General features: G+C 32.2%; 11 protein-coding genes across 13 annotated transcripts; 6 read left to right on the top strand and 5 right to left on the bottom strand.

Moving 5' to 3' along the window:
* Positions 1–5,516: 5,516 nt before the first annotated feature.
* Positions 5,517–8,940, top strand: LOC135128086 (fibrillin-2). Its single transcript, XM_064054915.1, has 5 exons — positions 5,517–5,668; positions 7,154–7,783; positions 7,835–8,215; positions 8,269–8,622; positions 8,674–8,940. Exons 1-5 carry the CDS (start codon positions 5,620–5,622, stop codon positions 8,925–8,927), a joined length of 1,668 nt encoding a protein of 555 aa, XP_063910985.1. The 5' UTR covers positions 5,517–5,619; the 3' UTR covers positions 8,928–8,940.
* LOC135128083 (fibrillin-1-like) lies at positions 8,937–38,944 on the bottom strand. Its single transcript, XM_064054908.1, has 12 exons — positions 38,741–38,944; positions 24,605–24,676; positions 23,054–23,236; positions 14,779–15,153; positions 13,583–14,680; positions 10,410–13,346; positions 10,149–10,361; positions 9,980–10,100; positions 9,644–9,929; positions 9,486–9,588; positions 9,307–9,434; positions 8,937–9,250 (listed from the first exon to the last, which is right to left on the bottom strand). Exons 1-12 carry the CDS (start codon positions 38,796–38,798, stop codon positions 9,080–9,082), a joined length of 5,745 nt encoding a protein of 1,914 aa, XP_063910978.1. The 5' UTR covers positions 38,799–38,944; the 3' UTR covers positions 8,937–9,079.
* A 10,702-nt stretch (positions 38,945–49,646) lies between these two features.
* Positions 49,647–51,472, bottom strand: LOC135128088 (uncharacterized). 2 transcript variants are annotated; one of them, XM_064054918.1, is made up of 4 exons: positions 51,205–51,472; positions 50,959–51,153; positions 50,711–50,907; positions 49,647–50,659 (listed from the first exon to the last, which is right to left on the bottom strand). In XM_064054918.1, exons 2-4 carry the CDS (start codon positions 51,084–51,086, stop codon positions 49,680–49,682), a joined length of 1,305 nt encoding a protein of 434 aa, XP_063910988.1. In that variant the 5' UTR covers positions 51,087–51,153; positions 51,205–51,472; the 3' UTR covers positions 49,647–49,679. The 2 variants fall into 2 exon arrangements, with proteins under 2 accessions (XP_063910988.1, XP_063910987.1); XM_064054917.1 differs by having other exon boundaries at positions 49,647–50,907.
* Positions 51,473–53,570: 2,098 nt separating this feature from the next.
* LOC135128447 (transmembrane protein 70 homolog, mitochondrial) lies at positions 53,571–54,635 on the top strand. The gene is made up of 3 exons (XM_064055357.1): positions 53,571–53,874; positions 53,923–54,165; positions 54,376–54,635. The coding sequence occupies exons 1-3, from the start codon at positions 53,665–53,667 to the stop codon at positions 54,571–54,573; spliced, it is 651 nt and encodes a 216-aa protein (XP_063911427.1). The 5' UTR covers positions 53,571–53,664; the 3' UTR covers positions 54,574–54,635.
* Positions 54,636–58,394: 3,759 nt separating this feature from the next.
* On the top strand, positions 58,395–67,177 carry LOC135128090 (catalase-like). Its single transcript, XM_064054921.1, has 2 exons — positions 58,395–58,561; positions 65,502–67,177. The coding sequence occupies exons 1-2, from the start codon at positions 58,511–58,513 to the stop codon at positions 66,948–66,950; spliced, it is 1,500 nt and encodes a 499-aa protein (XP_063910991.1). The 5' UTR covers positions 58,395–58,510; the 3' UTR covers positions 66,951–67,177.
* LOC135128089 (uncharacterized) lies at positions 61,664–65,534 on the top strand. Of its 2 annotated transcripts, XM_064054920.1 has the most exons (3): positions 61,664–62,437; positions 62,498–63,558; positions 63,645–65,534. In XM_064054920.1, the coding sequence occupies exons 1-3, from the start codon at positions 62,044–62,046 to the stop codon at positions 63,798–63,800; spliced, it is 1,611 nt and encodes a 536-aa protein (XP_063910990.1). In that variant the 5' UTR covers positions 61,664–62,043; the 3' UTR covers positions 63,801–65,534. The 2 variants fall into 2 exon arrangements, with proteins under 2 accessions (XP_063910990.1, XP_063910989.1); XM_064054919.1 differs by having other exon boundaries at positions 62,498–65,534.
* A 14,871-nt stretch (positions 67,178–82,048) lies between the features above and the next one.
* Positions 82,049–91,723, top strand: LOC135128091 (deformed epidermal autoregulatory factor 1). The gene is made up of 3 exons (XM_064054922.1): positions 82,049–82,879; positions 90,701–91,191; positions 91,240–91,723. The coding sequence occupies exons 1-3, from the start codon at positions 82,276–82,278 to the stop codon at positions 91,423–91,425; spliced, it is 1,281 nt and encodes a 426-aa protein (XP_063910992.1). The 5' UTR covers positions 82,049–82,275; the 3' UTR covers positions 91,426–91,723.
* Positions 91,724–107,347: 15,624 nt separating this feature from the next.
* On the top strand, positions 107,348–108,406 carry LOC135128240 (uncharacterized). The gene is made up of 4 exons (XM_064055138.1): positions 107,348–107,894; positions 107,962–108,011; positions 108,065–108,184; positions 108,233–108,406. The coding sequence occupies exons 1-4, from the start codon at positions 107,348–107,350 to the stop codon at positions 108,404–108,406; spliced, it is 891 nt and encodes a 296-aa protein (XP_063911208.1).
* Positions 108,407–110,808: 2,402 nt separating this feature from the next.
* LOC135128448 (chitin deacetylase 7-like) lies at positions 110,809–112,388 on the bottom strand. Its single transcript, XM_064055358.1, has 6 exons — positions 112,187–112,388; positions 111,962–112,105; positions 111,710–111,908; positions 111,412–111,649; positions 111,172–111,355; positions 110,809–111,116 (listed from the first exon to the last, which is right to left on the bottom strand). Exons 1-6 carry the CDS (start codon positions 112,349–112,351, stop codon positions 110,904–110,906), a joined length of 1,143 nt encoding a protein of 380 aa, XP_063911428.1. The 5' UTR covers positions 112,352–112,388; the 3' UTR covers positions 110,809–110,903.
* Positions 112,389–117,034: 4,646 nt separating this feature from the next.
* On the bottom strand, positions 117,035–118,737 carry LOC135128450 (chitin deacetylase 7-like). The gene is made up of 6 exons (XM_064055359.1): positions 118,520–118,737; positions 118,179–118,322; positions 117,916–118,114; positions 117,612–117,849; positions 117,381–117,561; positions 117,035–117,329 (listed from the first exon to the last, which is right to left on the bottom strand). Exons 1-6 carry the CDS (start codon positions 118,688–118,690, stop codon positions 117,117–117,119), a joined length of 1,146 nt encoding a protein of 381 aa, XP_063911429.1. The 5' UTR covers positions 118,691–118,737; the 3' UTR covers positions 117,035–117,116.
* Positions 118,738–127,999: 9,262 nt separating this feature from the next.
* Positions 128,000–129,732, bottom strand: LOC135128451 (chitin deacetylase 8-like). Its single transcript, XM_064055360.1, has 6 exons — positions 129,508–129,732; positions 129,166–129,309; positions 128,903–129,101; positions 128,599–128,836; positions 128,368–128,548; positions 128,000–128,315 (listed from the first exon to the last, which is right to left on the bottom strand). The coding sequence occupies exons 1-6, from the start codon at positions 129,676–129,678 to the stop codon at positions 128,103–128,105; spliced, it is 1,146 nt and encodes a 381-aa protein (XP_063911430.1). The 5' UTR covers positions 129,679–129,732; the 3' UTR covers positions 128,000–128,102.
* Positions 129,733–135,248: the final 5,516 nt, after the last annotated feature.

Genomic DNA, 135,248 nt, shown 5'->3' on the forward strand with positions numbered 1-135,248 from the left:
TACTTCACGACCTTGTTGGTATGACGGTCGAACCTACCAATTCAGCCCATGAGCGAAGCTTAGTATTTGTCTTATATTAGTGTAACCCAAATCTTGTTATAAAATTTAAAAATCTGGATCTCTAAGATGAAAAACCAAGATGGATTCATAAAGCAAAAGTGTAGGAAATGACACATGGTTACCTTCTACACAACGTTCTTAAAATACTATAAAATTTGATAACAATCAGTCCGGTATTTTCTGACTAATGCAGACGATAGACCACAGATCGGAAATACGAAACCTGTTTTTCCATACATTATGGGTCAACAAATGTCGAAAAAACATGAAGCAGCATTTTTTATGCTCGAGCAGTAAAAGTACAAAAAATATTTACAATACCGGGTGTTTGGAAAATGGCGGATTAACTCTTCAGTACGTTATGTACGAAGTTTTGGGAGTCCCAAAAAAATAATTAAAAAAATCCTTGATGTAGATTAAGAAAAAAATATATAATTTTATAAAAGTAAAATTGGCAACACTGCACGCACCTAAGGCGTAAATACATTCGGCTTACTTTCTGATTTCTTAAGTAAAGACGGTGACTGAAATCCACCTTTTATTTTTTTTAGGACAATAACCATAACAACTAGTAGTCATTAATCGTTGTAATCGTTGTGCATTATTATTAATAAAACAAGCTGTTATTTTTCATTAATAAATAAACCAATAAGACATCTGATTTTGGCAAATACTCTCTACTCATACTCTCTAAGAAAAGAGAGGGCGGGTGGGCGGGGCTTTTACTTGCTAAGATAAGACTGATTTTGGCTAATGATGTTTTCTCTAAGAAATTTCATTAAATTATTATATGAAAAGGCACTAGAGGCTCCAAAGCACTTTCAAATTCTTTCCAAACAGGAATTTTCCAAAAATAGAACACCAAATTCCCCAAAAATTGTTTTACATACCTAATTTACAAAAAATATCTCCACGGGCTCCCAAAATAATGGGTATTAAACTAAACACTGCGGCAGTCAAGATTTTTCCAAATTCATAAAAAATAAAACATTTAAAGCTCAAAAGATTTTTTCAAGTTCATCCAGCAACAAAACATCAAATTCCTTTAAATTTATCCGAAAATAAAACACTAGGGGACCTAAAATTAATGTACCTATATAATATATGAATAAGGTAGGGCAAATGAAGGAACACATTTTAATTGGTGGATCATTTTTTCCAAGGCCTATTTAAATTTTTAGCAAAAGTGCTGTACACTGTCACGCTGACATTGACGTTCGTCAAGTTTTATTTAAAAAATGACAGGCTGCTGTATAAAAGGTTGTCATAACCGTTTAGAACACGGAAAAATCTTTAAAAGCATTCCGCGAATGCTGTCGAACTTCCAAGACAGGGGCGAGTATATGACGATCAGATCATTTTGCAAGGGATCAATGGATATTTAAAATTTAAGAAAATGGAAATAAAAAACCTGAACTAATTGATTTTTAATAAAATCATTTTAATTATTTCTTCTAAATCTTGTCCACTTGCGACGCTACTGTTTTTTTGACATTTATTAGGCGGAATTTTGGATCAAAAGTTGCTGTCAGGGGTCATCGTTTGCTCTACCTTATTAATATATTATACCTATAGGTACACTACCTAAAATTAACCGGGCTCATTTTAAACGTAAATTTTTAAAAACTTTGACAATTTTTGATACGTCAAACATTTTTAACTGCTTACTTGATTTTTGCTAATTTGTACCTTCGCAAATATTGTCAAAAGGAATGTTGTCAAATTATTACAAAAACAACAGAACCATGTCTTTGTACATTCTAACTGAAATGGTAATTAAACATGATCATGGGCGAAACGATATTAACTAAAAGTTTTATTACTAGTTATGAATGTGTTATTTAGTTGTTAAACGTAGCTAAAGAACTAATTTTAAAATCATTATAACTCCACCAAAATGTGAGAAGGATTTTTTATACTATTTTTTTCCACACTCACCAGTTGATTGTTAAGAACGTAGCGGAGAGTTACTAGTCCGCCATTTTCCAGACACCGGTATATTAACAAAACTCATCAAGTGATATTTTGCGATTTTTCAAAAAAAAAAAAATTATTTGGACGTGGTAAAATGTTTTAAAAATTACAAAAGTGTATAAATAAGTTTCTGTGGCTTAATTATAACCACATATAAATTTTTTATTTTGGTAGACAACATGTCAACACAACAAATCAATTAATGTGACAAAATGGTTCTTAAGTGGTTAACTAAAACTACCAAAACTAGAATACACAGTTAGAATACGTATTAACTAAATGTAGGACTTTTCTCTAAATAAAATTGATCGGGTGATTTTTTAAATTTGTGCTCTAGTTGGGCATGACCCTTACGTCAAACGTTTCAATTGTACTGCTGACGTACGTGTCATGGCCAGCTACAACAAAAATTTAAAAAATCGAACGACAACCATTTGCACAGAAACTTGTGTTATCACGAAAATTAGAGCCAAAACTACAAAATTAAAGGTTTAAGAAAGAGGTATTAGTCGATACATTTTTTTTTTCATAGTTTCTGTAAGTTCAGAGTAGCTTGGATATTACTAACATTAATTTAAACGACTGCGACCCTTATCACGATTACAAAGGAGTTAAAACTGCATTCAGCAATGAAATTGAATGCATATTTGAGTGTTAGGGCTGGTTCAGATCTTTTTGTTTTCATATAGCATATATCATCTATAAACGTACTCGTACTTTAATATTTCGTGAAGTAAATTTAGAGAATCGATTAAAAGAAGTTCACACTTGCATTTTTTTTTGCTGTAGGCTAATATTACAATTCATTTAAGTTTTTTTCATATACAAAAAGTTTTTAAACTTCTAATATAACTTTTACTACGTCACAATGAGTTACTCTTTTAATTTTAGATCTATTTAAGCTCAACTTAAATCATACAAGCAACAATCTTAGCCCAGTGTACAGGATGATACAGGATGACTGAAAAAAGTCAAGAATGAGCCAATTTATTTTAGTGGTCAAATCAAGAATAATTGCCCATTTTCCCGAAACTTTGAGTATAAAGTAGGTACCGTTATTATACTGTTACGATGTTCGTAATTAAGATCGACGTAGGTAAAACTCAACAATTTATTTCACAGTAATACAAAACTACACGACTAACTATATAGCGATTATGTGCACAATAATTCCCACTGGAATGAATTTGACTAGACTCTACTTCTCCCATTGTCTGGACTTCACTCGTTGACTGAGACTCCCTGAATAATCCTCATTTCCGAAGGCGACCTCTATTTAAACCCATACTTCCCTTTTAGACGTTCCGCTTCCAGGCTTTTCTTTAGCGAACGCTGCCGGCCACCGTCACCGATGATGACCCACCCATCATCGCAGTGCATCTAAAAAAAAATTATTTCGTAACCATACTATTACACTGTACCTATTCCTTGGTATAGTTTCCTTGCTAAAAATATTGATACAATTTTAAAAAATTATGGATAATAAATAAAACACCTTGCCAAATTTTGTTGTAGAAAAATCACTTGAAACTTAGGCATAATATGCTTCTTTATCAGTACTTTAACAGTCCACACATATTTTTATTTTAACTTGTAGGGATTATCACAAAAAAAATCCAAAAAAGCTGTATTTGTTCGAGTGGATTACACCAATTTTTAAACAAATATTTATTAGTATCTTCCGTTTCAATCGTTTTTTCTTTTTGCTATACATGTAGAATGTTATTATTTATTAACCTCAAAAAATTATCAAAAATGTAGACAGACACTAGTTTCCTGTTATGCTTAAGATAAATTGCTATTTCTCTGATGTTGATTTATCATGATTTGTTCAACTACTAGAAAAACAAAACTATTTACAGGAAGGGTTAGCAAGGATATTTTTTGTTTCAAAGTATTTGTTGAATGCAAAAACAAATAGCTGTTGAATCTTCTCCGACGACTAATGGAGACTGCAGAAGTAGGAAAGCTTCTTAACTTATTAGATTACCTGTACAGAATCTTATTCATTGACAAAACATTTTATAATACCTGCAAGGGTGGTAGTTATTAAAACTAGACTCCATATGGTAATTATTTACGATATGATTGATTGGCAGCAATGACAAATGTTGTATACAAAGTAAACTTCCTAAGTCTTCGATATCTTATTTGATAAGTACAAAATCCTTAAGTTGTTATAAGTACAATAGTCTGGTAAATATTTCCAGTGCTTATTTATTATTTTGGCAGTCTATCACTACGTAATTCCCTCAATGACGTTTATTAGTTTCTATTATGATTGGAATACATTTTTCATGGTTGAAATGTTTTAAAAATGAATGGGAGATAATTTTGCAATTCATTTAAACTTGACCCGTAAAATTTTCTGAATTGTGTTGTGTAAAATGATAAGCACATTATTTATAGTTGCCGACATCATTTATAAAGAAACGTCTTGCTCAATATGTAAGGCAAATCATGCAGATAAACGCTTAAAAATTGGGATTAGATATAAATTCGAATTTGTTATAATTTATTGATTTTCTGAAGTAAATGGTTTTAAGTTTTAAAGTAAAGCTACGAGTACATTCAGGTGATCGGGCCAAAATATATTACAGGGAATGTACTTAATATTTGTGGGTTTGTCGGTAACATCTTAGATCGTCTAGAATAATTAATAAATTATTATTTATCTATTAATTTATTTCCTGTTTAAACTGTCAACATCAACATTTAGTAAGGTACCTATTCATTTTTACTTTACTTTCTATAAATTGACGTTTAAACTTTATTAACTAATATTTGTCCAGCTGCAAAAAAATGCAGAAGGCTCAAAAAAGAATTCTAAATTTGAACATCATACCTGCCATTAAAAATGTAAAAAACCCGTTGATATTCAATATTTTCTTGTATACAAGTGTTCATAATTATACGCGCACACGAAGATTTTTTTTCGAGGGTTACATCTGAGTAAAATTTTGAAATTATTCGGTTGCCGCTGTTAAATGAAGCGATAGAAGCGATATTTAAACAAGTGGTCTAAGGTTATTTAGACAGAACTTCCTTCACCTCTTAAATGCAATCGAAAAATCCAGTGTTGCTGGATAATTATAAATTTTAATTCTGTAAAATTTTAGAGTATTTATTTTATGACAACCCCTATAAGTAAGGCAAGGTTTTGAACTAACTTCATTTATTCAGCTGAACCACCAAGCGCTTGATGGATGAGTGAGATATCGGTTAAATAAACCATGAGAAAATATTACACAAAAAAATTATCTAATACATAAAAGACGGCGTCCAGTTCTTTTGTAACTTAGACCCAGTACAGAATAAATTACACTTTAATAAAAGTGAAGTCTGTATTCTTTAAAATTTCTGTCGTCTCCGCGATCCACTGAAGATATAAATTTCCCTGAACGTGATGTTTGCAACTAAAATGAACTCGTAAGCTTTTTCACTAGCGCTTCAGCTTACAGAGAGCGCCAATCAGGAAGATAGTAAACATATCTACATAGGTTAGAGTCATTTCTTTAAAGCACTCGCTGCGTATTAGATTAGGTACAATTTTTGTGACAGTATTTACAGATTTTGACAAAAGATATGCATTTAAAAGTGACCATTATACACACCTCCTTTATATTGTTGTGTGGTAAGTAAAGTTAATAAAATTAATAAATCTGCAACCTAAGTATTAAACAAATAAATATTCAGTCAGTGTTACTGTTTCTATTTTTTTTTTATAATTTTTTTATTGTTTTAGGTTTATCAAAAATTCGAAAATATGTTTAAATTATAGCCAAAATATTATTATATTTAAGTGTATCTATCAATTTTTACATTCATTTAATTTTGTTAAAAGATATAATTCCTGTAAATAGTTTTAATATATTTATTTCAAAGAAATTGATTATCAGCAGGAGTGTTTTGTTGTTATTATTACTTTTTTGTGGTACAGATGATACAGCAAAAATTAATCGCCAACAAACAAATGCGAATGTCACTTTCAATTAATCCTTAATAGTTATTAAGATTTATTTATGTCTGTTCTTATATTGATCATGTTTTGATTACGAAGAGTACGTGACCTAAAAATAAGAACAATAAAAAAGTTACATTGGTTGTTTCCAATCATTACGCCTACCGCGTAATATATGTATATATACGCAATGTACTCTAAATAGCCTAAGAACATGAACAGAAAGCGAAGCAGCTGCTTACTGGTGAATTACTTAACATTTGATCTTCTATAATTAAAATACGACTATTTCTACAACTATTCTTTGTTTTTTAAACCAAATATTTCACTTCTACGATATACTTGTCGAAATATTTCGCACAAATTATATGTCGAAAATTTAAACCGTTGGGGTTGTTTCATTAAAATCGTTTCATTAATCTTTACTTATAAAATATGATCAAAAAAATAAATACAAAAGAACGATTAATTATTATTAATTAAGCTACAATGGAGCAAAACGGTATTAAAATTTAGATTCAAAGAGTAAAAAATCAAGGTAGATTCATAAACCAGAAGTATAGAAATAAATTATTTTATAAAATTTAAGTGGCGTTTAATAAAAAAATTGGGGGGACGCCATCAAATTTTTGATATGGATAATTAGCCAAATTTTGGTTAGCGTTTTATTATATACACGATTTTCTAACGTGACATACATACAAAATTTGACAGTAATGGGTCCAGTAATTTCGAACATTATCTGTTTAATAAAAATCAACAGAGACATACGACACGCAGACAAACACAAACGGGGAACCTATTTTTGTACACTAGAGGCGTCCTGGAATGTCACAAATTTTAAGCATTTACTAAGTATATGTATAAAAATGAAGACAAAAAATAAAATACTACTAACAACCGCTTTAATAATGTTACTTAATTAAACTTTGATAAAATGTTGCTTTACTTTAGTAATTTTCAACATTCGGAAATCTTGGACTTTAATTTATTGATATGCACCTTTTTTATTTGTTTACCCAATTAAGAATAGAACAACCTCAAAGCTTATATTCGAAAAATACATATCAGTTAAAACTTAAAGGTCAGTTATAATCAGGAGAAAAATTGTGTGTAAATAATTTAAAAGAAAACATAAAAGAGAGATTTGTATTTTAGGCATAACAGCATTGTCACAAAACGCTACAAAAACTGAAGATGTAGAGAAAAACGTTACATCGATTATGTTAGACGCTGTTAGCCACCACGACAAAGAAACATACCTAATAACACAAAATATTACAAATTTTGGTGAAAATCTAAACATTATGAAACAGAATAAGAAATATAGAGTGAAAGTAAGAAAAAGGAACAAAAATAAAAATGAATCGAACAGAACAACGGAAATGTCGCTGACAGAAAATGTTGGCTTTTCTAACACAACGGCAAACGAGTTTAGAAAAAAAAGGCGCAAAAAAAGGAGACGAAGGAAGAAACAGAATCAAGACAATATCCTTGAAATTACCACCGCAAGGTCAATAAATAACACACTTACTTACGTACACATAAACAATACGCTTAAGTACTTAAACAGCACTCACGGTAACCTCGATATTTACGCTCAAAATGGCACAGAAAAAATGAATGTTAAATCGTCTAATTTTGTTAATAATAGTAGCACTCCGAGAAAACAAAGTAGATGCAAAATAAAGAACGGTGGTTGTTCCCAGATATGCAGACCAAAAGGTAAAACAAAATGCTCTTGTCTGAAAGGTTATAGGTTAGCTAAAAATCGCAAGAAATGTATAGGTGAGTGATCACTGATAGTACAGACAATCATTTCTATTTCGACTTTTTTAGACATAGATGAATGCCGAATAAAAAACGGTGGTTGTAAAGAAATATGCCGAAACAGTTTGGGCGGATATGTTTGCGACTGCTCTTTAGGCTTTAGACTATCTGAAGATTATAAATCATGCCAAGACATCAACGAATGCCATCTTCGTAACGGTCACGGGCCTTGCCAAGACACTTGTACAAACACATATGGTTCGTACATTTGTGACTGTTCTCATTTAAATGGAACCAGATTAGCTAGTGACAAACATTCCTGCGATGACATTAATGAATGTGAAGAATTCAATCCAGGGTGTTCCCATTTGTGCATTAACACAAGAGTTGGTGCATTCTGCTCGTGTCCAGAAGGAATGGAATTGATGTCAGATTATAAAACTTGTCAAGGTAAGTAACAATTTTTATTGAAAGATTTATGCTTCATATTGTTATTTCTTTAGATGTAGACGAGTGTGAAGATGCCTCTATTAAATCATTGTGTTCACGTGGATGTGTTAATACGATTGGGTCATACTATTGTGAAGAGGATTTTCAAAACGATCACTACGTGAATAAGAAAAAAATTCCTTCGTGTCCTCCTTTAGATCTTCCACAACATGGTTTCATAACGTGTTACCGAAATAACTCCTTACCATATGATACTTTTACAAAGTATGGACGCAAAATTATCAAAAACAGTCCAGGAACCAAGTGTCATCTGGAATGTCCTGTGGGTTTTAGACTTCTGGGAGAAGGAAGATATATTTGTGACATTTCTGGAAAATGGGTCATCAGAAAGAAAGGACTGTGCATTAGTAAGTTTCTAACGACCATTAAAGACAAACATTTCTATGTTAATTTTTAAGAGTCACCGTATCCAAAACTGCATTGTCCACCCGATCAAACATTTTTCTTAAACAAAGGCCAAAGAAGTATTCTGGTGCGCTTTCCAGCACCGCAGACTAATATTCGTTGGAAAATCGTTAAATCATATCCTAAATGGGCGAAAAATCTCAAAGGCAAGTTAAGTGAGGGTCGCCACAATATACAATTTTCTGTAACAGATCCTGCATCTAAATTGTCGTCTACTTGTTCCTTTTCAGTATTAGTAAAAAAATGAAAGTAGATCACCATTTTATTTTTCTTTATTTATAAGAATACTTTTATTAGTCTTACATTAAGTATGACAAAAAATATTGGCAGTTATAAAGCATTCAAAAAATCTTATTTATAATATGCAAAAATGACACTAATACACATTAATAAAAAAAATCAACAACACTTATCATACCAATCAAAATATCTATGTTTTTTTCTTAAATGGGGCGGTAATCTACTTTCTTTATGGATTTTATGCGCTGGAATTCGGTAAGTTTGGGGCTCTATTGGTCTTGTTACTCTAACATGTCTCCAGTAACATCCTGCTTCGTTTGTAAGTTGATTCTAAAAGAATTATATATCTGTTTAAAAATCTACGAACTATTTTATTCATAGCTTACGCTATAATGTTCTGGTGACTGAGACATATACTGAACGCCACTTGGACAGATTAGAACAGCTCTGTATTGGTCAGATCTTCTCTGTAAATTTGATACGGCCGAATTTTCCGGTGCTGCATCGATTTCTTCTAAAATGGAAAGAAAAGTCAAAAATACCAACATAAAAGCGATTATATAACCTTTAATATTCACAGTAAAGTGACAAAAAGCTCTATTTCCGGCCTCATCGCTACCCACATAATTAATATGATGTAACCCAATGCCAAATTTTGTTCCTGGTTCCTAAAAATTGTTGTAAATGATCTCCGTCTATAAACAATAAAATGTCTATTTTTACTCTTGATTTATAAAGATTAGCAATGCCGACGTTGTCACTAAACTCGGGTTCTTTCCAAAACACTAACTGACTAGTTTGGCCTCTGGGAAGTGTGTACTCCATATTTGTCGGACACGCAGTTACCCTAGGATCTTCTATATCTAAAACAGTTATGACTAATTTACAAGCTGTTGCGTTCGAATTGATTGAAGCTTCTTGGCCATCAGCGTAAAAAGTTAACTCTGTTCTTCCAGCTGGTAGTATCGTCCCTAACTGCATCCCCCAAGTAGGATCAGATTTCACATCTCTGAAAAACAAGGATGATAGTGAAAACAACAAACAGGATGTGAGTATTACTTCATCCAGTTAGCATTTGTTTCAGGTTGTGGTATCTTAGCATACATATGTCGTTGTCCAGGAGGTAAAGTGTAAGTTAACTGACCATTTCCCGGGCATTTAATAAACGTATGCGAAATGTCTAGAAAATATAAGTGTCATACGTGAGAATTCATATTTTTCTAGCTACCTCGAACGCAGATGTCATGAAATCTTTGTACTGATTCGCTTGGTTTCCAGCTCAGATCACGATTACAAGAAATCATTCCATTTCCTTGACGTAACTTGTACCCTTTTTTACAATAGATCCGACATTGTTCTCCAGAGTAAGTGTAACCGTTGTTACAGTTACTTGGTAAAAGCCACCCGTTTTGAATTGGAGGTAACCTGGGACAAGCAGCAGCTAAAACTAGTGTTTAGTACATTTAACTTCAATTTTCACTTAACGTACCAGAACAATAGGGCGTAGGACTCCCCCAACTTCCCGTACTCTGACAAGTCCTTGTTGATTCTCCTATAAGCTTGTAACCTTCATCGCACCAAACCATACATCTTGTACCCGCAGACACAAAACCAATTTTATCAGAACGAGTGTTCATGCACCTGATAATACCATTAGTAGGATCTGCTGGCACTCGACATTCGTTGAACGTAATGGTCTTACACGATCGTCCATCGTCTTGCAAAGCGTACCCATTGTTACAGTCACACCTATGCCCACCTCTGTAGTTTCTACACAGCACTTGACAGTTACCATTGTTCAACAAACATTCGTTAATATCTTCGCAAGTTTTGTTGTTGTATCCTAATTTGAATCCGCTTGGACAGGTGCATTCGTAAGATCCTGGTACATTTTTGCAACCATGCGAACAACCCCCTTTACGTATTTTACATTCATTAATTTCTTTACAAGCGACTTGGTTAGGTCTGAGAATGTAGCCTGAGGGACAAAAGCAGCGAGGCCTCCCTTCAATAACCCGGCATTCGTGAGAACACCCCCCGTTGTCTTGCTTACAGGGATTTTCCTGAATACATATTTTATCGTTTAACTTAAATCCTGTCGGGCAAGAACATTTAACATTTCCTTTATTGTTCGTACAAATGTGTGAACAACCTCCGTTATTAACCAAACAAGGATTTGCTTTGGAACAGGTTTTACCGATTAATTCGTAATCTGGTGGGCACTTGCAAATAGCTTGTTCGTCAACAAATTCGCAAATATGAGAGCATCCTCCGTTTTTAATGGCACATGGGTTTTCTTTAACGCAATTTTTTTTGTCTAGCTTATATCCGTCGGGGCATAGACAATAAATAACACCGGTTTCAAAAACGCATTCGTGAGAACAACCTCCATTGTCTACGAGACATGGATTGGCTTGAATACATTCTTTGCCAATTAATGTATGGTAACTTGGGCAGGAACACCGTACGGTACCACCGACGTTGTTGCATTTGTGGGAGCAACCACCGTTGTTAATTACACAGGGATTTTCTAAAATGCAAGTTTTACCGTCTAGTTTGTAGCCGTCTGGACAGAGGCAGTATATGTCATCTCCTTCTTCAACACATTCATGAGAACAACCTCCATTCTTGATAGAACATAGATTAATTCGCGTACACATTTTGTCGTCAGTTAAATTATACTTGTCCGGACAGGAACATTTTGCTTCTCCATTAACGTTTTTGCAAATATGGGAACATCCGCCATTTTTGTCCGAGCAAGGATCCACCAAAACACATTTCTTTCCATCACCGTTTAAATAGTAGTTTAAAGGACAAGAGCAATGTACACCATCATGTGAATGTTGACAGATGTGCGAACAGCCTCCGTTATCAGTTTTGCACAGATCTATCTCCTCGCAGTGTGTGTCATTGATCAAATCATAGTTTATTGGACAAGAACATGCAACTTCATTATGAACAACAGAACAAATATGCGAACAGTTCCCATTATAGATTTCACACGGATCAATCGGAACACATGTTTTTTCGCTTAAACTGTATCCTTCAGGACAAGAACATTCAACTAGTCCCTCATCGTCTGAATAACATTCATGTGAACAACCACCATTATCAATCAGACAGGGATCTTCGCGGTAACAGATTCTGCCTTCTAAATAGTAGTTGTGTGGACAACTGCACGATAATTCCTCATCGACAAAATTACAAGTATGTGAACATCCACCATTGTCAACTAAACAGGGATTCCTGCGGTAACAATGCGTGTCGTTTCCTAAATCATGAGTTTTAGGGCATGAACATATCACTGAGTGGTTGACAAAGTTACAAATATGCGAACAACCTCCATTGTCTTCTAAACATGGATCGATTTCAACGCAGTGTGTTCTGTTTTCGAGTTCGTGCATTTCGGGACAGAAGCAGTTAATTTCGTCCCCTACTAATTCACAAAAATGGGAACAACCACCATTGTTTATCGTGCACGGATTTATGCGAACACACGTTTTGTTTTCCAGCTCGTAACCATCAGGACATTCACAAACAGCTTCACCGTCCACATTTCTACAAATATGTGAACACCTGGCATTTCTACAAGGGTTCAAATCGACACAGGTTTGATTGTCTGTGTCTAGTTCAAATTCTTCGTCACACTCACAATGATAAGAACCCATGGTATTCTTACAAGTATGCGAACAATTTCCATTGTCTTCTGCACACTCATCTATGTCTTCACAATTGGCTTCATCTTCTAGAAGCCGAAAACCTGATTTACAAGTGCACTCATAACCGCCTTCAAAATTAACACATAAGTGATCGCAGTAGTTGAAGTGTTTTTGTTCACACTCATTGATGTCAATACAAGTTCTGTGATCTGTGTCTAATTCGAAACCCTCTTCGCAAGAACATCGGTAACTACCGATGGTATTTGCGCATTTATGCGAGCAAGTGTTCTTCCGGAGACATTCGTCGATGTCTTTGCAGGTTCTGTTGTTTCTTTCTAAATAGTAACCGTCGTAACATGTACAAGAGTATGAACCTGGTATGTTAACGCAAGAATGGGCACAGCCGTGGTCATCTTCGCATTCGTCAACGTCGTCACAGGTAACTCCGTTACTGCTGCGAACATACCCATTTGGACAAATGCATCGATAGACATCATCAATAATTGTGTGTCCATGAGGACAAGATACTTTACTGCAGCTATTATTAGCTAAGAGAGCATATCCTTCAGGACATTCACAGTGGTAGGAGCCTATTTTATTAACACACTTGTAAGGACAAGGGTTAGTAACACATTCGTTGATGTCGTGGCAATTGCTAAAATCTGAAGATAACTCGAAACCGCTAGGACAAGTGCATTTGTAGCCTCCATCTGTGTTTTGACATCCATGTGAACACTCAGAGGTACCGATTTCGCATTCGTCAACATCTAAAAGAAGGAAGAAAATTTCTGACCATCACTACACTACTAGAAAAAATTTTTGAAATCTTTAGAAAGTGAAATTTCCAAACATTAATGAAAATTTGGAAAAATTGTAAAAAGTAAGTATCTTTTGAATTACGTGTAAACACTGGATTTGGGTTATTGTTCCAATCTGATTAATTTCAGCATTTGTACAAAAACCGTTTGACATGACTACGTAACAATACTATTAGTAAACTTACCAATACAATCACCGTCGTCATTTAAATAATATCCTTCAGTGCATCCATTGTCCTCGTCGTCATCTTCCTCGTCATCCTCGTCGTAATCTTCTTCTCTGTAGTCATTATCGTCATCATAATCTGCATTATTATTTTTCTCGTTATTCTCGTTACGTTCTGGTTCTGTAGTTTGTGGGGTGCTAAACTGTCTTTCAGTTGTTGTGATTACAGAATCCGTCGTTGTAATATAATCCTGTTTGTCTGAATTCAGGTTGTTGTTAGGTATATTCTCAGGTTCTTTCGTATAATTTTCTTCATCATAGTCCTCATTTTCAGTTACTGAAGAATCAGTGCTAGGTTTATTAGTGGTATAAGAATTTTGTTTAATCGACGATAACGTTGTTGGTAACCTTTCTAAAGTAAACCGTATTACAGGTGTAGTATCGGGGTTCGGTTCAGTAGATACTGTGGTAGTTTCGTCTTCGTAGTCTTGTTCGTCTTCTTTAGTTTCTTCTTCATAGTCGTTATTTTCGTTTTCGTCATAATCATCTCTTTTTGTTTCTGTATCTTTATTACCAACCGCATCGTCTTCGTTTTCATTATTACCATGGTCAGAAACTTTTTCAAATTTGTTTTGTATGACATTGTTATTAACTAGGTGCTTGTCGTCAAAACCCTCTTCAAAATGCAGTTCAGGTATCTTATTGACTGAATCTTCGTATTCTGGGGGTAACTTAGACCTATTCTTTTTATAACTAGTTTCAAAAGTTTCATTATCTACTAATAATGTGTTGTTCTTATCAGCAACGTCGTCACCGTCATTGTGTTTCTCACCAGTATCCTTCTCACCATTCTCAGGTTTTTCATTTGCTGTTTCATTTTTTTCGTTTTGTTGTTCATAATCTTCGTCAGTGTATTCATCTTCACTCTCATAGTCTTCTCCTTCACCACCGTAATCGTCCTCGTCTTCGTAATCATCATCATCGTCTAGAGCTTGATCGGCCATTATATCACGAATTTCCATCGAGGCATTTTTAGCACAATAATATGAACCCACCGTGTTTACACAAGCGTGACCGCAACTTTCCTTAATCTTTGGATCAGCGCACTCATTCACATCTACAAAAATACTACAGTTTAATGTTTTTATAAATAATTACTGAAGAAGAAATAAATTTGGTAACCAAATGAAACTAATTGCCTGTGAAGTAGCCTACCTTTGCACGTTTTCCAGTTGGAGCTCAGTTGCCACCCAACTGGACAGGTACAGTATACTCTGCCGTGAGTGCTAATGCATCCGTGTGAACAACCAGATCTTCCTTCGTGGCATTCGTCTAAATCTGTGCAGGAGTGGCCATTTGAGGCCAGATGTGTGCCATTTCGGCACCTACATTTATACGATCCCTCTGTATTTTGGCACATATCTTGGCACGGGCCATGACCATTTCTGAGCAAACATTCGTTGATGTCTTCGCAAGATTTGCCGTCAGGCAATAGTCGGAAGCCGTCTGGGCAGGAACATCGAAAAGATCCTTGGATGTTTATACAGTTTTTTTGACAATTGCTAATGCCCAATTGACATTCATCGATATCTATAAAATGAAAAAACTTTTTCATTTAGCTGAAGAAGGAGTAAATATTAGTAAAAAGAGTCAGTACCTTGCCATAATTTGGTTTTGGAATATTTTAAGCTAACAAAGATTTTCTATTTTGATACGTTTAAAAACTTGTCAAAACTAAACAACTGAAGATGCTTAAACACAAGAAGTCTTTATGACGATGGTTTGTTTTGGAATAAACATTTAAGGTTCCTGGACAGTGAGTTGTAGTTTTTGTGGTTACGTCAACCAAGTTGAACAAATTTGAACTAATCCGTAAAATTTGTAGCAAAAAGCTTAATTATTTCTCAGAAGAAGCAATTACTTGTGCATTCATTTATGGTAAAAACCAACTAATATTCCGCAAAAGGCATCAGCAAAAGATCGTTTATTATTTTCTATTCTCTCCCGTAAAAAAGCGTTCATTTCAGATTAATCAGAACACTTATTTGGCCATTTTATGTAAGTAAATATTTTGAGTCATTGAGTCAAACACTTTAACAAAATAAAAAGGAACTAAACAAAAGTGAAATACAGGATAAGTCACTAAGCGCGCGGTCCTCAATATTTCATTAATTATTATTGGAGATAAAAAAAAAGGCCAAGACAAAAGTTGTACGGTTCTTTAAGGACTATACTCTAAAAGTATATTTATCTATACAAAGTGTTTTATTTTTAAGGCGTAACATACAACTTTTTTTTATGAAAAACCCTATATATCTTTTAGTTGACCTGGTCTTAACCTTACAACCAGTTTACTTTTGAAATTCCGATGTGACGTTGCCACGTTACTCAAATATTATTGAAATATTATGCGCTGTGTTGTGGTATCAAATAAATGAAATTTTAATATACAGAGTGTATACAAAAAAATCCAAAACTTTACAGTTTTCAGATATCGATATTTCAGTTTTTCAAATAGAACACCTTGTATTTTATTATTATTTCTTACTTTATCTTTTTGTGCCCCTTAGAAAAAGTAAAAAATTGCAGAAACGTCAAAATATGTAAAGATATGTATTTCATTAAAAAAAAAAAACTAAGTTGTGTGTTACGTCTTAACAACAAAACACTCTGCATAGTTAAAAATGATTTTAGAGTGTAGTCTTCAAACAACTGTACAACTTTTGTCTTTGACTTTTTTCTATTTCTAAAAATTTAGATCTCGAGGAACGTACGCCTAGTGACTCACTCTGTATATGTTTTATATTTAATATGAAACTACAACGATTAGATAGATAGAAAAAAAAATACAATTTATAAAATACTATAGTATCACAAGAAAAATATTAGAACTTTTATCACACATAACAGGTGATCTTAAATTTGAGTCAATTGAATTCTTTTATGATAACGCCTATACGTATATTAAAATAAAAAATAGCTGCATGTTTCCAGAATTTTCGGGAAACTAGATAAGCTATTCTTGATTGCATCAATAAAATTAACTGATTCATTATTTTTTAAACATCCGGTGTAAACAATTCTTTACAATAAACATACATATTACTAAAAGTCAAACAATGTTGCATCTCGGAGGAGCATATTTCCTGATAAATATTTATTTAATAAATTTTTGAGATGCTGTCATTAACTTTCTACAGGTGATGAAGAAATAAATTTGAATCATTATTCTGTAATCATTTCGAAGTTAGTGCTAGGATCTTGCCAAACTTTCAGAAAAATTCGCTTCGCATGGATACATTATTAAGTCATAGATAAAGGAATGCTTGAAACTATAGATTTCAAATAAGATTTGACTAAACAATTTTAAGATGACGTCATCCAGTTTTTGGAAGGGTAGGAGCAAATATAGAGATTAATTCTGATCAGCGAATTAATACGTTTTACTTAACAAAATTTTTGGTGAAGATGATAATATAAAATTTGATAACGTTTTACCATCTATAGGATATTATTAAGGTTCGCCTAAAATTTCATAGTCAAACGACAGACAAAAGGAAGACGAAAACGGGAGACCTACTTTTTCATATTTCATGAATTATTAAATGTCGACAAACTATGAAATTGGCCATTCGCCAAATTAACATGATATTGTTAAATATTTCCTTAGCTTATGCTCGGAAGTTAAAATTTTGTCAGCAGTTTAATATTTGGCAGTAAACTGCATTTCCAATGGAAAAAAATGCGATTGAATAAAATTCAAGGAATTCTATTATTCGACTGATTATAAAATATTTGAGTTGGAACTTACTTTTCAAAAACACAAGGAAAAACATATTTAGTACCTTGACAGTAAATACGAAATTTACACTTATTGAACTACATAATTCAATAAATTTCATTCATGAAATGTCTACATTTCTTTTGAATTGGCCAATTACAGGCAGCCCATAAATGTTTTACTTAACAACATTTTATGGTGGAATCTTGAGTGCTAGTACAACTCAAAACGGCAAACAGTTTTTAAAATTAATTTTAAATTTAATGAAATTAATTTTTTCAGGGTAAGCAAAAATAAGAATATAATCAAGGCAGATTTACAAAACTCAAGTACATGGATGTGTTATTTTATAAAATTTAAACAGCATTTACTATACAAAATTTTGAGGTCGTGTTATCAAATTGTGGGTTGGAATAAATAGGCAAATTGTGGTTAACATTTTACTCTTGGTATTCTTAATATTCATCTAAAATTTGACAACAATCGGTCCGGTAGTTTCGGAGATTATCTGTCACTACAAGCGTATGTGAATAATAATTAATCATAATTTTTTATTATAATAATTTGTAAAATAATTGTAAGTGTACAAGAGAATCACAGAATTTAGTTGGAAAAGAGACATCAGTAAAATGAATGGTCTACATATCACTTATTTTGAAACTACATTAGATATGGCACTAGTACTAGCAAGTTTCTTTAAGTTCCAGTGTCTTATACTACTAAATGATATTGCCTTCTCTTAATCCTCCAAACTGAATACAGTAATTTATTATATGAAAGCTTTGTTTAACGTTTTATATATAGAAGGACAATTCAGAAAATAAGTTCATTTTTAAAGTTAAGGAAGCTATAAAATGGAGTAAAAATCTATAAAATTGCACCACACTATCGGCCACCAATAATGGTTTTCTATTTCGAGATTCAACATGCAGATTCTTTAGTTCTTCATGGCCACGCCCCTTTCATAAACTTCAGATGCCATTTTATGTTGGTCGTAAGCTTGATATTTTAGTCATATTTTACTGCCTATCATAATTTTGCAGTAAGTGACTGCCTGACGAAGAATCAGCATGTTTAACACTGTGTACAAAGGCAATAAAAACCACCTTTAACCTAACTATGTAATACGCTTCTAAGGAAAGATGTTGTGACATGTATGGGAATTATGACAAAAGTAATATTCATTACCAGTTCCGACTCCAATTGATAATTAACGGCTGTCTGAGTACTTATTTCACTTTAATTACTTACTTATTTATTACAAAGTGAATATTTGAGATTCATAATAAGTTAATAAGTAATTAAATAACACAAAGAAATCAATAATACGAGGAGCATTACATCACTATTATTTTTAATGGCATCACCTTTTTATTTTCAAATAGAATAAAGTATGCTGTTTAAGTGCATTAAATATAGATGTTTTCAAAAGGTTTATGAAACTCGTTTGCTTCATTGCTTTAGAAAATTTTAATTGCCGATATCAATTTAACCATTCCACTCTCCATCTCTCTCTTATTTGAAAAAATAGAAGTCTGAAATCTAGAATGGTAAAGACCACAAAAGCGTTACTTCAATTTTGATTTTTCGAAAATCGGTTTCTTATTTCAAATGTACTCTATATGTGAGGTAGTAGAATACTTTTTCACTCTTGTATTGGCCTAATATCTGAGATGAATTTGTTTGATAAAATGCTTTAAAAATGTTCAAAGATTTATTTGAACATTTTTACTTGTTCCACTGTAAAATTTAAATTGTTTCAAAAATTAAAATTTTAAAACTTTGAACAAAATTTTTTTGCTTGAATTTCCGAAAAAGATATCCATTTTATTTGTCTTTTAATTTTTTTTTAAATTTTTAAATTAAAAAAATAAGAAGGTAGCGGCAGACATTTGACGTTTCTTTAAATTTTGGGTACTTTTTAGCGTAAAGCAATGGAAAACCAAAAACTTTTTATCCAATCAGAAAATGGATCATCGTGATATTTTACAAATGTCGAGAAAACAAAAAAATGTGAAAAAATTATACAAAGAGAATTTGCTACCAAAATAAATTCAAACTAAACTAAGGGGAATGTTTAAAAAATTGGTTGAAGTTCCCTAGCGCCCGAGGTAGATTCCGAAAAATCCCGCTTTTATATACTTCGGAAAAATTCGACCAATTAGCACGTTTATTTCATTTGTTTTAAAAGAAAAAATGATTGATTTTGTTTCCTTAAAACGCAAGAGAGGACTGACGAATTAATTAGATATTTTATGAATATTATTCTGGGTGAGGAGCTCTTATTATGATAATTAATTAATTACTATTTTATTAATATCTATACTTATATTACAAAGCTGAAGTGTTTGTTTAATTGAACACGCTGATCTCAGAAACTACTGGTTCCAATTCAAAAAATCTTTCTGTGTTGGATAGTCCATTTATCGTATCTATGTATAGGCTATATAACATCACGCTATGATCAATAGGAGCGAAGTAGCAATGAAAAATTGGGAAAAACGGGAAAATTATTCCTCCTTTGACAGCTTCCGTTGCTTACGCTGCTTAAACGGTTAAAGTTACGTAAAAAACATGTATGACGAAATTGTTCCCCTCTAAAAGTTCTAAAGAAAAGTCCCGGACAGCATATGTCTATCTTTTAAGGTCGACTCAGTATAACCTTTTCTATGGTAATGAAATTTGTTCTAAAATAATAATGCATTAGGTATAAAATTCTTGCGGCACAGTGTTTGTAACCGAACTCCTCCGAAATGGGTTGACCCATTTGTATGAAATTTTTTATGTATATTCGGTAGATCTGTGAATAAGTTGTAAACTATTTTTTATACCTCTCAGTGATAAGGGTGGCCCACCCTAAAAAAATTTTGATTTTTTGGCCAAAATTTTTTATTTTAATTTTTTTTAAGATTTGGCATCAATAAATACATATAACCCTAAATTTTCACCTTTATACCACCAACCCCCATTTTTTAATCTTTATATATAAAAGGCAATGTCCCGAATGACCTATCAACGCCCAGCCCAAACCGCTAATGCTAGAAAATTGAAATTTGGAGAGAATGTTCATTTTAAACTGGAGGCATCGTTTAAGAAGGGATTTCTCCAAATTCGTCCCCTAAGGGGGTGAAAAGGGGTGGCTAAGATTGTATGGGAAAAATATTTGTATTGTAAATTTAAATTTCTACTTGAAACTTGGTATTAATGCTCTTCAATACAAATAATGAAGCACGTATTTAAGCATTTTCCGAGATTCAAACTCTAAGGGGGTGAAAAGTGGTGGCGAAGTTTGTATGGAAAAATATTTCTACTGTAAATTTAAATTTTTACGGGGAGCTTGGTATTAATACTCTTCAACACAAATAATGAAACACGTATTTCAGATTGTTTCGAGATTTCACCCCTAAGAAGATGAAAGGGGGTGACAAATTTTTTATGAGCAAACATTTTTTATGTCGATTTTTACTGGAAGTTGTATTAATGTCCTTCAACACATTTTTCACTTGAAGGTTGATAATAATGCTCTTTAACATAACGAATCGTCTACGCGAGCGAAGCCGCGTCCGAAAAGGTAGTTATTAAATATAAGCGGGTGCGCCATTACTGTATTCTTACAAAGCAGACATCCCTATCACAGGACCTTTAAGTGCTTGGGTACGTATTGTGTAACTAAAGAAGAAGTAGATTCAAACGATAACAATAATAATAATAATAAACAAAAACATACTAGATTCCAATAAGTCTAGGAGTATCCTATTTTATGAAATTTAAGTTATGTTTATTGTACAAAATTTTGAAGGAATGTTATCACGTTATTGGTAGGGATGGTTAGACAAATTTTGGTTAGATTTTTATTATCTGTCTAATAAAAGTCCAAAGAGATAGCCGACTACAAACAGACAGACAGATAGAAACGGATAACCTATTTTTTCGTAGTTTGGGAGTCATGAAACCTCGAAAAAACATGAAGATGGATTCGATTACAATACTTTCTTAGCTTACGCTCGAAAAGTAATAAAAATAAAAGGGTTAAAAATTATTACCTTTGTCTAAATTTGCCAGCTAAATTTCTGAAAAAAATTACAGCAAAGCCGAGTGTGTCCCGGCATTTTGTTAATTTGCGATAAATTTTAAAAGCAATTTATTTCATTTTGACAAACAAAAAGTATATCACATAAGATGATGTCAAGCCACGGTTAAAAAAATTCAACACTTAAAAACACTTAAAATGATGAAATTGACGTTACTTGGAAGGAAAGTACCACAGAGATAATACCAATGATGTAGTTACTTTACGATTATTTTAAAGGAATATCAGTTAAGAGTCAGAACTTTCAAACTATTAAAGTAAAACGGGTAACCAAGGAAATCACCATTTAATTTTTACTTTCTTAAGCATTAAACTAAAAAGATAAAAGCACATCCCCCTTCCATTTAAATTTGTATGAAAAAATAAATCATTTCCAAAAACTAAAAGCGGTCGATATAAAATTAATAACACGATTTCTTAACGCTATGTTGACTAAACAAAATTTGAAACTTCTGTCTTTGTGTCTTTTTAAACACTTGAGACGTTGAAGTGGAACAAATATAGTGGAACACCTAGTATACTATTTAAATAAAGGCACTTCTTTACAATTTTAAGCCAAAAATCATCAGTCATACACTTTTTGTTTAGTTAAATTATATATTATGAGTTTTATGACACTTGTTTCATATTTTGTCCTTCAGGTCAGCCTGATTTGGGTCGTACTAAGAACACATCCATAAAAATTTGGTTTCAGTGTCAGCTTTTTCGGAGTAAAAGATATATATTTTTAAGCATTCTCTTCATTAGCTTAAAAGAGCGTTCATTCCATGCTGAGACACTTAAATTTAAGAAGTATCTGATGTTTTTTACCGACCCCCTTTTATTGTGGATAAACAAAGGTAAAAAACAAAATAGTACCAAAAATCTTGTATTTTTAGTATTAAGTGGAGATACTGCATTAAAATATGCGCTGGAAAAAATCTTATAATCTGGAAATTAAGTAAGCTGGACGAGCTGGTCTCATTTTCAACGTCTACTGTATATAAGAAAAACAAATAGAAATCCAGCTTCAACTAGAAAACGATTTTTACTGATCTCACGTTATGAAGGAGCACCGTTATGTAGTTTTGTAAAATAATTTACATACAGGGTGTTTGAACTTTACTAATATGTCGAAACTGCTTAAAAACTACTACCTGGTCTACATTCCTCATTTACTACTTGCAGATGTCGTTTTACTGGATTAAAAAAATATATAACTTTTTCAAAAAATAGTTAACAAGACGTTTCCAAAATAGTTTTTGCAGATCCTCTGTCAGTTTTTAAGATAAACTCAGTAGGCCTCATCAATTTATTCCAAACCATCCACCAACTCAATGCTGATGAATCAGCTATGATTTATTATATTTGTATAACATAACTAACGAACAAATTAGATTCACAAAAATGTTTCCTTCTTTAGAATTTGTTCTCCTAAACGTACACAAACAGTATGTTTATTCATAATTTTAAATATGTGGTAAAATTAAATTAGTCAGGCTTACTGAAACCACAAAACTTGTAAAAATATCAAATTTTGAATTAATGAAATATCAGTTATGAGACTGCACAACAAAAAGTAGTTATAATTAAGTATTTATTACGGATAGCATTTTAATTATCTACATGCTGATACCTACCTACACATTTTTTATTTTTCCGCGTAAACCCCTTGAAACACGCGCAAAATACTTTTCCATTTCTTATAACACAAGCTTGTTGGCACTTCGTATTGAGTTCTTTGGGACATTTTCTGAACGACGAATTCGAATTAAGTAATCGTGAAGGTGTTGTATTTGGACTGTCATCTTGTGAATACGCCTCTGTAAAAAAATAAAACACTTAATTACACCATCCAAATAGCCGTCAAAATTGTATTTTCTAAATACAATAAGTAGTAAACGTCAAAAAAACTGCGTCTTTCTGTCTTCATTTAAATCCACAGTATTTGGTCAAAGCTTTCGGTGATAAATCTTAGTGCGTGGGAATGGCTTCGTTAATAATTTGAAATAATTTTTACCGAAAAGATATGACGCAAAAATGCGGACGTACTTGCGTTCCTGTAGTTTGGTAATCTCATCAAAAGAAAAACATGTGTACCGATTCTGGCCAATCACTTCTGAATAAATTATGGCAAATCCCACGTATATCATGCCAATGACATTTTTATGCTAACGCTGCCGCATACTATGTTTAAATGTTATCTATTCCTTACTCCCATGAATGAATCAGTTATACTTTCCCAACTTTTTCTGTAACGCACCCACGCACTTAAACAAATTTACCATTTTTCAACAATTAGATGTTTCATTACATCGTATCATGTTACAGAGTGTTGTACTTTGAGTGAATTTAACTCAAACGCATCCTACGTGTTAGATAAATACCGAATAATATATGGACTTTATTCTGACGTTTATACAAATGTAGAGCTAAAATACAAAATGCAGGTTACGAAAAGTTATAGCTTTATTTTCAAGCAGCTTAGGTATTTTTATTGTTTTGGGTAGGACGTGATTTATGATTGTATTTAATTAACGTCCCGTTTAAAGAGTTTAAAAAAAGTCTTCCTGGATTATTCCTTTGTATAAATGCTACGTGTCCGTTGCTCGTCAGATTTAACAAAAGGTGTAAAATATAAAAAGTAAACATGATCTTTAAGGTGTTTAACAGACCTTTTTTAGAAGATGAAAGATGCATAATACTGCGTGAGATTCATCCATATAGGGCTGCCTGAACAAACTTAGTAAACATTATTTTCCTATTATAGGTATCATATTTTATGAAAAGAACGAAAATCTACTCAGGCATATAAAGTTTCAGATTTATTTAATTACGTGTATAATGTTTATTTCTGTCCTTTTCCTACATGGTTTGTTTAGTACTTCGTAATCGCAATGATTGTCGTGTTACTTTAGGGACGTCGGTTTGAATCATCGGCAAAATTTAATAATATTAACAAGTTATGGCTTCTGTTACATAAAACATATGTGTGAATGTGACTAACCGCTTTGTTCATTAACTTTTAATTGAGAACACTTTTTACCAGACAGTACGTGTTCTTGCGTCGACAGTTATTCAGAACATTTTTTATTTATATAAACAAATATTTACTCTTAGTAATTCGAATGTATACTCTTTTTATAATGTGTTAGATGTAGGGTTATTCATAGAGTAATTAAAAAACTCACCTGTAGTTAACTGACCATTTTTTAATCTATCTCTTGATTGATGATAAGATCTAGAATTACAATACTGACAACCTGTAAAATGTAAAAAAAATTATTATAGCCTGTTTTCTTTTTAATATATTGTTGTTAGTATATAGAAAGAAGCATATTTATGTTACAAAAAACTTCATTGCATTTAGTATCTGGAGAAGGGGTTGACTGTTTCTTGTTTACAGAAGAAATCTTAATTTAATATCTGGTGATTTTTTAAATTTCTGCTCTAGTTAGCCATGACTAGCATTGCTGATGTAAGTGTAATGGCAAGTAGAGCTTAAATTTCAAAAATCACACCCATTTTTCGAATTTGTCATAGTTTATATCCTTGAAATGATTTTTATAATATAATACATTCTAATTAAGATGATATAACATAATATTTCTACTACCTATCAATGTTTTCTCGAGGTTTGCATCTGTATATCTTTCCGTTTATTTATTTATCTTCTCTACAAAGTTGATCAAAAATTCATCAAAAAATAAAGGTTTTATTAAAAGATGTATTTCGACAAAAAATATTCACAAAAAAGTGATTTTTGTAGAAATCTGAAACAACTATTTTTTAAGGTCATTTGTAAAACCGACAAGACACATTTAATACTTTCTTCCAATTTGGCTATGCCTTGCTAAAAAAACCTGGTCTAAGGTTATTTAGGCAGAATTTTCCTCTCCTCTGAAGTTCAGTTCAACAAATTCCATTTTTTCAAAAAATTATAAAATTTGATTTGGGGAAATTTTATTTTTATGCTAACCCCTACATTAAGTTAAAAATATAATGCCAGGCACAGAGAAATAAAAAAAAGGACACACTATCTATATAAAATTTGCGTGCCCTGGGGGAAAAACTTAAGGCGGTTTCATAAACCATAAATATAGGAGTACCACATTTTATAAAATTTCGAAAACAGTTTCAGTTCAAATGTTGGTGTGAATCAGTCGACAAATTTTGGATTTTTTCACCACTTTAGAAAATGATAAGAAATTTAAAACTATGTGAATTTATAAACTCTCGTTTTAATGATTCAGACCGTCTAACTTGTCCACCAAAGACTAGAAATATAAATTTAAAAAATTGGTCGAACGTATTTTGGACAGAACTTTCCTCGCACTGGAAGTACAGTCCAACAAATCCCGCTTCTTAGGAAAATTATAAAATTAAATTTTGCAATATCCTCTGTAAAGTACAATCCAACGGCGTAAATAACACCCTCGCAGCCCCCGTGGGGCAAGTGCGGACAATGTAAAATATATTTAAATTAGATAACCGACGAGAAAAAAATGGCCTCTCAGCAATAATAACAAGCTTTAACTTCAAGTGTTTGTTTATACATCGGAAAATGTCACGTACAAATGTGTTTGATTTGAATGAGTTTGTCGCCTCAAAACAAAGGACTAAAATTATTAAATGAGCCAGAGGCGAACAGAATGTTTTGAATATTATTATTATTATGACAATTTTTATTAAATAAAGAACTGCGTATTCTCAATTTTTCGAGAAAAAGACATAATGGATAGAATTCTTTGAAATAACATAATCAGATTGTTGGTGAGGATGCTTATCCAAATTTTGGTTAGCGTTTTACTACGTACACGATATTCCTAATGTTGACAACAATCGGTCCAGTAGTTTACGAGATTAGACATGTAATAAAAGTCAACACAGATACCATACAGACAAACAGAGCTTTTTTGTCCGATGGACTCGATTACTTAGCTTACGTTCAGGAAGTAAAAATTTATTCTCAGTACATGCTTAACTGTTTATGTCTATACTTTTTAAATTTGACTATACCACCTTCATACCCAGTATCAGCAGCAGCAGATCAAAGTATGTATTTGTGTTAAAAGAAAAAGAAGTTTGATTGATTTGGTCTCCTCAACTCAGAGGAGAGAACTAGTTAATTAATTGAATAAATCCGGTTTTTCTTTTCCCAAAAAACTGGATGTCTAGCGTAAACATTCATAAATTTGAAGAAACCTTACTCCGCAAAAATTATAAGATAACGTCATCATTTTTGGAGGGATCATAAACAAGCAAATTTTGATTAACGATTTATCATGCTTCTTATAACCTTAAAATGTTTACAAGATTTCAGGTTTTTAAAAACCCAGCAGAGTGTTAGTTTTTGTTATTTATAATTTTAATCGTCAAACAGAAATAACATATTTAAAGTTTTATCAGTAAAGAATACATTTGATAAATCGTCTGAAAAAGGCCAGTGTGTATAGATCGAAACCGGTAATAAAAAATAAAAAATTATTTCGACAGAACTGCTTTCGCTCCTGAAATACAATGATAATTTTTTTGAGTCACCCTGTATACGCAAATCCAAAAAATGTTAATGGAATAATAAATCACAAGTACAGATTCATCATATTTTGTACATTTTAGATAGAATTTATTCAGCAAACTTTTGAGCTGACGTCATCAATTTTTTGGAGGGGATAAGTAAATATATTTTGGCTAAAAATTCATTATGCTCTTTATAACCTTAAAACATCTGCAAACTTTTAAAGCATTCGGTTCAGCACATTCAAAATTAAATTGTAAAATGTTGTTTTATAGTTTTGATTTTTTTTTCCAAGAATCAGGACGTTTCGGGTAAAAACTCTATTCGGAGTCATAAACTACATGTTTAGGACTATGTTATTTTATACAATTTAAAACCTATTTATTATGTACAATTTTGAAGTGACGTCATCACATTATTGGTGGGGATGATTAGAGAAATTTCGGTTAGCGTTTTACCAATTGACACTACTAAAATTTGACAACAATCGGCCCAGTACTTTCGGAGATTATCTGCTAATATAAATCCGTGACGGCAAACAGACGGACAGACAGATGGACAGACAGACGGACAGACGGACAGACAGATGGACAGACAGACGGACAGACGGACAGACAGATGGACAGACAGACGGACAGACGGACAGACAGACAGACGAAAACGGGAGACCTATAAAAGTAGAAATTCGGCCGACGGACTCGATTACAATACTTCCTTTGCTTACTCTCGGGAAGTAAAAAGATTTAAAAAGTGAAGAGAAAAAGCGTTTTATTAGAACATAGAAGAAAAATTGAAAGGCACATCCACAAGGGAGTTACATAACCTCAGAATTAATTTTGATTAACGATTTACCATGCCTCCTATAACCTTAAAATCTGGATATCTAGGGTAAGAACTCAACAAGGATTCATAAATCACACATGCAGAAGTATATTATTTTATAAATCATGATCATACATATTTTGGTTAACATTTTACGATTTACACGATAACAACATACGTATAAAAATTGGCAACAATCGGTCCGGTAGTTTCGAAGATTATCTATCTAATAAAAATTGACGCAGACGGCAAACATATAAACGGATGGAAACGGGGGAGACTTATTTTTTTATACTTTAGGGGTCATGAAACGTCGAAAAAACATGTAACCATCGGGACTGGTTCCTACAACTCTTTCTTAGCTTACCCTTGGGAAGTAATAGTATATTATTAACTAAGGTTGTGAAGACAGACATTCTAGACCGAGCGCAAATTAGAACCTGAGACGCGCAGCGTCGAGGGCTCTAAAGCGCGAGGTCTAGAATTGGCTTCATAAACGTGGTTAATATACTATTTTTTCCACTAGTAGCCCATTTGAGGTTTGCGAATTTTCAAAATGTTTTTTCTGAAGTGCATCAATAAAAACGTGTACTCACGTCATTTTAGTAAGCTTTGGAATTTTATTATTTTTTGACAATCCAGAAATGGTCCAGAACTTTTGTTTTAATTTCCTCCATATTTCCCGTTTTTAATAAATTTTTGTGTGAAAAATGTTGTAAAGTGAACCATCATGTACCCCTCCTCATTCCGTCGTACTTACGCGACCGCGACAAATTTGGCTGAAAAAGGTATGGACCTTTTATCGTTAAAGCGACACGGGGAATGGAAATCCTCCAGCATAGCAGAAGGATACAACGACGGCTCGATCTTCAATAAAAAACAAAATCGCCGAAATCGTCCAAAGCTCATCTACGGCAAATCAAGTCAAACCAAATCGGAACCATGATTCAGTTTCAGTCCCGTAAACTTCATTTTCACTCCCATCAACTTCATCAACTTTGTTTCACCAATTTATCTTCAATTTATAATCAATTCAGGGTTTGGAAATCATTCCAGGGCATAATTTAAAAGCAAATTTTCCAAAATGATCGTTTTCAGGTTATGTCTCAGTTTTTCTGACAGTTGTGGACAGTTGTCACATTAGGTGGCCAACTTCACGTTTACATTATTGACCAAGGTTCACAATTTTCCAAATTACAGACCTCTAGACAAGTCGACAATTAGCCATTGTAATGCTACTAGTGGAAAAAATATTATTATTAAACATTTGTTTAGTAGTGAAATGTCATAGTTTAATTTCCATAGTAACTACAATTTTACAGAAGATTTTGAGGTAAAAATTTTGACGTAATCGGAACAAATGCTTTTCGAATTTAAATTAAACATTTCTGATTTAATTGGAAACATAACCAAAATAATTGTTAGAAACATTTTTTCCATCAGTGTTTATTGCTTTTCGTATGTATAAATTTTTGTCAACGAAACAAAATTATGATAATCAGAATTTATTAAAGCGCTTAAATATCCGTTATAAAAATTGTGGATTTCCTTTTAAAAACAAAACGTTAGTCTCGTCGCGACACCAAAGATGCATCGTATGTATGTATTATGCGTCAAGCTAAAAATATTAACGCCTACAAATCTTCTACATGTGACTACTTTGCCAAGATATATTGCAATAAATCACGTCTTAAACAAATTCATCTGCACAAACTTTTGTAACAAGAAAGTATTGCCTTAATTCTCGTTTTTCTTTTTATATCTGTCTAAACATTTTATCATTTTTTGATAATGGAAATCTAAAATAAAAATTTAGGTAAATATGTTATATCAATGTAATCAGACTTAATAGCCATTTAAAAATATGTATCGTATCAGTAAATAGAAATTTGCACTTGAACTAAAAATACTGGCGTTTACAGAATTTTAATATCTAGATTCATTATTGAAATATAATTATACTCGCCGAACTACATTGTGAAATATTACAATTGAAAAATGATTATTTTCATCTTTTCTCAATGTTTCATGATCCGTACAGTATGAAACAGTAGGTTTCCCTTTTCCGTATGTCCGTCTGTCTGTCGTCTGCCGTCTATGTTGAATCTCCGAAACTGCCGGACCGATTCGATGTTGTCAAATATTATATGCGTCAGGAATATTGTGTAGATGGTAAAAAAACCTAAATTAAAAATAATATTGGCTAAAATTTAATAAAGTAACATAATTCTGAACTGAATAAAGTTTCACAAAATCAAATTTTATAATATTTTAAAGAAGCGGGGTTTGTTAGAATGTACTTCAAGGGTGAGGGAAGTTCTGTGGAAATAACTTTCTATAATTTTTTTTCACTTTAATAATATTTTACTAAAATAGAAATGATAGTTTACTTTACCCTCAGTCCCGAAATGTTAAGTGTCCAATTTCTAAATATTATCATCTTTTTCAAAGATGAACTTTTACAATTTACCAACGCTTAAAACCATTTCGGTTTATTCCCAATTTCTCAAGGACTACCAAAGTATTTTTAATTTAATATTGTTATAATTAATTATGGGTACTGGGTGTCCCACAAACCCGGGTCATTCACCTTCAATTAAATTATCGATTAAAACTAAGCTCACTTAATATTTGGGCCTAATGTATTTAAAATTTGGCTTTTCGCTTATAAATCCGGCTTCGTTGGAAATTTAAAACTCAAATTGATTCTAAATCCCGTACAAAAACCAAATATATAAAAATATCATGAATCCTGCATTTGGAATAATAAAATTTGATGGATTTCTGGATATTTCTTAATTGTCTCTATTGCACTTTGTAATACGTTCCAAATATAACATAGCACTTAAACCAACATGTAGTACATTTTCAATATTTTTGTTTTGTCAAAGAGACGCCTATCCTCTGATTAGTATTACTACTGTGTTATAAATAGCCTAAGATTTATGTGTTAGACTAAAAACAAATCACCCGATCTTAAAGATTAAATTACGACTGAAAGTCATAAAAATGATCTCTTTCTCCCGACACTTATTTACTGTTGCTAAACATTAAAGAGTTCAATGAGAAATAAAGTTGACATTTATTACATTTTATAATATCTAGCACACGTCAATTATAAACAATTATCGAGGGTTGCATCTGCTAATGGAGTACAAGGGCGTCTGCAATCTCTTTAACAACAAATAATAAAATCGAACTACATATTGACAACAAATCATAACATACAAAAAAATCTACAAATTGTTTTTGAATTAGAGAAGCGTGAACTTCGTACCACATTTATTGGAAGGTTAATCGCGCTCGTTTTCCGATTTAACAATGATTTGGTTTGAAGTGGATATTACCTTCGATACTATTTGTAAAGCAGTAATCCGTAGCTTTTAACAAATAAAAGTCAAAAACAGTAAATTCCAAGTAAAAATAGAAAAGCGTATTCAATTTATTGTATTATCTGCGTTTACATAGAGTGTTTACGGTTTTCTCTTCTATTTTAACGCCAGTAACTTGGGCTTGATTTATTTCTCGCATGAAATTGACAAAATAATTAGACAAGTCTGGCTCATCAAGCTGCTTAAGTAAAAATAATAACAATAACAAAATATAATTACTTTTACACTGGTTTTTGTTGTTACATGTTGCATTTTTTAATCATTTTTTAAAGTATGGAAATATTATTGTGGAAATATTAACCAAGTACAAAAAATAATGTAGTGTTAAAAAATTTCAAGGTGAAAGGGTTCCACTTCAATGAATTCGAATTCGTTAAACCATTTCGCTCACCTTCACTCTGTCGCACTGCACTAGTAAACAAAAAAAAAACAATTTTCTTTTCAGTAAACAAATTTTACTCGTAAAAACTTGTAGAAAAACACATGGACAGAAAAAATAAAAAAAAACAAGAATAATGCAACAAAACTTTTTTTAATAAGGAAAAAATCGATTCAGGATGTGAGAGTCAGAACTCTATACTTAAAAATCTCTGTGTTAATGACACCTTAAGAGATTGTTAAAGATGATACAATTTTTCTTTAACTTCAAAGCACTCGAAATCATTTATAAGTTTAATAAATTAAGAAACAGCGTCATTCTGTCTAATCACTTTTACTCACTTTTTTTAAAACATGTGTGCGTATAAGCTTTATAAATACGTAAAATTCAGATCATAGATACATACTCAGTCAAAAGAGCACTTTCGAAATTTCTGATCTAATTCATGGTGCGACTAGATTTATTTTAGGATATGACACTAATACGACATTAATGTCGCAAACGTCGCCGTGTTAATGAAAGATGATTGATAAATCGAATAAATTCATAAATTTAAATTTATATTTAAATATAGTTCTCCAACAAATGTATAAAACGTTTTGGTTTTTATTAGCATTTTAGAGAATTATGCATGATATGCTCCACTGAAGGTAACGTGCTTTTTGCTGCAAAAAATGTTAAATTTAATAAATATCAAACAATGAAATTTCTTTGTTTTTTTATGAGCTAAAAAAGCATGAAATGTTTATACCTTGTCATTGCGGTAACCTTCTGAATATTATTCAAAACTTTTATGACACATCACTGGTTAATTGCTAAATCACTTGATGAATCCAAAAAGAGGTGAAATCCAGGTGCTTACGATACAGCACTTTGTCAATTATCTTGTGACACTGTTTTAGTAAAAATTACACTTTTTATTGTAACTGTGATGCAGAAAGAAATCCCAGGGAGTTTAAAAACAACGAAATCACCTGAAAACATCAAAGAATCTCATCACTACTCAAATTGATATGCCAACATCGTGATATCAATATCAATATTTTTGTATGTTATTTTGATAACTAGTGGTTCATATTTTGACGTAAAAAATTATTTTTGTAACCAACCGCTTTTGCATAGTGAAACGATTTTTTTGTAAATAGCAAGCCCCACTATTTTGGATATTGACAGATTTTTTTTTATTTATTAAATGGTCTTAGAAAAAAGTTAGTACCTTGTATAAATAACATTTCTTTGGGGGAAAATCCTATTAAAGCTGGAAAAACAAAAATTCGATTTTCAAAACATTAACAAGTAAGCACTATTTAATTTTTTTTGGGTTTGACTGTGTTCCCGGTCTTGTAGATATGTTTCTAAATCAGCAATCAACCAAAGAATTTGGTTCCAACAAGGTGGGGTACCTTCGAATTATGGCGTGTTAGTGAGAGAGATTCTTGACAACATTTTCCAAGGAAGATGAATAGGGCGATGTGAATGACCAGCTCGTTCTCCAGATTTATGTCCCTTTGATTTTCTTTTGAGAGAGTATTTGATTGACAAACCAAACAATTTGAACGATCTCAAGAATCGAATCCGAATAGAAATACCACTGAACGGATGTGCCAAATCGTTAATAAATTGTAGTTCGAACATTTACGGCATTTCAATCAAATTTTATTAATAAATCGATTTTTTTTTCCAATCTTATTAGGATTTTTCCCAAAAAAACGCTTACATAAGCTACACAACATTCGTCTATGACCATTTAACCAATAGAAAGATTTATCAGAATCAAAAAAGTATTTAAAAAATAAAACTGACCTGTTCGAGAATTTTTCAAGAAGACGTCAACTAACAGAATTATGAATTTTGTGCGGAACATATATAACACTTTGTATTAAGTTGTACTTATGCCAACAATCTTGAGATAACTTAAGTAACTGAAATTCGAAAACAACTTATTTAAGTACAGGAACAAACACATATTTTTTTGTGATAATGTATCGAGTGACTATTAATGTTTGTGATTTTTTGTCAGGTTGGTGACATATTTAAAATTTTATGATGGTATAACCTGATATCAAATTAAAGTTTTGGGCACAAATTCAGTAACTACCATCTTCTTGTTGGTTTTTAGATATGCTCATATCAAAATTGACAACTGTGAACTGACATGTTAACATTTCTTCCAATAATTCAAAATTGCCAACCAACAATTTGCTTCAGTCATTAATAGCCACCCGGTATTTATGCACTAATAACGTAGGGAGATTTAATATTTAGATAAGTACGGCTTGAACCAACAAACAGAAAAAAACAGATTTTGCTGAAAAAAACACATTAGTTACACTTACTTATTTTCCTACAGCCAGTAAAATTTTATTTCATGAAATTGTAATAAAATTTTATTTCATGAAACGGTAATAAAATTTTAATAATAATAATTTAGATATTTATTTTCTTACAGTTTCCTCATTTCTCAGTGGATGGAAGTAATTCAGTTACAAATAATCCATTACAGTAATTCAATTCCTTTTCAAGTAATGAGTAATTGTAACACAATATTTTTCAAAAAATATAAGAAACCAGGTAACCATAATATACATAAGCTCCTCATCATTTTAAGGGTGAGCTAAAGCATATTCCAGCATAGGGAAATACATATAAACTGCTGCCCAAGTTTTTGCCAAAAGTATACGTCCGATTGTAATAAACTTCACACCGTTGAAATGAGCGTAAAAAACCCCACCCAGACTGCTTTTGCGTTTTTTAAATTTTGTAGTCAAAACAAAACTACAACGCGTTAAAATTGTTATGAGTATGAGATTATCTGGTTTTCGCTATTTATGGATCAATTTTAAATTTTCAAAAAGGTACATTAATAGAAATTGTATTAAAAAATGCATTGCACTTTACAGAAATAAAATATCTTAATAAATAATTGAGTAAACAAGGGCAGAATATTTAAAATTTGTGATCAAACAAACTTTAGCCATTTTTCTGATCCACTCAAATCTATAACAGGTAACCGATAGAGTCCAAACCCTTCATAATTAGCTGGCGAAAATTTTGAATGTCAGTTTTTATTGAATTTAAATTATGATATGCGTGAAGTATTTATTTGTTTTATTTTATTTACTGAGGTGAATATGTAATAAATGGGTTAGTAAAATAAATCACTCACTGCCTTTTTCCTTCTAACACGTTTTTTCTTGACCCTTTGGATCCATACAACAAATATCTAAAATTGTGTCTTCATCAAATTTTTCAAAGTGCAAAAAGTAATTGTTAAAGTAATGGATTACTTTTTAAAAGTAATTTGTAATTGTAATGAATTACTATTGTTACTGAATGTACTTAATGAGTAATTGTAATTCATTACTTTTTAAAAGTAATTGTTCCAATCATATATGTATCACATTGTTCACAAACTGAATTCATCATTTTGTACAAATAACATGTAACGGTGATGTCACCATTATATTAGTAGGATAATGAGGTAAATGAAAATAAATTAAATATCTCGAATTCAATAGCGGTACATAAAAAATTAATACATTTTGAGCTTGTCATCAACGCTACCATGAATTAGTTGATTCAAACATACAATTAACAACATACATAGATGTACATTACTAATTTTTTTTTTATTACCACATTGAACATAATGGTTTCTGAAACAATAGTAGGTGTATAGTTTTTGCTAGCTTAGGATGTATTGTAAAATCTTCTTCCCACAGAACTTTTAGTCTTTTAATTTCATAAAACATTCAAAATACAGCTTTTAAACATATTGTGAAATTACTGCCATCCATTGTCTACAATCATTGCAGTGGAGCATGTAGGATTTAAATAAAATTTCTCATACAATGTCAAGATATAGGTTGTCACAAAAATTTACTCTCTTGATCAAAGCTCTGAGAAGTGTTGTTGATGTTAAATTTTAGCACAAACTTTCTGTTTATTGAAAATCTCTAAAGCTCCCTTCTTTTCCGCGTTATTTTATTTTGTTTTTCACAATTTGTTGCAGTTATAAAATAACCATAACTATTTTCTTGCACGTCTAGTAAAAAATACACATTCTACTGCAACTTAAAAAATGAGCCATTTTCTTTAAAATACATTAACGAGATAATAACTGTTGCAAATTACATTTAGTGACAATTTTTTATGTCGATTGACAATATGAATTGTCACCACTGCATACAATTTATAAAAAGAGGCATTTACGTAACCAGTATAGAAGCGACATTACTTGAAAGGAATATTGGTCAAATTCCTCAAACGGTATATCGCATATTTATATTTACACAATTTTTAACAGTTTGATTGCAATTTTGTTTATGCCTTACAAATAAAGTTTACGTAAAACAACTCCCTTCCGCATTCTAGAAGATAATATTATTTTCTTGAAAATTTCTTATCTCATGTTAGCGCTACATATGTCAGAAGTTTACTGCATACATTTCACATGTGTATTTTAACGAGAAAATAAATCTGCTTATAGTGTATTTTTTTTAAGTCCTTAGTACAGAGTTTAAAAAATAAAAATACACCACTAACGTTATAAGCAATATTTGTTCCAAATGACGAAATAGACGTTTGGTAGGGATACGTTCTTTGCTGTGTACATACAATATAACATTACTCTAGTTCTTTTAAAGAAATTAAATGAACCAATTTTACGATAACTGTTGATGATTTAAAACATAAGAGCTTTGTGAAACTGAGACAAAATTTTGTAATAACAATTGCGTCATCAACCTCTTGGAAGGGAAACGGATATTAACTATGAAATGTGCAATGTAATACCAAACACAACGTTATTACATTTCCACGATTTTGGAGATCTTAGATAAATCATCGATTAGATAAATATTACGGAATATTCTGTAAATAACTTTACAGATTTTTAAACAGTCACTCACAACACAAAGGACTTCAGTTTTTTTTTTCCACACAATTTACAGTTTTTTTTAACAAATTTCAAATTTTTGAGTAGATTTTCTTGTTTTTAAACGTTATACTTATTTAGAAACTAAATTAAAAAATCCCAGCTTTTTACGTGCTGTTATTAAAGATTCAACGATATGTTTGTCAGTGTATTAAGGAGTGTTCATTTTATTAAACGGACACCTTTAAAGTAACGCCACTTTTCTAATTTTTAATCTAAATTATTCTAGTTTTTATATATGAAAGCTTTAAGTTGTATCTATTAAATGCCATTTTTGTTTTCAAAATAACATTATTTCTTTTTAAAATGAAGCGAATCGCCATTGGGGCAAGAAAATTATCTTTGCAAAAGTGATGCTACGAAAAATTTCCGTTGGGGGGACTGCCTAAAATAACTAAATGTTCAAAATCAGCAATGTTCCAAATAATCAAAAAGTTTGGGGAGTTTAATACTTTAGAAGATTTGCTCAAATCCTGACCGAGAAAAGGCCCGCTTAACGAAAATATTGAGGAAAACATCATTAAACTGCTAAAATTAACGAAATGTATGTCTGTGTGGGAAATACCGAAGAAGCAAGGTGTTACCGTAGGTATTGTACAAAATATAAAGACTCGGAATAACATTAGAACGTATTAAAGCAAAAAATCCCAAAAAGAAGCGAAAAGCAGCGCACAAAGTTTAAAAAAAAAGCAGGAAGTTATAAACAATTTTGGTCAGGAACAAAAATCGTTGTGTTTTGATGGACAACGAAACGAAGGTTAAAATGGACTGCAATACACTACCCGGCTCCCAGTTTTATAATGCAGTTGTAGGGGAAGATGTCCTCGATGACATGAAAACAAAAAAAAATTGAAAAGTTTGGGAAAAAAGTCTTAGTGTGGCAACCGATTTGATCTTGTGGGCTAAAAAGTTTTAGTTTTTTTTTACGATTGGAACAATTCGGGGCGATGATTACAGGAAAGAATGTATAAAAACGCGATTATCGCCTGTTTATTGCAAACATCATAACCCTCCATTGTTTTGGCCAGATTTGGCTTCGGTTCACTACGCTGGTGCCACTCAGGAGCTTCTTAATGCCAATAATGTACAGTTTTTAAAAAAGGAAAATAAACCACCCAACTGTCCTGAGCTTCGTCTACTTGAGCGATAATGGGCAAATATGAAATCAGTGTTAAGAAAAGATGGCCGTACAACATCATGAGTTGGAGATTTTAAAAAAATGTGGCCTCCTGCTATGAAGAAATCACAAACAAACCTGTGCAAACAGTGATTCGAGGTATTCGCGCAATAGTTAGAAAATTGTATAGTTTCTGAATATAATTGATTAGAGAATAAGAATAATTATTTCATTTAACATTGTTAAACATTTTTATAACAAAAAAAAAATAAATTAGCCCAAAGTACTCGAATTAGTAGCAATTTTTCAGTGTCCGCTTTATAAAATGAACATTCCTTATTAAGTTTCTCCTGTGAAATTGATAGAAAATCTCATAAAACTTAATTTCGTTCTATTTTAGCGCTTTTTCTTCACCAATACGTAATCGCAAGCACCTCACAAAAATACTTATTGATAGTGAAAGGTGGTGGTCATTATGGGAATCACGCTTGCATCTCCCATGACTAACAACATTAAAAATACATTTCTCTAAATAGATCCATGAAAGTGGTATTTTCTTGCAGCGATCGGTAATAAATAATGATTGACTGATTGCAGTTAAAACATAAAGAAGGAAGTTTTTTTCTATTTAAATCGTTCAATTACTTGAATCCAAAATGTGGTTTTGCGGTAAATTTACATTGTTATCTGCAGACTTTCAACTATTGGTTTACTGACCTCGCTTATGTTATTTATTAATTTGTTTTACCTATCTAATTAAGTGCAACTAAATTTGAAAATTTTCAAAAACAAAATGCCACGAGGTACAAATTTAGATCGTGCGTTAAACCTGTTGCATCATAAAATGTGCAGGTTTTGTCCACACTAATTTCACAGTGCAAGTTTACAAGGCAAATGAGGCACGAAAATATCTAAAATCTATTTTAAAATTAAATTAAAAAATGAACAAGAAACGCTTGAAATGTCTAGTTTTACGCTTATACGAAGTATAAATAAAATATAAATTATCTATTTATAATTTATACCAAAATTTTTATTTTGTTCATTAGTTATAAAAGTGCAAATTAGTTTTCTATTAGTCTCATGATTCCAAAAAAATGGTCATGAACTTTATAAATATAAATTAAAAAATTAATGTATTTTAATCTAATAATAATACTTACACAATAATAAAATTAATCCAGTGAAACTGAAATTCCTCCGAAAATAAAAAAATTTCATACTGCACTTTTTTTAAATTCAGTGAACATTTGTTGTAACAATTCGAGACCACAGGCGCCAGGTTTCAGAACTCCAATCTAACCTGCACCGTCTTTGCATCCCACAAACTACTGAACTCAACTAGGAGGTCCAGTTGTATCATTGAACACTATGACTAGTTACCGAATAAGAAATCTTTTGTCGACGCTGCTGCGCCTCGAGAAGATTTCCAATTTTATTCTATACCTAATATGACCACCGGACTGTAGCTGGGTATCTTGCATCGTGTTGAAATAAATTACCTGAAGTATGAAATAATCAAATGAATGAAAACAATTTATTGTGGCAAAGAGTAAAGGGAATTATTCACTGTGCTGGCGGTTATTTTGCATATTATTTATTATTTAAATTTATTGTGTAGGCAATCGCCATCGGTAGAGTCTAGACGGAAGTTTGCAAAAGACACACGTGGCTATGTGACCAATTTTGGACAAACTTATTTAATACAGAAAAATTGTTCCCGATGTTAAATATTTGTATAGAATCACTTCTAAAATGTACTTGTGTAATAAAATTAAAGACTTTATTTGCAACAGTTTTTAAGCCAGCATGAGTTTGTTACATTACATATATTTTTCATTTTAGAAGTGGAAATGTCGTGTCACAGTAGAATTACGTTTCTTTATTTGGCAGAATTTAATTAATATATCTCAGATATTTGAAAAGAAGGATTTTTGCATATTAAACAGCAATCAATTTGATTTTAAATCTGACTTTTATTCACTTACTAGATACGCAGTGTTGTAAAGTTGTAAAGAATTCAAAACGATTTTTAAAACTACCCTTTCATCCATCATTAACTTTATTTAGTTCTTGAGAAAATAAAATTCAAAAACTTTATTTATACGTACTCCATTTTCCCTATCCCTACGCTGTTTAAAATGTACCATCAACATAGTACGGACTGCAATATTGGGTCACATCAATTCACTTAACCGTTGTAGTTTATTGGAAGAAACAATTTGATCAGCAGTGGTGAAAATAAAATTTGGTACCAACATGATAGTTGTCCTGTGCATTTTACGTGGGACGTCCGATAATTAATATTTAGACAATGTATTCCCAAATCATTGGATAGGTCGTGGTGGTACAATTGTCCAGCGAGGTCAGCAGATCTGATTTCAAATGATTTCTTCTATTGGGGTTATTTGCATGACCTTGTGTACTCTGGTCGAAACTACAGACATTTGGAAAAGTTAGAAGCTGTTTTAGTTTATAGAAAAACAACTAGATGACTATACTTAGTGAATATTTTTAATTTTATTATGTTTTAGGAACTTTTTTTTTAATTCCCTACAACTTCGCCGTTTACGACTGCCACAAAACCATCAATTTACGTGTAAATTTCTTTTGTATCAAAAACAAATGACCACTCGGTATAATTTATTAACTGCTAATTTTAAATTCCCGAAATCTCAACTAGACTGTTGAGTTTTATGTAACCCAAGAAGCGAAATAAGACACTGTAGGTTTAGCTCAAACACAGCATTTCATGTTAGTTTTAAACTAAAACATTAATATCTTTTACCATCGGTGACACGGAAAACTGGGCAGAGGTGTCACACAATTGTCAAAATTTCTAAACCAGACCTTAGCTATTCATAACCACTCTTTCAATGTTTGGCGTATTTCGCATTTTGACACTGACAAAGTCGAAGTTTTATTAAATTTGTTTCAATTATATTAACATGCAATTACTGCTCAAGATTTGTTAAAAATTGATACAGCTGGCATATTGAAGCAATTGATATATTTCAAAATTAATTTGACAGTTTTTTCGAAAATATCAATCATACTGACACTAAATGTGCATTTACATTGACATTTTTTGAAATGACAAGAACAGACTGCCCAGAATTCCATGTCCCTCATAGTACCTATAAAATTATTATTGTTTTTCTACAAAAAAATTAGCGTACAACAGTTAGGAGGAGGAATTAAGACAAAATGGCAAATGAACAAAATCAACAAGAATTTTTAAAGTCAGCGCCAAAATCATGCTTTTACAACAAAAAAAATCTCTAAAAAAATTAATATATACATACATAACATTAATAATAATAGTAACGATGGTGGTGATGTTGATAGCACTAGACAATATAATAAAAAGAAATATAGTAACCTTAACGAACCTCCTTAATTTGTTCTGTTACAAACATTTTTAACCATTAGGTTAGTAGTTTAAGAGACAAAAAATTCTATCCGATTTCTTATAGCGAAAGAGCATAAGAAAGATAGCCATGGATTTTTGATAATTTATTTTTGATAGAATTTATGTCTTGTTCAATTACCGTCAGTCTGACAGTTTGAGTTGAAAATGCAACGATCAAAGAATCACTTTCAAAAATCCATGGCTATCTCTCACCGTGTTTTTTATTGTTCTCTCGGTAATTTTATTAAATCTTTCTCAAGCACGTTTCTTTGAATACAACTTAGTGTTACCCAGTAACGTGCTTTCGAAAGCTATGATACAATTATTTCGTAATTATAATGCTCTTGATTTATTAATACTGAAAACAAAAGCTATTCAGTTGTTGCAAAAAGTTTGCACTGAATTTCTCCGTCTTTAATTCTTTTGCGTACTCACCATAATTGTGACGTAACCAAAAAAAAAGAGCTTATCACTGTTAGTTATCATAGCCACTATAGTTTTTCCGCTATAAGAATATAAATACCACAGCCGTGCTTTATACACTTCTTACCGATTTGGTCGTTTATAGACGATCTTTAGATTTCCCATATTTGTAAATTTACTGCAAGTGCGACAGCAAGCTTTAAAGCAAATTTTCAGAACAATAATAATCATCAACGTAAATTCCCGGCCTTGATGTTTGCAACCCAAGTCCCACACGTTTATGGATTAGGTTATTATTATATAATGAAGACAATGTTTCGCAGTATATACATATAAAATTTGAGGAAATTTGTTAATATTTTTTAATTCTTGTGTCTTTTGAACGGTTAATAAACTTACTATTTTTATGATATTTTGATTATTAAGACAAACTTTTCGGTCACTAGTGGGAGCTGAACTGAATCTGACTTTTGGTCTTGTATGTACGGTTGCGGCCCTAGGAAACTAGACCACTAGGTTTTGACGTACACTTCAAAATTTTAAAAATTTTAGGGTGTAATTAATGTTTTGTTTGATAAATCAAATACTTTTGACAAAGTAACTGCCCTTTTTTTTAATCAGGAAAGTATGTTTAAATTATTTTGATATTAAAAAAATACAGAACTAAAATAATATGTATATCAAAGTGGTCCAGTTTTCTATGACTGGACTTTACATACATATAATGAAATTGTAAAATATATATTACAAGTTTTAATTAAATATATATTAATCTGTAGCTACAGTGTCATATTAATGATAACAATAGTGAAATTCCAACATTTTGGGAAACCGAGGTGAGGTGTTATTGATTTGATCAATAAAATGAGTTGCCTCATTAATTTTGTTTCAATCACCTGTATAACCAATTTTGGAAAATATAAAGGGCTTAATAAACCACAAATGTAGGCTCATTATATTTTGCACGTTTTAGGTAGCAAAATTTTGAGATTACGTTGTCAAGAGGGGATAGGCAGACAAATTTTGATTAACGATTTACCGTGCCTACGATAATTACCCTTTAAAACGCTTACAAAATTTCAAAGCAATGGGTTCGCAGTTTTGAAATTAAAGTGAATAATGTTGTTACACAATTTTTTTTTTCAAAATTTTGAGACGACTATATTTTGGTAATCACCGCACAAATTCTGGTTAATGTTTTACCATCTACACGATATTACTAAATTACGTGCAAAATTTCGCAGTTTCACAACAATTGACGGCAAACACACAAACGAGAGACAAGCGGAACCGGGAGACCTATTTTTTCGCACTTTAGCATAATGAAACGTCATGAAAACAAAAATAGCCCTTTGTTAGATAGAACCTATTATTCCATTAGTGCGAGTCGGGAAAGTAAAAATACGTTTATGCAGCAAATGGTCTCGATATATAAAATAGCGAAAGTGTAGAGTTAAAAATCTATGAACGAAAAGAGTATATATATAACATAAATTGAAGCTGTTCAAGTCTAGTCAAGTTTATTTCTGATCTAGTTTTCGCTGTCCATTACGTCACCATATTACATAGGTCATTTCTTAGAACATAAAACTTATGTTGTGACAATCTCACTTTTTAACATAACTTAAATTGTGCTTTGTTGCCATTTTTGTAAAATTTTGTTTTTGTGCAAGGAAACGAAGAATGGTTTATTCTGTTGAACAAGACACTTTCAATGTTATATCTTATTATCGCAATGGGACGGACAGTCATAAACAGAAAGTGGGTGTATCCTGTAATCTCTTGTAAGCAAGAATATTTGGCCAAATACCCTGATTAGCAAATTCAAGAAACGTCGTTAGCGGTTCACATTACAGATGAAATCAACAGATTTGTTCGATATGACAGTGTCAACAAAGGGAAATCTCCTACAAGACCTTCAGTATCTGAGGTAGTTGTTAATGATTAAAGACAAAGACTTGGGCAGAATCCGCGTTCATGAAGCGCTTGGACAACCAGTTATAAAGACGAGTGTGGTATTTATTGTGCGTCCTTGGATATTTAGTAAAATACACAGAAGGTGATAGGCGGGACGATTCCATGACCCACTCCAACCCTATAATAATTTGTATAAGAATGGTTTTGGAATGTCTTTTGTTGGTTATTTTACCTCCCTATTATCATAGCGAGGCACATTTTTTGACATTTCAAAGCCGCCCTTAATACCAGAATCATTTAAGGGCACGGTTTATTTAAAGATTATGATTACGTTTTTATTTTTCTTTTCGTTGACATCGGATGAGTAAAAGTTAAAAGTTGAAGTTTACATTCCGTCAAATTACGTTCACATATGTCCCATAGAATGGAAAAAAATCTTTCATTAGGCAATGAAATTTGTTTTTTAAAATAAACTGTCCAAGTAATAACTGCAATGCCATTATCACTATTTTATAAATAAATTTCATGACCTACTAGAAAACTTTTTTTGGTCATATGATATATAACAAGAGATAAAAATCCCTCTAGTTATTTGTTGATCGTCTTTTAATACTAAAACGTATGTCTGCATTTACATCTTCACCGAACGAAACACGGAAGTCCGGGTGAAAGATATGACAGATGACAATAAATATGCGCATACTTGATGATCTCTGGTACCTGTGTTTCTAAAAAAAAAGAATATTAAATAATAACTAGGGGGACTTTTTTGTCGTTTGTTGTAAATTACTACATTTTGAGGATGCACGTAAAAGGCGAACGTAATTTGTGACGAATGAAAATTAGTCGAAAAAATATATGGACAGTACAGTTTGTAGAACGGAAAATAACCAGAATATGAAATGTACAGACCTAAAATTTTCTTCCAAAGTAATTAAAAGGTTTCAAGGCCACTTATATTATTAGAAAAATTCGTTGACTGATGCAATTACCTACTATTGTTTTGTTTGACGTTACACAAGTCATTTGCGCCATATGCTAAGTATGTATAATGCATAAATCAATACATACCTGTTTCCAGTGCAACAGTTTGTTGTCCATTATAGACTGCTATTTGCAATATCTTTATAATTTCAAATTTTAGAAAAGAAAATTACATTTTTGTATATGCAACCAACAATATAGGAGGAAGTGATTATACGACAGCCGGAAATGTAAATTATACACAACTGTATGTATTAATAAGACACATGCATTTGACAAATTGATGACTTTTTAAATTTAACACTCCCCAAGCAGCAGACTGTCGTCTAATTCACGTCAATTTTTGGTCATAACTCGTCGGCGACGTCATTCGTCCAAAAAATCACGTGAAAATGACGAGATTTTTATGACTTACTTCTGACGTCAATTAATGACGTCAAAAGGCCGTCCTTTCTTCGTCATTTTTTATAGATTATATGATCAATTAGATGTGGGTCGTCGTATTCTTTAAAAAGTGGCCTTCATAATGCTTGATTATATTTAGAGCAAAAAATACAACGGCTTAATTAGAAATATACCAAAGACAAGTTTTTTCATTCTAATAATTTCTAATAAAATAATTATTTCTGAAAACTTGTTTACTCTGGAAGTGTTATTTTGTAAGTACCTGCTTGGCAAATTATAAATAGAACATCTGGGGTTGAGCGAAAAGACCCAACGACACAAACAAAGTAATAAAAATTCTTTGTCCATTGTCCCTAAAACGGGACAAGGTTTTGAAGAATTCCTTCGTCAAATTTTGATTTTATAAAGACGTTTATAAAGTGATGACGGTTACCAAAAAAATTCGAGAGTGATTAATATTCAGTTTTATTAAATTTATTCTTATCCGTATTTACTATACAATACATCAGATGTTTGGGGTGTGCATTATTCCAATATTTCCAGTTGGTTCTCAACCACCGAAACTTTCTCGTGTATCCGTTACTCACTTCATTTTTAACGCAGTTTTGTGCAAATTTATGCCATTCAGTGTGGGTTGTATAGTGATAGTAGGTAAGTTAATATCTAATAAAGTAATCATTTTAATTTTTACGTGTTTCTGTTATTTTTGATAACTGTACGTAGATAACAAAATCAGTTTTTTCAGATAAGCTGGAAAGACCACCATTAATCACTGAAGATACTCCCACTGATTATGAAGAACTTACGGTGATTGCTTTTGAAAATGAGGCGCTATAAAATATTGCAAAGGTATGTTACTGCAATTTTTTATGAACTAATGCTAATGAACATAATTTTGTTTTAGATTTGAAACAAATACAAAACACATGTGCGAAACGAAAGAAATGCTCAAGGAAACGAGTGAAAAAATCTCCAACATGGAAACGTCATCAAATCTGACAACTTAAAAAGAAAACAAAAATAGAAATTATGCCGCCAAAACCACACCTAAACAAATTTTGACGAATTACAAGATTATGTTTGCATATTAGAACAAGCAGATTTCTTTGTAAGTTAAAAAAATACAATGAATTCATATATACATATCGCACTGTGAGAGCAATACTCACGTAAGTCAAAATTTGCCGAATTCTTAAATTTATCATTAATGCATAAAAAAGTTAATGTAGTTTTAGTATATGTAAAGTATAAACGGTTTTTAATCGTTGCGTAATGCTCAAATTCATCAAAATGTTTGTATTGCATTTCCGAACATTACGCGTGCATTTAATGCAAGACTGCCGTATCTCAAAACTAAGTGAAATGCACGTAAGCTATGAAGCTATGAGATTTCAGTCGATGTTGATAATCTGATACTCCTACTAATTTAGATACAAATTGAACACAACAAATGCACAATGTCTTCTGATATAGTTAAGAATTGACCAAAAACATGGAAATCAATTTTTCTTTGAATATGAAAGGTAGCAAAGTTAATTAGAGCGAAATAAAAAATTTAAAATTTGTCAAAAATTCCGATGGAATTTTGTAACTTCGTATAGAAAGGAAGTATATCAGGAAATAATAGTCAATAAATGCCCGAACATAACGACAACGGCGGCATCAGACTTAAATGAAAATGATTAAACAATATTTATGAAGGTCCTTTAGCAATACGTAGAAAAACACGATGGACTGAATCAATTATGTATAAAAAAAATAATTAAATAAAATTATAACACATTTTATAACAATTTAGCCATAGTACACTGACCGGCAAAAAAATGTATTAATTTAACTAGTGATCGTTATTTTATTAAAGAACCATTCACTATTGACATATAAGGTATAAATTAGCAAACAAAAGAAGCCAATTAAACGCAGAATTAAATTTAATTTAACAAAATAACAAAAACAGAGCGACACTTTGAAAGACGTCTGTAAGAGTTAACGGAATTATTTTCGCGTGAAAACGTTTATTAATTGCCAAACTTATAATCAAATGATGAAAAACACTATTTACAACAACAGTCTTCTTTATTGTTTTTTTTTTAAGAAAATATCGTAGGTACTTGGTCTGTTTCTGTTATTTTGTTAAATTAAATTTAATTCTGCGTTTAATTGTCTTCTTTTTTGTGCTAATTTGTACATCATGTGTCAATAGTGAATGATTCTTTAATAAAATAACGATCACTAGTTAAATTAAGTTTTAAAGTGGTTTTGCGAAATTTTTCAGGGTGGCCGGTTTTTTTTGCCGGTCAATGTAGATGTTGAATGAATTAATACTGTGATCGTTTTGTGTTTTGTTATATTTTTTTCATTACAATGTGTTGCTAGTTTGCTCTTGTCTTAAATTTATTAACACGCAAGCCAAAATATTTGGTATGGTGTAGCAGTGCAATAGTCACGTAAGTCAAAATTTCTTGTTTTCTATAACGAGTAGAAGGGTCTACTCTAAAGGAATAAAAACACGATTAATAATAGATTGACAATACGACTATAATGTATTTCGAAGCCTTTGGTATTTAAGATACAAATAATATATAAACACTTGGGAATTTTAAATCATCATTACTCAAAACACGCTGGTTTTGAGTTACGTGAGTATTGCTCTCACAGTGCGATATATAACATTAATATTGGATATTATATACCGGTAGATGCCTGTAATACTACAATACTTTTTGGTAACTTACTATTTACACATACACATTTCGCTTAATAGGGTTTTCCACTAAAGTTTAAAATCAAATTTTAACTAAACATTCTGAAACAATATCTAAATACATGTACAAAAAACAAATTTGAACTATTTATAAAACATAATCGCTTTGAAAAAAATTGTCAAAATAATAGAAGAGTGAGAGGCCGGCTCAAAGTTGCAGTATTTCGCGGTTAAAAGTGTAACCAATCACTTTGAAGCGATGGCAGCGATGCTGTGTTGCCAAACCTGCTGGTTTATTATATTGAGGTAGGTCAGAGTGTGCACGTGTTTTTGATCAACTTGGCCTGTTCGTTTTATTCCTTAAATATAAACAAATTAAATAGAAAAAATTGGCACGATGGCGAAACAGTGTTTCTTCGTTGGGTGTGATAATAACTCTACAAATAATCCAGAAAAATTATTTCTTACTGTTCCCCAAAAAGTGGATCGGAGGAAGTTATGGTTTGAAGCTGTGGGAAGAACATACATACCTGGGAAAAGTTTGTACTGTTGTGAAGATCATTTTGATGTAAGTATAGTAAATATTTCAAAAATTTGTATGTCGGTATCTACTTGTATCACCTTATTAACAAATTTTCTTTAATAAAGTTGGAAAAGGATGCTGAAAATTGGATTCATTTCAAATTAATGGGTACACGCCTAATGTTAAAAGACAATGTGGTTCCAAGAAGCATGGTGAGGAAAGAGACTTCGTCCCAATTCACACCAACTTCAAGGAAACGTAAGATGGAAACACAACAGCACAGTAGAGGGCTTCGAAGGAAACTGTTTCCTGAACCTACTGTACCTGGTACTTCACAGGATGTAACAGAGGATGTAGAAGAACTGCAATTAAAAACAGTGGCTTCACCATCTGGCATGTTTGTTAGTGCAAAATCGCCAGAAAAATCAGTTTCTCCTTTAAGAACAAAAAGGAGAACTCTTAGAAAAGCAACTCAGACAAGAGTTAGCACAAAAGATCAGTCATCAATGACCTCAGTTGAAGTGGCAGATAAAAGCACAAACACTCTTCGATCATTATCGTCACAAATATATCAAAGCCCCCACAAACCTATTCAGGGATCATCGACATCATTGTCATCATCCTCCCTTTCACTCCAAAGTGGAAGTGTTTATGAGCCATCATCGGAGTCATTGCATGAAACTAATATGATATCCAAAGAACTATTGGTGAAAGTGGAAATATTCAAAATTGAAAATAATAGCAGATTTTATCTGGGCTTGCCCAAGTCAGAATTTTTTTTCATCAAATTACTCCAAGAAGAATTAGAAGTTCCTGTAGAACATATTTATATCGTTCTTAAGAAAATACGAACAGATGACCAATTTGTACGATTAGGGACAGATTTTGCATTAAGCACTAGTGGTGTCAGTAATATATTTTCAAAAACATTGCCAAAAATGGCTACAAAACTCAATGAGTTAATTTTTTGGCCTGAGAAAAGTAAAATTCAGCGAGTTCTACCTAGGCAGTTTCAGACGTATTATAAAGATGTTGAAGCAATCATTGATTGCTTCGAAATACAGGTTGAAAGACCTAGTGCAGCTTATCAGCAAGCTTTAACCTGGAGCAATTATAAAACTTGTAACACATGCAAGTATTTAGTGTCAAGTACTCCAAATGGGCTAATTAATTTTATATCAGAAGGGTTTGGAGGTCGCACATCAGATGTAGAAATAATTAAGCAATCAGAGTATTTGACCGTTGTACCTGAAAATGCAACTGTAATGACCGATAGGGGCTTCAAGCAAGTAGCAGGGCTTTTCCAGAAAAAAAAGGTGAATCTAGTCAGACCTCCCAGCGTCACAAGCACCAGAAAAATGACGAAGGATGAGGTACGTCAGTCGAAACTTGTCGCAGCGTTGAGGATCCACATTGAAAGATTAATTTGTAGGATCAGAGAATTTCGAATCTTGGGTCCACATGCTACCACAGATCATAATTTGGTGCCACTTTTGGATCATATTGTAATTGTTGCTTGTGGTTTGATAAATTTGCAAGGTCCATTAATACAATAGTTTTTACATGGTTTTTATTTGTATTTTATTGGAAACAATAAATTAATTGTATAAATAGAAGCATTTAACTTTTTTTTATTGATACTAGGGGATTGGGGTATAACGGGATTTAGATTTATTTATTATTGAAATGAATAAGAAATAATTATGAAATAAATAAGTATAATTATTGAAAACATCAGTTAATTAAAATTGGAAAAATCGCTTTTTTCCAAAAAGCTTGTGCCTGCTCCATTACATTGTGACAAAAATTTTCATCCAAAGGAATTTCCTTTATAGTCACATTTCTGTCCGTTTCAAAAGATGGAGATGCAACGCAAAATAAACCCCATTGTTTTTTACTAAGAAACATTTGCAGCTGCAGTTGTGCATATGGTTTAGGAGTTATTTCACCCTCTGGCGTAATGTAATTTTTTACAGTATTTGTCTTTATTGGACATTTTATTTCAACGCAATATTTATCAGACATTGCATCTGCCGAGGCACCAAATATTGGGTACATATGATTTATGGTCATTCCTACTCTTTCTAATTTAATATTTTTCTCCTCAGCTATGACTTTTAAGACATCTTCTTCAAGGTTAAGGCCTCTTTTCATGGCCTTTGTTCCTCTAAATTTTGATGCTGTCAGAACTGCAGCAGTTGTAGCTCCATCAACAGTTTTGCAGTGAGCAACTTCATGCAGCTTTGAAGCTGTTATTCTCGCATATCTAACATCAAACCAGGCTTTAGATTGTGACTGCAATATTGTTAAAGTATCTATACTTTTGCAAATTTCACTATTTAAATTATTTTGGCAAAACGATATGAAGTCTTCTGCATTTGGTGCATCAGTCGTTTTTTTATAAGAAAGACATAAATGGTACAACGAAGCTTTCTCCAAAATATTCACTTCACTCTTATACATTGTAGCAAGAATTGAATGACTATCTGATTTTAATGCGGTAGAAATTACTTTGTCCAAAAATGCCGTTCCTTTTGTTGGTAAAGAAGGAACTTGCCGAAAATTAAACAACTCTCTCATTCTTTGCCCTTTTATAGTACTGCCAACTTTAGACAGAGTAGACTTCCTCCAATAACATTCAACAGAAGTCACTGAAGGCTCCAAGGTACGTCTGTATAACCAGAACAGTAAGGCTACACCATGTTTACAACCACCTGAAAAGTAGACGTAATACATACACTCATACAACATAAAATCATTCATACCTTCACTTGCAGCACAGTCATAACACTTTGAGTCAATTATGCATTGTTCAGACTCATTTATTCTTACTGAAACTTCATAGCCTTTTAGGCGAACTTTATGTTCTGGTGCAATCAAAGCTTTGACAGTACAAATCTCATCGTGTCGTCTCAACTGCACATAACCAACAGCATCGTCGCCGTAAGTTGCACGAGCTCCACTATAACAATGAATAATTACTATCAAATCATTATTACGTTGTACACTTTACCGTTCGGTTTTCACATTTTCAACACCTGGTATCAGAAAATTCACATTTCTTCGATAATACAAATCTATCATTACATCATCAACTACAGGGAGATTGGTAGAAGTAGCTTGCTCATATTCACTTTCCATTGTGACTATTTATTCTGTGCCGTATTTTCCCAGATAATCTTCCTACACAATTTTAAGTTGTAAGTCGCTGTAAAAGGTTTTGGTAAGTGGTAAATATTAAACGGCCAATTCTACTCACCGTGTTTAAACAAACAATGTCAAATAATGGAAACGACTGACTTTTTAAATTATTTTAAGCGTCAATGAGAGCAAATTACAAAACGTTAACACTAAGATCGACCAAACATAAATAAACCTAACCTATCATAACCCAATAAGAATTCAAGATGGCTAAATACCGATGTCGTCTAACTTTAAAGCAGCGTGAGCGGAGTTGCCACATCGCTACGCTGATCCCATTGGTCAGCGTTACGTACGTCATCATGACGTACGTAATGCACAACTTAACCGCGGGAAAAAATTACTTTAAATTTAACTTTTTTTTTTTTGAGTTATTGAAAAGTAAAAAAAAAATATTGACCACATCTTCGCATTTTGTAGACGATATTCTTTCGTGTAGTGCATTAAAAAAAAATCGTGGAATACCCTCAACGAGATTTTCCTAATAGGCTGTACGTTTTTGTCAATGCAACCATTTTACTATTGTCCGTTAGATTCAAATAAATTTAGCATTTTTAAAATACAGAATTTGTCTTCTACTTCAAGCTGTAATCCGGTAATCCCTTAAATTTAATAATAGTCAAATGCTTGCTATTGCTCATAGATGAAAAAATGATTGCATTTCCATTAATCCATGCACTCTAACGGGTTTTTCTTTTCAGTGCAATAAACTGAGGCAAACTTAAAAAACTTAGGTGATTGATATGATTGTTAAAACAGAATTAATTCTTAACGGTACTTTTTTGTGTGTTGGGGACAGTCAAGTCGTCGTGAATTAGATAGTTTTACATATATTGTGGTTTTACAGTGCATTTTCAATCAAGTAACTTCAACAATGCGATTCAATTGTCTTTTCCCTTTATTCTAGTTTTTTTTTTAATATTTTTTGTAAATAGATTTGTTTGTGTTTTTAAGACTGATCTATAGTTTATTATAGTTTTTTTTATATTCTTTGTAACTAAATAGATTTCTTCGTGTTTTTAAAAGTGATTTTTCTTTAAATAGCATATTTTATTGCAACGTTTATTTTTGATTATATATTGTACAATATCCTTTTTTTTTTGTTTATACTAATTATACTCGTAATTACCTGTATGTAGATTTGTTTGTGTTCTTAGGAGTGGTTTATCTTTAATTTGTTTAATTGACATATTTTTTATTTGTTTATTGAAGTTCATTGTTGGTTGTACAAAATTGTAGTAAATTTAATTTTTTTACACTAATTTGTTTTAACTTTAATTAATATATACTTTGTTTTGGGCTTTACTTGGTGATTATAACGAATTATAATATTTTATTTAAGCTAAACAATATAAAAAAATAAAATTATTTCAGCGTTTTTTTATTGCATATTTTTTTCTAAAAATCAAAATATAAAAAACGTCTTAAAATGGACAATAAATGCCGTCTCTAGGACGTCAGTAAATCACGTGAATAATTCGTTACAAAATGACGACTCTAAGACGTCAGTACATCACGTCAATAGTTCGTGAGAAAATGACGTCATCTAGACGAGACATTTGACCGTCATTGGTACGTCAATATCACGTGAAATCTTTGGTCACTATGACGTAAATGATGACCATTTATTCACGTGAAAAAGACGACATCATGTTGCCTGGGTCGTTATATGCAAGCCGGGTGCAGACACGAACATGCCTCACACCTGTCATTATCAAGTAAAATGCAGAACATGGAATTAGATTCTAAGCACAACCAGATGCAGAACAGTAATATCAATATCTAACTTCAACAAGTGAATACGTTGAAAATTGGTGTTATCAATAGACAGCGGATTTCTGTCGGGCTACGTCACGATTATAGGTGGGGACGCGCTGCATCGCCGGGACTCAGAAGCGGGTGATAGGTAATCTCTGAATTTAATTGTCACTTGACTCCATAAATACAATTAACGATTTATTAATCAAACGGCTAAGTAAATGAGAACTGGAATTAACAGCAGAGTGCAACGAAGCAGCGTTATTCTAATCTCAAATAAACGAAGTGCAGCCGGTAACTGCAATGAATTCCCATCCCGTACGAGCCGTACCGAGTTTGGCCTTGTCTAGCCCGACAGAAATCCGCTCTCTAGTTATCAACGACATGACTTTTTATTCCAAAGCTTATCTATATTAGAAATTTAAAGAATTACACGGCATTTCCCCCCCATTCGACGACCTATTTTTGAGTTCGCCAAATTTCAGACTCTACTTTTTTCCGGTGTACAAAATAAAATATACGGCCTACATTTTGTTTTTCGCCTAATTTCTGTTCATCACAAATACAGCGAAAGAACATTTTTATTAACTTTTCTCCTGTGATAAACGTTTACGATAGTAGGCAACCCATTATTCATATTGCTGTTGAAGTTGACAACATCTAAATAATCACAGGGTTTGCCGTGAAATATTTTCCTCGCGAAAACGAATTACGAAATAGCTGCCAGTTTTGTAGGTTAAGTTTTTACAGGGGATCAAAAATGTCTTTAAGGTCTTGCATTACAATTCTTCCAGGAGTAGTCAAAACGTTAAAACCTAATACAATTCATCAATTTAACACATCGCTTCAAAATATTACAAAAAGGTCTCATCCAGTACTATGGTTCACCACAGACCACAAGCCTCCTGAAACACAGAGTTTAAAAGAAATATACTATGGGATATTAACACCACAAATTAAGGCTGTTAAGGTATTTTAAAGAGGCTACTAAATTAGTATTATATATCTGACTTTCTAGGTCTTTTCACTATCTTCTAGTATAGTGGGAATTGTTGGACAACCATTTCTGTATAGTGCGATAGTATCCACTGGAAATGTTCCTATTATAGTTGCAGCATACTCCTTTATTGGGTTTTTTACATTTATTACCCCATTTCTTTTACATCTAATAACAAAAAAGTATGTAACACACCTATTCTACAAACCTACTGCAGATAGTTATGTTGCTAAAACAGTCAATTTCTTCTGCATCACAAAAGAGGTGAGTGTTTACAAACATAACTTACTTCTTGTTAGTTTTATTATGCTACATTCTATTATTATTTGGGATTGTTTAAATTGGTGGATTAACACCACTGCATTGATTTATCACAAATTTGTAAGTTAAATATTTGAATTTAAATTTTTATATGAAGTGTTAAATTGCCTTCTTGTTAAGTCATTGTTTTTTAAATAGATTTATTTTTTCCAGACTGAATTTAAAGTCGAGAATGTGAAGGTCCCAGATGTACCAGGAATGTTCACAACGTTACTTGCAAATGGTAAACCTCTTTTCATTGATCCTCGTTTATTTGAGAACCCAGATCATTATGCAAGACTTATGGGCTATGATAAGCCAATAGATTTTAAATTGTATGAAACACCACCAATAGAAAAAAAGAATGAATAGTGGTTAACCAATACAGGAAGTATATGTAAATAGTGTTCTAATTGAGTAAACTGTTGTTTCATGATGTTAATATTATTTCACCAAATCTTATCAATTCAAGCAAGGTTTTTTCCTTCTGTCCTAATATTTTCTCATTATGCATAGTGAATTAGGGGATGATTTTAGTTGACTCAATGAGTGAGTGTTACAACGCAGACTAAAATCTGTGTTAACTAACGGGTGATTAAAAAATTTTCGGATTAGAATTGACCGTGGAAATACATATTTGTCATGTCTTTGATCAAACCGTAAAAGTCATGCATAACCTTAAACTTAAAAAAAAGGTTATGCATGTATTTTACAGTTTAATCAAAGACATCACAAATATTTCCATGGCCAACTCTAATCTGAAAGCTTTTTAATCACCTTTATAAGAACAAAAGTAAGACATGTAAAAGCAACAGTAAAATAATATTCCAATTTATTCAAAAGAAATTTCACTGTGTTAGATAAGATTTTGTGGGTCGACATATATTTATTTTTTTTATGCAAAAAATTAAATTATTTTAACAAAAATGAGTGTGGGTTTTAATTTTTTCGGTTGCTATTAACATTTGACTTTAAAATTAAAAATCAAGACAACGAGATAGGTAAAATTGTACTTCAAAATTATCGTAATTAACGTCAAATATTGATTAGGCAATACCTGTTATTAAAACAAAAAACAATACATCGACCACACCCGATATTTTTTTTTATATTAACAATCTATAAATTTTGAAACAAAAAAGCATTTCCTTTGTTATTAGCAAATGACAGTTGTTACAAATTTATTTAATCGTGCCATCAGCCAATAATAAAAAAATCTACTTTAGTGACGTACGGAGGCCCAGAGAAATTTTCAGTTAAAAAAATACGTTTTAAATAAACTTGCGATGTTATCTTCATTGCAGTAACACTCTTTTATTTTATACAATTATTGCATTTACTGGAATTACAGGATGTTATTGCAAATAAAAAAAGTATATTATTATTAAACAAAATTTGAGAAATGCGGCGGTCTTTGTTATACTTTTATTATTATTATTCTTGTTACTTAGTTAAGCAATTGTTATTGTACATCATTACATAATTACAGGTTAGTAATTTGAAGATGATAAAAATATAAAAAATACTAGTAAGAGAATCATATTTCTTTACTTTATATGTATTTTTTATAATCCACTGAAATTTAAAATTAAATTTATTGCTGCAATAAACACGAATTGGTTAAAGTGTCTATTTTTACATTTGACTTTTATGTTGATAGAATGCTTGATATCCTTCAGATTCACTTTATAAATACAAACAATAATAATTCAGACAAACACAAACTCTGCAGTTGTATCTGATGTATTGGATTAATGCAACTCTTCAATTTTTGTACTACGAAGACAGAACACATCTCAGATTTAAAAATTTACAAAACCTCATATTATTGAATTAAAGTATTTAAGCTGTGTTATTACACGTTTTGGAATTAAGGCCAAATTTCGTTGTTACATATTTTTCCTTGGTTGTTTTACACATAATAAATCTTTGAATGATATTGTAGTGTCCAGGTTTGAATTAAAATTTCGCGCTGCGAGAGAAAAGTAACAACGCATTTGCATTTGAAAAATAAAGTAAGAATGTCAGTCAGTAACATAGGCAACCATGTGTAGAGATCTTCAGTTACGGTAGGCAGTTTAAAGAATTAGGGAATGTCACTTTTTAAATTGGTTTAGAAGTTGGCAATGTTTGCTGTTTTTGACGGAAGTAAAAATAAAGAGTAACTTAAATTTAGTTTGTAGTTTAATAAAATAGGAATTGTTCAAACGTAAATGAATCGCATCGACACCACAGTTTCCTCCCATCAAGCGTAATTAATTATAGTCTTTGCCATTTCTATTGAAACACCACTTGTTGTTGGTAAATTTGGCAACGTTCATATTCAGAGAATTTTCTAATTAAAAGCCGTTATCAATCAACTGAAAGCTGTTACCAATTGCTGAATTTTAAGCAAAATCAACAGGTGATGTTTCAATAGAAATGGCAAAGACAATAATTATTAATGTTTTTCTAATCAGAAATGTGTGAAATTTTGGTTGTGTCGTCAACACATCATGCTATTTTTATTAGGTTGTTCGTAAATTCACTCATTCAGACTTAACTCTTTTGATCATCAAGTTATAAGTTGTAAAGTTGTTATACTTAACTAAAGTTGCTGGATGTTTTTATTTAAGTATCACATTATAACACACCATATTCAAGACTGCTAATAGTTCATTTATGGCATTTTTTAAATTATTCTTCAACGTTGATCCATTTTGAGAGAAGGAACCTTGAAATTTCAATCGGTCAAATTAATATCCTCAAGTAGTATTTAAATTATGTACTTTTAATGTTTGAAGTTATTAGAAAGTTACGTCTTAATTTATAAAACAATAATGTAAAGTACTCCAAAAGCCATAAGGTTATATGGCCATCATAAAATTATCCCATTGTGTCGAAGTTAAGTTGTTTGTAATAGAACAGATTTTAAGGTCGTAAATAACGTGTCCAGTGGTCGTTTCGTTCCTACTACTACTTGCAGCCGCAAAGGGTTCCGAAATAACCAGTCGCTTTGAAAGCCAGCCCTGTTATATAACCTTATAGCTTTTGGACTATTTTACTTTACGTTTTATCAGATTCCAACATTTATTTAAATTATACATAACTTTATTAAATGTAATAGTATAACATATATAAAGACATAAATTTATATACAACTTCGATACAATATAGCGAAATGATTTTCCAAGATGGTCTAGCAAATTTTGGTATGTGGTTCCTTCATTCATGTATGTGACAGACGAATTTATTTTTAAAATTCAAATTGACAGAGAAGAAAATCGCAAACTTTATAGTCCCAATGTTAGAATAATTAAAATTTTCTTTAAACTGAATTCAACAGATGGTGGATTTTTAATTTTGGAATAAATTATACCTGTTATAAGAGACTCATATAAAAAATAATAATAAAAGTCTTTTTCCTGCCATTAAAATGTTTTTCTACTCCTACATAGTAATCCATGAATTACGAACTGTCTAGTCTCATAGTAAAACCATAGTTACACCCACTGGCATGTAATGAATGAACAGGCACGTAATATATATATATTACGTGCCTGTTTGAATAGTTTCCATAGCAACTATAAATATTTGCTTTTCCAAAAAAAATTCTTCTGAAAGTGATTCTTCATTATAGATCGTAGAAAAAGTATATGACACAACTCTGGTGGTAAGCTAATTACGAACTCATATTACATCACTCGCTCGCTACGCTCGCTCGTGTATAAACTTCGTTCGTAATTAGCTTCTTACCACCCTCGATATGTAATATACTATTACTACGACTGTTTTTAAGTTTTTTACTCCATATGCGAATTTGCCACATAGCTATCATCGTGTGAAGTAGGTTGCACTAGAATGAGGTTTGTTTATATCTCAAAAACGATAAGTAAATGTGAAAAAACTGTTGCTGAGACGTAAAAGGCTGAGTACCTTATAAAGTACACTGAAAAAAAAATCAACCCCGAAATGCTCCTTCAGACGATTTTTTTGTCGCATGCTTCGTCTAATTTCATGAAAGTAATAATTTCCAATTAAGTTAATCGTCCACATTATCATTTTATGTTTTGTTTTAGTTCAATTTGTAAATATAATAATTAAAAAAATGAGCAAGCATTTTTTTATCGTATTTTCGCGACCTGATACTACGCCACTGGAGATCACGTGACTTACGACTTGTCACGTTAATATAAACGCGTGAGGCATGTCTCTGTCTATCACACAAACGTTGAGGCTCCAGTGTCGGTATCGGCAACGTTTACAAGACTTCAACAAACAATTTAAGCTCTGTTTTTTTTCTTACTGTGCTTCATTTCAATACCGCAATATGTCGGATAAGGTCGCCAGTCAACTCGCGGATTACAAAAACAATTCAAAGGTAAGTTATTTTTTTACTAGTAAATGCGCGAATGATAGTGATATGAGGTTATCAAGTACAGAAATGGCAAAGTCATCGGATATTTAAATTCTAAAAATGTAACACACTTTACTTGACATGAAAGCGTAATTATTTTGATAACAGCAATGTCCACAATGACGCTATTAAAAAGTACCTACGTCGTATACATTATGCAAGTGTTAGACGAAGTGCCACCACACCGGTGCCACTTCCAAAAATAAAACGATTAAACAGGCAAAACCGGATTTCTTTACATTTTACATATTATCGAGATAGAGGTAAAGAAATCATCCACTTGATTTATAAATCTAACGCATGATAAAATCTTGAGTTAGGTATTTAATATCTAACTACGAATAATTATTTTATAATCGTGGAAAAGTGTTTAAAAACAAGACAATCATGTTGTTAAGTTCTAGACTATTGAATATGAATGCGTTTGCTTTATAATCAGAAAACAAGTTTGCTAATTATATCTTGCGAATTGAACGGCAAGAAAAACAACCTCAATGTGAAGATTGTACTTACGAGTAAAAGTAGTATGGGATTAATTTTAGTCTTACAAAATTCTCAATCATCTGTTCATGTGGCATGTGTGGAAATACACCAAACAAAATAAATTAGGGATGTTGGGGTGATTAGTGATTACACAACCCATAAGTACAAAGTACAGCCACTTTCTTCCATTGTTGAAGTACTCATGTCCTATTCGCATAAATTGTGGCATTCCTTTCAGCTCATACTAATGCACAATACTTTTTACAGATACGTAGTTGTTCCTTATTATTGCTAATAGTTAGGGTCAAATAACTGCAGAGCAGAGTCATTATTTTAAAAATAAATTTCATGGCTTAGGTACTAGACGAAAACTATTTTCAAATTTGTAACATTTTACAAATTGATGAATAGCTTAGTTCAAGGACAAATATTTACAAGAGACGTTGGACTTTTGGGAGCCAATCAGATTAAATAAAACAGGAATTCGTTAGATGTTAAAGCGATTTTTGTATCGAAATTTAAGTTTGCATACCGAATTAACCAAGGGTCGATATGACAGTCACACGCTGACCTTTCGCCATTTTATGTTGTGCAGATCAAAAACTACTGCTAAAAAAAATTATACCTTTTTCTTTTTTAACAAAAGTTGAAATGCTTGCATATTGTTGAGTTAATCAAATATAAAATTTAAATGCAACTTGGATGGAGCACAACAAATTCAGTTTTATTTTTATCTACAGTAATTATGTTTTTATGAATTTACTCTACTAACAGGAAAGGTCATAATTAATGCACTTTGAGTAGATAATGAATACAATGTAAGAAAATAATGTTGCTGAAGGCTGAAGGTAACTTACTCAAACATCCATAATTGTAATTAAAACACAAAAAACAGAAGCAGCGTTCCCTTAAACGTTTTGTAAATAACTATAACTAATTTAACTTTTATTTAGCCTGATTTGAATTTGTTCCAAAGGAATTAGCGTAAGTCAAGTGAATCCTATGGTGGAAAATATTATGCATATTACATACTAAGTTCTATTGTGGCCTGAAAGCCTTTATATTCAAATTAGAAATTAAATATCTTAGTCGTAGAAAAACAGAGTTATTACAGCACGAAGTTCTTCTGTTAAATTTGGCGACAGTATTTGAAATTCAAAAACTTTACAGTGATAACAACTTTGTAGAAATATGTAACACAAAGTACGTAACAATCGTAACAAAAAAAAGATAACGATGAAGCTCAAAACAGACAAAGTTGTTTACAACAGCTATTTTTAGGAATATATGCATGCAAATGTAATACAATATGGGGCTGTTTGTCATTATCGCTGCTTTCCTCTGTAAATTGTTTAATTAATAAAATACTTTTTATTTAAAGCGTTTTAAGCCAAAGACAATTCGTTCTGGCGGAAAATCTGTAAAGCATTGTAATAGTCAAAGTATTAATAATGGATTAATAAACCTGTTTGCTTTGTAAAAAACTAATAAATAATTTAGAATGCCAGTTTCATTTACATTTTGTTTGGCAAAATCCATTATGAATAAGAAGTTTTTAATTCTGTCCTTCAGTTCCATTTATAAACTTTCGGCGATTACGACGTGTTTAACATCTCTATGATAATGACTTTTATTTTATCTGTGTTTATTTGTCGCTCTTGTTATGTAAAAATGCTTAGGAAACTTTTGCATGGTTACAAATAATGTAACCAGTATGGTTGCATTATTCATTTAAAACCGATAACGAATTTTAATAACTGTTAATTACCAGTCAACATAACATTGTTAAATCAATTTGGCAACAAATTATTGTCTTAATTTTATAAGGGTTTCAGTTGTAACGTTACACATTACACAATGACTGAACTGTATTGAAAAAATGATTTACCTACTTTTAACTGCGTAAGAACTTTCACTTCGTCGTTCTCACATTACGCAATTTTAAAACAGGGTCTAATTACAAGACTCGGATTAAGGGACAATATCGGCATCTTTGAAAACTTTGTAATTTTTTATTTTCTGCTACTAATAAATGGATAGCTTTGTCGGTTTTTTCGTGTTTATTCTGTAAACATTTTATCGCTTGATGCAAGGTACAATAATAATTCACTGTATTATATTATAATTATAAATAAACACTCACTATGCTTTTTATTGTGCTTTTAGTACTTGCTTATAGTATAGTGAAAGTTTATTATTATTATACTTTATACAAGCGAAATTGAAAAAAGTCCTGTTTTAATAATTTACTTTGACAATATTTATTTATTTGAACTTACGATTCTTGTCAGGTTCAAGGTTTCTTTAAATATTTTAATTAGTTGCTGCCATTCACTGTTTATAGAGGCCTTCTTGTATTCCATGGCAATCATGGCTTAATAGTCCTGGAAAGTAAAATTTGCTCTTTAAGGGGGTACTGACTCACTTCGTAAAAGCATACTTACATGGGTCTAGAATTTTGCAAACAGCGAGTCGAATTTTCATTGGAATTTAACAAAATTTGGATTGTACCTGTAGAAAGGATTTATCTACACGGCTAGCTTCATGAATGCTTATAATTCTAAAAATCAGTTGAAATAAGTCGGTATAAAATAAGCGTTTTTATTGTAATGTTTCAACGTAAATATAGATAAACAGCATTCAGCGATTAAATATAAGTATAGCTGGCCGTGTAGTGTCATTCATGAATTGCAGTTCTGGTTAATAAAAATTTGTAAAAAGTTAACAATGCGCTTGTATTTTGCAAAATTCTAGACATCTGCACAATACGATTTGGTATCAGCAGCTCGAGTTGCTGCCAACGGGTTGGCGTGTAGAGGGAGTTATTTGAAACAGAACCACTGCATCTCCCCAATAGTGTCGGCAGCTCTTAGCTGCCTTTTGTTGTGTGTATAACTTGACTGGTCAAATGTTTCCCTAAACTGAAAAAACCCAAGAAAAACATCTGGAAATTATTATGGTCGATGCAGATTGCAGACCAGAAAACGTGCAACTGCAGTGTAGTAGGTACAGACAGCATGGCGAGAGGTGACCGAAATTTGAAAAAAAATCCGCGGCTAAGCGTACGGCGTAAAATTGAGTGTAGAAATCATCTATTGCGTAATTTCTGCAATCACCTCAAAGAGTTGACTACTAGACGAGTTAGTTCTACGAGGCAGATAGTGACTCCAGATCAGCGTCTTTTATTAAAAAATAACATCCGAAGATTTCGATCAGCCATTCAAAGCGCTGTGAAATATCGCTGTTCTGAAAGTGGTAGTCATGAAGAAAAGGTAGCCAGTCTGCGCACCGATATTCTTAATTCAATATACCACATATTTGGCGATCATTCTAAATGTGCTACATATTTTTGTAAAGGTAAACATACAGGAGTAATCAAATGATATTTTTGTTGTTTAATAATTATGTTATTTACAGACAAAGACAGTGCAAATAATTACATTCCGGACATGACACGCACGGGTTTATTGCAAGACATTAGAATAGTCCTAAACAGAATTGTTCAACATGCAGATAGTTTGTTGCTAGATATGGACAATAACTCTGCAGAGTGTTACAATTCTGTAGTTGCTAAATTTATAGGCGGAAAAAGAATTAACTTGGCGGGTCGTGATTCTTTTCAATTAAGGTGTCAAGCGGCAGGAATCAGTTTCAATACAGGACATTACAAATATCCCCATTTGATCTACAAATCCATAACGAAGCGAAGTCCTGGTAAATTCGTAAAATCTTACATGGCTCAAAAGAAGAGAATTCATGAAAACAAACTCACAAGAAGACAACTTTTTCCCGAAAAATATAAAAAGAAAATCAAACTTCCCGCAGAAACTGATGCTGATTATGGACCTGACGCTGCCGCCATTTCGAATATATTGCCAGACAGCTATGAGATTGAAAAAAAGGCCTTTCTTGATGCTCTTCAAAAAACACCACTGGAAATAAATGAGTTGCAACAGAAGACTATTGGTCAAAGTAACAATCGAACTTGGGTGGAAGAAAGATATAAGCGATTAACAGCATCTGTTTTTGGAAAAATTTGTAAAATGAGGCATTCAACTTCATGCCAAGCGACCGTGAAAAGTCTGTTGTATAGTACCTTTTCGGGATCTACCGCTACAGACTGGGGCAAAACACATGAGCCTATGGCCGTAGAAGCGTTTCAAATTGCGAACGATGTAACTGTTGAACCTTGCGGGTTGTTTATAGACGCTAATTTTGGATTTTTGGCCGCATCTCCAGATGGATTAATAGGCAATAACGCCATCATAGAGATTAAATGCCCCTACTCTGCGGCTCAGATGACACCAATAGATGCAATTTTACAAAAAAAGCTTGCATATTGCACTTCAAATAATGGGAAAATACAACTAAAAAAATCTTCCGATTACTATTTTCAGATTCAGGGCCAATTGCATATTACGAGGCGTGACATTTGCCATTTTGTAATATGGACACCTCTCGGTATAGAAGTTGAAAGGGTAAATATTATGCTACGATCATATATAGAACCTAGTGGCTATCAGTATAATCAAAACAAAAAAATATGTTTACCTTTCATTTACAGATTTCCAGAGACGACGTATTTTGGTCACAAAAAATGGAATACCGTCTTGAACAATTTTACTACAATTGTTTATTGCCTGAGCTACTCTATCCTCAACATCCCAAAAATCTGCCAATTCGTGATTTGAGGAAAAGAGAACCCCAGAAGACGACATAGATTTTCTAATTAAATAATTGACCACACTCAGTTTTTTTTTTTTTACAAAAAGACTCATAAATTTGCATTGGTAATATGTTATAATTTGTTCATATACTAAGTGTACTAGTTTAGCTCCAATTTTTATATATTTTTATTTTTATTTTTAACCAGCCACTTTAAAATTAATTGTTCCAATTTTTATATTTCCTGTTGGAAATAAACTACTTTTTTTTACTAATAAAACCTGGACGGGGTCACAGTGACCTTCCTACTCCTCACTGCAACCGCACCAGTACAATAAAAAAAAAGAAAGATTTTTCCTACAGTTACCGGTCGGTAAGTAGCTGTAGGTTCCGCAATCGTGTGATTTTTTTTCTCAAAAAAATTAACAGCAATTTGACATTTTTTTTTAATTTGTGGCAATGTCAAAGGGCCTTTTTAAATTTATTAATAATTTACGAATTTTAATTTTATTTTAAACATAAAAAATTCTTCAATAAAAAATGTAATGGGGTTCACTTTTATGAAAATTACAAGAACTGAAAACTTAGCTTTTCTAAATATGACTGACAACAATAACATTTACAGTACAAAGGTACTAAAATAAAAATCAAATTGTAATGCTATTGCACAAATTGCGAAGCGCCGAAAGCTACTAAATCTGCTACTGTACGATGCTGAAATATATTGTTTCTTAAATGACCTGTTTAGATCTCCTATTTAAATTCTCAGGAATTTCGGAAACTACTTTGCACACGGTTTGTACGGCAAACCAACGTTTGTTAGAATAAGGAGACGGGTTCTATAAGGTTCAGTATTCCGTACTGATTTGCTCGCAAACTGGCCGCCTTTGCACATGTGATTTCCTGTGTCGGCAGCGGTGACCTACCACAAAGAATTACCCGAACAATTAAAAATTTGGCAATGAGTACTAAGATAATAAAATGTTGCAATTTTTTATTTTAAATATACATTTCTAAAGGCTTTGGGGCCCCTCCAGCTTTGATGCCCTAGGCCAGTGCCTAGTGTGCCTTATTATAAATCCAAAGGTGTATAAAATTATTACTTGAATTGATGAGTTGACTGACAGATACCACATATCACATCACTAATTTCCTACACAACCGTACGTACTGAAATTTTGTGACTACATAGATACTCGAACAAGAAAACAAGTACTTGTCTAATAAGTTACGGCAAAAACCTCATCTTCTTTGGAAATGTGACCTAAAACGGGGTGCTAAAATTGTCACTTCACTTTGATTTATGAGCAGTTCAGTCCAGTTCGTTTCTCACTATTGATGTTAGCATCGTTCTTTGTAAATTTAATATGGGTGCCTGTAATAGTGCGAAAAGAACAGAGGTATTGATATATTCGAGAGGACAAGAAACAGTAAACATAAACTCCGCCCTCTGGTTGACGTGTTTTTTCTTTGGGACAGCGGAATTAGAAAACGTTGTAAGAGTCAGTACCCCCTTAAGCCATAAGTCCACAAAATCTTTATGACCATTCTGAAGGAGCTTATACGCTTCTTTTCAATTACAAACATTGATAGTGATGTACTTGTTCAAAGATAAGATTACATATTTATTTTAAGGTCACGACTTAACCATAACCACAAGAATTATCGATATTTCTTATTTATTTCGTCCTAAACCGAAATAACAACTTTTATCATTGACAAAGTTTATCGCAGTTGTCTTCTCTTTTTGTTTCAGAATGACTCTGCGGTAACGACTGCCCATGGTACACCCATCGGCGAAAAAGACGCCGTGTTGACCGTGGGACCGCGAGGACCCATTCTACTCCAAGACAATGCCTTCGTTGAAGAAATGGCCCACTTTGACCGCGAACGTATCCCTGAGCGTGTTGTGCACGCTAAGGGAGCCGGTGCGTTCGGGTACTTTGAAGTAACTCACGACATCACGAAATACACAGCAGCCAAAGTATTTTCGAATATTGGCAAAAAAACACCGATTGCTATTAGATTCTCAACGGTCGCTGGCGAAGCCGGTTCAGCTGACACCGTTCGCGATCCTCGTGGCTTTGCTATGAAGTTTTACACCGAAGATGGTATCTGGGATCTGGTCGGAAACAATACACCTATTTTCTTTATCCGTGATCCTATTCTTTTCCCTCACTTTATCCACTCACAAAAGAGAAATCCTCAGACGCACGTCAAAGACGCAAATATGTTTTGGGATTTCGTTACATTGAGACCGGAGACCACACATCAGATTTTGTTCGTCTTCTCGGATAGAGGTATTCCGGATGGACATCGTCACATGAACGGCTACGGTTCTCATACCTTCAAGCTGGTTAATGCGGAAGGAAAGACGGTGTATTGCAAATTCCACCACAAAACAGACCAAGGTATTAGAAACCTAGATGTCAAGAAAGCCGACGAGTTGAGCGGTACCAATCCAGATTATGGTATAAAGGACCTGTACAACGCTATTGCTACCGGTAATTACCCTTCATGGACGACCTACATTCAAGTTATGACAATGGAACAAGCAGCAGCTTCTAAATTCAATCCATTCGATTTAACTAAAATTTGGCCCCAAGGCGATTACCCTCTTATTCCTGTGGGTAAATTTGTCCTTAATCGCAACCCTGAAAATTACTTTGCTGACGTTGAACAAATTGCGTTCAGTCCTGCTCATATGATCCCAGGAATCGAGCCTTCTCCTGATAAGATGTTGCTGGGACGTCTGTTCTCTTACGGTGACACGCACAGACATCGTCTGGGAACTAACTACTTGCAGCTTCCGGTCAACTGCCCCTTCAAAGTTCGCAATTACCAACGCGATGGGCCTCAAGCTGTTAGCAACCAAGGTGGTGCGCCCAACTATCATCCAAATAGCTTCAATGGTCCTGATGCTGACTCTAGAGCTAAAGCTCTTAGTCCACCGTTTGCGGTTTCTGGGGAAGCTACACGCTACGATAGCGGAGAAGAAGATAATTACAGCCAACCGAGAATATTCTATCAGAAAACACTGGATCAAGGAGCGAGGGAAAGACTTATTTCTAATATCGTTGGACATCTAAAGGATGCCGCCGACTTTATTCAAGAAAGAGCTATTAAGAATTTCTCGCAAGTGGACGCAACATTGGGTCAGAAATTGGCTGAAGGACTGAAAACACACAGACGCGCTAATTTGTAAAGATGATAAATAATAAACGTATAATGTTTATGGGAATTTGTTGTAATTCAATACTTTTATGTTAACAGGGGGGGTTATCTTAAGTACCTATTTTATCATTTTTATGGTGAGTGTTTTGTTGACATAAGGAATAAAGTTTAATAAGTGGAATAATTTTACTGTTGGTCGTATAGGCATTGTAACATATTTTACAGTTTTATAAATAAAACCATAAACTTACGTAGAAATATTTGTTTTTAATTCAACAACGTTGTTATATTGTGATTTTACTATCAGTAGTGTGTCAGTGATATCTAAATGTGGCGTTAAAACAATCGACTCATCGTTGATATAAGTGACATGAGCAAAGATCGTTGGGACTTCACCTTTGACACTCGCATGTTTGACTGAACTCTGTACACTGTAGTGTTCGGTAAAATTAAAATGAAAACAGTTTTTTTAAAGCTAGTTTATTCAAATTATAACTAACAAGTTTTGTGATATTTAACGTTAAAAAACTTTTTTGTGGTGAAAAAAAAAATGATTTTTATAAAAATAATAACAGCGACATTCAGATTTATACTTACGCTTAAACTTCGAAGTATGTTACATAATCATTGGTCATACTAAAATGTTTTTGAAATTAAAATTATGAACACCTATACCTACTGGCAATAATGGTTATCAGGAAATTTCTTAGATCAAACAAAAAATGTGCCAAAAAAGATTATCTATATTGAATTTGAAGAGGATAGGAGAGTAAATTATTTAATATGATAAATACTGATGGGGATAATTGTATAACTCGAAGCTGAAGCTCAAATTTTTAAATCACCAAACTAATAAAAGTGTTAAATTCCGCTTCGAGATATACAAATGTCTACAATGAAAAACTTCTAACTTTGTAAAAAACAAGCAAACTAAATAATTTGTTATCTAAGCACTGAATCTTATGTAAATAATTACAATGAATTTGAGAAATATATCTTAATGTTATACATATTTTTATTTTTCAGTATATCCTACTTAACTGTGTTAGTCAACACACACTTAACAGAATGTTGGATACACGGCCTTATTAGAATGCATTAAGATTACCTACTAAATCCATGGTGTAGCATGATGCATCAAAACATCGTTAAAAAATAAAAAGCAAACATTTTGCCATCTCAAATCACCTGATAGGATAGAAATATGACAAGGGCGGTGTTTTTAATTGAAGGTCTGAAAATCAACGTGAATTAGAGTACTATTTATAGTATATGGTACTTTTGTTTACGTTTACTTATCGCATGTTCCGTGAAGTGGAACCACAATATCAGTGGCGTAGAAGAGATATGGAGGGCGATATTACTAAAAATTTTAAAATAACCTATATCGCATTATCTTACAAGAAAATGTAAATACTACTGTTAGATAGGATCTGTATTCTAGTATCAATTAAATCAAATTTCGATATACAGAATATTAAAAAAAAATTAAAAAGTTTTTTATAGAACACGTCCATTTTATTACTATTTTTTGTTCTCTCTCTTTCAATATGACGATATGTCTCCGAAAACATAAAAAATGCAATAAAACTCTGTTATTTTTAAATATCGAAAATACTTGACAAAAAAGAAAGAGAAAAAATAGAACAAGATGCAGTCATAAAATACAAGGTGCTCTATTTGAAAAACACTGAAATATTTATTTTATTTATCTCTGCACAAAATATTATTCCACAATAAACTGTGGTTATGAAGCCTAAGACGCCAATCAGAATAATCAAAAATGCATAGGGTATTTCAATTGAAAAAACTAACTTGTGTGTTACGCCTCAAAAAACATAACACTCTGTCTGTTTGAAAATAATTTTAATGTATGTCTTCAAAAAACCACACAATTTGAGTTTTTTCCTGTTTTTAGTAATTCATGGATTATTGAGGAGTGCACGCTTGGTGGCCAAGTCTGTATCTGACAAGTATTCTCATCTGGCTTATATTAGCCATTTTAGTGATGCGGTATACGAAAATGAATAAAAACAATTTTAGTAGGTCAAAAAAATTAGCAAACCAAACTGAATCTTCGTCATTCCAACATTTGGTACCTACCCAGATCACGAATGACCAATCTTAAGGCTTTTTTAGTGAGTGATTGTGTGGACACTTTTTTTACACTAAATCCTTCGCCTGCTTTTCTGTTGAGCAAACTTGTCTATTATTGTTTTCATTAAAACCGTAACTCCGCACTAATAATTCTTCCTTTCTTTTGAAAATAAGGCAACGTGTTGAGGCCATGAATCCCCCGTTTTTCCGTTCTGGACTATTCGATACATTTTGAGAATGTAACATCTCTATTATTAACAGACCTTTTCTTATGAAATCATAAATATAATTTGTTCACAAATTTTTAATAAAAATTAAAGATTTAAAAACAATATCTAAGTTATTTATGGAAATTTCAGGACGCGGTTTCCGCCACCGTTTTCAGCTTATAGAACTCTAGACATTACCTGAAAAACATCATCGACTTTTTTTTGTCCGAAATAAGATACAATAAAATCAGTTTTTGTTGAAAACACATAATTTTTATGAAATTTTGAGAACATAGTAAAGTAAACTTTTATAAGATGTTTTATAAAAAATTGGTCCACCATTATTTAAACAGAACTTCCCTCGTTTCTTAAATACAGTAGAATAAATCTTGTTTTTTCGAAAAATTATAAAATTTATTTTGAAAAATTTTAGGAGTATATTTATTTTGTGATAGCCCCTATAAGCAAGAAAATATTGATATCAGTCAAAGTGTAAAAAAATTAGTCTCAAATTATTTATTTAGACAGAACTTCCTACGCTTCTTAAATACAATTGACTAATTAGAGTTGTTTTGAAAAAATATAAAATTTGATTTTACTATATTTATTTGTTTTATGATAACGCCTATAGTAACTATATTATTTTTATAAAATTTAGATAACCATTAATATACAAAATGATTAAGACACTTTTTCTTTGGTTAGCCTTTTAGCTTGCACACAATGTTACTAAAATACATATAAAATTTGGCAACAATCGGTCCAGAGTTCCTAATAAAAATTGACGGACGGAAACGGGAATTACTAATAATTGCAATACTCAAATTTTCGCGAAAATAAGGGGAGCTATTCTTGGTTTGATCAATGAAATAGACGACCTCAATCATTTTTTTGAGTCACCCTGTATAAGTAATTCTGAAAACTATGAATGCATTGATAAAGTACAACTATATTTTGGACATTTCAGGGAGCACTTTTTTGTCAAAATTTTAAGATGATGTGATTAATTTTTTGAGAGGGGGTCAACGGATAAATTTTGATTAACGAGTTATTAATTGCAAACATTTTGTCATACAATTTTTAATTTTCTCCCAAAAATCTGGATGTCTAGGGTAAACACTCAACACAGATTCATAAACCACAAATACAGAAGGGTGTTATTTTATAAAATATAAATAACATTTATAGTATTGCCAATTTTGGAATTAACGTCATCATATTGAGCGTCAATTTTTGAAATCACTCACAAAACTGTCATAGTATTTATCTTACGTATCAACCAGAAAATAAAATTCTAAATAATATACAACATAAAAACACCCACATCAACAATTTACCGCGTTTTTCTATTTCAACAATATCAAAAACAGTGTGTGATGGTAAAAAAAAATCAATATTAGTTTTTATTATATAGTAAAATATAATAATAAAATATTTTCGTTTAAAAGAACAGTAAAACAATTGTAATGATTTAATATTGTTAGATTAAAACATTCTAGTGTTTCCATTTTCCTCAAAAATAAAAAAATCAGTTCAAATCGTTATAGCCACGTGGGTAATTAATTTTAATATTTATCTCTAAAATGATGTATATATTTCTAATTATTTGTGAGACTAGTATGTCTTATTTGTGAGTTTTATTTTAATAGAAAATGCAAATGTTAATTTACAACTTTTTAGCAATCAAGTATGTGAAGTAAATAATTATTAACTTGTGAACTTATCAAGTTTTTTTTAATTGAACTTGTAATTGCTGCAAAAATAACTGATAGGATGCACGAAGTCAAGTCTAGTCACGCAAAAGTGCATGTTGATAAATATACTTGTATGGGTAGTTTTTTTCGGTTTTTCCACATCTCTAACGTCACATTATATGATAAAATGCATAGCTGATAGATGTACCTTACTAACAATTAGACTTCGTTATATGGCGCTAAGGTTACTTCAAATATTGCATGTTCATTATTTACACTTTTAATTTTAAAGAAATATAATACAAGTAATAATTTATTACTATTCCATTACTAAAGTTCTTAGTTTTTTAGTAGGTACTAAACAAATTAGTATAGTTTTATACTAGTAACCATCTTTAAATAAACCACTTCCGAATTTTGTCAACAAAGTGTAGGTTGTTTCAAATTTTAATTTTGTAAGACTAAATAAGACTATATAGTATATCCGTCAATAAAACTAAAAAAAAAAAAAATGAAACCCGCCCTACACTTTAGGTACAGTAGAACACAAACACTGGATTTTCAGTATACCGTGTCTAGATGATGTGTGAGGCCAAACTTATACTACCCACACATATTTTATTTAATGCTCATAAACTTCCTCGGTTAATATTATAATAAAGTATCACCAATAGGAATAAGGCTAATGCTAAGCGAAAGAATTATTAGTAAACTGACGGTGGTACTATAAACTGATTATTTAGGCCGCATTATTTATTAAATTTGTGGAATAAAATTTTATAAGTTTTATGTTAGTATGAACTTTAGACACATTTTTGTTCGCAAGGCGATGGTAATTTATAACACACTGGACATAACATACGTACTATTTAAATCTCTAGGCAATATGTACATTAATTCAGAGGTCAACGACAAATAAACGACACCACTGTGAATATAAATGCGGTAGGTAGGTTAGGTAATAAAAAGCAAAACAGATATACTACCGCACAATAGGTATGTTTGGAAGGTTGTCTATTTACGTTTCGAAAGGTTTTTTCGTTTTACTTAATTATTCGTTAAATAAGAATGGCCAGTTTGACTTTCGTTTGTCACTAGAATGTCACTCAGATCATCTCTTGTATATAAAAATATTAATAAAATCACAAGAGCACTAAATTCTTTGCTGTACTGTAAATAGAATTGGAATTATTGTATATAACTCAATCCATTGATAAAAGAACATTGTTCGTTACAGTAACAATAATTTAATTTTACTTCGGCAAATTTTTGTCTGACTACGTTTTCTTTTAAAGTAATAAATCAGCTCTTCCGGATGCAGCTGTTTCGAAGTTAATATGTCGCTCACAACCTGCACACCTGCAGTTTCTTTACCCTGATTGGTTCACTATCATGTCAACAACTTTCTCCAGAACATTAGATGCAATAAACAATTTTAATATTTTGAAACAGACTATACTTTCTATTGAAAATCATTTAAAATTCTCCAAAAGCAGTATTTAGGTATACATACTAGAGGAAAATCCACATACATGTATTTGTTAACGATGCCAGTCAAATGTTGTAATTAATATAATAGTTGTTTTGCAAAGTCATTTGATAATAATTTTATTATAAAGTACGACCATGAATTTTAGAACAACAACAATAACGATTTATAATAATCATAAAATGATGCTGTGTCGTAATTAGATTTAGCGAGTAAAAACGAGATTAGCAAGTTTTTCATTTTTGTGTGTTTGTCTTCACGATAAAAACAGTGCAACAGCTAGAAGGTTATAGTTACCAGAATTATTTATAATAATAAAATACAGAGAGATAACAGATGTGTGTTGTTTACTTTTATTGATTACTTTATTAAAAAATTGGTCTAAAGTCATTTAGACAGGTCTTACCTCACATCTGAAGACAAATATTCAAACAAATCCATTGGCTAGAAAAAAAAAGTCGATCGGATAGAACTAACACGAGCAGAGTTCACGTTCTCCAAGAATTCCACACGTCCACCGGCAGTCGTTTGCAGTTAACCCAAATTTCAACTATACGCAGAAAAAATTTTGTAAAGTAGTTGTTATAAAAAGCAAGGCAGACTCATAAACCACAAATATAGGAGTATGTTATGTTATAAAGTGTAGTTATGAGTTAATACAAAAAAAATGAATGTGGCAATTCGGACGATGGACTCGATTCGCTTACGCTCGGGAAGTAAAAAGAGTTTACGTCAATTGTTGGTGGAGATGATTAGATAAATTTCGATCAGCAGGAATAGCAGGATATTCTTAATTAAATGAGGACATTTATTTTATTGATTAAATCAAGAATTGCAAAACTGAATACTTTGAAATCTTGCAGACGTTTTGAAGTTATTGTAAGCATGGTAACTTTTTAAGTAAAATGTATTTGTTTATCAATCCCAAAAAATTGATGACGTCATCTCAAAATTTTTGCCGAATAAATCCTGTCTAAATTATGCACAATTATGATCAGTCTATACTTGTAATTTATCATTGCATTCATATTTTGTAGATTTGCTTATAAAGTAGTCCAAGAGTTATATAAGATTATATGACCATCATAAAAGTAGTTGACTGCAAATAAATACCCCCGTTCTGTGGTTATTAAGCACTTCATTTGAAAGCTGATTTAGTGAAAGCCGCCCCTGAACGAAACGACAAGACTGGATCGAGCTGCGGTGCATACGTGATTTACGACCCTAAAACCTTTTCTATTGTAAACAACTTAACTTCCACACAATGGGATAATTTTATGATGGCCACATAACCTTTATTTTATTGAATACTTTGAAATCTTGCTGGCGTTTTAAAGTTATTGTAAGCATGATAAATTGTTAATCAAAATATATCTGAGTATTCCCCCCCAAAAAATTACGTCATCTCAAAATTTTGGCGAATAAATTATACCCAAAATGTGCAAAATATGATGAGTTCTTACTCGTGATTTATCATTGCATCCATAATTTTTAGATTTGCTTAAACAGGTGGCCCAAAAAAATTAATGAATGAGACAATTTATTTTATTATTTATTGATTAAATCAGATGTTCCCAGAAAATTTTGAGAATACAATACTGTTATTTTTAGTATTACACTGCAACAACTTTCGACCAATTTTTTCCACTCCACTCTTGAGCTTGATGAAGGCGTTGTATTATGTATCCGGATGGTGTTTTTCCATTTTTTAAGACACGTAAACTTCTCAGATATTTTCGAAAAGTTTCTTCTGAGTATTCAATCTGACAACCTTTTTTTGCTAATTCTTCTATCACATTTTCGTAGATGAAACAATGTTGCGCCCGTCTGCCCTCTCTTTTCTTAGAGGGTATCTCATTTGCCAAAACCAATCGTATCTTAGCAGGTACTAGCCCCACCCATCCACCCTCTCTTTTATTATTAGAGGTACGTCATTTGCCACAATCAGTTTTTTCTTAGCAGGTACTAGCCCCGCCCACCCGCTCTCACTTTTCTTAGAGGCTATGCCATTTACCACAATCAGTTTTATCTTTAAACCGACTAGTCAATTGTTCGGCTAATAAAAACCGACTAGTCGGCCGACTGTTCGGCTTTGCTAAAACCGGTTCATAAATGCGACAGACAGTGTGTTTTTTTTTTAATATTTCTCTGACTACCTTAAAAAATTATTTATTTTAATAAAAGGAATAACTAAAGTTCCTTTGTTTTCCAAAAAATGTGTTAAATTTGTTCAAATAATTTTAACATTTAATTTTTTTTAGTAAGTCGGTACAAAAATAAAGAATAACACAATTTAGGGCCAGTTTATACAATATTTTTACTGAGATTAAGTTGATCGCGCATTTAACAAGGCCATTAACGACATCTGATTGGCGTAGAGTCGGTCACATGGTACTTTAATGCGGAGTTAAAAATTAAATCGCAATTAAATATTTAATTGAGGTTCTGTAAACCGGGTTTAATTGTTTTATATACTATTTTAATTTTAATAAAAGAAGCCGACCGATCGGCTGTTTAACCGACCAGTCGCCGACTGCAGCCGACGATGAAAAACGGCCGAATAGTCGGCTTATCCGACCGGTCGGCCACTAGTCGGTACATCCCTAATAGTAATCGAGTCCATCGGCCGAATTGCCACTTTCATATTTTCTCTAGAGTTTGAAAAAAATGGATTCCAGTTTCCGTCTGTCTGTCTGTCTGATTGTATCTATTTTTATTAGACAAGTAATCTCCGAAAATACTGAAATGATTGTTGTCAAATTTTGTATATACAGGGTGTCTCAGAAATAAGTACATTCATTTTAATCAGTTATAGAGCTCACTGAACTCAACAACTTTTTTTAGTAGAGTTTTGTCAAGAACTTTTTAATTATGAAGTTAAAAATTGTTAAAGTTATATCCCAATTAAGGTTACCCGCCCATGGATCCTTAGTCACCCATGGACACTAATAATTATTATAATTAATAATGTATGGTCAAAAAACAGTTACTAGGATACGTATTTTCCTAATCGTGTCAATGTGACAAACATTTAGAGAGAAATTGAAAATCCTGCTCCCTAATGGAGTACGGAATTTCATCGGCCCAAATGTGGGTGTTGAACACCTTCCCTCGTGTAACCGACCTCATCAGTTGATGGTATAAGAGATACAAAATTTGCTTGTTCGTTTATTTTTCTATTAACCCACTTACAAAAGTTTTGCCTACGTGGTAAGTCTGTTAGTTTCAATAACTGAACTTTCTGGTCCTGAAAGGGGTACATTTGTTCTCTGAGTATCCTCCAAATACTACTTACTCTCCGATACATCACACTAGACAGTGATGCGTGCTAATGCCCGTTCGAGCTTCGACACTCTTCAAAACAGCCTCTTCAATATTAGCAATTCTATTACTACGTAACTTACCCCGATCCTGAGGTGCAGGTTTATAAGATCCGTACTCTCGAAAATGCTGCAACGTTCTTAAAACTGCGCACATTTGGCAGACGACGATTTGGGAGGTTTTCTGAAAAAATTCGTTGGGCGCGAGTGCCGTTTCCCCGAGCTTCACGGTACGTTAAAACGATATCGGTGCATTCCAGATTTGAAAACAAAGCCATTTCAACACATTTCGTCTATAAATTAGAAATCTGTGCCAAACAAACTTTAAAGAGACAACGTTTAATAAAAACATTGACATACAAATGATTGTCAGTGTCAAAACGGTTGCTAGGGTACCTTCTTCATTGTTGTAGTGTTGTTATTATTTGAGTTATTATTTAAGGTGAACATAGAGGGCTCGTGAATATATGGGTGGGAAAATTCGAAATTCGACTTGAGTTTTCGAAAAAATGCTAGATAAAAAAGTTGTTCCGTTTCACGAGTTCTGTTACTGGTTAAAATTAATGTACTTATTTCTGAGACACCCTGTATATTAGGAATATCATATACTTACTAAAATTTGGCTAATCGTCCCCACCACCAATAGAATGACGTCATTTCCAAAATTTATAATAAAAAGTCTTTTTAAATTTCATAAAGTAAGATACTCTTGCACTTGTGGTGTGTGAATCCGTGTCGAATTTTCACCCTAGACATCCAAAATGTTTGCAAAAAATTCAAAACTGAATAACAATATTTGGCAATATAACTTTCAAACTGCAAAACTGAATGCTCTGAAATCTTGTAAATATTGTAAGGTTATCGTAATCATGGTATATCATTGAACAAAAATGTATTCGTTTATCCCCTCCAAAAAAATTGGTGACGAATAAACTCTATCCAAAATGTGCAAAATATGATGAGTCTATACTTGTGATTTATCATTGCATTAAAAATTTTTAAATTTCTTATACAGGGTGAGTAATAAAAATTAATGAAAGAGTCAATTCATTACACTGCACCTATTCAAAGTGATATACGTGGTTTTGCAAAACTGTTGATAACGTCAACACAAAATTTTGTTAAAGGAAAACTCATTTGAAACCTACGCCCAGCACGCTTCTTTACATTTACTTTAACGTTACATACATATCTTTATTTTAAATTATAAGGGTTCTCAAAGAAAAAATAAAATTCGCAGAATTAAATTTTATAATTTTTCGAAAAAGCTTGATGTGTTTTATTGTATTTCAGGGGCAAGGGAAGTTCCGTCGAGATCACCTTCGATCAATTTTGTTTAGTTGGTTATGCTTTAATGGATTTTTCTTTTGTTGGTTTTGTTTTTGTTTATAATTATAAATGTCTTATTAAATGTTTTTTTTTTGAAAAATAACAGGTTGTTTTATTAATAATAATGCACAATTAATACTACTAGTTGTTATGACTATGGCCCTAAAAAAATAAAAGATGTATTTCAGTCATCAGCGTTACTAAGAAATCAGAAAGTAAGCTGGAGATATTCACACATTAGCTGCGTGCAATGTTGCCAATTTTACTTTTATAAAATTACGTTTGTTTCGTAACGTACAGCATAAAGATTTTTTTTTATTTTTTTGGGACTGAAGAGTTAATCCGCCATTTTCCAGACACCCGGTATAGTGTTCCAAATGCTGGTTTGTTTTTACGACTGCATCCTATTGTGAAGGAGTTAAGTCTTCCACAGTAACACTGTCGCAAGTAATTCAACGGTCATAAACCACCAAGAGACCAACTGTCTACACTACACAGGGCGGTACGCACTCGTAAACCCTTAAGATGATTTATGGCACTTTTCAATAGAGTTCCTAATGCTTGCGGTAATCGAGATTGCAATACCATAAAAACGAAGTCACACTCGGACAACTATACATGAGCCTGATGCTCATGATTAATCAGAAAAATAAACTGCAAGGGTGGTGCGGTGTGTGCATATTTCGTCGATATTTTGATACAATCTGAGCCTTAATTATTATTACTTTACTAATCTCACACCGTTCCCATTATTGAATCAAAATCATCAATATTACACAAGAACGGAGATGGTGCATATAGTACAAGGTTGACTAAAGCCAGGAGTGGAACGCATTATTTGGCTGTTGAATATTATGTTATTCCCAGCTTAATTAAACAACATCCACCAAAAATCCTTTTACATAAAATGAAAAAATATCTAAAACAAAAAACCTTCTACAGTTGTCATGAATTTTTGAGAAATGATTTTCGTGATTTTGTTTAAGAAGCTACGAATTAACTTTTAAGGAGATAATTTCGTTTTTATTATAAGAAAAATGTAACAATAATAATTATTGTTTTTATTTTGACTTGTGCAAACTAACTAATACCAATGTAAAATTTTTTAGAGCGGGAAATATCCGTTCACGATCTTTATATAGTAGGGTTGGTAATGAAAATCTAGCGAGTTTGTTGGTATTCGATGCAGAAGAATAAAAATTCCCTGAACTTTTTTCGTTGGGTTATGTTTTATTAAATTAAAGGTTAAAAAATATGCCAGAAATATAAACATTGTTGTCGATCTTTCAGTTTTCAGTAGCAATGCCCAAGTTAACGGTATCCATTTCTTAGAAAGCATAAAACTTTACGCTATTTAAAACAGTGACTCGCCTTTTTGTAATTGTTTATTTCATATGTAAGGAACAAACACTAAAATTTCACTTAAACATTTTTTTTTTTATGAATGGGGGTTCTACATACGACTATTGTCGCATGCCACATTTAGCATCTCATCTTTAATTCTCAATCATCAGTTCGTTTTGCCCGCCCACTCTTCTTAGAAATGGAAATTTCGACCTTTCTGAACAACCTATTTCCATATCTTCCAACTTCTTTTTTCACTTTTCTAAGATTACTAAAAGGGTTGGTAAAAGACAACAACCTTGCTCTAGTGCTTTGATGGGTTTAGCTCTTCTGAAACATTTTTCCGGCCTTAAATTGAATGATTTATCTATATAGCTATTACTAATGCTTACGTAAGTGTTCTTTATTTGCTTTTACTAAGTACATATTTCCAAACGCTTATTAATAAGAACGTTACTATACGCCTTCTCCAGGTCCATGAAGAGTTACAAAAAAAAAAAAAAAATGAAAATGCTTAAAATTTGGTGCAAAGTAACAACGTGGATGATCTAACTAAAATTATACTTATTTTGTTGTACGTCATGTAGTTTTTCACATACTACCTTGGTAAATTTAGAACGAAAGATGCGTAAAAATATCACCCCCCGACAAGCTACAATTCACTCCATTTCCATTATTTCGCTATGAAAATCTGTATCATCACCGTCATTTTCAAATTCAGATTCTGAATCAGATTCACTTAGCGAAATAATGAAAGGAGGTATAGATTCGTACGAAAGATTTCCTATATTTTTTTCCCAATCTGCCAAAATGAGTTTTTCACAATGTTTACAAAAATTTTGCCACATGCTGGGGTTACATTTAGAAAGCGCCTCAAGCCATAAATTCTCCACCCTATTTTTTAATGAAGATTGAGAATTTATATGCTTGTTGTAATAGTTCTTACAAAATCCCCACGCCATTTCAATTGGATTATATTAACAATGGTACGGAGGTAATCTAAGAACTTCATGGCCACTTTCTCTTAATGTCTCGTCTACCAAATATCTTTTTTTTCTATTGTTTCTAAAGGGTTTAATTAAATCCCATAACTGTTTCTTCGAAATTTTTTTGTCAAATTCAACACTATGTTTAAAGAGCCATTCCTGAATTTCACATTTTTTACTAGAAAAAGTGGGTGGTTTATCCAACTGAACCGAATGATACGGTGCATTGTCTAAAACCACCACACATTTTTGGTTCAACTTTGCCAAAGCAGGAATGAGCTGATTAACCACCCATTTTTGAAAAATTGTCACGTCCATCGTTTTATGATAATCTCTATCGTTATTTTTTTAATTTAAAAAATTGTTACAACCATCCAAGAACCCCGTTGAACAACCTGCGTGGAGAATAGTAAACCCTGATCCTTCACTATTAATTTTGGTGGAATTGCTTTTTAGATCAGTATCGTATACTATCCTCAAACATATTTGGCGTTTATGACTTCACACCAATTTGACTCCCATTATAATTCAATAGGCCGTCACAACCGGATGTCTTAAACCCGCTCACCGATCCCTACCTGAAAAGACCTTTTCTGGTAAAAGCACAGGGCAGGACTGAGTTTTGCATTTACCGACAACTGCGCCTTTCGAGTTTTTTATTTTAAGTAAAAACAAAGTAACTTTGTACTCAATCATTTTTTATTACAGCACAACTATTTACTTATTAACTACTACTGCTTATTTATTGATCGAAATAGTCACTGTCATCATCACTCGACTCTTCTAAATTAATAATTAACGGTGTTATCAACCGTACCCTGTACTGGTCTTCTTCTTTTGTGGAATGTCGTACACAATTGGCCCACATTTCGGCAGTTATTTTGGAAGCTTCTTCCCTAATTATGTCAATTGTTGCACTACTAAATTTTGGTGCCGTATTATTCCCTCTTATATTATTTTTCATTTGCGACCAGATTAGTTCGATGGGGTTAAATATACAATGGTACGGCGGAAGTCTAATCACCCTAAATCCACGATCTCGCGCCATAGCATCTATTTTATATTGTTTTTCAAATTTTCGAGTGTGTAACACTTCTAATAATTGTGTCTTTGTGTAATTTTCTTCAAAGTATAAATCATGTTCTGTAAGGAAATTTTGAAATTTGAAAATTTTAACAAACAAAATTACTCTGAGTCTGGTCCTTCGCGTCTCGACCGTCCCTGGCACGTCGAAAAGGTCTTTTCAGGTAGGTATTGGTGAGCGGGTTTAAGACATCCGGTTGTGACGGCCTATTGAATTATAATGGGAGTCAAATTGGTGTGAAGTCAGAAACGCCAAATATGTTTGAGGATAGTATACACCCAGCGACGAATGGACGAACCATTTTGATAGATCCATGTTTCATCCAAATACACGAAAGTCAAATTTTCACAAGAATTTAGAAACTATTTATAAATATGTTCTCAAAAAAGTAATTTTGGCTGCAACGACATGTTTTTGTTCACATAGAATTTTGCGACCATTCACTTCCCTGTGTTTATAACCCATTGACTTAAGAATTTTGTATAATGTGGTTCGCCCCCCCTTCAAATTCCAACTGTTCCCTAGAATATGCCAAAAGAGTATCTACAGTGAAATATTCGTTTTTTTTTCATTAAGTTGCCAAATTTGTCGTTGCAGGTCTTTCCGAAACATATAATTTGTAAATAAATCCGTTGGTTTTCGCTTGTTAGATATTGATGTTTCTAAATTTTGGTCCCCTGTTGATAAAATTTTCGCCACAGTTGATGTTCCCACCTATGAGAAAAAAAATATATATATTTTACAGCGTATTTTTACATTACAGAAAATATGTTCGAGACCCTCATAGTTACTTCTTCGAAAGAAAGATCGAGAGATAATAATTCTGATCTAATAAATGAAGTAGAAAATTGGCACTCCAGCGCAAAGCAAATGTCAATCAGACTACTGACAGACAAAAAACTAAATCATCAAATCAGTTTATCCAACTTAAAGAAAAATTATCAGTCTGCTTTACTATATAAAGATCGTGAATGGATAATATAAACGTGTCCATTATATCCCGGTGTCCAAACCATCCCCGATCTCCCCTACAATGTTTGTTTTCAACTTTTTCTTTCACCCTGTACAACCAGGATTATACTCCACCTCAGTATAAGAACTTGGCCGCTCAACATTGGTATAAGGGAAACAATACTTTACCTTGTCAACTTAAATGTCACCTAAATACTAATTTATACATACGTTTGAAAATACAATTAATTTAAATTACCTTAATGAATCATTTTTTTATCGGTTTGATAAAACTTTCATATCATGTAGTAAAGCTTATTTCGAACAGATTTTTGCGACATCCCTTATCGTTTGTTAAGTGAAGTGTCCGAACGACTTTCGGTTTCCCCTAGAATAAACTTATCGAACCCGACATTAGGACATTACGTTAGTTGAAGTTATCTCTGGGATAATTGAGGGGCAGGTTTGGATAGAAAAAAATATCCAAAGATACATCGATGCGACAATTTTTTATAGTAATTTATCATGCTTATGTTATCCGCAATATAGTAACACCACATCTGTGGCGTACTCTTAACGAACCGCAACCTCAAAAATGCCTTCCTTGGAAGAAAAGGTCGCCGTCGTCGCCAATCGCCACAAACCCTGACCCTCGCACCATTTTCAAATTGGCGCCACGCATGCGCCCAGCCAACTACGCCGCCTGCATATCGGCCAGTGTTGTAACCAGCAGTGCATCCGTCATCGTCAGCAAACGGTGTGGCGTCATCTAAATTCCAAATTCGCGATATCTCGATGGCCCGATAATTCCTACAAACCCGACAAGAAGAAACAATCGCGTGCGTTTTTGGCCATGGAGAACTCAAACTCGGAAGGTGTCGTCCTACCGGACATTTCCGAAGCCGAACAGCTTGCGAGCGAGCACGATGGCGGCGAGAATGGCGAATCCGTCGTCGAGACGAAACACCCGCGCGTCTCGACGGTCTCCGTCCGCCATGCCGGCGTCCCGGTGTCGCTCCCGGTGGGCTCGCTCATCACCAGCACCTTCAACGTCATCACCCAGGACCAGCTGCCCCACTTCAAGCCCATGCTCTGCGTCGACAACAACGGCTATATCGCTACGGACGGCGCCGGCGGCGAGCTCAAGACCATCGTTATCCAGGGCGACGTCTCGGAGGCGAGCGCCGTCTCCACGCCGGTCACGGTCTCCGGGCCTAACTTGGGCTCTTGGAACGAGGCGGCGAGCCTGCCGGTGCTGCCGGTGCGCTGCAAGAACACCTCGGCGGAGCTCCACAAGAACAGGTTCGGCTCGGGGGGGCGAGGGCGCTGCATCAAGCTGGGTTCCTCGTGGTATACGCCGAGCGAGTTCGAAGCGCTGTGCGGGAGGGCGTCGAGCAAGGACTGGAAGAGGAGCATACGCTTCGGGGGTAGGAGTCTGCAGACCTTGATCGACGAAGGTAGGAAACGCCGATATTTTTTCATTTAGAGTTGTGTTAAACTGTGCAAAATTGAGAGTTTCTATCGGATGCAACAAGTGGCTCAGCGTTTCCTTATTTACTGGAAATTATTGCTTGGTTCGGTTCTTGTGATTAACGGAAATGTTGCTAGCACTCGTTAAATAACCTTGATTATAATCGACTTTTTAACAACAATAGATGTGTGGTTTCTGCTTACTTAAGCTAGTGGGATTTATGGAGATTGTTTGGTCACACATACCACATGGAACGCGATGAAAAGTGAGGTTAGAATGTTAGAATGTTTACATGACTCGAAGCAGGGCCGGCTGGAGTTTTTGTCGTCCCACGGTAATACTTTGTCATCTTTTCTGTTAAAATTTTGTGTTGTTGAGTGCAAGGTGTTTTGTTTAATGATACGTCAACGTAAGTTTGTTGTTTTTGATATTTTTGTTTCGATTGGTATAGCTCGGGCCATTGCAAAATGTGTTATTTCGTGTTTTATGGGTTCTTATCAGATATATTTTTATATTGGGTGAAAACAAAACACTGATAAACGTCACAAAATTGCACCGTAGTGTCATTTTTTTCATAAATGTCGTAAATGGGGTTTATGGGTTTATAGGGGTTTTGAGAATTGAAAATGCAGGGTTAACATCCTCCAATTTGCTATATACAGTAAACCCTCGTTAACACGAACCCGTCGGGACCATGATCTTGACCAATTCGTGTTAACCGAATTCGCCATAACCGAAAATCACTTTTTGACATTTTAACACAAATATAACAAAAACTACTTATGTAAGCTGATTTTTTTTTCGTATTAGATTTCTAACAATGCATAACCAAATTTTGCACATTAATACTAGTACTACATACATATAAAATTTCATGGATCAATTTTCCTAAACAACTTTGTGAAAAAAAGTGACGCAAATGATCCCAACACTATTTTTTTTATTTGAGATCGGGTTTTCAGAATGGTGGACTATGTAGATTTTGGAAGGGTGAACTTTTTAGCTACTGCAGTTTGCATTTTCGTTTTAATATTAATGGATTTTTGGCCTCGTTTTGGTTTTTGCTATGCCATTTTGGACGTTAGCACATTGAACAATAAGAACGAACTGATTACAACTTGGTAAACCACACAGAGACATACTTTTGTGTTGTGCTTACTAGATACCCATTAAGATAAAGTAAATCGTATTTGAGCACGATGCAAAGAGTTTGCACTTTTTGTTCGCGTTAACCGAGTGATTTTATATGAGAATTATAACTTGGGGCCGAAAAAGTTGTTCGAGTTTCGTATTAACCGAATTTCGTGTAAACCGAATTAGGTTGCATTCGTTTTATAAGTGGACTGTTTGGGACTTCGCTTCCAGTTCGTAATAACGAGGTGTTTGTCTTAACCGAGTTCGAAGTAACGAGGGTTTACTGTACTATTAAAAATTTAATGTGTTTTTAAGCAATAATAATACATACATACAATATAATTCAATCACTGCAAAAGTACAGTTGCGGCTATAGAAAACTGGACCACTAGGTGTGACCACAGTATAAACATCATTTAATAGGGACAACGGACTATTGTTTACTAATTGTTTGTAGTTTTTTGTGAAAAGTTAAAATGTATATTAGCGCTTCCTAATAACGTTGAATTTTACAGCCATCAAGAAATAGAAAATAAATTAATAAAACGTAAAGTCGTTATCCTAGAAACGGGGCATCTCTGATGTAGGGCGTTTAATTCATTATTTATTATAATAGAGTCTATGGTTTCTAGGATGTTATTGTTATTACACTATTTACGAAAATTCATTTACACAAAGTTAGAAACAGGACTTGTGCTTGTTCAAAATATTTATGTATCTGTTTTTTTTTAAGTTAATTGTCGACGCATTTAGTTTTTAAATATGGACATTTTAATTCCACTATAGTATTTTCACCTATAGGACAATCCGGACTAGCGTCTTGGCTTTAGGAAACCATATTCCTAGTGAACAAAAAAAAGTCCTGAATTGCCCATAAATCTCAAAGATAGAAAAAATAATAGAATAAAAATAATTTGGCCACATTAATTTTTTCATTTACGCAATGTATTTTTTTACTTTTTTAGAAATAACCCTTTTGATTTTATACGTATGTATTTATTACATTATTTTGATAATCATCACAAAACTAGAGATATCCTGAGAAAGAATGTATAAATTGTGCGAGTAAAAAATAAATTAAAATCTGAAACAAATCATCACGTTTATAGATTAAAGATAGATTTCTTTCTTTTTTTTTGCGATTGACGCTATTACGATTTGAGCTTTTTGTAGTAAATTGCGTACACGAAACAATTTTTAAATTTTCAAATGAAGCGATTGTGATACTTGTTAAATTGGATGGCGACGTCTAAAAACAGTTCAGACAGCGACCACCGATGACGGTTTAAAATTCGGGTCAGAAACATCAAAGACGCCGTCAGGAGTTCTCCCCACTGAATGATCTTTATACTGTGGTTTGACACACACTTCCAAATTTTAAACAAATTTAGGATTCAATTAATGCTTTGTTTGACAATCAAATGCCCGTTTTGACAAAATTACTGTCCTGTTTTTCAAATCAGGAGCGTACATTCAAATTCAGTCGTTTCCAAAAAATTTCGGGCAAATAAGGTTGTCATAGATCAATGCAAAGCAGTGGGAATATGATTTTCATGTCTTGGAAACGACGTTATTTAAAAAAATAAAAACTTAGCAACTAAAACTTTGCTATTTTAAAGCAGGCGAATTTTCTGTGGCCGCGACTGTACCTATAATATAATTTTTAACTATATTAAACTACTTTTAAAACTAAAAGATCTTTTAGTCATCTATAATGCCAAATTTCAAGTCAGTATCATCATTAATTGATGTGTCATTATTAAGGTTAATGATTAGCTCTGCAACTTTTACTATTAACATTATTCTCGTCAAGACTGTTCTTCATTACAGTCCAATTTTTACTTCCCGAGTGTAACTTTAATCTTTTCTTACGTAGAATAGGTAAAAGTAGGTCTTCCGTTGCAGTCTGTGTAGATTTTTTGTATGTAGTTTAGGAATGTCGTGTAGATGGTATAAGGCTAATAAAAATTTGGCTAATCGTTTCCACCAACAACGGAATGACGTCATCTCCAAAATTTACGATAGTAAATCGTATTTACATTTTATAAAATCAGATACTGCTGCACTTGTGGTTTCTGAGTGTTGAACTTTTTTTTACCCAATTCCAATTTAACTTTGAAACTGTAAAACTGAATACTCTGAAATTTTGCAAACATTGTGAGTTCATTGATGACGTCATCAATATGAATTTATATTTGTAGTTTATTAAAGAATTATCATTTACTAATTATGACAATAATATTTTTAATGGCCATCATATTGATGAATTAATTGGAAAAGGCAATATGTTCAATTGAAACAAAATTATTTTCGTATATAATACAACTAATACTTGCGAAATAAGTACCAGAAGAAACCAATAATCATATAAATATTTTCTCTAGAAATCGATCAAACTGTATAAAAACAAAATAAACAACCACATAAGGATATAAAAAAGATTTCATTAAATATTAAGAGAAATAAGTTGCTCAAAAACATGTCATAAAGGGTATACTTGACTCAAAATGATAAGGTATTCTTGTCCAAATCGTACTCCGTTTTTACGACTGCACCCTATTGTGTAGGAGTTAAATCCCTTCACAATGGGTCCGTGCCTCAAGTAATCCAGCGCTCATAAACCATCAACAGACCAACTGTACACTACACAGGGTCGTACTTTCTCCCAGCATGTTAAAACCACCATTTCACCATTGTGATTTTTGTCCACACCCCACACTTCTGTGAATGAAAGCGGATTCGGTCCTGCATAGGTAGCTCTCGAAAACCTTTAAGATGATTTATGAGACGGCTGTTCACACTTTCAATAGACCTCCAAATGCTTGCGGTAATTGTTATTGGAGTGTCATAATAACGGAGTATGATTTGGACCCCTATAGGATATGTAGTAACTAGCAACCACTCAAACAAAAAATGCAAAGTTAGACAGTACAATAAATTGAGGCAACTAAAAAAGGAAGCCCTTAGAACAGTTAATAAAAATTTTAAAACAACCAACACCCAGCAAAAATATGAATTAAAATTCTGACCTTGAAGGCTTCTTTTTCTGCTACAGTCTAACGAATCCCCTCTTCTTACACGAAGCCACTGCAACAAAAAATATAGGATCGTTTTTTTATATAGGCAGGATCCTGATTTTAATGGTATTGTTGACGTTATTTATTTAGTTGTCACTTAGTGCACCCTCTTTTAGAATATTTATGAAGGGCACATACCCTTGTCAAATACAGCGTTCCCAAAATGTCGCTGATACAATAAATTAGTGTTGGCATTGTGCAGGGGTTTCACTCATTATCTGTCATAAAGTTTTATGTGGGTGTATCTCGAATGAGAATATTATACAATGAAACATATCTAGCATTTTCGAATGGATGCACTCTTCAGAGGCGTCCGTCATTGTTTCTCTGTCATAGTGAACTCATTCGAATTTGTGCTAGCGTGTTGTGTTACTGTTTGTGATTTAAAAAAATAAATTTAAAAACCACCCCCTTCTGAAGTGTGTATGTTACGCTACTGACTGACAGCCTTGTCCTTCAAAACTAGGTAATAGCAACTCTGTGATAGCAACCTGACGTTTAAGTGTTTATTTATGTTTATACATCGAAAGAGTGTCACGTTCAAATTAGTTTGATTTGATTGAGTTCTTTTCAAAACACAGGACTAAAATTATTAATTAAACCACAATCGAACAAAATGTTCTGAATATTATAATTCTTATTTTATCATTATTATATAAAGACGTGCGTATTCTTCGCATTTTCGAGAAAATGGGATGACTCGTTCTTAATTTAACCAATAAAAAATTTGTGACATCATCAACATGGATAATACTAGTCACAACACAAAAGAAAAGTAGTCACAGCGTATTATCACTGCAAGAAAAAACAAGGACACCTATATCAACTTGGATTGGTGCAGTATATTACTAAAAATAACAAAATTTTCTGAGAAAATGGAGTGGGCCGTTCCTGATTTAATCATAATTTTTTGAGCCACTTTAAAACATTTCCAAGATTTCAAAGCATTCGGTTTTATAGTTCCTAATTAAACCAATAAAATAAATTCACGCATTCATTAAATGTTTTTGAGTCATCCTGTATATGCAAATCTAAAAAATATGAATGCAATGATAAATCACAAGTAAAAACTCATCATATTTTGCACATTTTGGGTAGAATTTATTCGTCGTCAACAATTTTTTGGAAGGGATAAAGCAAATATATTTTGGTTAAAAAATTATCATGCTTATCATAACTTTAAAACATCTGCAAGATTTCAAAGCATTCGGTTTTGCAGATTCAAAATTAAATTGCAAAGTGTTGTTTAATAATTTTGATTTTTTTTCCAAAAATCTGGACGATTCCGGTAAAAACTCAACACATAATGTCATAAATAGAGCTGTGCGGTTGAAATTTATTTACCCCCACTATCGGCCCACAGTGCCGATCACTACACAGCCTTGCCTTGCTCGCTTCTCGCTTTTCAGTTGTGGATTATTTTTGATAATTCACACAAATAGTTTTATTGTCAGCGAGACGGACACCTGAACATTATTAAAATTATGATTACTCTTATTTCGTGAATATGGATTTTAAAATCATCAACTGACATGCCGTTAACATTATTTTTCGCGTAATTTTCTTCGCGATACATCACGTCGGTTGCAAGCCTATGGCCTGCCGGAGTGGGGGTCAATTCGCAGCGTTTAAATTTCAACCGCACAGCTCTAGTCATAAACTATATGTGTAGGACTAAGTTCTTTTTTACAATTTAAAACCCATTTACTATGTACAATTTTGAAGTGACGTCATCACATTATTGGTGGGGATGATTAGACAAATTTTGGTTAGCGTTGCACCATCTGCATAATATTCCTAATTTAAATACAAAATTTGACAACAATCGGCCCAGTATTTTTGGAGATTATCTGCCTAATAAAAATCCGGGACGGCAGACAGACAGACAGACGGAAACGGGAGACCGATTTCTTTGTACTGTAGGGGTCATGAAAGGTCGAGAAAAGGTAAAAGTAGAGAGTCGGTCGACGGACGGAAATCAATAATCAAAGGACACTGATCAAGTAAAATACATTTATGTAAAGTACTCCAAGGTTATATGACCATCATAAAAGTAGTTGACCGCAAATAAATACCCCCTTTGTGTGGTTCGCACTAAGCTTACCAGCTGGCAATAAATCGTCTTCTAAACATTGCTTGCTTAGATTTAGATATTTAGTAAAAGCCCCCCTGAACGAAACGACAACAGCCGGTCGAGCTGCAGTGGACACGTTATTTACGACCCTAAAACCTTTTCTATTGTAAACAACTTAACTTCGTCACAATGGGATAATTTTAAGGTGGCCATATAACCTTATAGCTTTTGGGTTACTATATTTCGATGAGACACTTGGTAGATTTTATTGATAAAGTTTAATCCCTAATTGGCTCACAAGTTTTTTTAGTTTGTAATGGAATACAATAACATTTTGTTTAAATATGATTTACAACACATTTAGCCCTAATGTAACATTTAGTCTGCAGGATGATCTTATAAATAGACCTACATCTAGACCTAAAATGCCACAGCAATCAGTCAGATTGTTTCGGAGATTAACGGTCCAATAAAATTTCCAACAAATGGAAGTCGACAGACACAGAAGATCGATATTTTCGTAGTCTATAAGCAGTGAAATGTCGAGAAAACGTAAAGTTGGACATTCGTTACGAAAACAATAACAAGAGTTTTTCACTTGCAAAATTTGTATGTCAAATTAATAAAAAGTAATTGCCTCATTAGTTCATTACACACAATTTTTATGAAGTCATGCATTATGTCGCTGTTAAATGTCTATTAAGGCCGATGGACGTTTTTTTTTAGAATGTCAAGGTGGATGGCATTCTATACTTAAATTTTATTAGTTTAATAACAAAATTGGAACAATAGCTTAGTTTACATAATGCCAACGTGGTTGGCGAAACGCGTCTGCAAATATTTTATGCGTTTTCAAGCGTTATTATTATTATCATTATTAAGAATAGTGTCCAACGGGTAAAAAAAGAACCTATTGACTGGACAAAACGCACATTTAGTACAAAAACGCTGGCATTTGGTCTGGTCATTTTGGGTCTCAAATTTTTGTCTCAATGTTGTGGGATAAACTATATACATATTATGATAGAGCACCAAGTGATCAAAAAGATTCCACACGAGTTGTAAATGTTTGACGCCATACTGAAATTTTAAAAGTAAAATAGAGTTTCTGTTTCCAATAGTACAACTTGGAACCCCTAAAGTCAATGTTCGCTATTTGGCGGACTCTACTTTCGAGATTCTACTTGCTACTGGCTGATAAGTATATTGTAATTTAGGATCTATTTATATAGTTATTACAGTCTTTAACTTCATAGGATCATAAAGTGTTATGATGGATATAAAAATAACAGTCCAATAATATCCATAAAGTGTACCGATACGCGCATTAAACCTAACACAATGCTGCACACTATATTAAATGAACAAGTCCCAGCGTTTTCAAATACAATTATAGTTTTTCACTGAAAACCAAATAGGTAGCCTTGAGTAAATTTGCGCTACGAACTGCTTACAATATGTTATTTTTTTGTCGCTCTAATAGAGAATAACTGACACTAAATGAATTCAAAAATTTTTTCAGGTATAATCCTACCTCATGCCACTAGTTGCACTTGCGCCGCTTGCTGTGATGACGAATCAGCCACAGGTCCAGTAAGACTATTCACGCCTTACAAACGCAAAAGACGAAAGGAACATGATTCCTCGGGTAAGCGCACATGCGGAGAAGACAGTGATGGAAATCATCAAACAAAAGAAGAGGCTTGGCAGAACTTGGCGGAAGGTTTGGATTCAACCGACTACCAACTGATGGAGCCGGTTGTAAACACGGACCCAGCAACGGCTTTAAAACGATTAGAAGACCTCGCGTGTCAGATAACGCGACTAGCGAGTGATTTTCGGAAAGGTGTAGACGAACTGCGAGAAGCTGTTAACAGACAATCAGAAAAATTCCAAAGAGAAAAAGATGCAGCTGTGCTTGCTGCTAGAGTGGAGGCGCAAGTGGCGGCGCTGCAGCCTGACGGCAGTTCGGATTCTACGTTGCAACCAGCTCTAGACGATAATCAGAAAAAGGTAGGCGTGTTGAGATGTTGTCACTGTGAGGCTAATTTTTTGTTTTAGTGCGCCAATTGCAATCGAGAAGCCTTGGCGGAGTGCTCGCTGTGTAGAAGAACGCCGTATTGTTCAACGTTTTGTCAGCGGAAGGATTGGGTTTCGCATCAAGTTGAATGTGTGAGAGGTGTAACCACAGACGCCAACTCTCAGCAGTCGATTATGCTGATAGTCGAAAGTACAGAACAGCAGTAAATCATTGATGCGCGTAGTCATTTAAGAAACTTTTGGTTGATGCAAATGGGTCAAGTTTTTGCGAGTGAACATATTTTTACATATCAATCAAAAGTAGCGGAAATGACGCCCGTTGTTGAATAATTATTCTTTTATAAATTAACTACCCACACATATCTAATGTCTACTTTTCGTGGATTTTTTCTTGTGGGTGTTTAGATTAGGTTGGTTATAAAATAATATGTACATATTGTATATATTTCCTTTTTTAAATATTGTTTATTGCTTACTTGATTAAGTAAAAAATGAATATACGGATTTTCTGAATTTTATTTGTGTCTGTATCAAAGCGCTGTGATTAAATTTTGACTGAGATTATATTCGTATAAATTTAGTTTGTCGTTTCCCAATATAGAATTTCCTAATTTTTTCGAATCAAGGAGTGTATAAAGCCCGTAAATGACCAGAACATTCAAGTCTTCAAGTCTTTGTAATCTTGTATCTTTATATGAGCCTATGTCTACTTCTTTATTCAAATTTTGTTTATAATTTTTTTTTTTTGTTCGTCTTCAAACATGACACCATTACTTTAAATAGTTTTGCAAATCCTGTAAGATTGTACAGTTGTTTTGATATTGTGAAACTAACAATGGAGCATATAGTAAAACAAACCCACAGTTGTAAATAATTGCCATAATACCTACACCCGTCTGTGATTCGTTCGGGAAAAAAACATTTTGACGAAGTCAACGAGGATGAGAATATTTTTCGATTACAAAATGAAATAAATTTGGCAAAAAATGAGTTTAAGTATTTATATTTGATGCAGCCAACAATACTTTGCAGAGCTTATGTACATAAATTCGACATCTATTTTTAATAAATACGTAAACAAAGCCGTCGTCTTCGTAGACTCACTATAATATAATTATTACTTCACGAACGTAAGCTAAGGAAGTATAGTAATCGAGTTCATCGGACGAATGGCCACTTTTAAGTGGGATTTATAAATTTGCTGTTCACGTTGAAGTTCCCGTTGCAGTTGTTGTTCCCCCTGACATTGCTTTTAGAGCTGAAAATTGTGATTTATAAACTCCGTTGCCAATTTGATGTTGATATATAGTAACTTTGATGTTCAACTTTTGTCGAATTTAAAGGGGTTGTAGAAGAAAAGTGGAGGATTTAAGTTGATTACTACAAAAATTTACCATTTTAGACATGTTTTAAGTTTATTGTTGTCGAAATAAGTCTACACATATTAAGTGTAGCCCCGCCCACCCGCCCTATCTCAATTGTGATGATTTTTTTATGCGTCGTGAGCCAAAAAAAAAAAAACTTAAAGAGCTTAACTGCAAAATCCTTATTTCTCTACGAGAAGTGAAAAACATGTTTTTGAGTATCGTGTTGTTCAAAGAATACTATGTATACATATTAAGAAAAAAATAAAGCCAAAGGTTAGGCCCCACCCATACCCGCACGGATCTCAATTCCCAATTGTGATGAATTTTTCATTCGTTGTCAGATCGAGGGGCGGGGCTTAATTGCAAGATCCATATTTGTGTACAAGAATTCACCATTTTGAACACGTTTTAAGTTTCTTGTTCAGATAGGCTTTATTATCAGAAATTCTAGAGATTTTAAAGATTGTAATACAATTATTCGGCTTTATAATGCCCTTATTGAAAGCAAGTTATATTATGCATTCATAATTTGGTGTCCCCACTACAATATCCATGGAGCTCAACTCGAAGGCATAAGAAAATTTCTTAAATATCTGACTTATCGCAAGGATGGTGTTTATCCCCCTATTGGTTTTTCACAGTCTAGTCTTTTGAACGGTTTCAATATTTCTAGTTTTATGGACACTTGTAAAAAATTCTATGCTGTCTTTCTATTTAAACTTTTACACAATTGCATTGATTGCTCCCCAATTTTAGAGCAACTACATTTTAATGTGGGCCCTAGGAGTATAATATCTCGTCACTCTGCAATATTTCATCTAACGGCTTCAAGGACAGATGTTGCCAAATTTTCGCCATTTCTTACAATGTGTCGTATTGGTAATTGTGTTCCCAATAAAACTGACCTTTTCTCCGCCCCTTTACGTGCTGTTAAAGCAATTGATTATTCCCAAATTTGTCCATTTTGTTAAATCTACATCTCTTACCTTATTTTATTCGATAAGGATCATGCCGTCTCCAAATTGGAGTGATTTTCAGCTGCGGATCGCCGATTCTTATTGTACTGTTGGTCTGTAAGTGAGTTTGACCTGTTGACCACTTGTTTAGTAATAATAATGATATAATAATAATAATATAAGTATATTAAGAAAAAAGGCAAAATATAAGCCCCGCCCACCCACCCTATCTCAATTGTGATGATTTTTTTTAATCGTCGAGAGCCAAAGGAGCGGAATTTAATTGCAAAATCCCTATTATTTCTCTATAAGAAATTACCACGTAAGATGTGTTTTTAAGTATTGTGTTATTCAAAGAATACTCTGCAATTAAGAACAAAATAAAACCAAAAATTAAGCTCCACATATACCTGCCCTGATCTAAATAGTAATGGAGTTTTCATTCATTGGCAGACCTAGGGGCGGAGCCTAATTGCAAAATCCAAATTTACCATTTTAAACGTGTTTTAAGTTTCTAAGAATAAAAAAAATCATTATAATTAAGATGGGGCGGGTGGGCGTATTTATATTTTGCCTTTTTTTTCTATATATATATATATATATATATGCAAGTCGCCATGTTTGGGCTCTAGATTTCGAACGAAAAAGCATGTTCGGGCTCATGTGTTGTGTTTGGGCTCCGAGCCCAAAGCTGTTCAAGAGAATAACCAAATGTTCGGGCTCTTCGATCGAAGAGCCCTGGTTTCACCTGGTAGTCAAATACGGAACTCCCCAAACTGAATTACCGACATGTGTTGCGGGTTAGCCTAACTTAATGCCCACAAAGGGAAACAAACTCAAGAATCTCAACAGTCCATGTTTTGTCCCAACACGATAATAGCTGTGCATTTTAAACGTCATTTGAGAGATACGAAAGAGTTCAAACATTCATTTTGTTAAATCTTACAAAAAATTATATGTATGTATTTGGTAGTAATTAAATGCTCGTAACAGACATTAGAAAAGTAGAAAACGTTAATATCCAAGTGAAGAGAAAAAGCTAAAAAAGAGCAACTTTAATGCAGTGACAAAAATCGACTAAATAAAAGAATTTTAATAAATAACTTGAAATTATGACAGATCTAACATGAGCTTGCGTTTAGTTTAGGAGTATATTCATTTGAATTCGTTCTCAAAAAATGTTGTTGTCAAAAATACAATTTTTCTTAAAACATGACAAACAACAAAACATTAACTCTGCAGATAGTTGTCTTAAGACAAGTCGCCAATTAATTACCGAATATTATGTGAGGATTGATTTGTTGGACGAAACTGACGATTTCTTCTGAAATTCGAACCTTAGGATCGGATGATGCTCCTGCAAACGGCCTTATACTGTCTAATAATAGTGAAAAATGTAAAAAAATGAAACGGTAATTCATTGATTAAAATGGGCATGAAGAAGAGTGTTGGTACAGCGCAATTTTGAGAGCCCAAACATATGCTTTCGTACAGTGAAGGCGCCCAAACATTTGAATTTGTACTTGCAAAATGACGTAAATATAAATATAAATTTTTTCAAAACACGTAAAACCAAACAAATATTGACTTTGCAAATAATTGTCTTAAGAAAAATCGATAAATAGTTGTTAAAGATTACTCGAATTCGTTGAACGAAACGAACTTTTTTTCTGAAATTCCAACGTTTAGGATCCGTCGATGTTTCTAAAAAAGGCCCTCTACCATCGAATAAGAGTGAAAATCAAAAAGAGGGAAATTTTAGATCAGTGACAAATATCAATTTTCTTTTATTTTATAAGCATAAACATTTGAATTAAGTATCAAAAAATGACGTTACCACAAAGAAGATTTTTCTCAAAACAACGAAACATTGACTCTGCAGATGGGTTTCTCGAGAAAAATGGTCACTCAATTATTATCGATTATTTGAGAATACTTCTTTTGAAGGAAATTGGCTTTTTTTCTGAAATTTGGACCATAGATCGGTTGAAGCTTTTACAAAGGGACTTCTACTATCTAATTAAAGTAAAAAAGCTAAAAAAATAAACGATAATTCATTGACAAAAATGGACAAGAAGAAGAATATTGATAAATAATTTCGAAAATCAAACATATACTTTCGTACAGTTAAGGAGCCCAAACATCTGAATTCGTAAATAAAAAATGACGTAAATATAAATACAATTTTTTCAAAATATGCAAAACCAAATAAATATTGACTTTGAAAGCAATCTTCTTGAGAAAATTCATCAACTAGTTATTAAAGATTATTCGAATTCGTGGAACGAAACGAAATTTCTCTTCTGAAATTCCAACGTTTGGGATCCGTCGATGCTTCTACAAAAGGCCCTCTACCATCGAATAAAAGTGAAAATCAAAAAGAGGGAAATTTTAGATCAGTCACAAATATCAATTTTCTTTTATTTTATAAACATAAACATTTGAAATAAGTATCAAAAAATGACGTTACCACAAAGACGATTTTTCTCAAAACAACTAAACATTGCCTCCGCAGATAGGTTTCTCGAGAAAAATCGTCAATCAATTATTATAGATTATTTGCAAAATAGTTCTTTTGAGCGAAATAAGTTTCTTTCTAAAATTTGAACCTTAAGTCGGTTGTAGCTTCTGTAAAGTGACTTCTGCTGTCTAATTAATGTAAAAAGGCTAAAAAAATAAAACGTTTATTCATTGACAAATATGGGCATGCAAAAGAGTACTGATAAATAATTTCGAAATTATGAGAGCCCAAACATATGCTTTGGTACACTTAAGGAGCCTATACATTAGGATTCGTACTCAAAAAATGACGTAAATTTGAACACAATTTTTTGCCAAACATGGAAAAACAAACAAATATTGACTGTGCAAATAATTGTCTTAAGAAAAATCGTCAAGTGGTTATTAAAGATTATTCGAAGACTGCCTTGTTCAACGAAACTAAATGTTCTTTCTGAAATTGCAACGTTTAGGATCCTTTGATACTTCTACAAAAGACCCTCTACCATCGAATAAGTGTGAAAATCAAAACGAGGGAAATTTTAGATCAGTGACAAACATCAATTTTCTTGTATTTTATAAGCATAAACATTTTAATTAACTGTCAAAATATGACGTTACCACAAAGAAGACTTTTCTCAAAACAACTAAACATTGACTTTGCAGATGGGTTTCTCGAGAAAAATCGTCATTCAATTATTATAGATTATTATTTGAAAATAGTTCTTTTGAACGAAATAGGCTTCTTTCTAAAATTTGAACCTTAAGTCGATTGTGGCTTCTATAAAGGGACTTCTGCTGTCTAATTAATGTAAAAAGGCTAAAAAATAGAACGTTAATTTATTGACAAATATGGGCATGCATAAGAGTGCTGATAAATAATTTCGAAATTATGAGAGCCCAAACATATGCTTTCGTACATTTAAGGAGCCTAAAGATTTGGATTCGTACTTAAAAAATGACGTAAATATAAACATAATTTTTTGCCAAACATGCAAAAACAAACAAATATTGGCTTCGCAAATAATTGTCTTAAGAAAAATCGTCAAATAGTTATTAAAGATTATTCGAAGACTGTCTTGTTCAACGAAATTAAATTTCTTTTCTGAAATTACAATGTATAGGATCTGTTGATACTTCTACAAAAGACCCTCTATCATCGAATAAGAGTGAAAATCAAAAAGAGGGAAATTTTAGATCAGTGACAAATATCAATTTTCTTTTAATTTATAAGCATAAACATTTTTTGAGTTAAGTATCAAAAAATGGCGTTACCATAAAGAAGATTTTTCTCAAAACAACTAAACAGTGTCTCCTCACATGGGTTTCTCGAGAAAAATCGTCAATCAATTATTATAGATTATTTGAAAGTAGTACTTTTGAACGAAATAAGTTTCTTTCTAAAATTTGAACTTCAAGTCGATTGTAGCTTCAATAAAGGGGCTTCTGCTGTCTAATTAATGTAAAAAGGCTAAAAAAATAAAACGTTAATTCATTGACAAATATGGGCATGCAAAAGAGTGCTGATAAATAATTTCGAAATTATGAGAGCCCAAACATAAGCTTTCGTACACTTAAGGAGCCTAAACATTTGGATTCGTACTTAAAATATGACGTAATTATAAATACAATTTTTTGCAAAACATGCAAAAACAAACAAATGTTGACTTTGCAAATAATTGTCTTAAGAAAAATCGTCAAATAGTTATTAAAGATTATTCGAAGACTGCCTTGTTCAACGAAACTAAATTTCCCTTCTGAAATTGCAATGTTTAAGATCCCTTGATACTTCTACAAAAGATCCTCTACCATCGCATAAGAGTGAAAATCAAAAAGAGGGAAATTTTAGATCAGAGACAAATATCAATTTTCTTTTAATTTATAAGCATAAACATTTGAAATAAGTATCAAAAAATGACGTTATCATAAAGACGATTTTTCTCAAAACAACTAAACGTTGTCTCTGCAGATCGGTTTCTCGAGAAAAATCGTCAATCAATTATTATAGATTATTTGAAAATAGTTCCTTTGAACGAAATAAGTTTCTTTCTAAAATTTGAACCTTAAGTCGGTTGTAGTTTCTATAAAGGGTCTTCTGCTGTCTAATTAATGTAAAAAGGCTAAAAAAATAAAACGTTAATTCATTGACAACTACGGGCATCCAAAAGTGTGCTGATAAATAATTTCGGAATTATGAGAGCCCAAACATAAGCTTTTGTACACTTAAGGAGCCTAAACATTTGGATTCGTACTTAAAATATGACGTAATTATAAATACAATTTTTTGCAAAACATGGAAAAACAAACAAATATTGACTTTGCAAATAATTGTCTTAAGAAAAATCATCAGCTAGTCATTAAAGATTTTTCGAAGACTGCCTTGTTCAAACGAAACTAAATTTCCCTTCTGAAATTGCAATGTTTAAGTTCCTTTGATACTTCTACAAAAGATCCTCTACCATCGAATAAGAGTGAAAATCAAAAAGAGGGAAATTTTAGATCAGTGACAAATATCAATTTTCTTTTAATTTAAAAGCATAAACATTTTTTGAATTAAGTAGTAAAAAATGGCGTTATCACAAAGACGATTTTTCTCAAAACAACTAAACATTGTCTCTGCAGATCGGTTTCTCGAGAAAAATCGTTAATCAATTATTATAGATTGTTTGCAAAATAGTTCTTTTGAGCGAAATAAGTTTCTTTCTAAAATTTAAACCTTAAGTCGGTTGTAGCTTCTATAATGTGACTTCTGCTGTCTAATTAATGTAAAAAGGCTAAAAAAATAAAACGTTGATTCATTGACAAATATGGGCATGCAAAAGAGTGCTGATAAATAATTTAGAAATTATGAGAGCCCAAACATAAGCTTTCGTACACTTAAGGAGCCTAAACATTTGGATTCACACTTAAAATATGACGTAATTATAAATACAATTTTTTGTAAAACATGCAAAAACAAACAAATATTGACTTTGCAAATAATTTTCTTAAGGAAAATCGTCAAAGAGTTATTAAAGATTATTCGAAGACTGCCTTGTTCAACGAAACTAAATTTCCCTTCTGAAATTGCAATGTTTAGGATCCGTTTATACTTCTACAAAAGACCCCGGTTCACTATCAAATAAGAGTGAAAACCAAAAAGAGGGAAATTTTAGATCAGTGAAAAATATCAATTTTCTTTTAATTTATAAGCATAAACATTTGAAATAAGTATCAAAAAATGACGTCATCACAAAGACGATTTTTCTCAAAGTAACTAAACATTGTCTCTGCAGATCGGTTTCTCGAGAAAAATGGTTAATCAATTATTATAGATTATTTGCAAAATAGTTCTTTTGAGCGAAATAAGTTTCTTTCTAAAATTTGAACCTTAAGTCGGTTGTAGCTTCTATAAAGTGACTTCTGCTGTCTAATTAATGTAAAAAGGCTAAAAAAATAAAACGTTAATTCATTGACAAATATGGGCATGCAAAAGAGTGCTGATAAATAATTTCGAAATTATGAGAGCCCAAACTTAAGCTTTCGTACACTTAAGGAGCCTAAACATTTGGATTCGTACTTAAAAAATGACGTAAATATAAACACAATTTTTTGCCAAACATGCAAAAACAAAAAATATTGACTTTGCAAATAATTGTCTTAAGAAAAATCATCAGCTATTCATTAAAGATTTTTCGAAGACTGCCTTGTTCAAACAAAACTAAATTTCCCTTCTGAAATTGCAATGTTTAAGTTCCGTTGATACTTCTACAAAAGATCCTCTACCATCGAATAAGAGTGAAAATCAAAAAGAGGGAAATTTTAGATCAGTGACAAATATCAATTCTCTTTTAATTTAAAAGCATAAACATTTTTTGAATTAAGTAGTAAAAAATGGCGTTATCACAAAGACGATTTTTCTCAAAACTACTAAACATTGTCTCTGCAGATCGGTTTCTCGAGAAAAATCGTTAATCAATTATTATAGATTATTTGCAAAATAGTTCTTTTGAGCGAAATAAGTTTCTTTCTAAAATTTAAACCTTAAGTCGGTTGTAGCTTCTATAATGTGACTTCTGCTGTCTAATTAATGTAAAAAGGCTAAAAAAATAAAACGTTGATTCATTGACAAATATGGGCATGCAAAAGAGTGCTGATAAATAATTTAGAAATTATGAGAGCCCAAACATAAGCTTTCGTACACTTAAGGAGCCTAAACATTTGGATTCACACTTAAAATATGACGTAATTATAAATACAATTTTTTGTAAAACATGCAAAAACAAACAAATATTGACTTTGCAAATAATTTTCTTAAGGAAAATCGTCAAAGAGTTATTAAAGATTATTCGAAGACTGCCTTGTTCAACGAAACTAAATTTCCCTTCTGAAATTGCAATGTTTAGGATCCGTTTATACTTCTACAAAAGACCCCGGTTCACTATCAAATAAGAGTGAAAACCAAAAAGAGGGAAATTTTAGATCAGTGAAAAATATCAATTTTCTTTTAATTTATAAGCATAAACATTTGAAATAAGTATCAAAAAATGACGTCATCACAAAGACGATTTTTCTCAAAGTAACTAAACATTGTCTCTGCAGATCGGTTTCTCGAGAAAAATGGTTAATCAATTATTATAGATTATTTGCAAAATAGTTCTCATGAGCGAAATAAGTTTCTTTCTAAAATTTGAACCTTAAGTCGGTTGTAGCTTCTATAAAGTGACTTCTGCTGTCTAATTAATGTAAAAAGGCTAAAAAAATAAAACGTTAATTCATTGACAAATATGGGCATGCAAAAGAGTGCTGATAAATAATTTCGAAATTATGAGAGCCCAAACTTAAGCTTTCGTACACTTAAGGAGCCTAAACATTTGGATTCGTACTTAAAAAATGACGTAAATATAAACACAATTTTTTGCCAAACATGCAAAAACAAATAAATATTGACTTTGCGAATAATTGTCTTAAGAAAAATCGTCAACTAGTCATTAAAGATTATTCGGAGACAGCCTTGTTCAACGAAACTAAATTTCCCTTCTGAAATTGCAATGTTTAGGATCCGTTGATCCTTCTACAAAAGATCCTCTACCATCGAATAAGAGTGAAAATCAAAAAGAGGGAAATTTTAGATCAGTGACAAATATCAATTTTCTTTTAATTTATAAGCATAAACATCTTTTGAATTAAGTATCAAAAAATGGCGTTACCACAAAGACGATTTTTCTCAAAACAAATAAACTTTGTCTCTGCAGATAGGTTTCTCGAGAAAAATCGTCAATCAATTATTATAGATTATTTGCAAAATAGTTCTTTTGGACGAAATAAGTTTCTTTCTAAAATTTGAACCTTAAGTCGGTTGTAGCTTCTATAAAGGGACTTCTGCTCTCTAATTAATGTAAAAAGGCTAAAAAATAAAACGTTAATTTATTGACAAATATGGGCATGCAAAAGAGTGCTGATAAATAATTTCGAAATCATGAGAGCCCAAACATAAGCTTTCGTACACTTAAGGAGCCTAAACATTTGGATTCGTACTTAAAATATGACGTAATTATAGATACAATTTTTTGCAAAACATGGAAAAACAAACAAATATTGACTTTGCAAATAATTTTCTTAAGAAAAATCGACAAATAGTTATTAAAGATTATTCGAAGACTGCCTTGTTCAAACGAAACTAAATTTCCCTTCTGAAATTGCAATGTTTAGGATCCGTTGAAACTTCTACAAAAGACCCCGGTTCACCATCGAATAAAAGTGAAAACCAAAAAGAGGGAAATTTTAGACCAGTGCCAAATATCAATTTTCTTTTCATTTATAAGCATAAACATTTGAAATAAGTATCAAAAAATGACGTCATCACAAAGACGATTTTTCTCAAAACAACTAAACATTGTCTCTGCAGATCGGTTTCTCGAGAAAAATCGTTAATCAATTATTATAGATTATTTGCAAAATAGTTCTTTTGAGCGAAATAAGTTTCTTTCTAAAATTTGAACCTTAAGTCGGTTGTAGCTTCTATAAAGTGACTTCTGCTGTCTAATTAATGTAAAAAGTCTAAAAAAATAAAACGTTAATTCATTGACAAATATGGGCATGCAAAAGAGTGCTGATAAATAATTTCGAAATTGTGAGAGCCCAAACATAAGGTTTCGTATACTTAAGGAGCCTAAACATTTGGATTCGTACAAAAAAAATGACGTAAATATAAACACAATTTTTTGCCAAACATGCAACAACAAACAAATATTGACTTTGCGAATAATTGTCTTAAGAAAATCGTCAACAAGTTATTAAAGATTATTCGGAGACAGCCTTGTTCAACGAAACTAAATTTCCCTTCTGAAATTGCAATGTTTAGGAACCGTTGATACTTCTACAAAAGATCCTCTACCATCGGATAAGAGTGAAAATCAAAAAGAGGGAAATTTTAGATCAGTGACAAATATCAATTTTCTTTTAATTTATAAGCATAAACATTTTTTGAATTAAGTATCAAAATATGACGTTACCACAAAGAAGACTTTTCTCAAAACAACTAAACATTGTCTCTGCAGATAGGTTTCTCGAGAAAAATCGTCAATCAATTATTATAGATTATTATTTGAAAATAGTTCTTTTGAACGAAATAAGTTTCTTTCTAAAATTTTAACCTTAAGTCGGTTGTAGTTTCTATAAAGTGTCTTCTGCTGTCTAATTAATGTAAAAAGCTAAAAAAATAAAACGTTAATTCATTGACAACCACGGGCATCCAAAAGAGTGCTGATAAATAATTTCGAAATTATGAGAGCCCAAACATAAACTTTCGTACATATAAGGAGCCTAAACATTTGGATTCGTACTTAAAATATGACGTAATTATAAATACAATTTTTTGCAAAACATGGAAAAACAAACAAATATTGACTTTGCAAATAATTGTCTTAAGAAAAATCATCAGCTGGTTATTAAGATTTTTCGAAGACTGCCTTGTTCAAACGAAACTAAATTTCCCTTCTGAAATTGCAATGTTTAAGATCCGTTGATACTTCTACAAAAGATCCTCTACCATCGAATAAGAGTAAAAATCAAAAAGAGGGAAATTTTAGATCAGTGACAAATATCAATTTTCTTTTAATTTATAAGTATAAACATTTAAATTAACTATCAAAATATGACGTTACCACAAAGAAGACTTTTCTCAAAACAACTAAACATTGACTTTGCAGATGGGTTTCTCGAGAAATATCGTCATTCAATTATTATAGATTATTTGCAAAATAGTTCTTTTGAACGAAATAAGTTTCATTCTAAAATTTGAACTTTAAGTCGGTTGTAGCTTCTATAAAGTGACTTCTGCTGTCTAATTAATGTAAAAAGGCTAAAAACATAAAACGTTAATTCATTGACAAATATGGGCATGCAAAAGAGTGCTGATAAATAATTTCGAAATTTTGAGAGCCCAAACATAAGTTTCGTACACTTAAGGAGCCTAAACATTTGGATTCATACTTAAAAAATGACGTAAATATAAACACAATTTTTTGCCAAACATGCAAAGACAAAGAAATATTGACTTAACGAATAATTGTCTTAAGAAAAATCGTCAACTTGTTATTAAAGATTATTCGGACACAGCCTTGTTCAACGAAACTAAATTTCCCTTCTGAAATTGCAATGTTTAGGATCCGTTGATACTTCTACAAAAGATCCTCTACCATCGAATCAGAGTGAAAATCAAAAAGAGGGAAATTTTAGATCAGTGACAAATATCAATTTTCTTTTAATTTATAAGCATAAATATGTTTTGAATTAAGTATCAAAAAATGGCGTTATCACAAAGACGATTTTTCTCAAAACAACTAAACATTGTCTCTGCAGATAGGTTTCTCGAGAAAAATCGTCAATCAATGATTATAGATTATTTGAAAACAGTTCTTTTGAACGAAATAAGTTTCTTTCTAAAATTTTAACCTTAAGACGGTTGTAGTTTCTATAAAGGGTCTTCTGCTGTCTAATTAATGTAAAAAGGCTAAAAAAATAAAACGTTAATTCATTGACAACTACGGGCATCCAAAAGAGTGCTGATAAATAATTTCGAAATTATGAGAGCCCAAACATAAGCTTTCGTACATATAAGGAGCCTAAATATTTGTATTCGTATTTAAAATATGACGTAATTATAAATACAATTTTTTGCAAAACATGGAAAAACAAACAAATATTGACTTTGCAAATAATTGTCTTAAGAAAAATCATCAGCTGGTCATTAAAGATTTTTCGAAGACTGTCTTGTTCAAACGAAACTAAATTTCCCTTCTGAAATTGCAATGTTTAGGATCCGTTGATAATTCTACAAAAAACCCTCCACTATCGAATAGGAGTGAAAATCAAAAAGAGGGATATTTTAGATCAGTGAAAAATATTAATTTTCTTTTATTTCATAAGCATAAACATTTGAATTAAGTATCAAAATATGACGTTACCACAAAGAAGACTTTTCTCAAAACAACTAAACATTGACTTTGCAGATGGGTTTCTCGAGAAAAATCGTCATTCAATTATTATACATTATTATTTGAAAATAGTTCTTTTGAACGAAATAGGCTTCTTTCTAAAATTTGAACCTTAAGTCGACTGTAGCTTCCATAAAGGGACTTCTGCTGTCTAATTAATGTAAAAAAGCTAAAAAAATAAAACGTTAATTCATTGACAACTATGGGCATCCAAAAGATTGCTGATAAATAATTTCGAAATTGTGAGAGTCCAAACATAAGCTTTCGTACACTTGAGGAGCCTAAACATTTGGATTCGTACTTAAAATATGACGTAATTAGAAATACAATTTTTTGCAAAACATGGAAAAACAAACAAATATTGACTTTGCAAATAATTGTCATAAGAAAAATCATCAGCTAGTTATTAAAGATTATTCAAAGACTGCTTTGTTCAAACGAAACTAAATTTCCCTTCTGAAATTGCAATGTTTACGATCCGTTGATAATTCTACAAAAGACCCTCCACCATCGAATACGAGTGAAAATCAAAAAGAGGGATATTTTAGATCAGTGACAAATATTAATTTTCTTTTATTTCATAAGCATAAACATTTGAATTAAGTATCAAAAAATGGCGTTACCACAAAGAAGATTTTTCTCAAAACAACTAAACATTGACTCTGCAGATGGATTTCTCGAGAAAAATCGTCATTCAATTATTATAGACTATTTGAAAATAGTTATTTTAAACGAAATAGTCTTCTTCCGGAAATTTGATGCTCTGTTGTATTTTTTTTTCAAAATTTAGCCAGCGTCTGTGCAGCTAAAATTAGAAGACATATATAATACATAAGAAAAGTCATTTTGTATGTAGAAGTTAGTAGATAATGCTTTCGAAACCATAAATATATGTTTTGAAGTTTATTATACATGTAGGGAGTATTTCTAATATATCTAAATATGAACTTTATATGGAGCCCAAAGGTAAGCTTTCATCAAAGAGTCAAATTTAAGCTTGGAAACAAACCTTTTACGAGCCCAAAGATTTGAGTATATACATTACAGCATATAATTCAAAAACCTTTAACAATAAACATAAAGTTTTATGTATGTATGGAATCAGCTCTAAAAACTCTATTGTTTTGTAACAAAAAATTAAAAACTATTTATAAAGATATACTGGGAGTCCAAACATGATGATTTGCATATATATATATATATATATATATATATACCTAGTATTCTAAAATTAATCTTTACATATAATAGGCAATGTGCCGACTGACTTATCAACGCCCATCCCAAACCGCTAATGCTAGAAAGTTGAAATTTGGAGAGAATGTTCATTTTATACTGGAGGCATCGTTTAAGAAGGGATTTCTCGAAATTCATCCCCTAAAAGGTGATGGAAAGGAGTGATAAAATTTGTATAGGACCAATATGTCTACTGTACATTTACATTGTTACGTGAAACCTGGTATTAATTATTATCTTCAATACAAATAATGAAACACGTATTAAGCATTTTCCGATATTCAACGCCAAAGGGGGCGAAAAGGGGTGTCTATTGGCAAAAATATTTTTCTGATAATGTTTCTTTAAAACCTGGTATTAACGCTCTTCAACATAAATAACGAAACACGTATTTAAGCATTTTCGCAGATTCGACCCCAAAGGGGGTGAAAAGTGGTGTCTAAGTTTAGGTGGCTAATATGTGTGTATAGGAACAAAATTTCTACTATAAACTGAAATTTTTACGTGAAGCTTGGTATTAATGTTCTTCAACACAAATAACGAAATCCGTATTTAAGCATTTTCTAAAATTCAACCCCTAAGAGGGTGAAATGTAGAGGCTAAATTTGTATGGGAAAAATATTTCTATAAGTTTTTAGGTGAAACTGGGTATTAATTGTCTGCAACACAGAAAATGAAACAAGTATTTAAGCATTTTCGGAGATTCAACCTTAAAGGGGGCAAAAAGGGGTGGGGCTACGTTTGTATGAGAAAAATATTTTTATGGTGATCTTTACTTAAAACTTGGTATTAATGCTCTTCAACACAAATAATGAAACACGTATTTAAGCATTTTCCGAAATTCAACCCCAAAGGAGGCGAAAAGTGGTGGCTATATTTGTGTGGGATAAATATTTCTATTGTAAATTTAAATTTTCACGTGAAACTTGGTATTAATGCTTTTCAACACAAATAATATAACAGGTATTTAAGCATTTTCCGAGATTCAACCTCTAAGGGGGTGAAAAGTACTGGCTAACTATGTGTGGGAAAAAATTTTCTATTCCAAATTTAAATTTTTACGTAGAACTTGGTATTAATGCTTTTCAACACAAATAATGAAACACGTATTTAAGCATTTTCCGAGATTCAACCCTTAAGGGGGTAAAAGGTGGTGCATAAGTTTGTATGGGAAACTATTTCTACTGTAAATTTTTACGTGGAACTTGGTATTAATACTTTTCAATACAATAGATGAAACACGGATTTCAGATTTTTTCGAGATTCCACCCCTAAGAAGATGAAAGGAAAGGGGTGACAAAGTTTGTATGAGAAAAAATATTTGTATGTCGATTTTTACTGGAAATTTTGTATTAATGTCATTCAAAATGTTTTTTTACTTGAAGCTTCGTAATGTTCGTTAACACAACGAATCGTGTAGTAATATAATAATTTTCCTTGAAACCTTGAAAAATATACGTTCACAGTCGCAAGTTTTTCCAACAGATAAAAAGTTGCGCAAAAAGTTATCACGGTTTCGAATATCTCTTGTACTACTCAAATCCAGTTACCACGTAGTCGTATTTGGTATTATAAAGAGTGTTATCCAATAACGATGGACAAAGAAAATCCAAAATCCTGCCCATTAATTAAAGAAAATGGACCATTAAAAAAAGTACACGTAAAATTTGGTGCTCCTTCTGCAGGCTCACGAGATCCACTACGAGAAATTTGCCCAAATAAATTCCAGGCAAATCAAGCTTCTAACAATATTAAGGTTCGTAAATCCTCTTACAGAGTTCTTAAAGTGAAAAAAAGTGAAGTTTATGTGCGCTCGAAGTCATCTAGTACTGCAGAAACAAAAATAAACTATTACTTGGAGTCACGAAACATTACAGAACATCAAAGTAATGGCGACATTATTAGCAATGAAGATGAAGTGTTTGTAGAAGGCGAAAATCATTATTTCAAATATTTTCCTGAAAGTAAGGATGTTGATCATTCTTCTACTAAGCCGCAGCCAAAGGTAGAAATGAAAATTGCGCAACAATTGCCAGTACAAATAAAAATTACTCTTCCATCTCGTGAAAACACGGAAGTTGAAAAACCACGACGAAAAATAACAGTTGTTAGAAGGCGTAACAGCAGGCATAGAAGTTGTAGTAAGTGATGAAACACAAATTTTCTAGACAAAAAAATTAAATCTAATTAATCTGTTTCTGTTCTTAGCCGAGGAAGATTTTTACAAAGATTGTCTATATGATAATGACTATTTCGGGGTAATAGATTCAATTTTTTTAAACTGTTCATTCGAAATGTATGGGTTTTGTAGGAGAATTATAAATACATGCTCGAGAGAGAGAAATCTTTTGTTCTTCGAAAGGATCTTTTAAAGAAAGTGTCTGATGTTAAGTACAGGATGATTGTTGTCAACTGGTTAATCAATGTGCAAGTAAGAAAAGCAAAATTTATTAATTTTTACGATGACCATATTTTTCAGCGAGTACTAAGACTAACAGAAACTACACTTTTTACTGGAATACGTATGTTTGACTACGTGATACTTTCTACAAACATTGCTGCCAACAGATATTCTTTAATGGGAGTAACATGCTTATGGATTGCTAATAAGAATTTTGATGTTCATTTTATACAGGTGTATATAAATCAATAATTATAACGCACATAATTTTCTAAACACCTTTCCAGATTCCGAAATTAATTTCTTTGTGTAGTGGAAAATTCACTCGCCAACAGTTTCTTTCTGCCGAAAAAGAAGTCTTGACAGCATTAAAATTCGAGACAAATTTTGAAGAGCCATTATCTTTTTTGTTCTATTATTTACACAGAGAAAAATTAGAGAACAATTTGGTGAGTTCTTTGGTAAATGCAATGCATTTAGTACGATTTTATGTATTGTTTTTAGAAAGTTCGATATAGTGCTATGTTTCTGTTGGAAGTGTTTTCTTTGCTGTTGGATTTTTCGTCATCAAAACCATCAATTCTGGCTTGCATATCGCTATATTTGGTTCTGACAAAATATGATTTAGAGACAAGTTCTTTTTTAAATTACGTTGGTGGTCATTTAATAGTTAGCGATATGTTTTTACATAAATCAAACCAAATGGAATATAGTGTGAAGGAGTTACTGATGTGCAAAGCTGTAACTGAGGAAGTCGTCAAAAAATATTCAACTGCAGAAAAGTGTTTTGTTGCTAAAAATTTTGTTCGTGATTAAATTGGTAATTTTTGTAAATTTCAAGCATTCAACCTTGTATTGTTACTATGTAACTGTTAATTTTATTTATTATGTGCAACTGGTACTGTATTACGATTTTTTTTATAATATAACTTACACGATTTTTCTTTAGAATTTTCTTTATTCGGAAACGTAGTTTGCGGTTTTCCGTCAAAAGCAGAAATAAATATTTCCAAACTTATTTAGATAAAATTACCCTTGCCCATGAAGCCAACTAATTCCCCATGCATGGGAGAAAGTATCTATTATGAATATTCATTATTCACATTTTGTAAGGATAAAGAATATGTAAATTTCTCTATATATATATATATCTAATACGGATACTGTTATGATGTTCTATTTCATGAATGGCAGGTAAATTATATGGGTCATTTTTGAAATTACTAAATTTTATTACACGAAATGTTTCTGAGAAAATGAATAATATTTAAATCGATTCATACATTAATTATTATTGAATATTTTCTGATAAGCAGTCGTAAAAACTCAAACCATGTTAGGAGACTAGGAGGATCTCACCTCAAAGCATATTTTTTGATAAACATTTATTGAGTAATTTTTTGAAGATGTAATAAACAACACTGTATTTCAAGAAAAATTTTACTACGTACCTACTTTTTCTACTACTTCTATTTCCATTTGTTTGGGTGTTTCCTTTTTTCAGGGAATGTTGTTCCCATCTTGTTAAACATTTTTATTATTTACCTTACCCTTGTATTTATTTCTTGATCGCGTTTTTTTTGCTTTGTATTTTTGTTCCCAAATGTTTGTAACTTTGCAGTTGTTCCAATACTTTTTTGGAGTTTTATGTTGTCTTTTCCTTTGAAATTGTAATTAATTTTGGTTCTTGCGAAGTTTATCTCTATATTTATATTTGATATTTCTCATTCTAAGATTTTTAAGTTACTTTGTAGTTCTTCTGGTGTTTTTGCTATTATGGGTATGTCATCTGCAGACATTAGTTCATTCAGATAGGTTGCAGTGGCCAGTATCCCATTTTTAGTTTTATCATTATTTTCTTGGCTTCCTTTATGTTTCGTCCAAAACTATTGAGTATGTACAAGAGTGGATTTAGCACACATCTCTGTTTTACCCCCATTTTTGTTTTAAATTCTTTTATCATTTTTATTGTCCCTTTATTTAAGACAAGTATATTTCTCATTCTTCTTGTTTGTAATTTTTTTGCTGGTTTAATATTATTAGATCTTGTGGATTTCTTCCCCTTTTAAAAGTGCATTAAGTGTCTTCTGTAATGGTTTTATTTTTTTTTCTTATTGTTCTTTCCTTTTTAATATGATACTCCTGTGTTTATTGCAATAATCGATCCTTTGTTTAATTGTTCTCTTCCTTTTTCTCTCATATATTTATTTTATCATTTTAGGAGTTTTATTATTATCTCGTCCAAGTGCTTTTTTGTTATATTGTTTTGATTTTCTGTGATTCATTCTGTTCCTCATGCTCTTCCTGTTCTTCTAGATCATATCGTGTCAATTTTTATTCATCAGTATTAATTATGTTTCCAACACTATCTTTTATGTTGATCATATTTATATAATATTCCATTCTTTTTTTAGCTGCTTAAGTGTTCCGAAAAATAATTTTTTGTCTTCTTCTTTGTAAATTTTCAAATCTTTTATTATAATCAGGCAACATTCTGTGTTCAAGTATCATCTAATCGATAACACTGATAAAATGAATATCGTTTGTTTTTCAAAGAAGGTCATTTAACAACTATTACAAAATATTTTTTTTCTACAAAAGAGAAAGAGTAGAAGTTGTAATATTTCTCTTTCTGTTAGTAACTGGAAGTGGGGTACGTGTTGGTAATGATAAAAATCACCAGAATTTATTTTACAGTTTTTAAATTCAATTCTTAAGGTGAAAAACACATACATTTTGTAATTTAGAATCATTCACCCGTAGGATTATCCAACCAAGGATAAGCTGCAGGACACTCAGATCCGCAAAATGTCATGTATATAGGATTTTCTTCATCAACCTTTTCGAGTGCACATGTTAAGGGTGTACAACCCGCGTCTTCTACAGTTGGACACTCCGGCCAACCAGCTGCACCAATAGCAACTGGATTCTGAATCCACTGAATGGCTTGATTTGGGGTTACCTAAGGACGGCAACATATTGTGACGGAAATTCAAACATTTGTAGCTTTTTCTTACCAAAAAGACGTCATCTAAGCCTTGCAGGTAATCTACAAATTTCTTGTAAGCGTCTAAACGGAGAGGATTTACGTTGAAATATGCAGCGTGGACATAGAATCCAAATGGAGCTCTGTTGCCATTATACTGTATATTAAAGTTGTCAATAAACCATTGTGATAAAGCATCTGCATCGTCTTCAGGACTGTATGTTCATATAGGAGTATGTTTTAAGATTATAGCTAACACAAGATTACTTACATATTTACGCAAGCGTCTACCATACTACAAACATTATTTCCTTGGTCAGTCCAGTCTATCATTGGAACAACCCAAAAACCAGGAATTGAATCTTCTGGACAAGGTCCAATGGAACAATCTTGATTCGATTTGTAATCAAGAGTGTAGGGCCAAAGTCCAGGATTTCTGAAAGTTTGGGTTGGCCACGAACAGTCATATACCAGACCTATTTCTTTACCAACTTCAAAACTATTGTCTCCTGCAATTTGAGTTTGATTAAACGTGCTTTCAATAAAATGTATATATTATTATTAATTACCAGAAAGTTGCAAAAATGGTAATCTCATGCCTTTAATTGCTTCCTCCGGAATATTTGCAAACTTTGCAATTAACGTTTTTTCGCCTCCAAATTCTTTTCTCAAATCGTCTAGAGAAATTTCTTTCCAATAGTCGGTTAGTGCTTCATGTGTGATGGAATGCAGAGCTATTTCGTGACCGTGAACATACAAGTCATGTGTCTGTAAAAATCGTATTAGCACCAGATATATTTATCATCAATCTAATGACTAACTTTTGTGTAGTCCGTGTATTCATGAGACATGAAGAACGTCGCTGCAACGGGACATCCATCAGGATTAGTTTTGTTGTAGAACAAGTCCGTGTAAATATCATAATTTGCTATCTGTATGGCGTCATCAAATGTGAAAAATACAAACTGAAATACAAAATATATATTAATGATTGTCGGAAAAATTCTAACATTTTTTAGAGTGTTTAGGCATTATGAAATGAATACCTGTGGAATTTGGCTCGTCTCAAGATCTCCTGGAGGTGTGGTTGAAGGGCATCTACAGTCAGGAGGCGTACATTTGCTTGCAGTACAAGGATCTGCAGCTCGCGAATTATCTGGTGCTGCTGTAGCAACACCAATCAGTATAGCTGTTATTAGTATTACTTTCATGCTAAAAAAGACATTCTCTTTATTAAATAGGAATCTGTTTTCTTAGGTTTGGTTCAATAGTTTATGGAATAATCTTAATTATATCCAGAAATAAATAGTAAATCTTCTATTTTTCATGATTTAAGTATTGTATGAAGATGCATACAGACAACATTTTGTTATACTCATTACGCGAGATTGTTGCAGTGATTGTCTTATCTATAGTGTCTACCTGATTGCATTGAGTTGCACATTACGCATTTTTTTCCGTGATAAATATCAAATTAATCGATTTAACAAATTGAAACAATGCTAGATTGATGCCAGTGATATTTGTTTAAGATAATTTAAAGAAAACTGTGAGAATAACGTAAACTAATTATAATTAATGCATTTGTTAAAAATTAACTTTACTAGTAGCCATATACTAGTACACCCAAAATATTTAAAAAGTAACTTGGGAAAAATGTGAGTTCGAATATGTTTTCTGTGATTTGTGCTGTCAGATATTTTTCAGTAAGTTTTGCAAAAAAAAACTTTGGAAGTAGTGAATAAGTCGTTAGTCGTAAACAACCAATTCTACATTTTTTAAAACACAATATTTGCCTTCAAATGATCAACACATCAACAACATTTTATATAAAATTTAATTACACGGTAATATTGACGATTATTAAATTGAATAGACGTGGGAATATGTGCCTAAAAGCAGAAATTATGTATAGATACTTACTTAATATTTTGTTAATGCACAACACTGAATACAAAAACTAAGTATAAGTTTAACAAATCCATTTGTATCTTTTATATAGTTTCTTATCTAAAAAATAGTTTGCTTTTTGTGTAGGTATATCTGAAGATACTAACTGATAAATTTTAATATAATTATCTAATAGTGATTTTATGTATCTATCCTGGGCATGATTTGTATAGAAAATCGTTGTTGTTTAGGTTTGAGCTGTATTTCACATTTGGGAATGTGAAAGTGTTGATATGTTACGTTTGTCTGTATTTTGGTATAAACGGCAAAATTAATATATAATATAAAGGTGAGAATACCTACTGGAAATAAATGAATAGCCTGTTGTTATTACTGAACGGTTTGAAAACCTGATCTTACTCTATATTTAGAAAACATTGTATATAGCAATGAATCTCTTTTATACCATGATTTTGACGATTTAAGATCTTCTTTTATTCTTTAATAATATTTCATTGGCTGCTATGCATAAAATTAAGTGTTAACTAAAAAGTAAAAGCTGTAAGCAAAAGCAAATACTTATCAGTAAATATTAAAAGTAGAAGTACTTACTGAAATTTTAGTACCAAGTAAATACTTCTGGTTTTCCAGTAAATACTTGAATTTTTATAAAACTACATTGCTATAAATCGGACAACTAAATACGTATTGTATTCCATACAATGAATTATTCTGTCATCAAGAAGAGTTTGAGGTTCTTGATTCTTTGGAACAGAATAAGTAAGAAAAATTCGTCGAAAGTTATTCCGACAGGACTTCCCTCGCCTCCTAAGTACAGTGCCACAAATCCTGACGTATTCAATTTTTTGGAGCGGATGAGTAAATATATTTTGATTAAAAATTAATCACGATTATCATAACTGTAAACCATCTGCAAGATTTCAAAGCATTCGGTTTTGCAGATTCCAAATTAAACATTCACAACAATCGGCCCAGTACTTTCTGAGATTATCTCTCTAACAAAAATCCGGCACGGCAGACAGACGGACACACAGACGGAAACGGGAGACCTATTTCTTCGTCCTCTAGGGATAATGAAAGGTCGAGAAAATGTAAAAGTAGAGGGTCGGCCGACGGACTCGATTACAATACTTCCTTTGCTTACGCTCGGGAAGTAAAAATTGATAACACTCTGTTAAAAAAATGATTCTTTTTGTTAAACAATCACAACCGACAAATATAAGAAACAAAAAAAGTTTTCCAAATTACACAGAATTCCAAGTTTTTTGTATTAATAATGTGACTATATACTAATATAAGCTATTATAGTATCATTATCATGTGCAGTATTCATCATTGAAGAAGATAAATGTTGTACCACAACCGCCTCGACCACCGCCACCAAAAAAACAAAAAGTCAGCTGAATCTTTACCGAAAACGGACGAAACAAACCTTTTATCAACAAATGACGAAATGACAAAGACTCAACAATACTCAGCAACAACAATAAACATATAGAAAAGCTTAATAAAAAATAAATTCATACCTACGTTGTATGCCTGGAGTTTTATTGTCGTTGTCTTCTTCAAGTAAAATGTTCGAAAAATAATTTTTATCATTTAAAAATTGAGGCAATGGATCGAATAACCACCTACTGAAAATAGCTTATTTTTCAATAAACACAAAAAACTGTTTAATTTCTTTTATATGTAACTTATCAATGTTATTTTATGTGGACATTGTGAGCGAAAAAATTAACAATATTTTCAAATAATCAAAGTTTTATATTTAACAGTAGCCGTTAAATAAAAAAATAAAATATTACTTTACTTTAGGTCGTTATTCGGTATACCCATTATTTATTTTTATAGGTAATACAAACACAACTATTAAGGTTTCAAACATTTTAGATACGGTTTTAAGTACAATTTTAATAATTTTAACCAAACCTATATAAAATATGAACACAATAGTACATCCTAAGATACGACTGATTTTGGCAAATGATATATGTACTCTTTAAAAAAATACAGGGCGGGTGGGCGGGGCTAGTACTTGTTAAGATAAGACTGATTTTGGCAAACGATGTACTCTTACCTCTAGGGTATGGAGCAAAGTTTAGTAACGATTATATATAAAACATACTAACAAAATTACATTGCCATACCTTAATTTCTAAGTATTCCTAACAATAAAATTCAATTTCGTATAAAGTTTTCTTTTTATTTTATTTAGTCACTAAACTTGTAATTCGCAACGCTTTTGTTTCACAGGTTGGGTGATTATTCCGCCCAGCGCCTCAATTTGGAGACATGCAAAACAAAAAACATGAAACTGTTATGTTTGGCATCCTGTCTAAACGAACTTTGACAACATTCTTTAAAATTAGAAAACGTTTTTCTAATTTTCTTAAACATCTTTTAACGACGATTCTATTTCTCTTGTGTACTTTGGTAAAAATTCTTCCACAGGGCTTTTTGAATTTCTATCATGTGTTACCAGCCAAGAAGTAATAACATAAAACCTGAATCTCCTAACAAGATGATTTAATTTGATCTAATTCACTCGGTTAAATTACGTAAGTTTACTAAAAAGCAGCTTGAACTGGGACTGGTTAGTTTCGTATTTTCTTGATAGATCATGAATTCTCAAGTACGAAAAAATGAGGCTCCCGTTTCCGTCTGTTTGTCTGTTTGCCGTCCGTGACGTTAGACAGATAATCTCCGAAACTATTGGACCGATTATTGTCAAATCTTATATGTGTATTATTTATGAATATTATGAAGATGGTAAAACACTAACCAAACTTTGTCTAATTCTTTATCTAATCATCCCCACCATTCCACCAATAATGTGACGTCACCTCAAAATTGAAAAGAACTCCATGAAAAGATTTTTCCGAAATTGGGAGATTCATATTCTTCTTATAAAGCCATATGTTAAAAACGCACCATGTTCTTTTGGATCAAAAACTGCCGTCATACCATCATCGAAAATTTATAATAGGGTTTGGCAGAGATATTAATGAGGGTGTGTGAGTTAACCGAAGCTAAAGGCATTTCAGTTAATGTTTTCTATTCAATTTTTAAAGGCTAATTTTTTTGTCGGGAGTTTTTAAGTATTACGCTTGTTTTAAATATTTGTCCTTGTTCTTCTAGCTCTGCTTCTTGTAACTCATTTCGTCTCTACCATAGTTCCTCTTCTTCTGCTAAAACACACTTTTCCCTTACTTCTGTTTTTGCAGTTTATGTGTAGCTTCGTTCGATTGTGATATACAGTTTTTATATTAATGAAACCAATTTTATATAGCTAACCTATTTTGCATGCAAAAATCTATTAATCTTAAAGTCCTCGTTGCATAATATTTAGCAAAAGGCGTTCTCTTCTGTTTAGAGGTTGCTTTTATCAAGACCAGTAACTATTACCAGTTTTGTAACTTTTATTAATATCTTCCAAGTCGACTATCATTTCTTGATACTAACAACAGATTCTACTCGTGTATTTTGGGCAACTGATGGACATATCTTCAGTTTCTGGGATACTCGCCACTCACCAGATGTCGTCCTCATTAATTTGCTGAGCTAAGAAACTATATATAATAGGGTTACTTTACTAATGTCTAGTTTTCTTTATCCTCAATGTTTCATAGTTTGTAGAATATAAAATATCAACTTCTCCCTGCATGTCTTCTATCTATTTGTCTATTTTAGTTTGTCATCTACCTGTTGGTGATTATATTAGACATATACTTGAGATTATTGTCTAGACGATAAAGCGCTGATTAATATTTGTCTGTTCATTTGGACAAAAATGTGATGTCTGTCAATATTTTGCCAAGTAGAGCTGGTTTGCTTAGAATCGTTTTAATGGTACATCACAGGCAAGGGAAATATTGTACAACTCGTTGAAGTATAAGAATTGTATTTAAATTTCAAAATTTTAGAAAAAAAGTACACCTGAATAAGTGAAGTTGTTTTTAAACAAAATAAAAAATGGGGCTTCATTGTGTTTTATTTTATACAATATATTTATTTCTTTAAATAGTTATAATTTGTTTTTTTTTTGCTAACAAGATTTCAATAAATTTACACTTCAGCTTCACCCAGTGGATTACCTAACCAAGGGTACACGTCTGGACACTCTCCACAAAGTGTCATGTATCTCATTTCTTCACCTTTTGCAAGTTGACAAGTTTGCTTACTGCAGCCTAAATCTTCGATCTGAGGGCATTCTGCGCGAACACCCGCACTAAGAGGTGTAGGATTCTTAACCCACTCAATAGTTTGGCTTGGACTCACCTACATTGTATCAAATTAAACATAATTTTGTTTAATGTGTATAAAACGTACCAAGTAAACGTCATTTAGTGTTTGCAAATAATCTACGAACTTTGTATAAGCTTCTAAATGAATAGGGTTTGCGTTGAAATATGCTTGATGTACATAGAAACCGATCGGTGCTCTGTTGCCGTTGTATTCAACATTAAAGTTGTCAATATACCATTGTGCAAGTCCGTCGGCATCCTCTGGACTAAAACAATCCTTTTAATTTGTTTTTTATCTAAATTGTTAGTAACTAACATATTAACGCAAGCGTCCACCATACTACAAACAATGTTTTGTTGATCAGTCCAGTCAATCATTGGAGCAACCCAAAAACCAGGAATTGAATCTTCTGGACAGGGACCTACTTCGCAATCCTGAGTTGATTTATAGTCAAGAGTATATGGCCAGAGTCCAGGGTTTCTGAAAGTTTGAGTTGGCCAAGAACAGTCCCATTCCAGGCCTATGTCTTTGCCCAGTTGGAAAGAATTGTCACCTAATTTTTAAATCAGATTAAATCACTTATTTTTTAATAGAATTAGATATTGCCTTTGTTACTAACCAGATAATTGTAGAAATGGTATTCTCATGCCCTTTATTGCTTCTGCTGGAATATTGGCAAATGTAGTGACTATCGTTTTTTCGTCTCCGAATTCTTGGTTCAATTGGTCGATCGTAATATTTCGCCAATAATCAGTGGAAGGTTCATGTGTGATGGAATGAAGTGCAATTTCATGATAATTAACGTATAAATCGTGAACCTTTATGAAAAATTTAGGCGATGTACTTTCGGACTTGTAGTTTGTAGTTATTTATAAAACTTACTCTGCTGTAATCTGTATAATCATGAGACAAGAAGAAAGTTACGGTTATAGGACATCCATCAGGGTTAGTTCGATTGGCAAAGAGTGCATCATAAACATGGTAGTTAAGCTCTTGAACGGCGTCGTCAAATGTCAGATGCACAAACTGAAAGTAGTTCGCTATTGTTAGTTTGTGTCTGTTGCTGTTTTATTCTTTTGAAAACATTTTCTTCGAGATACACCATTTTGTCATCATTTCTAATATTTGCGAAAATTTACTGATATTAGTGTGCACATTTTTCATGTAGGGAGTTGCAGATACAGGTATTAAATTAGAATATAGAAAAACTAAAAAAATCTCACTTGTGGAACTTGAGCTGGCTCGAGTCCATTGGGAATGTTAGTGGAAGAACATTTACAATCCGGTGACGAACACTTCGCGTCCGTGCACGCTTCTGCTGCATACAAATCTTTGTCTACTTGGGGTAATGCTAGACAAGCAGCGACTAAAGTCACGAAAACTATTCGAAACATAGTGAAATTTTACAACTAAGAATTAAATCAGTACTGAATTTTGGGAACGAGCTGTCTAATATATATATGGGAAAATAGTATCTGATAAAAAAATTATCTTAAAAATGCACTTTAGAAGCTTTTGTTTGAAATGTATAATCGTAAAATGATGCGGTCAATCTGTTTAGGTAAGATTTCAAATGTAGTGCTTTTTTCAATCGTTGAACTGTTTGGTAATTGTTTATATATTTATCAGGTGTTCACTGGAAATCGATAACAGCTGACAACGCGAACATTAATAAAAAATGTATCATTTTAAAAGATCTATGTGATGGCAATCTCACATTTTTATTATCACTTCCGATAGAACAGGAAATGATGTCAATTTTTTTTATGGAATACTAGGTATATTTAAGATACATTGTTTTAACTAAACTACAACAAACAGATAATTCTGTTTTGATTTCATATGATTACAAAATGAATTTATAAGCGTTCAAAGTTGTAGAAAAGAAGTTCTTATTATTTTGTCTTAAAACATATGTATTGCTTTTTTGTTAATATCTTTATGCAAAAGACTGCATTTCTTACCCTTTATAAAATGAATCATTTTAATTGAAATAACAACTTGGCACAATTGGCTTGTACTGCATACTGACCCCATTATTAATAACGCCGTTGTTAAATTGGTAAAAAAAAAATAGTCGATATGCGTTAGCATAGCAGAGAATTACTTAGTTAATAAGTTATTTCACACAAAATATTTAAACCACAACAAAAATGTGGCATACCCATCAGCGGGTTTTCGAAATGTCTAATAATAATTTTTGAGATGACATCATTCACAAAAACTGTATATCTTGAATATTAGGAAAACCAGATGACTAGTTCCTAAGAGAGTCGACATAAATCAGTTTTTGTACTACTTTTTAGAGACATTCGGTTCAGCGAGCCCTAAAAATAAAAGTATATTTTCATGAAAAGTTTATTTAGTATTTTGTTTGCGAAGGAGTCGTCAAAGTTTTGGTAGACATAAGGGTTTTACTAATTAGGTTGTTATTGTATTTAAAGAAGTGTTTTGATTCACTAATTTTAGAGTAGGTGAAATGTGTCGGTAGTGACTCACTGGGTTCCATTATCATTTTGTCACAAACAGTGTGCAAATTTTAAATGACTTGGATCAACCAGTGGGTGGAAACCGCTACATCCCGGACTCCGGACTCTGGACTACACTTGCCATCACTGGTATTACCAGAGTAGATGTCACTAGATTTCTAAAAGGGGTTTCAAGCAAGATTTACTGAATAATAAGTAGTTGAAATAACGTCATCAGTTTTTGAGGAGATAAATGTATAGTTTGATTATATTAGAAATATTAGAATTAATGTTGCGGCTAACATATAAACTTTGAAAGTAATAGATTCTGTAATATTGGAAAATACATGTTGAAGACACTTCTAATGTACAGTCGCGGACAGTGAATTTCGTTTACACAATTCACGCGAATTCACAAAAATTCACTGTAGTCGGTGCTTTATTGTCATGATGACTGACGTAAGTATTGTCAAATTTAATTTAGCTTAGAACCTAAACCTACCATCGATTAGTTATTTTAATGAAGGTAAACTAATCTCCCTTTTCCAAGACGGGATGTCGCTACACTTTTGGGCTTACCGCGGACTAGTGTTAGTTATCGTATAAAAAAATGTTTGCCCCTTTATGTCAAAATGACAAAAAAAGGTTAGAAAGATCTAAGGGCTAATTTAGAGTTTTTTTCTGTCAAAGAAATTGGGTGAACGCAATTCACTGTCCACGACCGTACAGAGGATGATAAATAGACGTCAAACAAATGACAGTCGAAAGGGAAAACACAGATATTTGTACTTTAGTCGTATTTTTACTTTTAATCCCTAGTACGACGGATCATATCCATGCAGCATCCCTTCTTAATGTAAATGTAACAAATATTTTTGAATATGATTTTGAAACCGCCATAAAAAAGTTGAAAAATAAATTAACCGCTGGCTTCGATCAGATACCTAGTTTTTTTATTACAGACTCTCTTGTTTGCTTATTTTATCCGTGAGGATATTGTTTAGCTGATCCCTTTCGACTCGTACATTCCCGAAAGTATGGAAAATAGCACACATATGCCCTGGACTACAAAGTATATAGACCAATTTCTGTCCTCTCCAATTTTTCGAAATGACTTTGTACTCCCACATAGAAACTTTTTGTTGTCATCATATTTCCAATTTTCAACACGGATTCATGGAGCAACGTTCTACGGTTAAAAACACCTTACTTGTTGTACACAGGACAAAATTGATCACAGTATTATTTTAAATAAATTTGTCCTGTTAGGATTCAACCGTGCTTTAGTGATTTTTTTTAATCTTACTTAAACGGCAGATATCAGTATGTGAGCTATTTGGATTCAAATTTCAGTTCTACAGTAGCGGTCATTTCTACGGAACCACTCGATAAAAAGTCAAGTTGGTAGCCCTGTCATCTAGTACTTTACGCCGAACGCGGTTGGTAGCGGTAGTTGACATGGCAATCGAAACTAGCACAACACGAATGTTTCGGTTACACTCAGCTATGCCGCACTGTATCCCGTGCAGACTGTATGTTCTGTTCATCTATTTATTAAAATAAAATATCTACATTGACAATGGGGCCATCTAACTTGTCAAATTTTTGACACATATGTTTTCCCCCAGAAACCCGTCAAGGTCACTTACACCAAACAAATTTTGAAAATTTACACTAGGGAGTGGTTCTATAGAAAAGATCGCGACTTTATGTATCGAGATCAGGTGTTGCAGGGATCCAACCTGGGTCCGCTGTTATTTTTACTTGTTGCCAATGATGTTATTAACATGTACAAACATTCACTAGAATCTGTACACACAAGGATTGTCTTCCTGTAAAAAAATGCAAAAAAAATATATGCTTTGGTGCGAACTAAATAAATTATCTCTAAATTTTTCTAAATGCCGAATAATGTCATATTCAAAGAAAATAGGATCCCATATTGTTTGCTTACAGCTGTGATATTTATCCGTTTAGCCTGTTTCAGTTATAAAAGATTTTGTAGTAACTTTTGATGGACAATTTAATTTTAATGATCACATAAGCATGATCATAAATTTGTCAACGAAATGTTTGGGTTTTATAATCAGGAACATCAGTATTTTTAAAAATCCATTAGTTCTAAAAACTCTTTTTACTTCCCGAGCGTAAGCAAAGGAAGTATTGTAATCGAGTCCGTCGGCCGACTCTCTACTTTTACGTTTTCTCGATCTTTCATGACCCCTAGAAGACGAAGAAATAGGTCTCCCATTTCCGTCTGTCTGTCCGTCTGTCCGTCCGTCTGTCCGTCCGTCTGTCTGTCCGTCTGCCGTCCCGGATTTTTATTAGACAGATAATCTCCGAAAGTACTCGACCGATTGTTGTGAAATTTTGTACTTATATTAAGAATATCATGTAGATGGTAAAACGCTAACCAAAATTTGTCTAATCATCCCCACCACTAATGCGATGACGTCACTTCAAAATTGTACATAGTAAATGGGTTTTCAATTGTATAAAATAACATAGTCCTACACATGTAGTTTACAACTCTGAATCGACTTTTCACCCGAAACGTCCAGATTTTTGGAAAAAAAATCAAAATTATAAAACAACATTTTGAAATTTAATTTTTAATCTGCTAACCAGAATGCTTTGAAATGTTGCAGATGTTTTAAGGCTATAAAGAGCATCATAAATCTTTAGTCAAAAAATATTTGCTTATCCCCTCCAAAAACTTGATGACGTCAGCTCAAAAGTTTGTGGAATAAATCATATCTAAAATGTACAAAATATGATGAGTCTGTACTTGTGATCTATCACTCCATTCATATTTTTTGGATTTGCACATACAGGGTGACTCAAAAAAATTAATGAATGCGTAAATATATTTTATTGATTTAATCAGGAACTACAAAACCGAATGCTCTGAAAACTTGCAGATGTTTTAAGGTCATAAAGAGCATAATAAATGTTTAGTCAAAATATATTTGCTTATCCCCTCCAAAAACTTGATGACGTCAGCTCGAAAGTTTGCCGAATAAATCATATCTAAAATGTACAAAATATGATGAGCCTGTACTTGTCATTTATCACTCCATTAATATTTTTTGGATTTGCATATACAGAGTGACTCAAAAAAATTAATGAATGCGTAAATATATTTTATTGATTTAATCAGGAACTACAAAACGGAATGCTCTGACATCTTGCACATGTTTTAAGGTTATAAAGAGCATAATAAATGTTTAGTCAAAATATATTTGCTTATCCCCTCCAAAAACTTGATGACGTCACCTCGAAAATTTGCCGAATAAATCATATCTAAAATGTACAAAATATGATCAGTCTGTACTTGTGATCTATCACTCCATTCATATTTTTTGGATTTGCATATACAGGGTGATTCAAGAAAATAAATGAAAGCGTAAATTTATTTTACTGATTTACTCAGGAACTACAAAACCGAATGCTTCGAAATTTTGAAGATATTTTAAAATTATCATAAGCATGGTAAATTTTTGATCAAAACGTATTTGGTCGTCCCCCCTAAAAAATTTATGACGTCACCACAAAATTTTGCTGAATAAATCCTATCTAAAATGTACAAAATATGGTGAGTCTCTTCTTGTGATTTATCATTCCATTCAAATTTTTTCGATTTGCATATACAGGGTGACTCAAAAAAATTAATGAATGCGTAAATTTATTTTATTGATTTAATCAGGAACTACAAAACCGAATGCTTTGAAATCTTGCAGATGTTTTAAGGTTATAAAGAGCATAATAAATTTTTAGTCAAAATATATTTATTTATCTTCTACAAAAAACTGATGACGTCAGCTCAAAAGTTTGCCGAATAAATCGTATCTAAAATGTACAAAATATGATGAGTCTGTACTTGTGATTTATCATTCCATTCATATTTTTGGATTTGCATATGCAGGGTGACTCAAAAAATTTATGAAGGCGTGAATTTATTTTATCGGTTTAATCAGGAATTACAAAACCGAATGCTTTGAAATCTTGGTAATATTTTAAAGTTATTATAAGCATGGTAAACTTTTGTTCAAAATGTATTTGTTCATCCCTCCTAAAAAAATTGATGACGTCACCCTTAAATTTTGCTGAATAAATCCTATCTAAAATGCAAAAAATATGATGAGTTTGTACTTGTGATTTATCATTCCATTCATATTTTTTAGATTTTCTTAAGAGGTGGTTCAAAAAAATTAATGAAGTCAATTTATTTTATTGATTAAATTAAAGGCAACACTTATTATTAGTATTACACCCCAACCAACCCAATTTGGTAGACACAAAATTTGTTAAAGGAAAAACTCGGTTGAAACATAAGGGTAGCACGCTTATTTGCATCGACTTTAACATTACAGACCTGCATTTGTTTTATGCGCTCACTTGGTTCCGCGAATGTGAAATAGACATGTTTATAATCAACCAATTGTGAATTTCACCGTCAAGAATTAAAATAAAACCCAATGTTTTATATAATAAGCGGAAGTCGAAGCAATAAAACCGATGGTCGTTTTGTTTACAGTTTCTCTGTTTAACTCTCACGTATGCTGTTACGCCTGTCATCTTAAATTAAGAATGTTTATACAGTAGCGGTCATTTCTACGGAACCACTCGATAAAAAGTCAAGTTGGTAGCCCTGTCATCTAGTACTTTACGCCGAACGCGGTTGGTAGCGGTAGTTGATATGGCAATCGAAACTGGCACAACACGAATGTTTCGATTGCCCTCAGCTATGCCGCGCTGTATCCCGTGGAGACTGTATGTTCTGTTCATCTGTTTATTAAAATAAAATATCTACATTGACAATGGGGCCATCTAACCTGTCAAATTTTTGACACATATGTTTTCCCCCAGAAACCCGTCAAGGTCACTTACACCAAATAAATTTTGAAAATTTACACTAGGGAGTGGTTCTATAGAAAAGATCGCGACTTTACATACACGATTTTCAGTTGCCTCTGATACGGATACGTGAGTAAATTGTTTCGTTATTTTATTGATTATTACAAATCAATATTCAAAATGACCCGATTCATTTTCCCGAAAATTTGAGAATATAATAATTTTATTCTTAGTATTACACTACATCTATCCCAACTGAAATACGTGTCCTTGCAAAAATGTTGATCATCGCAATTTTTTTTTAAATTCCCACTACAAAAATGTAATGAGAAAAAAAAACACAATAGGCATGCAGTCGTCAAGTTTCCGACAGCGAGGGAAGTACTGTCTAAACTCTTTAGACCAATTTTTTATTCTTACTCTAGATCCAGATTGGAATATCGCAGTTTAATATGGTTTCCCTTTTACTCTTGTTCCACGACTATTTGGAAAATGTTCAGAAAAACTTTCCTAAATTTTATATATCCCAGAATATTTGATGTTTGTTCCATTAGGGTTTTTTTCGCATATTTTCTTTTTGAAAATAAAATATGATTTTCTAAATAAATAACATTAATTTGTTTATTTACTTTACTTATAACACAAAGTTTCCATATGTAGCTCTTACGTAATGATTTTGATTTTTTATATTCTCGTCTATAGACTGTAGAATTTTGTACGCGGTGAAATTCTAACAGTATACTAAACGAGGCAATCTAGGAAAAATTTCCACAAGAAGCAAAAACAAAACCGATTCAGTTAGAAGATTTATTTTTGTGTCACAAACTGACAAATGTGCATGTGATTCAAGGACTTATTTTTACACTCAGCTATTTTCTTCAAAGTCGTTTCACTCTTTCGATTTATTATGAAGATTTTAAAGAAGAAAATATATTAAAAAAATGTGTTTTACATATTTTATACATTATATTTATTTCTGTAGATTGTTATAATTTGTCTTTTTTTGCTAAAAATGTTTAAATAAATTTACACTTCAGCTTCACCCAGTGGATTGCCCAACCAAGGCTACACTCTCCACAAAATGTCATGTAGGCAGGGCATAAATAACACCCCTTGTCCTTCAGTACTAGGTAATAAACATCTGAAGCTCAAGTGTTTATTTATGTTTATACATCGAAAGAATGTTACGTAGAAATTAGTTTGGTATGAATGACTTTGTCTTCTCAAAACGGGACTAAAATTATTAATTAAACCACAATCGAATAAAATGTTCTGAATTATTATTGTATCATTATTATATAAAAACGTGCGTGTTCTTCACATTTTCGAGAAAATGGGGTGACTCGTTCTTAATTTGACCATTAAAAAATTTGTGAAAACGTCATCAACTTGGATAATTCTAGTTACAGCACAAAAGAAAAGTAGTTACAGCGTTATGCCAATGCAAGGAAAAAAAAAGAAAGGACCAAGTTCGGCATCGAACCTACAATCGCAGTACCGCAAGTCACCGTTCTCTCCGATACACCCACTGCGTCACGGAGACGTACAAACCGTGTTGGGAATAAAACGTGATTATACCTTGCAAATGTTTTTGGGAAATTTGAACATTTAGCGAAAAAATTGAAAGCGGATTCGTACACTACAAGTATATGAGTATATTTTTGTCTAACATTTAAATCATTTTAAAATGCCATTCATTAAAATGACGTCATCAAATTGTTGGTGGGAATGATTAGCCAAATTTGTGTTTGTATTTAACCATCTACATGATATTTCTAATATACATACAAAATCTATTTCCCAGGGCGTCATTTTCGTGGACAAAGAGAAAATAATAAAACCTTGAAAGTATGATATTTTGCTAATTGTTAAATCTTACTCGTGTTTATTAATTTTCATCAATTGTTTATTCCAAAACATTGAATACGATGTTGAACACAGAAGTTAGTGTGTTAGTGTATGTTATATTTTTGAAAAATATGAGTTCGTCGTTTTAAAAAATTTTAAATGTAATTGAATATCAGGCCAACATCTAACATCAGATTTTATATTAAATAATTTGGTAATATACTTTTACAACGCAGTTGTATTTTCAGCCTAATTGTAAGAATATATATCACAAAAAAATTAATATATCTTATATCATATAAGAGCTATTATAAACCAAGTCAAAATGAGGGGACGACAGACAAACAAACAAAAACAGGGAGCATTTATTTTTTTACAATGTTAGAGCCTAAGAAACGTCAAAGATTAATGAAAAATTTAAAAAAAGTTAAAATACTTCAAAAACTTAAGTGGTGTAAATAAAATATATGTACAGTTGTTTCCAAGGCGTTGTATAAAAGTCATCTTGACAATTTTTTAACTTTATGCATAAAGTCCATCTGTTATAAGAATCCCATAGTCAATCGGTGCACCAGTTTCAGACACACAGACGGAAACAGGAGACTGCTTTCTTCGTACTGTCGAGGTCATGAAACGAAACGAAAAATTATAACGATTTTAATTTAATTTTTTGAAGCATAATTTCCTTTAATCAGATATTCACAATATGCTTCTGTAATCACATTTAAAAATATTTTTTTCTTTTTACCTCCCGAGCGTAAGCAAAGGAAGTATTGTAATTGAGTCCGTCGGCCGACTCTCTACTTTTGCATTTTTTCGACCTATCATGACCCCTAGAGGACGAAGAAATAGGTCTCCGTTTCCGTTTGTCCGTCTGTCTGCTGTCCCGGATTTTTATTAGACAGATAATCTCCAAAAATACTGGGCCGATTGTTGTCAAATTTTGTATTTATATTAGGAATATTATGCAGATGGTGCAACGCTAACCAAAATTTGTCTAATCGTCCTCACCAACAATGTGATGACGTCACTTTAAAATTGCACATAGTAAATGGGTTTTAAATTGTATCAAATAACATAGCCTTACACATGTAGTTTATGACTCCGAATTGAGATCTTACCCGATTCGTTCAGATTTTTGGTAAAAAAATGAAAATTAGGAAACAACACTTTGACATTTAATTTGGAATCTGCAAAACCGAATGCTTTGAAATCTTGCAGATGGTTTACAGTTATGATAAGCATCTGTCTGTTTGTGATTTTATTAAACATATATTTTGAGATTATTGTGTTGACGATAAAGCGCTGATTAAGATTTATCTGTTCATTTGAACAAAAGTGTGATGTCTGTCAAAATTTTGCCAAGTAAAGCTGGTTTGCTTAGAATCGTTTTAATGGTACATCAGAGGCAAGGAAAATATTGTACAACTCGTTGAAGTATAATAATTGTATTTAAATTTTAAAATTTTAGCAAAAAAAGTGCACCTGAATAATTGAAGATGTTTTTAAATAAAATAAAAAAAATGGTGCTTCTTTGTGTTTTGTTGTTTGTGTTTTATTTTATACAATATATTTATTTCTTTAAACTAGTTATAACTTGTTTTTTTTTTTTGCTAACAATGTTTCAAAAAATTTATACTTCAGCTTCACCCAGTGGATTACCCAACCAAGGGTAGACGTCTGGACAATCTCCACAAATTGTCATGTATCTCGTTTCGTTTCCTTTTGTAAACTGACAAGTTTGCTTATTGCAGCCTAAATCTTCGATTTGAGGGCATTCTGCGCGAACACCCGCGCTAAGAGGTGTAGGATTCTTAATCCAGTCAATACTTTGGCTTGGACTCACCTACATTATATCAAATTAAATATAATTTTATTTAAATGTATATAGAACGTACCAAATAAACGTCATCTAGTCCTTGCAAATAATCTACGAACTTTGTATACGCTTCTAAATGGATAGGATTTGCGTTGAAATATGCTTGATGTACATAGAATCCAATCGGTGCTCTGTTGCCGTTGTATTCAACATTGAAGTTGTCAATATACCATTGTACAAGTCCGTCGACATCATCTGGACTAAAAGAATCCTTCTAATTTGTTTTTTATCTAAATTGTTAGTAACTAACATATTAACGCAAGCGTCCACCATACTGCAAAGAATGTTTTGTTGATCAGTCCAGTCGATCACTGGAGCAACCCAAAAACCAGGGATTGAATCTTCTGGACAGAAACCTAATAGGCAGTCTTGAGTTGATTTATAGTCAAGAGTATATGGCCAGAGTCCAGGGTTTCTGAAAGTTTGAGTTGGCCAAGAACTGTCCCATTCCAAGCCTATGTCTTTGCCCAGTTGGTAAGTATTGTTCCCTAATTTTTAAATCAGATTAAATTACTTGGTTTTTAATAGAGCTGAATATTGTCTTTGTTACTAACCAGATAATTGTAGAAATGGTATTCTCATTCCCTTTATTGCTTCTGGTGGAATATTGGCAAATGTAGAGACTATCGTTTTTTCGTCTCCGAATTCTTGTTTCAATTGGTCGATCGTAATATCTCGCCAATAATCAGTCGCAGGTTCATCTGTGATGGAATGAAGTGCAATTTCATGATAATTAAGGTATAAATCGTGAACCTTTACAAAAAATTTAGACGATGCATTTCCGGGCTTGTAGTTTGTAGTTATTTATAAAACTTACTCTGCTGTAATCCGTATAATCATGAGACACGAAGAAAGTTACCGTTATAGGACATCCATCAGGGTTAGTTCGGTTGTAAAAGAGTGAAGCATAAACCTGGTAGTTAAGCTCTTGAACGGCGTCGTCAAATGTCAGATGGACAAACTGAAAGTAAATCGCAATTGTTATTTTTTGTCTGTTGTTGTTTTATTCTTTTGAAGCCTATCTTCGAGATACACTATTTTGTCATCATCTCTAATATTTGTGAAAATTTATCAACATCAGTGTGCAAATTTTTCATGTAGGTAGTTGCAGATACAGTATTAATTAGATTAGAATATAGAAAAAGCGAAAAAATCTTACTTGTGGTACTTGAGCTGGCTCGAGTCCATTGGGAATGTTAGTGGAAGAACATCTACAATCAGGAGGCAGACACTTTTCGTCCGAGCATGGTTCTGCTGCATACAAATCTTTCTCTGCTTGGGGTAATGCAAGACAAGCAGCAGCTAAAATCACAAGAATTATTCGAAACATAGTGAAATTTTATAAGAAAGAATAAAATCGGTATTGAATTTGGGCAAAGAGCTGTCAAATATATATTGGAAAACAGTAACTGATAAAAAAGTTATCTTAAAAATGCACTATATTTAGAAGCGTTTGTTTGAAAAATATAATCGTAAAATGATGCGGTCAATCTGTTTAGGTAAGATTTCAAATGTAGTGTTTTTTAAATCGTTGAACTGTTTGGTAATTGTTTATATGTCGGGTGTTCACTGGAAATCGATATCAGCGAAAATTAATAAAAACTGTATCATTTTAAAAGATCTATGTGATTGCAACCTCACATTTTGATTATCACTTCCGGAAAAACCGGAAATGACGTCAACTTTTTTTTATGGAATACTAGGTATATTGTTTTACTTAAACTACAACAAACAGATAATTCAGTTCTGATTCCATATGATTACGATAGGAATTTATAGGCGTTCAAAGTTGTAGAAAAGAAGTTCTTATTTTGTCTTAAAAGATATTGTTTTTTTGTTAGTATCTTTATGCAACAAAAACTGCATTTGTTTCCCTTTATAGAATGAATAATTTTAATTGAAATAACAACTTGGAAACAATTGGCTTGCACTGCATACTGATCCCATTATTAATAAGGCCGTTGTAAAATTGGTAAATGAAAGAAAAAACACTCGATATGCGTTAGCATAGTAGAGAATTACTTAGTTAATAAGTTAATTCACACAAAACATTTAAAGCACAACATACACATCAGCGGGTTTTCGAAATGTCTAATAATAATTTTTGAGATGACATCATTCACAAAAACTGTATACCTTGAATATTAGGAAAACCAGATGACTAGTTCCTAAGAGAGTCGACATAAATCAGTTTATGTGCCACTTTTAAGAAATATTCTGTTCAGCAAGCCCTAAAAATAAAAGTATATTTTCATGAAAAGTTTATGTTGTATTTTGTTTGCGAAGGAGTCGTCAAAGTTTTGGTAGACATAAGTATATACAGGGTCTTACTAATTAGGTTGTTATTGTATTTAAAGAAGTGTTTTGATTCACTAATTTTAGAGTAGGTGAAATGTGTCGGTAGTGACTCACGGGGTTCCATTATCATTTTGTCATAAACAGTGTGCAATTTTTAAAAGAATTGGATCATCTAGTGGGTGGAAACCGCTACATGCTGGATAAGAGCCTCTTCGGATTTTGGACTACACCTGCCATCACTGGTATCACCAGAGTAGATGTCATTAGATTTCTAAAAGGGATTTCAAGCAAGATTTACTGAATAATAAGTACTTGAAATAACGTCATCAGTTTTTGAGGAGATAAATGGATAAAGTTAGATTATCTTAGAATTAATGTTACGGCTAATTTTATAAACTTTGAAAGTAATAGATTCTGTAATATTGGAGAATACATGTTGAAGACACTTCTAACGTACAGAGGATGATAAACAGAGGTCAGACAAATGACAGTTGAAAGGGAAAACCCAGATTTTTGTACTTTAGTAGTATTTTTACTTTTAATCCTAGTACGACGGATCATATCCATGCAGCATCCCTTCTTAACGTAAATGTTATAAATATTTTTGAATATGATTTTGAAAGCGTCATCAAAACGTTGAAAAATAAATTAACCGCCGAGTTCGATCGGATACCTAGTTTTTTTTTTTTGTTAGAGGCTCTCTTATTATACCCCTGATGATATTGTTTAGTTGATCCCTTTCGACTCCTACATTCCCGGAGGTATGGAAAATAGCACACATATGCCCTGTGCTACAAAGTATATAGACCAATTTCTGTCCTCTCCAATTTTTCGAAATGACTTTGTACTCCCACATAAAAACTTTTTGTCGTCACCATATTTCCAATTTTCAATACGGACTCATGGAGCAACGTTCTACTGTTTTTAACCTTACTTGTTGTTCATAGAACAAGTGGACGTTATCGTCACGGATTTTTCAGAGGCGTTCGACACAATTGATCACAGTATTATTTTAAATAAATTTGTCCTGTTAGGATTCAACCGTGCTTTAGTGTTTTTTTTTTAATCTTACTTAAACGGCAGATATCAATATGTGAGTTCTACGTATTGGGATCAGGTGTTTCAGGGATCCAACCTGGGTCCGCTTTTACTTTTACTTTTTGCCAATGATGTTATTAACATGTACAAACAATCACTAGAATCTGTACACATAAGGATTGTCTTCCTGTAAAAAAATGCCAATAAAATATATGTTTTGGTGCGAACTAAATAAATTAACTCTAAATTTTTCTAAATGCCGAATAATGTCATATTCAAAGAAAATAGGATCCCATCTTATTTGCTTACAGCTGTGACATTTAGCCGCTTTTCACTTATAAAAGATTTTGTAGTAACTTTTCATGGACAATTTAATTTTAATGGTCACGTAAGCATGATCATAAATGTGTTAACGAAATGTTTGGGTTTTATAATCAGGAACATCAGTAGTTTTAAAAATCCATTAGTTCTAACAACCCTTTTTACTTCCCGAGCGTAAGCAAAGGAAGTATTGTAATCGAGTCCGTCGGCCGACTCTCTACTTTTACGTTTTCTCGATCTTTCATGACCCCTAGAAGACGAAGAAATTCTCCCATTTCCGTCTGTCTGTCCGTCTGTTCGTCTGTCCGTCTGTCTGCCGTCCCGGATTTTTATTAGACAGATAATCTCCGAAAGTACCGGACCGATTGTTGTGAAATTTTGTACTTATATTAGGAATATCATGTAGATGACAAAACGCTAACCAAAATTTGTCTAATCATCCCCACCACTAATGCGATGACGTCAATTCAAAATTGTACATAGTAAATGGGTCTTAAATTGTATAAAATAACATAGTCCTACACATGCAGTTTACGACCCCGAATTGAGTTTTACCCGAAACGTCCAGATTTTTGGAAAAAAAATCAAAATTATAAAACAACATTTTGCAATTTAATTTTGAATCTGCTAACCCGAATGTTTTGAAATGTTGCAGATGTTTTAAGGCTCTAAAGAGCATCATAAATCTTTAGTCAAAATATATTTGGTTATCCCCTCCAAAAACTTGATGACGTCAGCTCAAAAGTTTTCCGAATAAATCCTATCTAAAATGTACAAAATATGATGCGTCTGTACTTGTGATATATCACTCCATTCATATTTTTTGCGAATGCTTTGAAATCTTGAAGATGTTTTAAAATTATCATAAGCATGGTAAATTTTTGATCAAAATGTATTTGGTCGTCCCTCCTAAAAAATTTATGACGTCAACACAAAATTTTGCTGAATAAATCCTATCTAAAATGTACAAAATATGGTGAGTCTCTTCTTGTGATTTATCATTCCATTCAAATTTTTTCGATTTGCATATACAGGGTGACTGAAAAAAATTAATGAATGCGTCAATTTATTTTATTGATTTAATCAGGAATTACAGAATCGAATGCTTTGAAATCTTGGAGATGTTTTAAAGTTACCATAGGCATGGTAAATTTTTTATCAAAATGTATTTGCTCTTCCCCCCTAACAAATTGATGACGTCACTCCAAAATTTTGCTGAATAAATCCTATCTAAAATGTACAAAATATGGTGAGTCTCTTCTTGTCATTTATCATTCCATTCAAATTTTTTCGATTTGCATATACAGGTGACCCAAAAAAATTAATGAATGCGTCAATTTATTTTATTGATTTAATCAGGAATTACAGAACCGAATACTGTGAAATCTTGGAGATATTTTAAAGTTATCATAAGCATGGTAAATTTTTTATCAAAATTTATTTGCTCATCCCCCCCCTAAAAAAATTGATGACGACACCCTAAAATTTGGTGAATAAATCCTATCTAAAATGTGAAAAATATGATGAGTCTGTACTTGTGATTTATCATTCCATTTATATTTTTTCGATTTGCATATATAGGGTGACTGAAAAAAATTAATGAATGCGTCAATTGATTTTATTTATTTAATCAGGAATTATAGAACCGAATGCTTTGAAATCTTGGAGATGTTTTAAAGTTATCATAAGCATGGTAAATTTTTTATCAAAATGTATTTGCTCTTCCTCCCTAAAAAATTGATGACGTCACTCCAAAATTTTGCTGAATAAATCCTATCTAAAATGTACAAAATATGATGAGTCTGTACTTGTGATTTATCATTCCAATCATATTTTTTGGATTTGCATATACAGGGTGACTGAAAAAAATTAATGAATGCGTCAATTTATTTTATTGGTTTAATCAGGATTTACAGAACCGAATGCTTTGAAATCTTGGAGATGTTTTAAAGTTATTATAAGCATGGTAAATTTTTTATCAAAATGTATTTGCTCATCCCCCCTAAAAAATTAATGACGTCACCCCAAAATTTTGCTGAATAAATCCTATCTAAAATGTACAAATACAAAATATGATGAGTCTGTACTTGTGATTTATCATTCCATTCATATTTTTGGATTTGCATATACAGGCTGACTCAAAAAAATTAATGAATGCGTGAATTTGTTTTATCAATTTAATCAGGAATTACAAAACCGAATGCTTTGAAATCTTGGAGATATTTTAAAGTTATTATAAGCCTGGTAAACTTTTGTTCAAAATGTATTTGTTCATCCCTCCTAAAAAAATTGGTAACGTCACCCTTAAATTTTGCTAAATAAATCTAAATCTAAAATGCAAAAAAGATTATGGGTTTGTACTTATGATTTATCATTCCATTCATATTTTTTAGATTTTCTTAAGAGGTGGCTCAAAAAAATTAATGAAGTCAATTTATTTTATTGATCAAATTAAAGGCAACACTTATTATTAGTATTACATTGGACCAACCCAATTTGGTAGACACAAAATTTTTTAAAGTAAAAACTCGGTTGAAACATAAGGGTAACACGCTTATTTACATCGACTTTAACATTACAGACGTGCATTTGTTTTGTGCGCTGACTAGGTTCCGCGAATGTGGTGGCTGTTACGCTTGTCATCTTAAATTAAGAATGCTTATACATACACGATTTTCAGTTCCCTCTCATATTACACGCCGGCGCCGTATACGTGAGTAAATTGTTTCGTTATTTTATTGATTATAACAAATCAATATTCAAAACGACCCAATTCATTTTCCCGAAAATTTGGGAATACAATAATTTTATTCTTAGTATTACACTACATCTATCCCAACTGATATACGTGTCCTTGCAAAATGTTGATGACGTCATCGCAATTTTTTTTAAATTCCCACTAGAAAAATGTAATGAGAAAAAAAACACAATAGGCATGCAGTTGTCAAGTTTCCGACAGCGAGGGAAGTACTGTCTAAACTCTTTAGACCAATTTTTTATTCTTACTTTAGATCCAGATTGGAATATCGCAGTTTAATATGGTTTCCCTTTTACTCTTGTTCCACGACTATGTGGAAAATGTTCAGAAAAACTTTCCTAAATTTTATATATGCCAGAATATTTGATGTTTGTTCCATTAGGGTTTTTTCGCATATTTTCTTTTTAAAAATAAAATATGATTTTTTAAATAAATAACATTAATTTGTTTATTTACTTTACTTATAACACAAAGTTTCCATATGT

Source organism: Zophobas morio, unplaced genomic scaffold (genome assembly GCF_036711695.1).
Source record: "Zophobas morio isolate AGI-343-1 ecotype UQ-CSIRO unplaced genomic scaffold, CSIRO_AGI_Zmor_V1 ptg000012l, whole genome shotgun sequence".
Lineage (NCBI taxonomy): Eukaryota > Metazoa > Arthropoda > Insecta > Coleoptera > Tenebrionidae > Zophobas > Zophobas morio.

Bases quoted from the DNA above. Each gene is read 5' to 3' on its own strand.
- LOC135128086 (XM_064054915.1), top strand. From the start codon at position 5,620: ATGCATTTAAAAGTGACCATTATACACACCTCCTTTATATTGTTGTGT. The intron at 5,669-7,153 runs GTAAGTAAAGTT...TTTGTATTTTAG, and splicing joins CTCCTTTATATTGTTGTGTG to GCATAACAGCATTGTCACAA. The intron at 7,784-7,834 runs GTGAGTGATCAC...CGACTTTTTTAG, and splicing joins AAATCGCAAGAAATGTATAG to ACATAGATGAATGCCGAATA.
- LOC135128447 (XM_064055357.1), top strand. From the start codon at position 53,665: ATGTCTTTAAGGTCTTGCATTACAATTCTTCCAGGAGTAGTCAAAACG. The intron at 53,875-53,922 runs GTATTTTAAAGA...CTGACTTTCTAG, and splicing joins CACAAATTAAGGCTGTTAAG to GTCTTTTCACTATCTTCTAG. The intron at 54,166-54,375 runs GTGAGTGTTTAC...TATTTTTTCCAG, and splicing joins TCTTCTGCATCACAAAAGAG to ACTGAATTTAAAGTCGAGAA.
- LOC135128451 (XM_064055360.1), bottom strand. From the start codon at position 129,678: ATGTTTCGAATAATTCTTGTGATTTTAGCTGCTGCTTGTCTTGCATTA. The intron at 129,310-129,507 runs GTAAGATTTTTT...ATTTACTTTCAG, and splicing joins AGCCAGCTCAAGTACCACAA to TTTGTCCATCTGACATTTGA. The intron at 128,549-128,598 runs GTTAGTTACTAA...GGATTCTTTTAG, and splicing joins GTGGACGCTTGCGTTAATAT to TCCAGATGATGTCGACGGAC.
- LOC135128450 (XM_064055359.1), bottom strand. From the start codon at position 118,690: ATGTTTCGAATAGTTTTCGTGACTTTAGTCGCTGCTTGTCTAGCATTA. The intron at 118,323-118,519 runs GTGAGATTTTTT...AACTACTTTCAG, and splicing joins AGCCAGCTCAAGTTCCACAA to TTTGTGCATCTGACATTTGA. The intron at 117,562-117,611 runs GTTAGTTACTAA...GGATTGTTTTAG, and splicing joins GTGGACGCTTGCGTTAATAT to TCCAGAGGATGCCGACGGAC.
- LOC135128091 (XM_064054922.1), top strand. From the start codon at position 82,276: ATGGAGAACTCAAACTCGGAAGGTGTCGTCCTACCGGACATTTCCGAA. The intron at 82,880-90,700 runs GTAGGAAACGCC...AAATTTTTTCAG, and splicing joins GCAGACCTTGATCGACGAAG to GTATAATCCTACCTCATGCC. The intron at 91,192-91,239 runs GTAGGCGTGTTG...TTTTTGTTTTAG, and splicing joins TAGACGATAATCAGAAAAAG to TGCGCCAATTGCAATCGAGA.
- LOC135128090 (XM_064054921.1), top strand. From the start codon at position 58,511: ATGTCGGATAAGGTCGCCAGTCAACTCGCGGATTACAAAAACAATTCA. The intron at 58,562-65,501 runs GTAAGTTATTTT...TTTTTGTTTCAG, and splicing joins ATTACAAAAACAATTCAAAG to AATGACTCTGCGGTAACGAC.
- LOC135128088 (XM_064054917.1), bottom strand. From the start codon at position 51,086: ATGGAAAGTGAATATGAGCAAGCTACTTCTACCAATCTCCCTGTAGTT. The intron at 50,908-50,958 runs GTAAAGTGTACA...TCATTGTTATAG, and splicing joins GAAAATGTGAAAACCGAACG to TGGAGCTCGTGCAACTTACG.
- LOC135128240 (XM_064055138.1), top strand. From the start codon at position 107,348: ATGGACAAAGAAAATCCAAAATCCTGCCCATTAATTAAAGAAAATGGA. The intron at 107,895-107,961 runs GTAAGTGATGAA...TTCTGTTCTTAG, and splicing joins CAGCAGGCATAGAAGTTGTA to CCGAGGAAGATTTTTACAAA. The intron at 108,012-108,064 runs GTAATAGATTCA...TGGGTTTTGTAG, and splicing joins ATGATAATGACTATTTCGGG to GAGAATTATAAATACATGCT.
- LOC135128089 (XM_064054919.1), top strand. From the start codon at position 62,044: ATGCAGATTGCAGACCAGAAAACGTGCAACTGCAGTGTAGTAGGTACA. The intron at 62,438-62,497 runs GTAAACATACAG...TGTTATTTACAG, and splicing joins TGCTACATATTTTTGTAAAG to ACAAAGACAGTGCAAATAAT.
- LOC135128448 (XM_064055358.1), bottom strand. From the start codon at position 112,351: ATGAAAGTAATACTAATAACAGCTATACTGATTGGTGTTGCTACAGCA. The intron at 112,106-112,186 runs GTATTCATTTCA...TTTGTATTTCAG, and splicing joins AGACGAGCCAAATTCCACAG to TTTGTATTTTTCACATTTGA. The intron at 111,356-111,411 runs GTAAGTAATCTT...ATGAACATACAG, and splicing joins GTAGACGCTTGCGTAAATAT to TCCTGAAGACGATGCAGATG.
- LOC135128083 (XM_064054908.1), bottom strand. From the start codon at position 38,798: ATGAAATTTTTTTATTTTCGGAGGAATTTCAGTTTCACTGGATTAATT. The intron at 15,154-23,053 runs GTAGGTATCAGC...TTCATTTTATAG, and splicing joins GAAAAATAAAAAATGTGTAG to ATATCGATGAATGTCAATTG. The intron at 9,435-9,485 runs GTTATATAATCG...TTTCCATTTTAG, and splicing joins CTTTACTGTGAATATTAAAG to AAGAAATCGATGCAGCACCG.